A 144,179-nucleotide genomic window follows, 5' to 3' on the forward strand; every position below is an offset into this window, starting at 1 on the left:
TGCAGTTTTGTCACACAACACAATGCCACAGGTGTCTCATGTTTTGAGGGAGCGTGCAATTGGCATGCTGACTGTGGGAATGTCCACCATATCTGTTGCCAGAGAGTTTATTGTTAATTTCTCTACCATAAGCTGCCTCCAACGTCGTTTTAGAGAATTTGGCAGTACGTCCAACCGGCCTTACAACCACAGACCTTGTGTAATCACGCCAGCCCAGGACTTTCTCATCCGGCTTCTTCACCTGCGGGATCGTCTGAGACCGACCACCCGGGCTGATGAAACTGAGGAGTATTCTGTCTGTAATAAAACCCTTTTAAGGGGAAAAACTCCTAGCTCCCCAGTTTCGTTTTAGGTTACATACCAGCATAAAGCATGCTCTTTCACTACTGCCACTAGAAATTGTGTTTGACCAAGGTGTTATTACTGCTGAATTTTGGTCACTAACTGAAGAGTGCGTCTGCACTGCAGCTCAAGGCAGTACCACAAATGCCCAAAGAAAAGTTCAGAAACAAGCTGAACCCCATCTTGAACTTTAATTAAGCACCCCTGAAGTGGTGTCATCAGATTGCATCATATTCAGGTTTGTTCTTCAAGCAAGAACACCAAATAAATTACTGTTGGTATTATCGAATTATGGATAAATGTATGCATTTATGTAAAAAATAAAATAAAATAAGAAAAATAAGAGAGAGACTGAGAAATAAAACAAAAGGAATTCTAGGCCTCTCTTAATCATTCACAGGAGTCAAGAATAGTACGTCTCAAGTCATGGGTACAAATGTTTAACACCAGTGTTTGCAATGCACTCGTATCCATGACCTATGAGGGGTTCCCACTAGATGGCCAAGCTGCCAAGTCAAAATTGTCTACAGTGGCTTGCGAAAGTATTCACCCGGCTTGGCATTTTTCCTATTTTGCTGCTTTACAACCTGGATTGTTTTTTTTTTGGGGGGGGGGGGGGGGGTATCATTTGATTTACACAACATGCCTATCACTATGAAGATGCTAAATATATTTTATTGTGAAACAAACAAGAAACAACACAAAAAAATCAGAAAACGTGCGTAAGTATTCACCCCCCCCCCCCCCCCCCCCCCCCCCCCCCCCCCAAAGTCAATACTTTGTAGAGACACCTTTTGCAGCAATTACAGCTGCATGTCTCTATAGGCTTGGCACATCTAGCCACTGGGATTTTTGCCCATTCTTCAAGGTGAAAATGCTCCAGTTCCTTAAAGTTGGATGGGTTCTGCTGGTGTACAGCAATCTTTAAGTCTTACCACAGATTCTCAATTGGATTGAGGTCTGGGCTTTGACTAGCAAATTCCAAGATATTTAAATGTTTCCTCTTAAACCACTCAAGTATTACTTTAGCAGTATGCATTGGGCCATTGTCCTGCTGGAAGGTGAACCTCCGTCCCAATCACACATTTCTGGAAGAGGGAAACAGGTTTCCTTCAAGAATTTCCCTGTATTTAGCGCCATCCATCATTCCTTAAATTTTGACCAGTTTCCCGGTCCCTGCCGATGAAAAACATCCCCACATCATGATGCTGCTACCACCATGCTTCACTGTGGGGATGGTGTTCTCGGGGGATGAAACGTGTTGGATTTGCGCCACACATAAAGTTTTCTTTGATGGCCAAAAATATCAGTTTTAGTCTCATCTGACCAGAGTACCTTTTTCCATATGTTTGGGGAGTCTCCCACATACCTTTTGGCGAACACCAAACGTGTTTGCTTATTTCTTTCTTTTAAACCTCTCTAGGATAGTGTCTAGTTTCCTGAATTTCCGCCTGACTGACGTGCCCAAAGTAAACTGCCTGTTACTTAGGCCCAGAAACCAGGATATGCATATAATTGATAACATTGGATAGATAACACGTTGAAGTTTCTAAGACTGTTAAAATTATGTCTGAGACTATAACAGAATTAATATGGCAGGCGAAAATCCAAAGAAAATCCGACCAAAATGTTGTTGTTTTTTAGCTTCCAGGCTCTTTTTATGGAAACCTATTGTTTCTATGTAAATCGGTCTCCCAGATTGCAATTCTTATGGCTTCCACTAGATGTCAACAGTCATAAAACAAGGTTTCAGGCTTCTTTTTGAAAAAATTAACAAGTATTTCAAGTTTTTATTAGGAGACCTCCTGAAGAAAATCAGTCGGGCACTTACGATTTTCCTTTCCTATTGAACATACTACTTTCCATATGAAATATTATAGTTTATTTACATTTTAGAGTACCTGAGGATTAAATAGAAATGTCGTTTGACTTGTTTTGATGAAGTTTTGCTGTAGCTTTTTGGACTCCTTTGTCTGCATGTTGAACAAGTGGATTACTGAAATCGATGGTGCCAACTTAACTGACTTTTTGGGATAAAAATAAGGATTTTATCTAACTAAACGACCAATCATGTTGTAGCTGGGACCCTTGGGATTGCTAATGTTCAAAAGTTAGTGATTTATTTAATCGCGATTTGTGATTTTGTGAAGCCTGTGCTGGTTGAAAAATATGTTGATGTGTGGCGCCATTCTCAGACAACCGCATGGTATGCTTTCACCATAGAGCCTTTTTGAAATCTGACAATGCAGTTAGATTAAACAAGAAGATAAGTTTTTAAATGGTATAAGACACTTGTATGTTCATGAATGTTTAATGTTAGGAATATTTATTTGAATTGTGCGCCCTACAATTTCACCGGATGTTGTCGGCTTGTGTCCTGCTCACAGGACACCTATCCCTAATTAAGCAATAACGTTTTTTATGACCACTCTTCCTTAAAGCCCAACTCTGGAGTGTACGGCTTAAAGTGGTCCTATGGACAGATACTCCAATCTCCGCTGTGGAGCTTTGCAGCTCCTTCAGGGTTATCTTTGGTCTCTTTGTTGCCTCTCTGATTAATGCCCTCCTTGCTGGTCCATGAGTTTTGGTGGGCGGCCCTCTCTTGGCAGGTTTGTTGTGGTGCCATATTCTTTCCATTCTTTTATAATGGATTTAATGTTGCTCTGTGGAATGTTCAAAACTTCAGATTTTTTATTTTTTATAACCCAACCCTGATCTGTACTTCTCCACAACTTTGTCCTTGACCTGTTTGGAGAGCTCCTTGGTCTTCATGGTGCCGCTTGCTTGGTGGTGCCCTTTGCTTAGTGATGTTGCAGACTCTGGGGCCGTTCGGAACAGGTGTATATATACTGAGATCATGTGACACTTAGATTGCACACAGGTGGACTTTATTTAACTATTTATGTGACTTCTGAAGGTAATTGGTTGCACCAGATCTTATTTAGGGGCTTCATAGCAAAGGGGGTGAATACATATGCACGCACCACTTTTCCGTTGCATTTTTTTAAACAAGTTATTTTTTAAATTTCACTTCACCAATTTGGCCTATTTTGTGTATGTCCATTACATGAAATCCAAATAAAAATCAATTTAAATTACAGGTTGTAATGCAACAAAATAGGAAAAAGCCAAGGGGGATGAATACTTTTGCATGGCACTGTATATCGTGAAAAAATTGATGAAGGTTAGGGTTAGGGTTAGGGTTAGGCACAAGGCACAAGGTTAGCAGTGTGGTTAATATTAGGGTTAGGATGATCCCCATAAGGCTAGTCCTCAGAGGTATTTTATAAAGGTGAACCTGACTGTGGTAAAGTTATGCTTTGAAGCAGCCAGCAGGGTGTAGTGGAGACTATGCTATTGGATGGATAGTCCTACATATGTTTTTTTTTTCATGATTAACTTTGGCCTGCCTTACAAATTGCTGCTAATAGGATCATTTTTCAAGACAATAATTTTCACATTTTGATATTGTTAAAAAAATAAAACCAACCTTATAATGAAGGTATCAGTATCACTGATATAGAATTGGGTGCATTATGAGCACAATCAATGTCAACTGTTATTATATATTTTTATTTATTTTTTATTTCACCTTTATTTAACCAGGTAGGCAAGTTGAGAACAAGTTCTCATTTACAATTGCGACCTGGCCAAGATAAAGCAAAGCAGTTCGACACATACAACGACACAGAGTTACACATGGAGTAAAACAAACATATAGTCAATAATACAGTAGAAACATATATATGATGTGAGCAAATGAGGTGAGATAAGGGAGGTAAAGGCAAAAAAAGGCCATGGTGGCAAAGTAAATACAATATAGCAAGTAAAACACTGGAATGGTAGATTTGCAGTGGAAGAATGTGCAAATAATGGGGTGCAAAGGAGCAAAATAAATAAATAAAATAAAATAAATACAGTAGAGAAAGAGGTAGTTGTTTGGGCTAAATTATAGGTGGCCTATGTACAGGTGCAGTAATCTGTGAGCTGCTCCGATATGCTAAATGAAGAGTTATAAATCAAATACCAAAAATTGTAAGAACATTTGATTTATATTGATCTGTTCTATGGTTGCATTTAATCGACATCTTCAATAATCGATTGAAAGAGTGATTAGTCTTTACCATTCTTTCAATAAGTAATCAGCACATAATGTAATAACTCAGTCTTTACAGTCGCCTAACATTTCTACTATTGGCAATCAATTGAGTGTACTTCACAATATTGTAATTTGGCAGAGCGGTTTGACAGACATAGGTTTGACCGGGGTCAGCCCTAACTAATGCCAGTCAAGACAGGACAGTCTAAACAAAAAACACTACACATGGCCTCTATGGACCTAGAGTGGGGCAAAAAAAAGTATTTAGTCAGCCACCAATTGTGCAAGTTCTCCCACTTAAAAAGATGAGAGAGGCCTGTAGGTACACTTCAACAATGACAGACAAAAATATTTAAAAAATCCAGAAAATCACATTGTAGGATTTTTAATGAATTTATTTGCAAATTATGGTGGAAGATACGTATTTGGTCACCTACAAACAAGCAAGATTTCTGGCTCTCACAGAACTGTAACTTCTTCTTTAAGAGGCTCCTCTGTCCTCCTCTCATTACCTGTATTAATGGCACCTGTTTGAACTTGTTATCAGTATAAAAGACACCTGTCCACAACCTCAAACAGTCACACTCCAAACTCCACTATGGCCAAGACCAAAGAGCTGTCAAAGGACACCAGAAACAAAATTGTAGACCTGCACCAGGCTGGGAAGACTGAATCTGCAATAGGTAAGCAGCTTGGTTTGAAGAAATCAACTATGGGAGCAAATATTAGGAAATGGAAGACATACAAGACCACTGATAATCTCCCTCGATCTGGGGCTCCACGCAAGATCTCACCCTGTGGGGTCAAAATGATCACAAGAACGGTGAGCAAAAATCGCAGAACCACACGGGGGGACCTAGTGAATGACCTGCAGAGAGCTGGGACCAAAGTAACAAAGCCTACCATCAGTAACACACTACGCCGCCAGGACTCAAATCCTGCAGTGCCAGACGTGTCCCCCTGCTTAAGACAGTACATGTCCAGGCCCGTCTGAAGTTTGCTAGAGAGCATTTGGATGATCCAGAAGAAGATTGGGAGAATGTCATATGGTCAGATGAAACCAAACTATAACTTTTTGGTAAAAACTCAACTCTTCGTGTTTGGAGGACAAAGAATGCTGAGTTGCATCCAAAGAACACCATACCTACTGTGAAGCATTTGGGTGGAAACATCATGCTTTGGGGCTGTTTTTCTGCAAAGGGACCAGGACGACTGATCCGTGTAAAGGAAAGAATGAATGGGGCCATGTATCGTGAGATTTTGAGTGAAAACCTCCTTCCATCAGCAAGGGCATTGAAGATTAAACGTGGCTGGGTCATTATGACAATGATCCCAAACACACCGCCCGGGCAACGAAGGAGTGGCTTCGTAAGAAGCAGTTCAAGGTCCTGGAGTGGCCAGTCTCCAGATCTCAACCCCATAGAACATCTTTGCAGGGAGTTGAAAGTCCGTGTTGCCCAACAACAGCCCCAAAACAACAAAGTATTGAGATAAACTTTTGTTATTGACCAAATACTTATTTTACACCATAATTTGCAAATAAATTCATAAAAAATCCTACAATGTGATTTTCTGTCATAGTTGAAGTGTACCTATGATGAAAATTACAGGCCTCTCTCATCTTTTTAAGTGGGAGAACTTGCACAATTGGTGTCTGATTAAATACTTTTTTGCCCCACTGTATGATTGACTACCATTCTCCGTAGCTTTCCATCTAAATTGTCAATGCCAGGAGGTTGCCAATATTGATCAATAACAATCATTTTCCAACTCTCCCACACTTACTTTACAAAATTCAAATTTGCAATGCTTTTCTTTAATTATTTGTTATTTTATGCATGAATACGATGGCTCACTGTTTCTAATGATGGAGTTACAGTGCCTTGCGAAAGTATTCGGCCCCCTTGAACTTTGCGACCTTTTGCCACATTTCAGGCTTCAAACATAAAGATATAAAACTGTATTTTTTTGTGAAGAATCAACAACAAGTGGGACACAATCATGAAGTGGAACGACATTTATTGGATATTTCAAACTTTTTTAACAAATCAAAAACTGAAAAATTGGGCGTGCAAAATTATTCAGCCCCCTTAAGTTAATACTTTGTAGCGCCACCTTTTGCTGCGATTACAGCTGTAAGTCGCTTGGGGTATGTCTCTATCAGTTTTGCACATCGAGAGACTGACATTTTTTCCCATTCCTCCTTGCAAAACAGCTCGAGCTCAGTGAGGTTGGATGGAGAGCATTTGTGAACAGCAGTTTTCAGTTCTTTCCACAGATTCTCGATTGGATTCAGGTCTGGACTTTGACTTGGCCATTCTAACACCTGGATATGTTTATTTTTGAACCATTCCATTGTAGATTTTGCTTTATGTTTTGGATCATTGTCTTGTTGGAAGACAAATCTCCGTCCCAGTCTCAGGTCTTTTGCAGACTCCATCAGGTTTTCTTCCAGAATGGTCCTGTATTTGGCTCCATCCATCTTCCCATCAATTTTAACCATCTTCCCTGTCCCTGCTGAAGAAAAGCAGGCCCAAACCATGATGCTGCCACCACCATGTTTGACAGTGGGGATGGTGTGTTCAGCTGTGTTGCTTTTACGCCAAACATAACGTTTTGCATTGTTGCCAAAAAGTTCAATTTTGGTTTCATCTGACCAGAGCACCTTCTTCCACATGTTTGGTGTGTCTCCCAGGTGGCTTGTGGCAAACTTTAAACGACACTTTTTATGGATATCTTTAAGAAATGGCTTTCTTCTTGCCACTCTTCCATAAAGGCCAGATTTGTGCAATATACGACTGATTGTTGTCCTATGGACAGAGTCTCCCACCTCAGCTGTAGATCTCTGCAGTTCATCCAGAGTGATCATGGGCCTCTTGGCTGCATCTCTGATCAGTCTTCTCCTTGTATGAGCTGAAAGTTTAGAGGGACGGCCAGGTCTTGGTAGATTTGCATTGGTCTGATACTCCTTCCATTTCAATATTATCACTTGCACAGTGCTCCTTGGGATGTTTAAAGCTTGGGAAATCTTTTTGTATCCAAATCCGGCTTTAAACTTCTTCACAACAGTATCTCGGACCTGCCTGGTGTGTTCCTTGTTCTTCATGATGCTCTCTGCGCTTTTGAAGGACCTCTGAGACTATCACAGTGCAGGTGTATTTATACGGAGACTTGATTACACACAGGTGGATTGTATTTATCATCATTAGTCATTTAGGTCAACATTGGATCATTCAGAGATCCTCACTGAACTTCTGGAGAGAGTTTGCTGCACTGAAAGTAAAGGGGCTGAATAATTTTGCACGCCCAATTTTTCAGTTCTTGATTTGTTAAAAAAGTTTGAAATATCCAATAAATGTCATTCCACTTCATGATTGTGTCCCACTTGTTGTTGATTCTTCACAAAAAAATACAGTTTTATATCTTTATGTTTGAAGCCTGAAATGTGGCAAAAGGTCGCAAAGTTCAAGGGGGCCGAATACTTTCGCAAGGCACTGTATGTCACACATGCAGCTAACAATAATATATGGAAATGTCTGCTCTGTCCAAAAATTACAAGCAACTAATTACAGCATTACCACAAAAATGGAAGAGGCAAGTGGAAGGGGTAGAAAGTAAAGAACATGTCTTTCGGACTTGCATTAAAGACAAAAAATTGGTTAAAGAAAATTGTGTTAAATAAAAAACTGAACCAGTTGACAGCCCAAAAATTGTCAGCTGTGCCATATAGATTGTAAAATAGTTGGAGAGATTTTCGATGTACCGATTCCATGGCACATGGTTTATGGACTGATACACAAAACGATACCTGTATTCACAACTTGAGTTTTTCAATTTAAATTATTAAACACAATTTTTGCAACCAATAGAATGTTATATATATGGGGGATACAACCATCCCAGCTCTGCAGATTTTGCTGTGAAGAGACAGAATTATTAGATCATTTGTTCTGGTATTGTCCATATGTAGCTTGTTTTTGGTTGCAGGTTAAGGAATGGGATGAAGAATTGCAACATTTACCTGGACCAAACTCTGCAAATAGCACTACTGGGTGATTTGAAAAGTCATAGTCAATCAATAAATAATATAATAATACTCTTTGCATAAAATGTTATCTTTGATTTACAATATTTAGAAACTATGAGAATAGAAAGGATCAGAACTTTTGTAAAACAAAAAATGAGACCACTAATGTAAAATATATTTTATCTGTAAAATGTAGACAGGTTCAGAACTCTTGTGAAATAGCACAGTTGAAAATACAGTGGGGCAAAAAAGTATTTAGTTAGCCACCAATTGTGCATGTTCTCCCACTTAAAAAGATGAGAGAGGCCTGTAATTTTCTTCATAGGTACACTTCAACTATGACAGACAAAATGAGAAAAAAAATCCAGAAAATCACATTGTAGGATTTTTAATGAATTTCTTTACAAATATCTAAATAAAAACATTTAATAAAAAAATATGTATATATACAGTGCATTCGGAAATTATTCAGACCCCTTGACTTTTTTCAAACATTTTGTTACAGCCTTATTAAAAAAAAGGTTTTCTCATCAATCTACACAAAATAACCCATCATGACAAAGAGAAAACAGGTTTATAATCGCTGCCAAAGGTGTTTCAACAAAGTACTGAGTCTGAATAGTTATGTAAATTTAATATTTTAGTTTCTTTATATATGAGCAAAAATAAATACAAATCTGTTTTTGCTTTGTTATTATGGGCTATTGTGTGTAGACGGATGAGGAAAAACAACGATTTAATACATTTTTGAATAAGGCTGTAATGTAACAAAATGTGGAAAATGTCAAGGGGGCTGAACATGTATAGGGTCAGGTCCATAAGTATTTGGACAGTGACACAATTGGCATAATTTTGGCTCTGTAAGCCACCACAATGGATTTGAAAGGAAACAATCAAAATGTGCTTTAAGTGTAGACTTTCATCATTCATTTAAGGGTTTTGTCAAAATTATTGTATGAACCGTGTAGGCATTTCAACCATTTTTATACATAGCCCCCCAATTTTAGTGGCTCAAATGTTTAAAAAAATCTTGGTTTCAAATCCTTTGCAAATCCTTGTGTTGAAGGTACCGAACCTTCTGTTCAAGCAGTTGGCACACAGTTCGGACACTCATCTGTACAACATAAGACATGCAACCAGAGGTCTCTTCACAGTTCCCAGGTCCAGAACAGAGCCTGGGAAAGGCATAGTATAAAATAGAGTCATGACTACATGGAATTCTGCCACCCCAGGTATCTCAAGCTAGCAATAAAACCAGTTTAAAACAGATAAAAGAACACCTTACTGCACAAAGGGGACTGTGAAGAGACAGCAATTTTATATTGTATATCTTGTATTGTAATTTGCACTGCACTATGTATTAGACCTAGATATTGTGTGTATGTACTGATATGTAGGCTATGTGTGACGTTTTAAATGTATGTATTTCAGTCCTTGACTAATAATGCTCCGTACTATCTACTATGTCATCTTCCTGTGTATCCCAGGAAGGGCAGCTGATGCTTTTGCAGCATCTAATGGGGATCCTAATAAATACCAAATATGTTGCTGCAATAGTGTCACTGCTTACCTAAATAAAATGCCAGGCCCTTCCACCCCCTCTTTACAATATGTTGTGAAAGGTCTAAGGCAATTGCCTGCCCCTGCCTCTGAACCACATTATGGCAAGTGTGCTGGAGCATGCAATTCCCTGGCAAATGTGATTCTCTCTCTCCAGGTACTCAGCCTGGGGAGGGAAAAACAGCTGTCTGCAAAATTTCTCCATGAGCCTTTCCCAGATCCCTACAGTAAATTGAACAGTCAGTGGACATCTGTGTCCTTGGATTCGCAATATGACATTATAGGAGAACAGAGGCATAGCAAGATCAACTATTAAGTGTTCTGTCTGTGTCAAGTCCCACTGTCCCCTATTGTCAAGGGTTTAGTGCAATGTTTGTTTTGCAATATCTTAACATTTTCAGATCACTCACTCCAGGTGTTCAAACAAATTACATTTCACAACAACATTTTTGATTTTATTTTTTGTTTACAGACCAACTTTATTTTGTAAATGACTGTGTCCCCGCAAGGAAAGGTTGCAGTGATTTTCAGCACAATTTGTCTCAGTCACATCATAGGCAATGTCAGACTGTCTGGTGAAAATGTTGAATTGATAGTGCTGATTATATTCCCTTGCACTATTAATGCAAACTCTCCTCATGTTTGGTTGGTTATTATTCTAATACACAAAGAAATATCCAGCCCTGTTCACACAGAGTATATACTAAATTCAGCATAGGACATACATTATACAGAATATGAAATCACAGACATATTGTTTATCAGTAGTGGGTGTGACAGGCCTGTAGAGATTCACTCTGTCAAAGAAAAGCTTGCACATGCAGACCGTCATGAAATTAATGTACATATTACATGTATCTGAGTTTGAATGCTGGGAGCACCAAGCACCAAGATAAATATTTTCCCAAGCTCTTGTTGATGCAGCAAGAAACTCGTCCCTTGTTTCTAGGTCAGGCTGATACAGTGCATGTTTCAAATGAGAAACAGAGAGTGGGGGAGAGAGAGAGCATGGTGCTAATTACTCTACATCAGGCAACCTGGAATCAGGGGTAGATGTAACATAGTAAATGTAAATCAATCTGCCTCTCAGTGTTGTGTTCGAGACCACCTAAAGCGGGACTGATTCCTGGGGAGGGGGGGGGGGGGGGGGGGGGGGGGGGGGGTTGGGGAGAGGGGGGGGACCAAGTCAAGACCGAGACCAGAAAAATGGTCCAATTCAATTCAAAGTCCAATTCAAGAACATGAGAACATGATAGTAATTTTTCAAATCACCACCATAATAAGAGTTCAAAATGTCCAGTTTTTCTGTGTTCATATTTCAGAACAACATATGGCTTTTAGACATTCAGAATAGTGAAAAACTGCATGCTGAAGGAAAATAGAGCCACTCTACAAATGATTAGTGAAACAGTGGGGAACAATGGGCCTTCTATGCTTTCAGATAGACTAAGTATGTATAAAATAATGATTATAATACAATGGAATAACAGACAGAATGAGATGGAGAGACAATTGATGATAATTATATTATTATTTTCAATGATGTTCTGATTTAATCTCTTCAGTTTTTGTTGAAAAGAAAAGGAATAACACTGAAGAGAAAAAAAGATGCAAGCAGGATTTATTTTTGCTGGTCTCTGGGGAGATAAATCTAGCTATCTAAGTCAGCCATTGGCTACTGTTTTTTATTACATTACATTGCTGTTGTTAGCGTGCAGTGCAAAATAACTTACAGTATGTGTATGAAACATTGCAAGCTTTTCTTGCATTTAAAGTGGAACAGAAATCATTTTAGCAACAAATCTGTTCATATACACCCCCAGAAAGAATATGAAACAATTCTACTTGCAGTAGATATGGTAATTTTCCTAAATTCTTAGATTGTTTTGGAAGTAGGTATACTAAGGCATTTGTGAAAATTCGATAGCAATATAGAGTGGGAAAGTGACTGCGTTTGGACAATTAATAGACACTGCAAGAAATAAAACCAAATAAAACCATCTGTCTTGTCCAGGACCGGAGTCGAAACAGACAAGTGCGCTATAGCCAATCAGAGCTACAGTAGACCTTTATACAAACAAGCCATTTGACATTCGGGCCTGCCATCATTCACTTTGAACTGGACTGTGTGTTTACAAGTAGTTACAACAGCGACTTTAGTTGATCAAACAACCACGAAAAGGTAGCCTCTCTGTCACATATACTCCCTCTCTGGCCTCTAGGTCATCAGGCTGCTGATTATCCCGCACACCTGCCACCATCGTCTTGCGCACCTGCGCCTCATGACACTCACCGATCGCTGCAGCTGTACATAGCCCATCTGTAAATAGCCCATCCAATCTACCTATCTCGTCCCCATATTGTGTTTATTTACTATTCTGCTCTTTTGCACACCAGTATTTCTACTTCCACATCATCATCTGCACATCTATCACTCCAGTGTTAATTTGCTAAATTGTAATTACTTGCTACTATGGCCTATTTATTGCCTTACCTCCTCACGCCATTTGCATATACTGTATATAGACTTTCTTTTTTTCTATTGTTTTATTGACGTACGCTTGTTTATTCCATGTGAAACTCTGTGTTGTTGTTTGTGTCGTACTGCTTTGCTTTTGTCACAACTTCAACCGAAGGTAACTCCTCTCCCTGTTCAGGCGGCGCTCGGTGTCGCCGGTTTACTAGCCGCCACCGATCCCTTTTTCCTTTTCTGGTTGTTTTGTCTGTGTTCCTTTTCACACCTGGTTTCAATTGCGTTTATTTCTGTGTGTATATAGGGCACCTGTTGCCTGTCTTAATTCGTGCAGGATTAAGCTTGTGTGTATTTGCATTCGATGATCTATGATGTTTATTGTTTTCGCTATTACTTAAGTGTAGTTAAGTTTCGGAACTGTGGTTGTTCCTCCGTGTATTGGCACGAGTTCCTGTTCCTTCGAGAGCGTAGTTTTGGATTTTCATCTGTGCCAATTTTGTATTGGTGGACTACGTATATATAAATATATATATATATATATATATATTAAAAAACGCAACTCAGAAATCCCTGCTCTCCTGCGCCTGACTCCTACACCTCTCACCGAGATGCACCTTATCACAGAATCCTGCACCAATAAATTATGGAGTCAGCAGGAGCAGTTGCACTCCCAGGGTCCGTGGAGGAGCGAGTTCAACACCACACGGCAGTGTTACACCGGCTGGGGACTGCCATGGATCAGGTGATGGCAACGATGGAGAGATGGGAGAGAGGTGGCCTTCCCACACCTTTATCAGCCACACCCCAACCAGTACCACTACCCTCTCCTTCATTGCCTGAGCACAGTGGGATTCGACTCGCCCTCCAGAGGTATGATGGGACGGCCAGGGGTTCTTACTCCAGATGGACCTATACCTGGCGACCGTTCGTCCGGCTCCTTCGGGGGGTGAGAGATGGAACGCCTTCGTCTCCTGCCTCTCAGGTAAAGTCCTGGAGTGGGCCAACGCGGTATGGAACGATCCTGACTCGGCGAGGGACCACTACCCAGAGTTCACCCGCCGCTTTCGGGCCGTGTTCGATCACCCACCTGAGGGTCGAGCGGCAGGTGAACGGCTGTTCCATCTGAGGCAGGAGAAGAGGAGTGCTCAGGACTTTGCTCTAGAGTTCCGGACCTTGGCCGCTGGCGCGGGATGGAACGACAGGGCCTTGATCGATCACAATAGGTGTAGTTTGCGTGAGGACGTCCGTAGGGAGCTGGCCTGTAGAGACACCACCCTCTCCTTGGACCAGTTGATCGACATGTCCATTCGGTTGGACATCTTGCTGGCGACCCGCGGACGTCCAGATCGGGCTCTGTCAGTTCCATCCCCCAGCTCCACCACTCCAACACCCATGGAGCTAGGAGGTGCTGCAGCGAGGGCGACCGGAGGAGGGGGCCTTTCCTGTGCCAGCTGTGGTCACAGAGGGCACACTGCTGACCGGTGCTGGGGGAGTCCTCCAGGGAGTCGAGACGCCAGGCCGAGCACTGCCCGGACACCTCAGGTAAGTCGGCACCAGGCTCACCCAGAGCCCGCTGTTGGTCACATGTATGTATGGATTGTTTTTCCTGAATTTTCCCCTCTTTCCCGGCATAAGGCGCTAGTAGATTCAGGCGCGGCGGGGAATTTTATTGACAGCGGTTTAGCGCACAGGTTAGGGATTCCCCTTGTTCAGCTTGACAAACCCTTCCCAGTGCACGCCTTAGATAGCCAACCATTAGGGTCAGGGCTAGTCAGGGAGGCCACGGCTCCACTGGGTATGGTCACGCAGGAGGGTCATGAGGAGAGAATTAGTCTCTTCCTCATTGATTCTCCTGCGTTTCCGATGGTGTTGGGGATCCCCTGGTTGGCCCGTCACAACCCCAGGATTTCGTGGCAACAGAGGGCTCTCCAGGGGTGGTCGGAGGAGTGCTGAGGCAGGTGTGTAGGAGTTTCCATCGGTGCTACAACGGTAGAGAGTCCAGACCAAGTCTCCACCGTGCGCATTCCCTCAGAATATGCCGATTTGGCGAAGGTGACCCAATTACCACCTCATCGACGAGGGGATTGTGCGATAAATCTCCTGGTAGGTGCTGCACTTCCCAGGAGTCACGTGTATCCCCTGTCACAGGAGGAGACGGTGGCTATGGAGACATACATATCTGAATCTCTGGGGCAGGGGTTCATTCGGTCCTCCATCTCACCTGCCTCCTCGAGTTTCTTTTTTATGAAGAAGAAGGAGGGAGGTCTGCGTCCGTGCATTGACTATAGAGGTCTAAATTCCATCACGGTGGGGTATAGTTACTCGCTACCTCTCAATGCCATGGCGATTGAGTCATTTCACGGAGCACGGATTTTCACAAAACTGGATCTCAGGAGTGCATATAACTTGGTGCGTATCCGGAAGGGAGATGAGTGGAAGACAGCGTTTAGTACCACATCCGGCCATTATGAGTACCTCGTCATGCCGTACGGGTTGAAGAATGCTCCAGCAGTCTTCCAATCTTTTGTAGACGAGATTCTCAGGGACCTGCACGGTCAGGGTGTGGTGGTTTACATCGATGATATTCTGGTCTATTCCGCTACACGCGCCGCGCATGTGTCTCTGGTGCGCAAGGTACTTGGGCGACTGTTGTAGCATGACCTGTACGTCAAGGCTGAGAAATGCTTGTTCTTCCAACAGGCCGTCTCCTTCCTTGGGCATCGCATTTCCACATCGGGGTTGGTGATGGAGGGTGACCGCATTGCAGCCGTGCGTAATTGGCCGACTCCAACCACGGTAAAGGAGGTGCAGCGGTTCTTAGGGTTTGCCAACTACTACCAGAGGTTTATCCGGGGTTTTGGGCAGGTGGCTGCTCCCATTACGTCACTGCTGAAGGGGTGCCGGAGCCTCTGGGATGGTCGGCTGAGGCGGACAGGGCTTTTGGTCATCTGAAGGCTCTTTTTACCTCGGCTCCCGTGCTGGCTTATCCGGACCCCTCTTTGGCATTCATAGTGGAGATGGACGCATCCGAGGCTGGGGTTGGAGCCGTGCTCTCCCAGCGCTCGGGTACGCCACCGAAGCTCCGCCCCTGTGCTTTCTTTTCTCGGAAGCTCAGCCCGGCGGAGCGAAACTATGACGTGGGGGATCGTGAGCTGCTGGCTGTTGTCACAGCCCTGAAGGTGTGGAGACATTGGCTTGAGGGGGCCCAACACCCTTTTCTCATCTGGACTGACCACCGTAATCTAGAGTACATTCGGACAGCGAGGAGACTGAACCCTTGTCAGGCAAGGTGGGCCATGTTTTTCACCCGATTTAGGTTTGCCATCTCCTATAGACCAGGCTCCCAGAACACTAAGGCAGACGCACTGTCCCGACTATATGATACGGAGGAGCGGACCATTGATCCTGCGCCCATCCTCCCGGCTTCTTGTCTAGTGGCACCTGTGAGGTGGGAGGTGGACGCAGACATTGAGCGAGCATCGCGTGTTGAGCCTACTCCACCACAGTGTCCAGCGGGATGGGTGTATGTTCCGCTGGAGGTTAGAGACAGGCTAATTTGGTGGGCTTACATGTCCCCCTCCTCTGGTCACCCGGGGATCGGTAGGACGGTGCGATGTCTTAGTGGGATGTACTGGTGGTCCACTTTAGCCAAGGACGTGAGGGTTTATGTGTCCTCCTGCTCAGTGTGCGCTCAGTGCAAGGCTCCTAGGCACCTGCCCAGAGGAAAGTTACAACCCCTTCCCGTTCCACAGCAGCCTTGGTCACACCTGTCGGTTGACTTCTTGACCGATCTGCCACCATCACAGGGCAACACCACGATCCTGGTCGTTGTGGATCGGTTTTCTAAGTCCTGTCATCCCCTCCCTTTGCACGGTCTCCCTACAGCCCTACAGACGGCGGAGGCCCTGTTTACTCACGTCTTCCGGCACTATGGGGTGCCTGAGGATATTGTTTCTGATCGGGGTCCCCAGTTCACGTCCAGGGTGTGGAAGGAGTTCATGGAACGTTTGGGGGTCTCAGTCAGCCTTACCTTTGGGTTTCACCCCGAGAGTAATGTGCAGGTGGAAAGAGTGAACTAGGATGTGGGTAGGTTTCTGGGGTTGTATTGCCAGGACCGGCCAGGGGAGTGGGCGAAGTACATCCCCTGGGCAGAGATGGCCCAGAACTCACTCCGCCACTCCTCTACGAACCTGTCGCCCTTCCAATGTGTGATGGGCTATCAGCCGGTCCTGGTACCATGGCATCAGAGCCAGACCGAGGCTCCTGTGGTGGACGATTGGGTGAGACGCTCAAGGGAAACCTGGGAGGCCGCCCACGGGTACCTTAAACGGGCGAAGGGCGGCAGATGGCCCGTGCCGACCGCCACCGCATACTGTCGCGACTTCTACCGAAGGTAACTCCTCTCCCTGTACGGGTCGGTTTACTAGCCGCCACCGATCCCTTTTTTTTCTGGTTGTTTTGTCTGTGTTCCTTTTCACACCTGGTTTCAATTGCGTTTATTTCTGTGTGTATATAGGGCACCTGTTACCTGCCTTAATTCGTGCTAATGATCTATGATGTTTATTGTTTTCACTATTACATACGTGTAGTTAAGTTTCGGAACTGAGTTTGTTCCTCCGTGCGTTTGGCACGAGTTTCTGTATTGCCTTCACTATTTAGGCACTTGTATGTAGTGCCGGAACTGTGGTTGTTCCTCCATGTATTGGCACGAGTTTCTGTTCCTTCGAGAGTGTAGTTTTGGATTTTCATCTGTGCCAATTTTGTATTGGTGGACTATGTATATATAAATACATAATACATATATTAAAAACGCTTCTCAGAAATCCCTGCTCTCCTGCGCCTGACTCCTACACCTCTCACCGAGACGCACCTTATCACAGCTTTATATTGGCCAGGTCGCAGTTGTAGATGAGAACTTGTTCTCAACTAGCCTACCTGGTTAAGTAAAGGTGAAATAAAAAATAATAATAATAAAAACTCACCTGGACTCCATCCCCTCATTGATTATCTTCCCTATATCTGTATATATGTCACTCTCCTTGGTTCTTTCCTCAGGTGTTTTCATGTCGGTGCGTTGTTTGTGTTTCATGTTCATTGTTTATATTATTTATGAAAACACTCACTCCCTGAACTTGCTTCTCAACTCTCACATCATCAACAACAACAAGATCAACAACTTATGCTATCCAGAGCAATATTAGCTAAAATCTAACAAAGGAACATTAGATAAACTCTCTCAAACGTTTTCAGGTAGTTGGCCATCAAAATTGCATTGATAAAAGATGGTTAATTGTAGCGTCCTCGTCCTTCTGCAGCTTGACTGCCAAGGCATGCTTGTCCCAACCAAGCATCCAAGCTAACTGGCTAAAGTTGTCTAGCTTGCTAGCTACTTCCAGACACAAATGAGAGAACACCTCACTCCAACCATTTGACTTGCCCCTAGCAGACCTGGTTAGGGTGTTTACATGTTATCTAGAGCGTTCTTTTTTTGCCTACGTTTCTGACACCGATCATACTCAGCAGGTGTTGTGCATTTGTAAATTCATCAGTTGTTCTGCGCCCTGGCACACTCAGACGAGAGTGCTCTGAAATCGGAGTAGGTAATCAGAATGAATTTGTGAACGCAATAGAAATGCTAATGTATTGCAATCATTCAAGTTTTTGCTAGCTAACCAAATGACACCAGCATCTCTAGCTGTGTATAGCCACCTAAAAACAATATGAGGGGAAAAAGTCACTCACTCACCCACTTCTACAATGGCATGACATAACATCCTCCTAGCAGCTTTCTAGCTAATGTTAGGCTCTGTGTTTTTAGCTTGTTACATAAATAGATTTGCTTCCCTATTATCCACATTATGACTGACTTGTGATCATTGCCCTTCCTAGTTTGATTGTATTGACATTCCCAGGCTTAGTTACATTCGTCCATTTTTGTCCAAAAATATTGAGTCATTGAAACTAAAACAGTGCACCCCGAATGGCAGCAAACAATGTACCAGGCCAGCTGTGATTTACAACCTGACAGCAATATCTACCAAGAAATGTATTGGTGAATTATAATAATAATGCATTGAACTTTATCCATCTATTCTGCCAACAATGCTTAAGTGTATGTCATAGAACGTTGAGACATATAGAACCTATTTTTAAAACCTCTTATGAAGTTGGTTTTGTAGCATAAACTGGGAATTTGAATTTTAATATTTATGATTGTCTTTGTTTGATATCTGCACCTAAACTTTATGTCACCGGTTACTTTGTGTTCTAAACGTGAAATGTTTTTGGCAATGGGAAGTAATATTTGTACATTTCAATTGGGAAATGCAGTTGTGTTTTTTAATTCCTATGATTGGGACCTCCTGGCTTATTATGAGTTTATGGACTGCTTATCCTTTAACATCATGCTGTGTGTGACTGCTGTCTTGCCAGATGTAGTGGTGTAGTGGTGCCTGGAGAACTGCGTATACTCTAATTTTGTCCAACAGTTCCCAAATGGCCAGCCCAGCGACGGAAAGTCACACTGTGTTTTCCTATGGTTTTTATGAGTTCTTCTTATGAGTTTTCACAAAAAAAAAATCGAAAAATACAACCATGTCTACTCCGCTGATGCAAACAACACATGATGACAATTGCACATCACAAAAAACCTACTAGCCAACACTTCTGACTAAACTCTGACTACCTGATTTGCATACCCATTGTTGCCTTAGTTGGCGTTTACTATTAGATATCATAATTTGAAACCAATGTTAAAACTAATTGAGAGCTGCACACTCTTGCTGCTTGCAGACTATATTCCACTCAAACTTTGCGGTTGTGATTTCTCTATTGTACTACATAATTAAAAAGTTGTATACCTCCACTATACTACTTTGATACGCATCAGTGGGGATTACGAAGTGAGTATAAGCAATTCCCACAGGAAAAAGGTTGGTATACAGCTTATAATACATGCATATACCCTCCTCTACACTAATTTGTATGATATACTACAAATGACAATTAGTACAAAATGTAAATATGATATGTTATGAATTCCAATTTGTTGTGGCTACCTTTAGCTAGGTGGCTAACGCTAACATTAGGGTTAACCCTTGTGTAGTCTTAACATTCTGTATACTCCCCTTGTCCTAGTAAAAAATGACCCGCTTTCACTAAACCCCTAAAATAAAGCATCTTAATTGAATTTTGAACCCCAAATCTATTTTGCATGAAGAAACAACCTGTCATTCATCACAACACACCTGTCATAATTGTTTTCTTTACTAAAGTAGAGGTTTATTATTATTATTATTGCTAAAGGTACTGCATAGGTGTAAAATATATTTTTTAGCAAGAGATAGCACTTGTATAGCCTAAGAAAGTATAAGAAATGTGCAGAAAGTAGTTTGGAATGCATTTAATTGAAGGGAAACAATAACAGTCTTGAACTTTATTGGCAACATAGTGATATTCTTATATACTGTACAATGAGGAACTACAAATACTAGTCTTCTCCCATTTTTTTAACCATTGCCCCCACCCACAAGGTGTATAAACAACAAAAATAAGATCATAGATACAAAACAAAAACGTGAAGAACATAAATAAATCAATCAACTCTAATTAGCACATGTAGGACAGTATGCAAGTGTGTGTGCATGGACTTTGAAGATGTATATCTCACATGTACAGCACATTGTATTTGTTTTAAAGTCCTTCTTTGGGAGGCAGAATTGGCATCTCATCCTCTTGCCTGCCCCAGCTGCAGCCTCAGGTGGATCAGGACAAGATGCAGCCCACTGAACAGCTTTCACAAGCGCTGCAGAGGCTGCTGTGTCAAGGAGGTGCTCCCTTCTTTGAATGTATGGGGTTTACAAGTGCCTTTCCCAGCTGCCCCAGGAAAACCCTCCTCTTGTTCCGCTTATCAGAGATCCAGGTAGGGTTTATCTTGTTCCATATCCATATCATGAAGGCATTGTATGAGCACACATCAATGATGTTATGGAAGATGACCAGGGACCAGTGGGCAGTCATCCTCCTGCAGCTGTAAGTTCCAATCACCCTGTCAGGTTGTCTACACCTCCTTTGTTGTGGTTGTAGTCTAGAATGATGGCTGGCTTCCTGTCCTCACGATCACTGATCTCAGCTGTTTTGTGCAGTGTGCTCAGGAGGACCACATTTTTGTTCCTCTTTGGGAGGTAAAAAACTAGACTGGTGGTGGGGGTGAAGGCAAACTTTGATGAGAACGCCTCTCTCCCCCTTGTTGCTAGGAGTTCAGTGGGGAGCTCAGGCTTGTTCTTTGTGACTGTGTCAACCATGGTGTTTTTTTTCAATCAGTAGCACACATATTCTCAATTTCTCATTGTGTGTGTGTCTGTGTTTTTTGTGGTGTGTAAATTATTTTCTAACTGCCGGGTCGATCTTTGTACCCTGGTGGTGTACAGCTTTTATTTTACAACGATGTTTAACTTTTTCTAATGTTGTAGTCACTCTAGGAAAAGTCATCAAATTTCAAGTTGAAAAATTATCATTTAGGAGGTTTTCTCTGCTGTTAAACATTGAGGGTCATTTTTTACCCTTAAGACAACCCAAGGATTAAGGTGACGGTTAAGAGTTAGGTTAGAGGGTTAGCTAACATGCTAAGTAGTTGCAAAGTAGCTAAAGAATATGTAGTTTATGAAAGTTCAATCAGGAAGGCTGGTCTGAATGGCTCGTCACTTTTTTCATCACCTAGTAAACACATAATTCACATCGTTTCCTATCTCACTCATCAGCATAGCAGGTATTTATAGGGTTATGTTATGTTACCTCATAAGGTAGAGTTTGCAATGTTACCGCATCAGCACAACAGGTATCTATGGTAGTGTCATAATCAGTGGTAGGAAAAGTACCCAATTGCTATACTTGAGTAAAAGTAAAGATACATTAATTGAAAATGACTCAAGTGCCCAGTTAAATACTGCTTGAATAAAATTCTAAAAGTTTTTGGTTTTAAATATACTTAAGTATCAAAAGTAAATGTAATTGATAAAATGTGCTAAAAGTAAAATAGAAGTCTAAATAATATTTTATTCCTTATTTTAAGCATTTTCTAGTTTTTATTTATTTACCGATAGCCAGGGGCACGCTCCAACTCTCAGACATAATTTAAAATGAAGTATGTGCTTAGTGAGCCAGATCAGAGGCAGTAGGGAATAACCAGGGATGCACTCTTGATAAGTGTGTGAATTAGACCATTTTCCTGTCCTGCTAAGCATTCAAAATATAACAATTACTTTTGCTGTCAGGGAAAATGTATGGAGTCAAAAGTACATGATTTTATTTAGGTACATTCAGTACATTCAGTCAACAACTGACGAAAGTCAGCCTGCAGGCGCCCTGCCCGCCACAAAGAGTCGCTAGAGTGCGATAAGCCAAGTAAATGTATGTAAAGCCCCCTCCGGCCAAACCCTCCCCTAACCCGGACAACACTGGGCCAATTGTGCGCTGCCCTATGAGACTCCCGGTCACAGCCGGTTGTGTCGATTCTCAGGCTGTAGTGACACCGTAGCAGCACTGCGATGCAGTGCCTTAGACCACTGCGCCACTCGGGAGTACACAGCAACAGTCTTTCAACAATGGTACTGTATGTTTCTGTGTTGTTTAAGTCATGTCAGATGGCGTGTCTCCCCTGACGGAGAATCTACGTCCCTTGTTCCAATGATCAATCTACAAACGATCAGGTAATTCCTCCACGACTAGGTTCCCTGAGAAGATGTTAGAGAATCACAAGTGGGGCATCCTGGCCAAGAATGGAATTCAGCTGTTCCAGGCATTTCCAGCCATGAGATCTTCTCAGCTGGCTAAGAATGTACTCATTCTCGTGTCCAGCAAAATTAAGGCAGTCATATAACATTTTAAAAACTTTACAATACATTTCACAACGCATTAAGTGTGTGCCTTCAGGCCACTGCTCTACTACCTCATATCTACAACACAAAATGGTTTGATGCCAGCTGCCCAGCATTCCTCGGAGACAAAGACAACCCCAAACTATTCAATAAACTATTAATATTGTATTCTATCTCTGTTCAGTTAAGTTTGTACTCGATTGAAATTAAGTAGTTGCAAAGCTGGTAATTAGATAACGCTATATGTCCACCCACCCCAAACAACACCGATCCACCCCCTTCCTTTAATTTTTGCCTTAAGTAACCTTCTGTCTTACAAAAGCATACCAAACATAACATACAGTGCCTTCAGAAAGTATTCACACGCCTTGAATTTTTCCACATTTTGTTGGGTTAGAGCCTGTATTTAAAATGGATTTAATTGAGATTTTGTGTCGGTCGCTGGGCTACACACAATACCTTATGACGATGTTTTTAGATTTTTTTTTTTACAAATTAATAAAAATATAAAAAGCCGAAATGCCGTCTGTGAATAAGTATTGAACCCCGTTGTGATGGCAAGCCTAAATAATTCTGGAGTCACATAATAAGTTGCATTGATTCACTCTGTGTGCAATAATAGAGTTTAACATTATATTTTAATGTCTACCTCATCTCTGTACCCTGCACAGACAATTATCTGTCAGGTCCCTCAGTCGAACAGTAAATTTCAAACACAGATTCAACCACAAAGACCAGGGAGGTTTTCCAATGCCTCGCAAAGAAGGGCACTTATTGGTACATGGGTAAAAAAACAAAGCATTATTTGAATATCCCTTTGAGCAAGGTGAAGTTATCAAGTACTCTTTGGATGGTGTATCAAAACATCCAGTCACTTCAAAAAATACAGGTCTCCTTCCTAACTCAGTTGCCGGAGAGAAAGGTAACCACTCAGGGATTTCACAATGAAGCCAATGCTGACTTTAAAACAGTTTAATGGCTGTGAGTTAAATGGCTGTGATAGGAGAAAACTGAGGCTGGCTCAATAACAATAACACTCCACAATACTAACCTAAATGACAGAGTGAAAAGAAGGAAGCCTGTACAGAATAAAAATATTCTAAAACGTGCATCCTATTTGCAATTGAGTACCACAGTATGAGTCATACCCATAAAACCTTGCGGTAAACCCCGGAGATGGTTCCAATCGTTTTTCCACCATTCATTTTAGGGGATTTTAGAACTACTTCATGTAAGGTCTGTGTCCCGTGTAGGCTTACCCTAGCGTGACATTTTGATAACTGCTAAAATCTCTCTCTTATCAATCTCTCTCTCTTATCAATATATTTGCCTGTAATTACCCCCCCCCCCCCAAAAAAAAAAAAAAAAAAAAAATGCTAATTAGCCGCTAATGTGGCTTTCATTACAGAACTACACATCCTGTCGCAAGCTTTGACGTCATCACTCAAGGCAGTGTTGCAGGGTTGGAAAAAACTCAATTTCTTGATGCAAACTCTCAGCAACAAGTAGCAAGGAATCTAACAAGTAACAAGTAGATATTATAGCCTTTTTGTATTTTCTTATTTAAATTATTGAAATTGTGTATTTCTCATGTGTATTGTTGTTTGGCATCTTTCCAATTAGCTACCTTAGCATTTTTTTATTACTAGAATTTTGGGAATTACACTGGCCTTTGTAACTAACTAACTAACCTTAGGTCAGTCTGTCGATCAGAAGCAAGGATGGTTCCGTGCTATGTACCGGATTGTAACCACTACTCCGATATTATCGTTTTCCAACCTCTGTCATCGGGATGTGTCGTTGGAGCCATGTGTTAAGGTAAGCCCTGTTTTCTAGCTGCTAACAAGTTATAGCTAATGTTTCTAGCTAGCTAAATATCACCTGGTGGGCTATCTAGTTAGGCACCTTGGTTAGCTAGTTGGCTACATTAGCTAACGTTAGCTAGCTGACGTTACACTGCATCTCACTGTGGTGTAGTCAGACTTTCCCGACAGGCGATACATTCAATTGTTACAAATTTAACCTTTATTTAACTAGGCAAGACCGTTAAGAACAAATTCTTCTTTACAATGATGGACTACACCGGCCAAACTCGGACGATGCTGGGCCAATGTGGTGATAACATACTGCAGTGATCTGTAGCAAGGATCTCTGTCGTACAAAGCCATTGTCCAGAAGTTGGGGTTTGAGATGATCTCCATGTGTGTAGGAGACATGATGTTGGCATACAAAGGCTTGTTGTTCCAGAGCTTGATGCCTGCAGGAGTCACTGTGAATATTATTCTATTCCTGAAACACAGAAGGTTCACAGAGAGTGAGATACATCTCATGAAAGACATTGCGAGAAACAAGATCCATGTTGAGAGGGTAAATGCTCGACTATAAGATGAAAAAAAAACAGATTCATCCCACCTCATCTGCGTCAATATAGTATTGTGCTGGTTCAGACTTGCTGTGGACTTGTACATCTCCAAGACCCACTCATGAGAGAAGTAGCTGTTAATTGGGAAACAAGAACAAACAATGAGGCATGAGGGTTGAGTGTTGAGGGACCACTTGTCCAAGGTGGGTTTGTGTTATAAACAATGCATTTTCTGTCCAGATAAAGATGTTGCTACGGTGTTGAAAAAGCCCCACCACTGTATGTTTTCCAGTCCAACAGGAGTCCATCCCTCAGGTCAATCCTGAATATAATAAATTAGCAGAAATGTCTAAAAACACGTTTTCACTTTGTCATTGTGGGGTATTGTGTGTAGATGGGTGAAAAAGATTTTATTTAATCAATTTTGAATTCTGGTTTGTAACACAACGAAATGTGAAATAGGTCAAGGGGTGTGAATACTGAAGGCACTGTATCATACTAATTTGAGTGTCCCAGATTAATGTTTACTATGTCTGAGACCAGGCTACATGGAACGGAGCAGCTGCCTGCAGCTACCTCTCTGGACCAGGAAGGAGAGTGAGGAGAGAGAGAATAGGAGGAGGGGGCTACCGTGGAGAGAGCAGCTGTCAAAGGCAAATCAATGTCATACAGGTCCTGTTCTACTGAGGAGCAGGTTGGCATTTATTGTAATGAATCTTACCCTGGAAGCAGCTCTGCAGAGTGGTCACCAGCTGGCTCAGCCACAAATTCATAAAATCTGATTTTAAGCTTAACCTTAACCACCCTGCTAACCCTAATGCCTAACCCAAACCTTAAATTCTAAGACCAAAAAGCTAATTTTTGTCTTCATAAATTTTTACGATATAGCAAATGTTGATTTTGCAGCTAGTCCAGCAAGCGGAAATCGCTCAGTTCTGACTTCATGGCAAGATTCATGATAATAAACGTCAATCTGCTACAGAGGAGGGCTGCACAGAAGCTGCTCCAATCATGTGCATGCCAAAATACGAACCCGTTCCCTTGCTCATAGGCTTCCAACAGTCCCCGAAACCGAACAATGCAGCTAACAACCTTTATTGCAGCTGGAACAAGTAAACACAAATGACTCAAATATGATTTATGGTACATTATGACCGAATCTTAAAGCCTCAGCAGCTAACAAGCATTGAGAGAACAGCTTAGAGACTAAACAGTATGCTACACAGAAGACTTGGGTTCAAATACTATTTAAAAATCTTACAAATACTTTTAGCATTTGCTTTAGCCTGCCTGTAGTGCTAGATGGGCGAAATTTGCACTTGTGTCACGCCCTGGTCTTAGTATTTTGTGTTTTCTTTATTAATTTGGTCAGGCCAGGGTGTGACATGGGTTTTGTATGTGGTGTGTTTTGTCTTGGGGTTTTTGTTAGGTATTGGGTTTGTATTATTGTAGGGGTATCTAGCATAGTCTATCGCTGTCTGGAGTGGTTCTCAATCAGAGGCAGGTGTTTATCGTTGTCTCTGATTGGGAACCATATTTAGACAGCCATATTCTTTGAGTGTTTCGTGGGTGATTGTTCCTGTCTTTGTGTTTGTTGTCACCAGATAGGCTGTTTAGGTTTTCACACTTTTATTATTTTGTTAGTTTATTCATGTATAGATTTCTTCATTAAAACCATGAATAAGAACCACGCTGCATTTTGGTCCGCCTCTCCTTCACCTAAAGAAAACCGTTACAACTTGTACCAATATTCTAATGGTTCCATTGAATCCAGGTCTACTACACAGTGTGGCAGTTCTGTAGCTGACAGTCACAACAAAGAGCAATATGTTTTAACATAATGTAGGACCACTGCTGCTAAGGGTCATGTTTGAATGTGTTTAATTACTTTACGAAGACACCTCCCCCTCGCCATGTCTCTCATTGTTGGTGTGAAGGAGCCCAGTGATGTTTGGATGACCACGATGGGGAAAAAAATATATGGTGTCGTGTGCTCTCTCTATGCCAGGTCATGCTGTCGGTACACAAGCTGCTTGAGGGATGCAACAAACGTGCAGAATTAATCATGGTGTATCCCCCAAGGAGGAGGACACAGCATAAACATAGGTTCAGAAATACTGTAAAGGCTCACCCTTCAGTTATAATACAATGGGATGTATGGTATTCTAAATTAGTGGGAAAAATAAGGGTTATGTGTTATTTTATTGTCCCATTTTACCTGGTGTTTATTAAGAGGTTGTAATATTTACAAAACAATTGTGTTTCAGTTAATTTGGGATTCACTTTAACAAGCTGCACTACATAACATTTGGTATCAGTATGAGGTAAGTTATTTTATAATCCTAATTTAACTAACTAACTATGTGGTACCAGATGGTACCATACTGTAGTGATAGTTTCAATGAACAAACCAAATAAACCCAAACAGAAATACCTTACCTTATTTACATAAGTATTCAGACCCTTTGCTATGAGATTCAAACTTGAGCTCAGGTGCATCCTGTTTCCATTGACAATCCTTGAGATGTTTCTACAACTTGTCTGAAGTCCACCTGTGGTAAATACAATTGATTGGACATGATTTGGAAAGGCAGACGACACCTGCCGAAATAAGGTCCCACAGTTGACAATGTCATGTGCAGTTGACAAGCCAAGAGGTTGAAGGAATTGTCCATAGAGCTCTGAGACAGGATTGTGCCGAGGCACAGATCTGGCGAAGGGTAACAAAACGTTTCTGCAGCATTGAAGGTCCCAAGAACACAGTGGCCTCCATCATGCTTAAATGGAAGAAGTTTGGAACCACCAAGACTTTTCCTAGAGCCGGCCGCCCGGCCAAACTGAGCAATCGGAGGAGAAGGGCCTTGGTCTGGGAGGTGACCAAGATCCTTTATGGTGGCCAGACAGAAGCCACTCCTCAGTAAAAGGAGCATGACAGCCCGCTTGGAGTTGGCCAAAAGGCACCTAAAGGACTCTCAGACATGAAAAACAAGATTCTCTGGTCTGATAAAACCAAGATTGAATTCTTTGGCCTGAATGCCAAGCGTCACGTCTGGAGGAAACCTGGCACCATCCCTATGTTGAAGCATGGTGGTGGCAGCATCATGCTGTGGGGATGCTTTTTAGCAGCAGGAACTGGGAGACTAGTCAGGATAGAGAGAAAGATGAATGGAGCAAAGTATGGAGAGATCCTTGATTAAAACCTGCTCCAGAATGCTCAGGACCTCAGACTGGGGTGACGGTTCACCTCCCAACATGACAATGTCTCGAAGCACACAGCCAAGACAACACAGGAGTGGCTTTGGGTAACGTCTCAATATCATTGAGTGGCCCAGCCAAAGCCCGGACTTGTACCCGATCAAACATCTCTGGAGAGACCTGAAAATAGCTGTGCAGTGACGCTCCCCATCCAACCTGACAGAGCTTGAGAGGATCTGCAGAGAAGAATTTAAGAAACTCCCCAATCCAGGTGTGCCAAGCTTGTAGTGTTATACTCAAGATGACTCAAGTCTGTAATCGCTGCCAAAAGTGCTTCAACAAAGTACTGAGTAAAGAGTCTGAATACTTATGTAAATGTGTTATTTCAGTTGTATACACTACTCATTCAAGGGTTTTTCTTTATTTTTGCTATTTTCTACATTGTGGAATAATAGTAAAGATATCAAAACTATGAAATAACACACATGGAATCATGTAGTAACCAATTTTTTTTTATATATTTGAGAAGTCTTTAAGGAGTTCCCACATATGCTGAGCACTTGATGGCTGCTTTCCTTCACTCTGCGGTTCAACTCATCCCAAACCATCTCAATTGGTTTGATATTGGGTGATTGTGGAGGCCAAATCATCTGATGCAGCACTCCATCACTCTCCCTCTTGGTCAATTAGCCCTTACACAGCCTGGAGGTGTGTTGGGTCATTGTCCTGTTGAAAAACAAATTATAGTCCCACTAACAGAAAATCAGATGGGATGGCGTATCGCTGAAGAATGCTCTGGTAGCCATGCTGGTTAACTGTTCCTTGAATTCTAAATAAATCACTGATATTGTCACCAGCAAAGCACCCCAACACCATTCTGTACCTTGTCACATCACCCTGGATTACTGATGACTCTGCCTGCCCTGACCCTGAGCCTGCCTGCCGTGCTATACCTTTCGGACTCTGTTCTGGACTACTGACATTTCCATGCCATCCTGCTGTGGGGGAACCAGTTGAAATCTCTCCGAGTATATATCGACTCTTGGGTCAATGAGAGTTTTATGGGCTCTACCCTGGCGTCTGAGCTCGGCATTCCCACTCATCCCCTTTCCATTCCCATAGAAATTAGAGTACTAGATGGGCCTGTTCACCCACAATACTACTCCCATCAACCTGCGAGTGTCAAGGAACTACAGCAAGGCTATCCAAATTCATGCTGATTAGGTCTGCTCAGGTTCCAGTGGTATTGGGATTCTCTTGGCTCCAGCGACAAATCCCCTTATTGACTGGACTGCTGGTGCCATCATGGGCTGGAGCCCGTTCTGCCACACCCATTCCGCAGCATGCCCCGGGACGTCTTCCGGTGGGCTAGGGAGTTGCCCTGGACCTCTCCGCCATTCCTGCGGTGTACCAGGACCAGGTTATCAGTAAGGCCTGGGCATCTTTACTTCCTCCACACAAACCCTATGACTGCCGGAGCGACTTTCTCCCAGGCACCACACCACCCCAGGGACGACTGTACTCTCTGTCGGGTCCGGAACGCAATGCTATGGAGACCTACAGTAGAAGTGGGAGGTTTACATACACCTTAGACACATACATTTAAACTCAGTTTTTCACAATTCCTGACATTTAATCCTAGTACAAATTCCCTGTTTTAGGCCAGTTAGGATGACCACTTTATTTTAAGAATGTGAAATGTCAGAATAATAGTAGAGAGAATGATTTATTTCAGCTTTTCTTTCTTTCATTACATTCCCAGTGGGTCACAAGTTTACATACACACAATTACTATTTGGTTGCATTGCCTTTAATCATTATTTAGGGATAGGCGGGACGCAAATGTCTCAACTGCCCAATTGCCAGGGGAAATGCAGAGTGCCAGATTCAAATAAAATGCTATAAAATTCAAACTTTCATTAACTCACACATGTAAGATACTCAATTAAAGCTACACTCGTGAATCCAGCCAATGTGTCACATTTTACAAAAGCTTTTTGGAGAAAGCATAAGAAGCTATTATCTGATAGCCTGCACCATCTGCACCAGCAGTGAACAAAGGAGCTAGCATATTTCAACCCTGCAGGCGCTACACAAAACGCTGAAATAAAATATAAAACATGCATTACCTTTGACGAGCTTCTTTTGTAGGCACTCCAATATGTCCCATAAACATCACAATTGGTCCTTTTGTTCGATTCATTCCGTCCATATATATCCAAAATGTCCATTTATAAAGCGCGTTTGATCCAGAAAAAAAACAGCTTACAAAAACACAAAGTCACTACAAAATATTTCAAAAGTTGCCTATAAACTTTGCCAAAATATTTCAAACTACTTTTGTAATACAACGTCAGGTATTTTTAAATGTTAATAATCAATCAAATTGTAGACGGGGCAATCTGTATTCAATACAGGAAAGAAAACAAACCAGCGCTGCTTTACAAGTCTTGCACAACTCACAAAAGTGTCCCCAGTTCCGAGTTGGCTTACTTCTTCATTGCACAAAGGAATAACCTCAACCAAATTCCAAAGACTGGTGACATCCAGTGGAAGCGGTAGGAACTGAAAATAGGTTCCTATGAAATATCCCATAGCAACGACACTTCAGGGAACAGAGAGGGGGGAAAAAAATTGGAACAGTTAGTCCCCGGGTTTTGCCTGCTACATAAGTTCTGTTATACTCACAGACATGATTCAAACAGTTTTAGAAACTCCAGAGTGTTTTCTATCCAAATATATGAATAATATGCATATCTTATATTATTGGCATGAGTAGCAGGAAGTTGAAATTGGGCACGCTATTTATCCAAAAGTGAAAATTCTGCCCAAGATTGTTTAACTTGGGTCAAAAGTTTTGGGTAGCCTTCCACAAGCTTGCCACAAAAGTTGGGTGAGTTTTTGCCCGTTACTCCTGACAGAGCTGCTGTAACTGAGTCAGGACTGTTGGCCTCCTTGCTCGGAACACACCCTTTTTCAGTTCTGCCCACAAATTTTCTATAGGATTGAGGTCAGGGCTTTGTGATGGCCACTCCAATACGTTGACTTTGTTGTCCTTAAGCCATTTTGCCACAACTTTGGATGTATGCTTGGGTTCATTGTCCATTTGGAAAACCCATTTGCGACCAAGCTTTAACTTCCTGACTGTTGTCTTGAGATGTTGCTTCAATATATGCACATAATTTTACTCCTCATGATGCTATCTATTTTGTTAAGTGCACCAGTCCCTCCTGCAGCAAAGCACCCCACAACATGATGCTGCCAACCCCGTGCTTCACGTTGGGATGGTGTTCTTCAGCTTGCAAGCCTCCCCATTTTTCTTCCAAATATAAAGATGGTCATTATGGCCAAAACAGTTATATTTTTGTTTCATCAGACCAGAGGACATTTCTCCAAAAAGTATGAATCTTTGTCCCCATGTGCAGTTGCAAACCGTAGTCTGGCTTTTTTTATTGTGGTTTTGGATCAGTGGCTTCTTCCTTGCTAAGCAGCCTTTCAGGTTGTGTCGATTTAGGAATTGTTTTACTGTGGATATAGATACTTTTGTACCTGTTTCCTCCATCCTCATAAGGTCCTTTGCTGTTGTTCTGGGATTGAGTTGCACCTTTCGCACCAAAGTATGTTCATCTCTAGGAGTCAGAACGCGGGTTCTGGGTTCTTCTTTGTGGAGAAGGACACAACCCTGTTCCCTTGCATTAATTACCAGGGTCTCAATGACATCACGGCTACCTGTTACCACTCATCGCCTTGGCCTTCGAACCTCTCCAGGGGGCCCCCGCTTTCTCCAAGTTGGACCTGCGGAACGCCTACCACCTGGTGCAGATACAGGAAGGGGACGAGTGGAAGACTGCCATCAACACGGCCAGCGGTCACTACAAATATCTGGTCATGCCATTTGGCCTTACCAACGCCCCAGCAATGTTCCAGGCCCTGGTCAATGATGTTCTCCTCAACATGTTGAACCGTTTCGTCCTTGTCTACCTCGACGATATCCTCGTTTTCTTCTACTCAGCCCAAGAACATGTTCTCCATGTTCGAAAGGTCATCCAGCGCCTCCTGGAGAACCAGAAAAATGTGAATTCCACCATCCCCTTTTTTGGTTACATCATCACAGCAGATAATGTACAGATGGACCCCCGGGAAGGAGAGGGAGGTGCTGGATATTGGCCCCAGCCTACATCTAGATTGCAGCTGCAATGTTTCCTGTGATTTTCCAACTTTTATCTCTGCTTTATCTGAGGCTATAGCACCCTGGCTTCCCCGTGTCTGAACTCGCCTCTCCCAAGGTTCTGTTCATGTGGTTCCCAGCTCCCACATTGGTTCATCCTGACCCATCCCATCAGTTCATGGTGGAGGCCGATGCTTCGGATTTCGGAGTGGGGGCTGTCCTGTCCCAGGGTTGTTCCCTGGACCTCAAGTTACATCCCTGAACCTTGTTCTCCCTCAACGCCACAAAGAGGAATTACGATGTGGGCAATCGTGAGCTTCTTGTGGGGAAGATGGCATTGGAGGAGTGGAGGGGGCGGATCATCCGTTCATTGTGTGGACGGATCACAAGAACCTGGAATATCTCCGCACCTCCAAGCTTCTCAATTCCAGGCAAGCTAGGTGGACCCTATTTTTCACCCGGTTTAACTTCTCCCTCTCCTACCAACCGGGATCCAATAATATCAAGCCGGATGCGCTATCACGCCGCTATAGCCCCGCAGCTACACCATCGGACCCTGAGACCATCCTTCCCACCTCGTGCCTGGCGACGGCACTCAGCTGGGGAATAGGGAAGCATGTCCGTGAAGTGCATCGTTCCCAGTCGAACCCCAATAACTGGATGTTTGTTGCAGATGCTGTCCGCTCCTTGGTCCTGGAGTGGGCCTACTCCTCCAGGCTTGCCTGCCACCCGGACCCTGGCCTTTGTGCGGTAAAGCTTTTGGTGGATGACCATGGTCCCATCCCAGACGTCTCCGATTTCATCGCCACCTGCACGGTTTGTACGCAGAACAAGACTCCTCTGCAATCTCTGGCTGGTCTCCTACAACCACTGCCTGTCCCTCACCGTCCCTGGTCTAACATATCCCTGGACTTCGTCACGGGTCATCCTCCGTCTGATGGCAACACTGCCATCCAGACAGTAGTGGACCGGTTTTCCAAAGCCGTCCACTTCATTCTCCTCCCCAAGCTACCCTCTGCCAAAGAGATGGCCCAGCTCATGGTGCAGCACACCTTCCGGATCCATGGACTCCCGGTGGACATGGTCTCTGACCGGGGTCCTCGGTTCTCGTCCCGGTCCTGGAAGACGTTCTGCATGCTCATTGGGTTGTCGGCCAGCCTGTCCTACGGGTAACACCCTCAGTCCAATGGCCAGTCGAAGAGAGCCAATCAAGACCTGGAGATGACTCTTTGCTGCCTTGTCTCCGCCAACTCACCACCTGGAGCCAGTAACTCGTGTGGGTTAAATACACCTACAACTCACTCCCCTGCTCTGCCACTGGGCTCTCGTGATTTGGAGTGTTCCCTGGGTTATCAGTCCCCGCTCCTCCCGGAGCAAGTAGAACAGGTTGGCATACCCTCGGACCAGATGTTTGTCCGCCGCTGTTGCCGTACCTGGAAGAGAGCCTGGGCAGGCCCTTCTCATGACCACCTGCAGGTATCAATGACAAGCGGACCGCCACCGGACCCCAGCTCCCTGGTAATCGTCTTGGGCACAGGGTATGGCTGTCCACACGAGACCTGCCCCTCTGGGTTGAGTCCCACAAACTTTCCCCTCGTTTTATCACCCCTTTCCCAATCTCAAGTTATTAGTACCTCTGCTGTTCGTCTTCTTTTGCCCCGTACCCTCTGTATTCATCCCACTAGGCCCCACCCCTCTTCCCCGTCTCATCGATGGCCAACCGCCGTTCATGGTGAGGCGCCTCCTGAAGGTTCAACCCCGGGGCAGGGCATTCCAGTACCTGGTTGACTGGCAGGGTTATGTCCAGGGATATGAACATCCTGAGTTCCAATGCTGGCACCCTGGTCAACCAGGTACGTGCCCAGGTAGGACGCCAGGTGTACCTTGTAACACCACTCTGGATTACTGACCTCTGCCTGGCTCTGAGCCTGCCTGTCGTTCTGTACCTTTCGGACTCTAATTTACCTTTGAAGAACTTCGGATGTTTTCAATGAGGAGACTCTCAGTTAGATAGCAAATGTTCAGTTTTTCCAAAAAGATTATTTGTGTAGGAGAAATCGCTCCGTTTTGTTCATCACGTTTGGCTAAGAAAAAAAATTGTATCCGGGAGCGTAATTATAGCCTCAAGCTAATTACCATAACGCAACGTTAACTATTCATGAAAATCGCAAATGAAATGAAATAAATATATTAGCTCACAAGCTTAGCCTCTTGTTAACAACACTGTCATCTCAGATTTTCAAAAAATGCTTTTCAACCATAGCTACACAAGCATTTGTGTAAGAGTATTGATAGCTAGCATAGCATTAAGCCTAGCATTCAGCAGGCAACATTTTCACAAAAACAAGAAAAGCATTCAAATAAAATAATTTACCTTTGAAGAACTTCGGATATTTTCAATGAGGAGACTCTCAGTTAGATAGCAAATGTTCAGTTTTTCCAAAAAGATTATTTGTGTAGGAGAAATCGCTCCGTTTTGTTCATCACGTTTGGCTGAGAAAAAACCCCGAAAATTCAGTCATTACAACGCAAACTTTTTTCCAAATTAACTCCATAATATCGACAGAAACATGGCAAACGTTGTTTAGAATCAATCCTCAAGGTGTTTTTCACATATCTATTTGATGATAAGTCACTCGTGGCAGTTTGGTTTCTCCTCTGTTCAAAATGGAAAAAATGCGCGCACCTGGAGATTACGCAATAGTTTCGATGGAGGACACCGAGCGGACACCTGGTAAATGTAGTCTCTTATGGTCAATTTTCCAATGATATGCCTACAAATACGTCACAATGCTGCAAACACCTTGGGTAAACGACAGAAAGTGTAGGCTCTCTCCTTGCGCATTCACAGCCATATAAGGAGACATTGGAACACAGCGCCTCAAAAATCTGGCTCACTTCCTGTATGAAATTTCATCTTGGTTTCGCCTGTAGCATTAGTTCTGTGGAACACACAGACAATATCTTTGCAGTTTTGGAAACGTCAGAGTGTTTTCTTTCCAAAGCTGTCAATTATATGCATAGTCGAGCATCTTTTCGTGACAAAATATCTTGTTTAAAACGGGACCGTTTTTCATCCAAAAATGAAATACTGCCCCCAGAGTTTCAAGAGGTTAGACATTCATGAAAATACAAGTGTCTCACATGTATCGAAAGCCTAGAATCTTGCTAATCCAACTGCGTTGTCAGATTTTAAAAAGGATTTACTGCGAAAGAATACGATGCGATTATCTGAGCATAGAGCCCCATAAAAAAAATAATGTTTTAACCAGCACAGGCGTAACATAATCACAAACTGCATTAAAATAAATTGTTTACCTTTGACGATCTTCGTCTGTTTGCAATTCCAATGCTCATTGTTACACAATGAATGATCTTTTGTTTGATAAAATCAGTTTTTATAGCCTAACACGAAAGATTTTGTGAACCGCTTGTGTCGTGAATTCCGTCTCATTCCATTTTTGATGACACATTCCAGGTAAATAACCCACACAGAACGTGACTTTCCAGTCATGTTTGGTTTCACTGCAATCAACTGGTTTGTTTGTAACACAATCAAACCTGATGGGCCATTTCGCTGGACGTATTGACTGAAAGAAACCGATTTGAAGACAACAAGTCATGACATCATTGTGCACCATTGATTTGCCCACTGTTTCGTTGATTGACTGTCTTTTAACCCAATGACCACTGATCGTCTTGAAATCTAGCTGGGTAGATAGCCAATGAGCTGAGGTAAACGGCAATATGCCATGTTTATATGTTGCAAGACCAACCCATGTAGTAAGCTTCAGCGTAAAGTGAGTCATTTGCTATTGAAGTTTCATACCGGAAATAGCTATGCATATTACGCACTGCATTGTTTGGTGAACGTGCAGATTCAGCTGTTTATATATCAATCATTATGGCGACTAAGTCAGGGAAAGCTAAATCTAAGTCTAGATATACAGATGTACACACAATTTTAGAATAAATTGATTGGGAAGGTGAGACAGATTGTTGTAGGAAGCTTCATTTAGCGATTGTGGAGGAATATTTTTTGAATTTGAGAGGACATTGTTTTGGACTGGTAAGTTCTTATCATGCTAATGCTCTTGTTTGAAATTAATAATATAAAATATTATTTGTGATTTTTTATTTTATTTAAAAGCAATATATAAACATGTAATGTCATGAAATCTGAGATCCGTGTGTCTGCCGCCACACCCCAACCCACATGAAATAGCCTATTTGAGGCTGTTGAGGAAAGGGCAGGACCACATCAATGGCCAAAGTGAAATGGAGACAGTAGATACAGCTGGCTTGTTGTAGTATAATAAAAGACAGTAGATCTAGCTGGTCTGTCATAATATAATAGAGACAGTAGATCTAGCTGAAATGTCATAGTATAAAAGAGACAGTAGATCTAGATATAATAATATATTCAACCTAATATATTCAACCTTCAACCTTCAACTCTCTATATATATCTGTTTATTATACCTGTTGATACAGGGCTCATATGTGAAACTATTCTCACTGAACATTTTCTTTCACAGTGACACTGACTCCGAATGGGAGTCTTATCCGGCTCTTTCTAATTCTCTCTTTCTCTCTCTCGGAGGACCTGAGCCCTAGGACCATGCATCAGGAATACCTGGCATGATGACTCCTTGCTGTCCCCAGCCACCTGGCCTTGCCGCTGTTCCAGTTTCAACTGTTCTGCCTTCGGCTATGGAACCCTAAACTGTTCATTTTTACTCTTGAGGTGCTGTCCTGTTGCACCCTCTACAACCACTGTGATCTCCACTCGGCACAGCCAGAAGAGGACTGGCCACCCCTCATAGCCTGGTTCCTCTCTAGGTTTCTTCCTAGGTTTTTGCCTTTCTAGGGAGTTTTTCCTAGCCACCGTGCTTCTACACCTGCATTGCTTGCTGTTTGGGGTTTTAGGCTGGGGCTATATAAATAGATTTGATTTGATAGAGGACTGAGGGTCTTCCAAATATTGAAAGTGTGTAAATAGTTACTGTACCCATGTTATTTTGTAAATGTCTATATTCTTTTCTTCTTATATGTTTTAATCAATAATTTTAAAAAATCTTTCATTTTCCCCCCCATTTTTTGGGGGGTGATGTGTTAGAATACCATTTTGGTATTTTGTATATAGTTATTTGTTTTAAAATGTATACCTTCACCAATTTGGCCACTTGTGTACATTTGGGCTACTTGTGTGGGACACCTGGGTGACTTCATGATAAATGTCATGTAGCACACTCATTTTGGAAGTTATCATTCTGAAACTTTGCACAAGTACTGTTGCCCTCTTATATTTTTCACTGAAATTGTCCCCATCATCCTATCTGAATGTTTGTTTTATCTTGTTCATTTTAAAGATGATGATACAAAAATAAAAATAAAAAACATATGTTTTTCCCATTGTTTTATCTAAACCAGATATATTGTGTGTTATTCTCCTACATTCAAATCACATTTACACAAACTTCAGAGTGTTTTCTTCCAAATGGTACCAATAATATGCATTTCCTTGGTTCTGTGCCTGAGCTAGAGGCTGTTAGATTTGGGTATGTCTTCAGGCGGACATTGCACAAAGTAGGGGGGGAGCTGCAAGAGGTTTTAACAAGGCATACCTGTTAATTGAAATGCATTCCAGGTGACTACCTCATAAAGCTGGTTGAGAGAATGCCAAGAGTGTTCAAAGCTGTCATCAAGGCAAGAATATATTTTTACTTGTTTAAAACCTATTTGGGCTGCAATCTCGTTAACGGGATGATATGACAACAATCAGTGAAAGTGCAGGGTGCCAATTCAAAACAACAGAAATCTCATAATTAAAATTCCTCAAACATACATGTATCTTATTCCGTTTTAAAGGTAATCTTGTTGTTAATCCCATCACAGTGTCCGATTTCAAATATGCTTTTCAGCGAAAGCACCACAAACGATTATGTTGGGTCACCACCAAACCACAATCAAAACAGCCATTTTCCGAGTCAAAGAAAAGCACAAATAGAGATAAAGTTCATCACTAACCTTTGATGATCTTCATCAGATGACACTCATAGGACTTCATGTCACTCAATACATGTATGTTTTGTTTGATAAAGTTAATATTTATATAACAAAATCTGAGTTTACATTGGCGCGTTACATTCACTTGTTCCAAAAACATCCAGGGATTTTGCATAGGCATTTTGATTCAACAAAAATACTCATCATAAATGTTGACGATAATACAAGTTATACACATGGAATTATAGATATACCTGTCCTTAATGCAGATTTTAAAACAACTTTACGGAAAGAGCAAACCATGCAATAATCTGAGACGGCGCTCAGAACAATAGTCAAATTAGCCGCCATGTTGTAGTCAACATAAACCATAAATTACATGCTAAATATTCCCTTACCTTTGATGATCTTCTTCAGAATGCACTCCCAGGAATCCCAGGTCCACAATAAATGCTTGATTTGTTCAATAATGTCCTTTATTTATGTCCAAATAGATACTTTCGTTAGCGCGTTTGGTACACCTATCCAAACGCTGGTGCTGGTTGACCATTTTTTCAGACAAAATCTTCAAAAAGTTATATTACAGGTCGAAGAAACATTTCAAACTAAGTACAGAATCAATCATTAGGATGTTTTTATCATATATCTTCAATAAAGTTCCAACTGGAAAATTCCTTTGTGTCTTGAGGAGGAACGGAACTGGCTCTCTGACAGTAGTCTGATGCATTCTGTTCTTATTCAGTCCAACAACACAGTAGAAGCCTCATTCAAATTTCTATAGACGGTTGACATCTAGTTGAAGTCCTAGGAAGTGAATCTTCATTCATATCTAACAGGGATTTCAATAGTTTGAAAATATACCAACCTAAGATTTCTCACTTCCTGTTTGGATTTCTTCTCAGATTTTTGCCTGCCAAATGAATTCTGTTATACTCAGAGATATCATTCAAACTGTTTCAGAAACTTCAGAGTGTTTTCTATCCAACACCAAAAGTAATATGCAAATATTATATTAGCAACTGAGACTGAGGAGCAGGCCATTTACTCTGGGCACCTCTGGGCACCTTTCCCCCAAGCTACTCAATAGTGCCCCTGCAGCCATAAGAAGTTAACACTTTGTTGGTTACTACATGATTCCATGTGTTATTTCATAGTTTTGATGTCTTCACTATTATTCTACAATGTAGAAAATAGTGAAAATAAAGAAAAACCCTTGAATGAGTAGGTGTGTCCATTTTAACTGGTACTGTATATAAAGAAAAAAAAGTTGGCCAAATAATGCTGTAATCAAAATATAATAATGCAAAATTGCACATTATCATCCCAATTGAAACCAAATACATATGGGCAGCTGTCATAAAATGCATTTTTGTTTTCAGTGCTGAGGTAGAGCCAGGTAAGCTGAAGAGGAGTGCATACTGGAGCAGTAGGGTAAAGTACTTAATTGAAAATACTTTAATGTTTTACTTAAGTCGTTTTTTGGGGTAGTTGTACTTTAGTTTGCTATTTATATTTTTGACAACTTTTACATTTATTTCACTACATTCCCACCAAAAATAAACTTTTTGCTCAATACATACATTCCCCCCTAAAAGAAACTTTTTTCTCAACACATTTTCCCTGACACACAAAAGTATTTGATACATTTTTAATGCTTAGCTGGACAGGAAAATCGTCCAATTCACGCACTTATCAGGAGAACACGTGGTTATCCCTACTGCCTCTGACTCACAAAACACAAATGCATCGTTTGTAAATTATGTCTGAGTGTTGGAGTGTGCTCCTGGATATACGTACATTTCCAAAACGAAATTGGTGCCATCTGGGTTGCATAATAAGGAATTTGAAATGATTTTTACTTTTGATAAGTATATTTTAGCAATTAGATTTACTTGTGATACTTAATTATATTTAGACTTTTACTCAAGGATGATTTTACTGGGTGATTTTCACTTTTACTTATTTAACTTTCTATTAAGGTATCTATACTTTTACTCAAGTATGACACCTGGTTACTTTTCCCACCACCACTGCACTGGAGCCTACGCAGTCAGGTCACATACTCTCGAGCAGAGGCACTGCTGTGAAGCCATGCGTTTGAAACAGATCGGCTCTGACCACTCTTGCAGGAAGGACCAGAGATGCTAGTTTGGTGCGACTGGTCCTTAAACCACTGATCTATCATGATTTGATTATGTACCACCCCCCTTCCCCTCCTTCCACATTCACCCTTTTTTCCTTCACCTGACTACCAGGAGATAGATACTGTGTGCCAAATAACACCATATTCTCTATTTATTGCACAACTTTTAGTAGACACTATAATCTCAATACCCTCAAGGGCTGCTCTGTTGATTGAGAGTGTGGGGCAGGAGTACACTGTACTTACTGTACTTTCTAATTATTGGTGCTGTTCACTCTTGGACAACTTCCCAAATGATTCAATGGAGTTGTCACGTTCATTGTACGGAGGAGACCAAGGCGCAGCGTGATGTGAATACATGTTACTTTAATGAATGAAGAAACACTAAACAAACTATACAAAATAATAAAACGAACGTGAAGCTATATAATACTAGTGCAGACACAGGCAACTAGACATAGACATACATAAACACCTAGATGGTAAACAACCCCATAAACATACAAAAACACATACATCACCCATGTCACACTCTGACCTAACCAAAATAATAAAGAAAACAAAGAATTCTAAGGTCAGGGCGTGACAGGAGTTGCCAAAATAATGTCTCCATTTGGCAAGAGGTTCAACACTGGTCACATGAAAGGACTGACTAGACTGAAACATGGTGGTTAGATTAAAGGACTCTGTGTATCTATGTTCTAATTTTGTCTATTGTGAGATTTGCGTTGGCAAGTACGATTCTGTGTGGCTTGGACATTAGCAGGGTTTTATTTAAGCTATTGTTGATGCAACAGAGTTCACTGGGGTCCAAAATGGTTTTCTACAGAGCTCATTACAGTATGGGCAGACTTCAGTTTAAAAAATGTAGCTTGGAAAATACAGGATGTCTGTGGCTGCTTGCATTCTCTGGGTATTGTAGAGTGGTCTACAACTGTCCTGTCAATGAATGATCTATGATTTTCACATTTCAATGAAATGTGACTCGTCCCTTGACAGTATTAATTGCCATACTAAACAGGACAGGTAGAAAATCCCTGAGTGTTAGCGCCACAGAAATATGATTACAACTTTGCCTCACATAAAGCTCTGCATGTCTCACCAACAGCAGATATTGCAAAACAACAAATTAGAATATTCAAAATCGGGGCAAACCAGTAGTTCTGGATTAAATACTCCTTGATTTAGTAATGGTTGTGAATGCCAGTAGCTGTTACATAAGTATTATTCACATAATTTACCAAAAATAAATAGAAACCCTTCCAAGAATGATAGGATGCTCATAAATACAAACAAGCACATGGACAACATTTACTAATGAAAAAGTTATTAAAGAGTAGTGGAATATTATATGATGCCATTAATTTTTGTACACAGGTGACACCCAGCACAAGTCGGCTGGAGGATTTATGCAACAATGACAGGGTTGTTTTGCAGCTACTGTGACAGAGCAGAGAATCAGATATGATTCCAGAATTAAAGCCTGTCTCGGATGTCAAACGGCATCTAGAGGAAGAATACTGGGTAGAAATTACCTGAGGCCTATAAGCATGGCTGAGTCACTGAGCACAGCGAGAACCAACATAAAAAAACGACGTAACTGCCTAGCCAAAATGTCAAACATGCCTGGCATTTGAACAATAAACCACTGAAGGCTCGTCCTTAAAGAAGGACAAACACTACTCTCTCAATGAATTAATTTCAGGACGTTGTTACCTGCAGGGGGCAAAGTATGGCGGGAGGAGCTATAGGAGGACTTGCGCATTATAATGGCTGAAATTGAATTAAATGGAACGGTATCAAACACATCAAACATGGAAACCACAAGTTCTATTAATTCCATTCCAGCCATTACAATGAGCCTGTCCTCATCTAGCTCCTCACACCAGCCTCCCCTGGTGCATACTAGCCTTTTTGTTATTAATTGAAATTGAATTAATCACACAGTCGTCACTCAGTGTAAATTTTCAAGGCCGGGATTCAATCTAAGAAACATTCTGGAGCAGTGCACTAGACAGTCAACATTGCACCTTTTAAAGAGCAACTGCCCCTAAAAACAAACTTGTCATTTAGAAAATGTATAGTCTCATCGATATGAGTCAGAAACGTGAATTCTACTGTAACTATTTACTACAAAGTGTTATTAGGTTCATTTTGGTCATTAAAGTCAGTCTCGTCTGAGATTAGTTTTTATAGGGCTCCCGAGTGGCGCAGCAGTCTAAGGCACTGCATCTCAGGGCTAGAGACGTCCCTATAGACCCTGGTTAAATTCCAGGCTTTATCACAACTGGCCGTGATTGGGATTCCCATAGGACGGCGCATAATTGGCCCAGCGCCATTAGGGTTTGGCCGGGGTAAGCCGTCATTGTAAATACGAATTTATTCTTAACTGTGACTTGCCTAATTAAATAAAGGTTAAATTAAATTTTAAAAAATACATGAGTATGTGTCATGACTCCCCTGCTTACTCGGCGGTCGTAGTCGCCGGTCTACTAGCCGCCACCGATCCCTTTTTCCTTTTCTGTTTGTTTAGTCTTATTAGTTGCATCTGTTCCTTTTGTGTTTCTTGATTTTTGGTCTATTTAAGTCTATTAGGCTCGCTTAGGTTTGTGCGGGATTATTTTGTGTTGTCTGTCGATTGTGGATGTGTTTTTGTTCTCTGTATCGTTTGCCCTGTGTTTTGGGTTGGTCAGTGTGCCCTGTGTTTGGCGTGACCGTTTTCTCCGGAGTATTAAATTATTATGAATCATTGAACCCTCTGCTCTCTGTGCCTGACTCCTAACTTTCACTCCTAGTAACCCGTGATAGTATGTCACAATTTAAATGAAGGTTGGAATTAATGTTCATGGGACAATAGCTCCAAATTTCAATGACTTAAAAACCTCAAACATCTATAAATTATAAGAATTCATATACAAATATTGAAAGCATTTATTAATAATGAGAAAACAAAAAGGTGTGCAACATGAAAGTATTGTCTCATTTACATTGTGACTTTCCTAGATAAATACAAGTAAAATAAAAATGAATAAATACATTATTTATTGATGGTCCCTAACTAGCCCCGGAGAAAGGCTATCCAAAGTTAAGCCAACTTTGCCACGGTTGCACACCAGCCGGCTAAAGCTAATTGGCTAAATCATTGGGCTAACTCTTCCCATGTGGGAACACACACACGAGACACCCACATCAAACTACACCCCAAAACCAACTCACGTTTGAATTCAGTCATGGCTGCTAGAATTTCTTAATGAACCAAATCTAAAACGAGGCCAAATCAGGAAGTGCAGTCACCCTTTTCCACAATGTTTGCAGATATTGCATTCACAGTAAATGCTGCGTATGGTAAAGTGTGCTGCTGTATAACATGCCTTGCATAGCCGCGGGAAGTAGGGGTGCTGCAGCATGCTAAAAAAATGTAATAATAATAATAATTTAAAAAAATATATTACTAGACCTGTATTAGCAGACCAATATAGTCGTTTGTAGCATGGGCAAAAAAATAATAATGCAGCTCCGCCAATGTTGTTGACCATGACAATAAACTAAACCTTAAAAAATGTAGATGGTGTAACTAACTTTTGTGTTGATTTGGTCCCCCATGAATAACATTTGCGTAGGCCAATGCAATGCCTGGTCTCTGAGCTTTAAACTGCGTTTTTAGATGTTTTAAGGTCGTTTTACGTATTGTAGGGACACGAAGAGGCAGTTCGTCCATGAGAGGGTGGCCGAGCACCTTGTTGTAGCAGATTTGTTTTCTAGAGTTGTGGTGGACGGTGAGCGCAAGCTGTGGCTTGCAGGTTTAAGAGTACCATAACTTAGCCATTTAGGGGGTTTTGCCTAACCTTATTTGAGGATTTTGCATCCTCTTTCTTGCACAAACATTTGACAGCCTAGCATTTTCACATTTGTGCCAGTTTTGACATTTACATTTTCACGTTGTCAAGAATCTAAGTGAGTTTGCAAGATCCAGTTGAAATGCTAGCCTACAGTTGCCCTGCTCTATTTGTTACCCTTCATGTGTAAATGCTGTCCCCAATGCAAATGCAGATGTTCAGTAAATTCCTTGCATTTTGCAACTTGTATCAAAACTTACTTGACGGTCTTGCAATGTTAGAGGAATTTGAAAATTGCATGTAGCCAATCGCATTGTGTTGTGTGACCCAAAATGGCACTTTTTTAACATACTACACTGTACATACACAATAACAATCTTGTACTGAACCAAACATTGCAGTAAGCCTGCAGGTTACCATTTCCCAAGGTTGCAAAAAAACTGTTGAACTGCTCTAATATAAAAGTTGGAATGTTAATACCGACAGGATCGGGATTACTTGGAAATAACAAACATTTCATTGCATAATCCCCACAGGCTAAACAGGGGCAGTGTTGGCTGTTGAACTGAGAGTTATGTGGTGTTGGAGAGGCCCTTAAAGACTTGGATCAGACAATGAACCTGCACATTGTAATTCTTAGCTGAGTTTCTTCTACTCCACTCGCTCTATGGAGTCCCATTGAAATTCCATTGGGAAAGGGACCTGCCGGTAACTAGGTACAGAGGCCAGGAGTAATCTAAATGCTCCTGGTCTGCTGTTACTACAGAAAAATCTGTTTGGAGGATTTGCCAGTGAACGGACACAATGTTCACCTAATCCTTTAATTGGATTCTGCATTGGTATGAGTGACACTGTGCCATAGCACAACTGCACTGCAGATGCTGGCGTCAGACAGTAGTTGGTCAAAATGTGACACAAAATGAGCCAGCATCCGTGTCAAAATCAAATCTTTGTTAAGTATATGGCTCCCCTTAAAAATAAAGTATTTTGCGACTTTGGAAAGAAGGATATCAGATCTTCTCCATTATGCAAGGTATGTCAATACGAACCCATTTTCCTCTGAACTTCACAGATGGTCATTTCCTCATTGGCCCACAAACTGTCACATTAAAACCTCAGTCGTTAAAAGCTTAAATTCGCGTTAATCTAACTGAAGTTTCCAGTTTCCAGTAGCTATTACAGTAAAAAAAATACCATGCTATTGTTTGAGGAGAGTGCACTAAACACTTGTATCATGACTGATTTGATACATTCCCCTCTGAAGGTAAATAATGTACTTACATTCAGTAATCTTGTTCTGATTTGTCATCCTGAGGGTCACAGAGATAAAATGTAGCATAGTTCTGTTTGATAAAATCGATTTTTATATTTAAATGTAGGAACTGGGTTCCACAGTCTATACCCCTGCTGTGTTTGATACACACAGGAAACTGTTGAGCAGGAGTAACCCAGCAGCGTTGCAGTTCTTGACACAAACAGGTGCGCCTGGCACCTGCCACCACACCCCATTCAAAGGCACTTAAATATTTTGTTTTACCTATTCACACACTGAATGGTACCCCCCCCCCTTCATCTACAGCAAACTGATTGAAGTGGATTTAACAAATTACAAATCAATTAGCTATCATAGCTTTCACCTGGATTCACCTGGTCAGTGTATGTTATGGAAAGAGAAGGTGTCCTCATTGTTTTGAACACTCAGTGTATATTTACACACTAAAATACCATGTTAGTGTAAGCGCTGTTTGAAAAGACTGCCTGAAATTTCAGCCCGATTTGGTGGGATGGATTTTTGGCCTCCCATGGTGACATCACCATGCGTTAAATAAGTTAATAGACCAATAAGAAAGAGAGTTCCAAACCTCTCTGTCAAAAACAGCACATTTTCTGTTTTCACCTCCCCACTCAGACCACTCCCAGACAGTCCTAGCAGGTTTTAATCAAGGAACTCTCTGTACTTTGCTCCGTTCATCTTTCCCTCGATCCTGACTAGTCTCCCAGTTCCTGCCTCTGAAAAACATCCCCACAGCATGATGCTGCCAACACCATGCTTCACCGTAGGGACGGTGTCAGGTTTCCTCCAGGCGTGACGCTTGGCAGTCAGGCCAAAAAGATTAGTCTTGGTTTAATCAGACCAGAGAATCTTGTTTCTCATGGTCTGAGAAATTCCAAATGGGCTGTCATGTGCCTTTTTACTGAGGAGTGGTTTAAAGGCCTGATTGGTGGAGTGCTGCAGAAATGATTGTCCATCTGAAAGGTTCTCCCATCCCCATACAGGAACTCTGGAGCTCTGTCAGAGTGACCGTCAGGTTCTTGGTCACCTCCTTGACCAAGGCCCTTCTCCCCTGATTGCTCAGTTTGGCTGGGCGGCCAGCTCTAGGAAGAGTCTTGGTGGTTCCAAACTTCTTCCATTTAAGAATGATGGAGGCCACTGTGTTCTTGGGGACCTCCAATGCTGCAGAAATGTTTTGTTACCGTTCCCCAGATCTGTGCCTCGACAAAATTGTGTCTCAGAGCTCTCCGGACAATTCCATCAACCGCATGGCTTGGTTTTTGCTCTGACATGCACTGTCAACTGTGGGACCTTATATAGACAGGTGTGTGCCTTTCCAAAACATGTCCAATAAATTGTATTTACCACAGGTGGACTCCAATCAAGTTGTAGAAACATCTCAAGGATGATCAATGGAAACAGGATGTACCTGAGCTCAATTTCGATTCTCAAAGGGTCTGAATACTTATGTAAATAAGGTTTTTCTGTTTTTGCTTTGAAATTATCGGGTATTGTGTGTAGATTGATGAGGAAATTGTTTTATTTATCAATTTTAGAATAAGGCTGCAACGTAACAAAATGTGGAAAAAGTCAAGGGGTCTGAATACTTTCCAAATGGACTGTACATGTGACACGTTAGGCTGCTGCTGGAAGAGCCAACGCTAGGCGGATGATTGGATGTGATATGCTATTCAGCGGAGCAAACATTTCGAAAGTGAAGGTGGTGTGTGTTCGGTGGTTGAATGTTGACATGGAGCTGGTTGAGCAACACTGGGCTGAACAATGACGGATGGAGATAGAGGTACTGTAACAGAGAGAAAGAGGAGAGACAGAGCAAGAGAGAGAGAAGGAGACAAATGGAAGTCCAGAAAAGTGAGAGAGAGAAGGTGAGTGAGAGAGAGAAAGACAGATGCAGAGAGAGAGAGAGAAAAAGAGAGCAGTGAGAGCGAAAGATGGATAGGGGATGTAATAAACTTGCGCAGCCCCATTGTACCGGGGGAGTTCTGCTGACAGCACTAAACCACACCCAGTTTCCCACATCGGCTTTCCTATTGGCTGATCCACAAAATCCCAGCAACAGCCTGCTATCTCTCCTCCCCTCTCTTTCTCCACAAAGGACTTACCAGTGAATGAACTGAGTCAAGCACAAGCTGTTGAAATCGTAAAAGCCTCTCTCCGCCGATCTTTATCACCCAGAGCAACCAGACAGATACCGACGCCATTGCAGTGCACAGGAGAACCCTACCCTGGGTGAAGCTACATCAATAGAGCATGCTACGTAGGAATATACCTTCTCTTCAACAAAACAACAGACTCCACTGAACTGAGAGTCTGTTTTTCCATTCAATTCTCCCCAGAATCTTTCTATTTTCTCATTCTAGGACAGCATTGCTCCTCTCCTCAGCGACTACCCTTGAAGCAGACACTCCCACAACACACCAGGACACCCCAGTCTGACCAAACAAAAGTTGTGGAAACCTATCAACTTTGGAGAGAAGCCTATCTTTACGGCCGGATATACGGTGGCCTTCCAGTGCAGAGAGAGAGTGACATTTGGGGAGAGAAAGAGGGGATTTGGGGATTTTTCTCTCTTCTGGTGGGTCTGTGAAAGTCTGTCAAGACGCCGCGTGCCGTGCTCCGCGTGAAGAATGCCCAGGCGAGGATGGCCAAGCCGGCTGAGCCAGCGCCAACACCTGGGCTCTACATGGAGCGCTCGCAGAGTCGGATCAGCCTGTCGGCCTCCTTCGAGGCCCTGGCCATCTACTTCCCCTGTATGAACTCTTTTGATGAGGACGATGTCGGTAAGCAGCCTAAAGGTGCTAGCAGCAGCCTCCACGGGCCTCCTCATTCACTACTTCCATCATTTCCATCTTCACTGCTCGTGGGTTTCTCGTAGTAGCTCATAATTGTTGTGACAGGTTGGTAGACAAGGTTGTGAAAGTTTGTGAGAGGAGCATGGTTTTGCATGTTGGTATCCCTCTCTTGAGGGATGTGGTGGTGGTTTGCAGTGGTGGTTTGCATGTCTAATAAACCATTTGTGCATCTTTTGATGTATAGTGAACATAGCTTCTGATCAAATGTTGCCACGATGTAAGTGTGTAATACATTTGCAAATGGCTGATGGGTGACTGTTAACAACTCCAAAATTAATATTATAGGTGTCACCCAACTTGATGCATTGCAAATATTAGAACTGCCATTTTAATGTGGAGCTTTGAGCACAAAGCAATTCAGTCTCTCTCTGACTGAGAAATGATTTATCCACCCCAATCTCATTATAAATGGCTGGATGCATAAGCACAACTATTCCCATTACTGCTGCCAACACACACACAAAAGTTGGCTACTTTAACTACTGTAATCAGATGGACGCATGGAAAAGAGAGTAGTAGTTCAGTGTCTGAATGGCAATTGAAATGCTAATTCCTTTGTGATTTGACAAACTACACTTCTCAAGTTCAACACCCACTGATTACAGGTTCATTTCTCCTCTGTTGAGTTGAGCCACAAATATGCCCTCATCATTTCACTTCTCATTCAATCTATCGCTGTCATTATATTTAGGCTGATTTGGACTCTCCCTGGTGCACATTGCCAGCCAAACGTGTGAAGGTGAGGAGAATTGATTGTGAGAATACTACTATCGCTGTTTTATCTCATCGCTCCTCCTCTCTTTTCACTGTGTATGTCTCCATCTTCCCCTCTCTTTTACTGTGTGTTCTGTCTCCGTCTCCCCCTCTTTTTCACTGTCTCTATCTCCCCCTCTCTTTCATGACTCCATCTCCCCCTCTTTCACTCTCTCCATCTCCCCCTCCCTTTCACTGTCTCCATCCCCTTCTCTCCCATTCACTTTCATTGTATACCTCAATCTCCATTATCTCCTCAGTTGTATGTCTCTATCTCCCCCTCCCTTTCATTGTCTCCATCTCCTTCTCTCCCATTCACTTTCATTGTATATCTCAATCTCCATAATCTCCTCAGTTTTATGTCTCTATCTCCCCCTCTCTTTCACTGTATGCAGTGCCTTCAGAAAATATTCCTACCCCTTGACTTTTTCGACATTTTGTTCTATTACAGCCTGGATTCAACATTTATTAAATTGCTATTTTTTTTCAAAACGAGGAATTTAAAAACCTCTGTGGTCTTTGAGGTTGAATCTGTGTTTGAAATTCATTGCTTGACTGACGGACCTTACAGGTAATTGTATGTGTGGGATACAGAGACAAATTCAAAAATCATGTTAAACACTATTATTGAGATTGAGTCCACACAACTTATTATGTGACTTGTTAAGCACATTTTTACTCCTGAATCTATTTAGGCTTGCCATAACAAAGGGGTTAAATACATTTCAGCTTTTCTTTTTATATACATAAAAAAAAATCTAACATATTTCCACATTGATGTTGTGATGACACAAAATCTTAATTTATTCCATTTTAAAGACACAACCAAATGTGTCAAGGGGTGTAAATTCTTTCTGAAGGCATTGTACAGTATCTGAAGGTATACAGTATCTGTATATGTCTCCATATCCTCTCCCCTCTCTGGCTGTCAGCCTGTGGGGATCTGCATGTGAGACAAAGTGCTACCAGGCCAGACATCACATCTCCCCAGCTAAACCTCACCGCCAACAGGAACAGCACATCAGACTGCACCTCCCCATCAAGCTCTAGCTCTACGTACAGTCAGAAGAGTCACACACAGCAGCCCGTTGTCACAGATTTTTCACAGATAGAAATCTCTGGGATTTCATCATCAGCCCTTCCGTGCTAGTATGTCATTACACTCGATTAAATAGCAGACATTTTATTACATGATTGAATCCTTGCATGTATAGCTAAAACCCATGGTCACTGATCTACGTATGTAGCCTACATGTATTATATGTTTCTCTATTTCAGGATCTCATCCGCTTTCCATAACTCGCATCTCATTAGACTTAATCTTGTCAGACAGCAGACATAGACTTTTCATCATGGTCATTTTCTTGCGTGTACTGTAAGAATCACCGGAATAGAATGCAGCAGGTGAGCATATGGTAGTGATGCTACTGTGAAGCTAATGCTGGCAGAATGCATTGCTGTGGCTATAGCATAGCGAACCTAGTGGTGCTGGGAGCCAAAGAGGAGGATTATTGCCTGTTGAGACATGTACTGGCACTCAGCCTTGATTACAGCTTGAAAACCATCGCTGACCCCTGTCACCATGTCTCAGCCAGGGGAAGAAGTGAATAAATATGAATATACTGTATTTGGGAATATATCTGGGGCCCAATTGTTACGGGCAGCATTATAATGCCAAAAGTGAGGAAAATGGGGAACAAATAAAAAGTGACGGAGGAAATTAAACGGTCATGGAAAGAATCCTGTTTCATAATATTTGATACTGTCATATAGATGCAGTACTATAAGCCATTTCATGTGGATGAGGTATGCTTCTAAATCCACCAAATCTGTCAAATTTGGTTTGACAGAAAAGTAAAGCAGCAACTCTAAATATCTACAAATTAACCTTAAACAGGAGTTGAAGAACGCTGTGACGTTTCTAACAGCAAAAACCAACAACATTGGACTAATTAGGGAAATAACCCCAGGACACCCTCCTACTAATACCTACCATAAATCTATTTCTAAGAGGAGAAATTGGGCACAATATAGAAATACACATTGATGAAAAAATGAAACAACTGTTGTATTGGTTGTGGTGATCTATACATTTGCAGGTAATGACAAAGCTAATAATTACACATCAGTTATATCCAGAGGAAACTGAACATTTTATGTTGTTCAATCAGTCAGGTCTATGTTTTAGACAGTGCTAGAACATGGAGGAAAAAAGGTTCCCTTGGCGGCCATGTTGGAGAAACAACAACAGAAAAGTCACCAATAATTTGCAAAAAAGTAGGTCTAGTCAGTGGTGAAAAGAGGCAATCCATTGAATAACATACTGTACATTATATCTACCGATTCCTGTGATATTTTGCATTGCATCGTTTTTCAGTGTCGGTAGAGTTGATTTCCTTAAGGGTGGGCTTAAAAATGAAATAATCACTTAACAATCTAGTGATAGTGTTATTAACTGTTTGCCATTTATGCATTCAGTAAGCTTTGTTTACATATACTCTAACACTTTGCACTAAGTTGTTCTTATATCTGTGTAGTATAGCAGTAACAACACTAACATTATTAACATCTTGTTTTGCACATGGGCACCTGACTGTCTGAAAGTGGGGGTGAAAACTCTTGGTGGTGCACCCAGACTATTTTTGCATTTTAAATGTTTTTTCTACACTGTTTTTTTTAACCCTTTAGACTTGTTCCAGTATACGGGTTGAAAATGGCAGATTTGGGCACTGATAAATGACTAAATTGGAATGTAGAGGCTGTGCAGTAACATGCTATACATCAAATAAAATAACATTTGATTGGTCACATACACAGATTTAGCAGATGTTATTGCAGGTTTAGAGAAATGCTTGTGTTCCTAGCTCCAACAGCGCAGTAGTATCTAACAATTCACAACAATACACACAAATCTAAAAGTAAAATAATGTAATTAAGAAATATATAAATATTAGATTGAGCAATGTCAGAGTAGCATTGACTAAAATACAGTAGAATAGAATACAGTATATACATATGAGATGAGCAGAGCAGTATGTTATTAAAGTTATTATTAAAGTGACTAGTGTTCCATTATTAAAGTGGCCAGTGATTCCAAGTATATAGGGCAGCAGCCTCTAAGGTGCACGGTTGCGTAACCAGGTGGAAGCCGGTTAGTGATGGCTATTTAACAATCTGATAGCCTTGAGATGGAAGCTGTTTTTCAGTCTCTTGGTCCCAGCTTTGATGCACCTGTACTGACCTCGCCTTCTGGAATATAATGGGTGAACAGGCCGTGGCTCGGGTGGTTGATGTCCTTGATCTTTTTGGCCTTCCAGTGACATCGGGTGCTGTAGGTGTCCTGGAGGGCAGGTAGTTTGCCTCTGGTGACACGTTTGGCAGACTGCACCACCCTTTGGAGAGCCCTGGGTTGCAGGCGGTACAGTTGCCGTACCAGGCGGTGATATAGCCCAACAGGATGCTCTCAATTGTGCATCTGTAAAGGTTTGTGAGGGTTTTAGGGGCCAAGCCAAATTTCTTCAGCCTCCTGAGGTTGAAGAGGCGCTGTTGCGACTTCATCGCCACACTGTCTGTGTGGGTGGACCATTTCAGATTATCAGTGATGTGTACGCCGAGGAACTTGATGCTTTCCACCTTCTCCACTGCAGTCCTGTCGATGTGGACAGGGGCGTGTTCCCTCTGCTGTTTCCTGAAGTCCATGATCAGCTTCTTTGTTTAGTTGACATTGAGTGAGATGTTTTTTCCTGGCACCACTCTCCCAGGGCCCTCACCTCCTCCCTGTAGGCTGTCTCGTCATTGTTGGTAATCAGGCCTACTGCTGTTGTGTTGTCTGCAAACTTGATGACTGAGTTGGAGGCGTGTGTGGCCACGCAGTCATGGGTGAACAGGGAGTACAGGAAGGGGTTGAGCACGCACCCTTGTGGAGTCCCTGTGTTGAGGATCAGCGAAGTGGAGGTGTTGTTTCCTACCTTCATCACCTGGGGGCGGCCCATCAGGAAGTCCAGGACCCAGTTGTACAGGGCTGATTAAGAACCAGGGCGTGAGCATAATGATGTGCTTGGAGGGTACTATGGTCTTGAATGCTTAGCTATAGTCAATGCACAGCATTCTTGCATACTGTAGGTATTCCTCTTGTCCAGATGGGATAAGGCAGTGTGCAGTGCGATGGCGATTGCATCGTCTGTGGATCTATTGGGGCGGTATGCAAATTGAAATGGGTCTAGGGTGTCAGGTAAGGTAGAGGTGATATGAACCTTAACTAGCCTCTCAAAGCACTTCATGATGACCGAAGTGAGTGCTACGGGGCAATAGTAATTTAGATCAGTTATCTTTGCTTTCTTGGGTACAGGAACAATGGTGGACATTTTGAAGCGTGGACAGCAGAGATCGAATTTGTCCGTAAACACTCCAGCCAGCTGGTCTGTGCATGCTCTGAGGACGCCGCAAGGGATGCCGTCTGGGCTGGCAACTTTGCAAGGGTTAACGCGCTTAAACATCGGTCACGGAGAAGGAAAGCCCACAGTTCTTGGTAGCGGGCCACGTTGTTGGCACTGTGTTACCCTCAAAGCGGGCAAAGAAGGTGTTGAGCTTGTCCGCAAGCAAGACATCGGTGTCCGCGACATGGCTGGTTTTCCCTTTGTAGTCCGTGATTGTCTGTAGATCCTTGTGTCTGAGCCGTTGAATTGCGACTCCACTTTGTCTCTGTACTGACGTTTTGCCTGTTTTATTGCCTTACGGAGGGAATAACTACAGTGTTTGTATTCAGCCATATTCCCAGTTAACTTGTCATGGTTAAGAGCTCTGGCTCTGCGATTCACAACACTGTAAGGGTTTTGATTGACAGCCATTCTGAACTTGAGCATGACAAGAAGTTGCCCCTATCCCTCCCGCTATTTCAGCAATTTCTGCAAATTTTTATTGTCTGAGTGAGGGAAATGCCGTAAATTAAGAGGACTCCATGTATTTTGAAAGATGAGACATTGAGAATTATAGTAAATACTGCTTTGATGTCATACAAACAAGCCAAAAACCTGTGAGTCGAGATGTGCACTTCACTTTTCCATATCATAAAACTCAGGTAATTTACAGTGTCAACATTTATGACCACTATTATGGAGAGAATTTGCCATGGCAAAATGGGAGGAATTGTCATGTACTGTCATGTTGTGTCTTGTCTCTGTCCTTTCCCTTCACCCTGTCTCCCTCTACTGGTCGTTGTTAGGTTACCTTTTCTCCCCCGCTTTCCCCCAGCTGTTCCTTGTCTCCTCTTGACTACCTCGTCACCCCTTCTCCCACCTGTTCCCCTTTTCCCTCTGATTAGTCCCCTATATCTCTCTCTGTTTTTGTTCCTGTCCTTGTCGGATTCTTGTTTGTTGTGTTTCATGCCTGAACCAGACTGTCGTCATGTTTGCTGTAACCTTGTCTTGTCCTGTCGGAATCTGCCGGTCCGTCTGAGCCTATCTATGTTTGGTAATTAAAGAAGCTCTGTTTAAGTTAATTCGCTTTTGGGTCCTCATTCACGCACCGTAACAGAAGAATCCGACCAAGAATGGACCCAGCGACTTCGGATCCTCTCCACTCAGCCGTCGGGATCCAGGGAGCGATGCTAGGCAGACACGAGCAGGAAGTGTCTGCTGCTCGACATGCCGTTGAGACCCTGGCCACCCAAGTCTCCAACCTCACAGAACAGGTTCACCATCTCCGCCTCGATCCACCGGCCACTTCCAGGGCTTTCGAATCTCCGGAGCCCAGAATCAATAACCCGCCGTGTTACTCTGGGGAGCCCACTGAATGCCGCTCGTTCCTCACCCAGTGTGATATTGTGTTTTCTCTCCAGCCCAACACTTACTCCAGGAGCACTGCTCGTGTCGCCTACGTCATATCTCTCCTTATTGGACGGGCTCGTGAGTGGGGCACGGCAATCTGGGAGGCAAGGGCTGAGTGTACTAACCAGTATCAGGACTTTAAGGAGGAGATGATACGGGTTTTTGATCGACCTGTTTTTGGGGAGGAGGCTTCCAGGGCCCTGTCTTCCCTATGTCAAGGCAATCGATCCATAACAGACTACTCTATTGAGTTTCGCACTCTTGCTGTCTCCAGTGGCTGGAACGAGCCGGCCTTGCTCGCTCGTCTTCTGGAGGGTCTCCGCGCAGAGGTAAAGGATGAGATTCTCTCCCGGGAGGTTCCTTCCAGCGTGGATTCCTTGATTGAACTCGCTATTCGCATTGAGCGACGGGTTGATCTTCGTCACCGAGCTCGTGGAAAGGAGCTCGCGCTCTCCGTCGCTCCCCTCTCCGCATCACTACCATCTTCCTCTGCCGGCTCGGGTGCTGAGCCCATGCAGCTGGGAGGTATCCGCATCTCGACTAAGGAGAGGGAACGGAGAATCACCAACCGCCTCTGTCTCTATTGCGGTTCCGCTGGTCATTTTGTCACTTCATGTCCAGTAAAAGGCCAGAGCTCGTCAGTAAGCGGAGGGCTACTGGTGAGCGCTACTACTCCTGTCTCTCCTTCAAGATCCTGCACTACCTTGTCGGTCCATCTACGCTGGACCGGTTCGTCAGCTTCCTGCAGTGCCTTAATAGACTCTGGGGCGGAGGGCTGTTTTATGGACGAGACCTGGGCTCGGGAACATGACATTCCTCTCAGACAGTTAAAGGAGCCCACGGCCTTGTTCGCCCTGGATGGTAGTCCTCTCCCCAGGATTCAGCGTGAGACGCTACCTTTAACCCTCACTGTTTCTGGTAATCATAGTGAAACCATTTCTTTTTAAATTTTTCGTTCACCTTTTACACCTGTTGTTTTGGGCCATCCCTGGCTAGTTTGTCATAATCCTTCCATTAATTGGTCTAGTAATTCTATCCTCTCCTGGAACGTCTCTTGTCATGTGAAATGTTTAATGTCTGCTATCCCTCCTGTTTCCTCTGTCTCTTCTTCACAGGAGGAGCCTGGTGATTTGACAGGGGTGCCGGAGGAATATCACGATCTGCGCACGGTGTTCAGTCGGTCCAGGGCCACCTCTCTTCCTCCACACCGGTCGTATGATTGTAGTATTGATCTCCTTCCGGGAACCACCCCCCCCCGGGGTAGACTATACTCTCTGTCGGCTCCCGAACGTAAGGCTCTCGAAGATTATTTGTCTGTAGCTCTTGACGCCGGTACCATAGTCCCCTCCTCCTCTCCCGCCGGAGCGGGGTTTTTTTTTGTCAAGAAGAAGGACGGGTCTCTGCGCCCCTGCATAGATTATCGAGGGCTGAATGACATAACAGTGAAGAATCGTTATCCGCTTCCTCTTATGTCTTCAGCCTTCGAGATCCTGCAGGGAGCCAGGTTTTTCACTAAGTTGGACCTTCGTAACGCTTACCATCTCGTGCGCATCAGGGAGGGGGACGAGTGGAAGACGGCGTTTAACACTCCGTTAGGGCACTTTGAATACCGGGTCCTTCCTTTCGGCCTCGCTAACGCTCCAGCTGTCTTTCAGGCATTAGTCAATGATGTCCTGAGAGACATGCTGAACATCTTTGTTTTCGTTTACCTTGACGATATCCTGATTTTTTCACCGTCACTCCAGATTCATGTTCAGCACGTTCGACGTGTCCTCCAGCGCCTTTTAGAGAATTGTCTTTTTGTGAAGGCTGAGAAGTGCACTTTTCATGCCTCCTCCGTCACATTTCTCGGTTCTGTTATTTCCGCTGAAGGCATTAAGATGGATCCCGCTAAGGTCCAAGCTGTCATTGATTGGCCCGTCCCTAAGTCACGCGTCGAGCTGCAGCGCTTTCTCGGCTTCGCGAACTTCTATCGTCGTTTCATCCGTAATTTCGGTCAGGTGGCAGCTCCTCTCACAGCCCTTACTTCTGTCAAGACGTGCTTTAAGTGGTCCGTTTCCGCCCAGGGAGCTTTTGATCTCCTCAAGAATCGTTTTACATCCGCTCCTATCCTTGTTACACCTGACGTCTCTAGACAGTTCGTTGTCGAGGTTGACGCGTCAGAGGTGGGCGTGGGAGCCATTCTTTCTCAGCGCTCCCTCTCTGACGACAAGGTCCACCCATGCGCGTATTTTTCTCATCGCCTGTCGCCGTCGGAACGTAACTATGATGTGGGTAACCGCGAACTGCTCGCCATCCGGTTAGCCCTAGGCGAATGGCGACAGTGGTTGGAGGGGGCGACCGTTCCTTTTGTCGTTTGGACTGACCATAGGAACCTTGAGTACATCCGTTCTGCCAAACGACTTAATGCGCGTCAGGCGCGTTGGGCGCTGTTTTTCGCTCGTTTCGAGTTCGTGATTTCTTATCGTCCGGGCTCTAAGAACACCAAGCCTGATGCTTTGTCTCGTCTCTTCAGTTCTTCAGTAGCCTCCACTGACCCCGAGGGGATTCTCCCTGAGGGGCGTGTTGTCGGGTTGACTGTCTGGGGAATTGAGAGGCAGGTAAAACAAGCGCTCACTCACACTCCGTCGCCGCGCGCTTGTCCTAGGAACCTTCTTTTCGTTCCCGTTCCTACTCGTCTGGCCGTTCTTCAGTGGGCTCACTCTGCCAAGTTAGCCGGCCACCCTGGCGTTCGGGGTACGCTTGCTTCCATTCGCCAGCGTTTTTGGTGGCCCACCCGGGAGCATGACACGCGTCGTTTCGTGGCTGCTTGTTCGGTCTGCGCGCAGACTAAGTCCGGTAACTCTCCTCCTGCCGGCCGTCTCAGGCCGCTTCCTATTCCCTCTCGACCGTGGTCTCACATCGCCTTAGATTTTGTCACCGGACTGCCTTCGTCAGCGGGGAAGACTGTTATTCTTACGGTTGTCGATAGGTTCTCTAAGGCGGCTCATTTCATTCCCCTTGCTAAGCTTCCTTCTGCTAAAGAGACGGCACAAATCATCATCGAGAATGTTTTCAGAATTCATGGCCTTCCGTCAGACGTCGTTTCGGACAGAGGTTTCACGTCTCAATTTTGGAGGGAGTTTTGCCGTTTGATTGGGGCGTCCGTCAGTCTCTCTTCCGGCTTTCACCCCCAGTCTAACGGTCAAGCAGAACGGGCCAATCAGACTATTGGTCGCATCTTACGCAGTCTTTCTTTTCGCAACCCTGCGTCTTGGTCAGAACAGCTCCCCTGGGCAGAATACGCCCACAACTCGCTTCCTTCGTCTGCGACCGGGCTATCTCCTTTTCAGAGTAGCCTCGGGTACCAGCCTCCGCTGTTCTCATCTCAGTTCGCCGAGTCCAGCGTCCCCTCCGCTCAGGCTTTTGTCCAACGTTGCGAGCGCACCTGGAAGAGGGTCAGGTCTGCACTTTGCCGTTATAGGACGCAGACTGTGAGGGCTGCTAATAAGCGTAGAACTAAGAGTCCTAGATATTGTCGCGGTCAGAGAGTTTGGCTCTCCACTCAGAACCTTCCCCTTAAGACGGCTTCTCGCAAGTTGACCCCGCGGTTCATTGGTCCGTTCCGTATTTCTCGGGTCATTAATCCTGTCGCAGTTCGACTTCTTCTTCCGCGATACCTTCGTCGCGTCCACCCGGTCTTCCATGTCTCCTGCATCAAGCCCGTCCTTCGCGCCCCCGCTCGTCTTCCCCCCCCCCCCCCCCCCCCATCCTTGTCGAGGGCGCACCCATCTACAGGGTCCGTAGAATTTTGGACATGCGTCCTCGGGGCCGTGGTCACCAGTACCTCGTAGATTGGGAGGGGTACGGTCCTGAGGAGAGGAGTTGGGTTCCCTCTCGGGACGTGCTGGACCGTGCGCTGATCGAGGATTTCCTCCGTTGCCGCCAGGTTTCCTCCTCGAGTGCGCCAGGAGGCGCTCGGTGAGTGGGGGGGTACTGTCATGTACTGTCATGTTGTGTCTTGTCTCTGTCCTTTCCCTTCACCCTGTCTCCCTCTACTGGTCGTTGTTAGGTTACCTTTTCTCCCCCGCTTTCCCCCAGCTGTTCCTTGTCTCCTCTTGACTACCTCGTCACCCCTTCTCCCACCTGTTCCCCTTTTCCCTCTGATTAGTCCCCTATATCTCTCTCTGTTTTTGTTCCTGTCCTTGTCGGATTCTTGTTTGTTGTGTTTCATGCCTGAACCAGACTGTCGTCATGTTTGCTGTAACCTTGTCTTGTCCTGTCGGAATCTGCCGGTCCGTCTGAGCCTACCTATGTTTGGTAATTAAAGAAGCTCTGTTTAAGTTAATTCGCTTTTGGGTCCTCATTCACGCACCGTAACAGGAATAATATTGTTTTACCCAAAATGGATTTGAATTAGAATGTTGTACATGGTAGGTTCAGAAAAAACATTTTTAAATTGTACATTAAGTTGTCATCTTTTTTTGTCACAAATAATGCAGTCACAATAATGCAGTACATTTACAAATGTGACTTTGATAGATTTTTTGACAATTTTCTTTCTAAATAAGGCATGTGAGGGCATTGAAAAAGAACTGTCAACTTGAAAATGCAAACTGGAGTTTTGCAGGTGTTTATCGTTGTCTCTGATTGGGAACCATATTTAGGCAGCCATATTCTTTGAGTGTTTTGTGGGTGATTGTCCTTAGTGTCTTGATGTCCTTAGTGTCTTGATGTCCTTAGTGTCTTGATGTCCTTAGTGTCTTGATGTCCTTAGTGTCTTGATGTCCTTAGTGTCTTGATGTCCTTAGTGTCTTGATGTCCTTAGTGTCTTGATGTCCTTGTTCTGTGTGTATGTGCACCAGTATTAGGCTGTTTCGGTTTTCGTTACGTTCATTGTTTTGTAGTGTTGTATTTAGATTCGTGTTGCTTCTGTTTTAAATAAACATGGATCGCAATCTACACGCCGCATTTTGGTCCGACTCTCCTTCTACCGAAGAATGCCGTTACAATATGGGTCATTTTGAACAGTTTGGGCTAGAGCTGGGTTCTCCAACCTTTTCTTTCATAAAAGCTACTTCATACTAAAACATGTTTTCACAAGCTAATCATATACAGTTTGCATATTTTGTTATTGTGTAGGCCAAATTTGATGACTAAAAACAAAGAACATTCATAACTTAATTGCATTTTGGTTCTTAAAATCACACATTGTTTTTACAAAAATCATTGTACTGTAGCCCACATTGAGAATATTGCCTTTTTAAGATGAGAGAGCGAACTGGTTTGAACAGTCCCTGCAGGACAAGGCTACTATCAATTATTTTCCAATTATTGTTAAATTGTCATTCTGTTTAATAGTGGCCTCTTGAACAATAACCACCGTGAGTAGGCTACATATCTGTCAACAAATGCTGAAGAAACATCATAATCATTTAAATAATCATTAGTAGATGTCAAAAAGGCAGAATGCTGTTAAATGCCTGTAAACAACTTGGGAGGAAAATTATTTATCTGATTTAATTATGTAATATTAGGCCTAATATCACTATCTACTTGCGAGCTACTCATTGACAGCCTGCGAGCTACCGGACAGGCAGTTTTCTGTTCAGGTGCAACCTTTGGTAGGCTGAAGGATGGCTACTCAGAGTCAGAGTTTGCACTACAGTGAAGCCTAATCAGACATGCCCATGCTCATCAAGGTTCTAACAGGCAGAGTGAAACGATACAATGAATTTGCTGGTGGTGCACGCAGCTCAAATTATATGTAACAGCACCTTTGGACCAACACCATCAATAAAAATGTAACAGCACAAAAAAATGTATAAACCATTTTATTTTGCAGGTGCCTTTTCATTTTAAACACCAGTGGTGCAACTAGAGCTTTTTTTAACCAGGCAAGTCAGTTAAGAACAAATTCTTATTTACAATGAAGGCCTAGAAACAGTGGGTTAAATGCCTTGTTCATGGGCAGAACGGCAGATTTTTACCTTGTCATCTCGGGGATTCGGCCTAGCAACCTTTTGGTTACTGGCTCAACGTTCTAACCACTAGGCTACCTGCCACCCCTTTCTAACTAAACTAAAACAGTGGCACACAGGAGGGAAGCAAAACTTTCCAGTGCTCAAAACCATTAATCTTGAGTCCATTGGGGGAGGGGGTGAAAAATGGAATCTGTTCATTTTTATATCATATATAAAATTGTCATATCTATAGTTTTACATTACAAATCATATAAAATCATATATAAAATTGTCATATCTATAGTATTACATTACATTACATTACAAAACATTACAAATATAAAAAAAATGACAGATTTTCCAATGGAATATGATAATTTGCAAAACAATACATTTGCACCCTTATTTTGAAAGTGGAAGTGCAGCTGCTCCATTGGCTCCATTGCTCAGGCGCCTCTGGTTATGCAGCAGATGGCTAAGTGCATCACTACTGCCTTCATGACACCTAGAATTACTGTTGCGGTAACAGAAATGCCTTGGCTTTTCGTGGTCAGTGAGATTGATGGTGCTTCTTGGGCATGTTATGTTAGGTTGTGAGTTCAAGCCCTGGTGCACTTACTCAAATCACACAGTCGGGTTTAATCTGGCTGTTGGGGTTGCTGCTAGATGAGGCCAAAGTGTGGTGGATGGCTAAGTGCATCACTACTGCCATCCTGAGACCTAGAAGTACTGTCATCCAGATTCAGAAATGTGTGGTCTTTTCTGGGTCAGTTTACAGTTATCTCCATGTTCACCTTATAGCCTCATGGCATGAATGAATAATCTCTCTATTGGGTCCTCAGCTCAACCAATGCCTCAAAGGTCAAGTATCTATTACCTTTCCCAAGGTCAGTGTCTCAGCTGTGTTCATAGGGTCCCATAATGGACTACATGCAAGAAATGTGTATTCAGATCCAACCCACCGCACAACCTTCTCCCAATGTATTTAAAGTATCATCTTTTACTTCAAATGTTTGTGTTTACCACTCGTATTGACACACTACTGAGGATCTATATGCCAAGCCTGTTTTCTAGCGCCTCCAGGAGAGGAACTGGGATCTATTGAAAAAAATCTCAGAACTTCCTATGCTTGTTACCACTCCCTCACTGTCAAGCCTGGTTTGATGCTGCCTCTCAAAATATTATTGAGACTGAGAGAGAGAGAGAAATAGAGAGTTCTCTCTATAGAGAGTGAAATAGACACTGTCTCGAGAAATGTAGTTCCCATACCTATGCACTTGCAGTCTGCATTGTATTAAACAATGAGGAATTAATGTTGTCAAGTTGTCATGTGTGTGTAGGGGGTAAACATCCCTTAGCCCCTAATGGATTTTGAATGAAAAAATATGTGTATCTGAAGTTACTCAGTGGTAATGTGACTTTTTTAGGCTTTATCAAGTGTATAATCCTTCCAATATTTATATAATCTGTCACTATGTATGATATTTCATCCTAGAGCAATCCTCTAAAAATGGCAAATCCATATTTGATTTACACAAACATGAGATAGATGAGATGAAGTAACCCTGTTAGCAATCTATTGATGTTCTCTTGTTAGCCATGTGAAACCCATTCATGCAGCTTGCCTGCATCAACCCCTCCACCTCCTCCTCCTTTCCTTGCTTGCTTTGTTCCAGCTAATACAATGCTGTGGATATGCACAAACATGTGTTCTATGAAAGCAAGGTCTGTACAGAACAAGCACTGATCTGACCTTTAAGCAAATGTGTGCTACAGCTACACCTCCCCATTCGGAGCTAGCCTATAACAGGAGCTGTGGAACATTCAGATATAAATATATGATGTAGAACAAACATGCCTCTCTTACATGTAGAATGAGGAATCATGTTGGCCCTATTCATGACATTTCTATCTGCAATGTTCCACGTTAGCCTACTGAATGTGGCCCAGGACTGTGTGACAGACCTAAATCATATGTTTCTCTTGGTCGTCTATTAGGATGGCTGCTTGTTTTGTTTTAGGCATTTACATAACATGCTCTTATCGGCTTTGCAAAATGGGACTACTTAGGGCTTAACACAATGAGCCCATCCCAAACCCATTGGCCTTACTGCAGCATTGTTATTAGGACATCTGTATCCTCCACATCAATGTCAAGTTTCATTTCTAGTGTATTATGGGTTGTTATTACTCACGGTATTTGATTTAGATGCCATTGACCAGAATGACTATATCAAGTCAGACAAGTTACAACAAAATAGAGTTGCACAGGTTGGGAAATTGTAATATTGTGTATGGATGAGTTCCAAACAAAGGATCAGAGTCTGTTTCATCAGAGACATCTGAAACCCTGTGTATATCCTTCATCAGATGTAGGATTGCATATTCTGTTCAGTGACTTTCAAACTTCATGACCTGGGTCATCTGATCAAACCATCTAACACAGAAGACACCCCAGAGGCAGAGTGGTCTACAGCAATACCCTTATCTCTGGCAGACCATTCCTTGAAATCATTAGGGATTGATGAGTTACAGGCACCACCAATCCATCACCTGCTTAATGGTTCATTAATGGAAGAGTGAGTAATGGAGTGCTATATGATGGCCCAATCAATGATCAGAATTAAAAAGAGCATTGACGACTGGGGTTTGGGATCGATAACAGGTGATAGGAATGGTGATAGGAATGGTACATTTAATTATATTAAAACATTAGAAAATATCCATTTCACAAGCCATTCTCTGTGGGAGGAGAAGCAGATACTGATGTTGATAGAGATAGTGATAAAACATGTTGTTTCTGATGCATGAGTTTTTGAAGATAAGAAATACAATGTTCAGTTTCGTGAACTTAAAAAATATGTTTTTATTAGGATCCTCATTAGTGACTGCTAGTTTTACTGGGATCTAACACATAGCAAAAAATACATAGCAGACAAAAGACTGTTTGGATAATTTTCCTTCAATTCACAAGTGCCTGAATCATATATTGTGCCTCTGGCCTGAGACAATATGTTCAATATGTAGCCTACCTAGGCTCATGTCAACTAGCTAGCTAACTTAGCTGGTTCATTGTTTCCCATGCGACGAAGTTAGGCTTGCAAGCATTTAAGCTAGGTAGCCTATGACAACAAAAACTAAAAGTGTACTTTATGATAGAGCCATAGACCGTTTTGCCAACCTGAAAGTGAGGAGGATGGCATTGGCGTTCAACTAGTCTACAAGTAGTCCACACACACACACACACACACACACACACACACACACACACACACACACACACACACACACACACATACACACACACACACACACACACACACACACACACACACACACACACACACACACACACACACACACACACACACACACACACACACACACACACACACACACACACACACACACACACAAATCAGTACCATGGACAGCCACACCATATTTAGGAACATTGATTGGACTAAATCGTTTTCAGTATCTTTAAGTTTGTTTTGTTTGTATTAAATTAAGCATATATAGCCTTGTTTATTTGATGATGTTTAAGTTGAAATGGTGCTGGAATAGCTGTGGCAGTGGACTTTGTGCTGACTTGCAATAACTCCGTTGTTCTAAATCAGTAGTTGTTTAGTAAACTGTCGAAAACATTAAGTTGCTTGACCATGCGATATTTGCTTTGTGGACTTCACTGGACAGATGTTGCTCTCCGGTTTTGTAATGAAACACAAAACCGCCACTATGTGACTGTTGGCTTTTTGTTGTCTTGGCCTTATTGTATATCATGGTGGCGTATTAACAAATGGGTTAAAGAGCAAAAATCGCAATTATCACAACATAGGCTTGGCTTGGCTTCAGCAGTGATTTTACCCATGTACCGCTACTGCTATCTTGTGAACCATTTAATAAGAAAAATTATCAGCAGGTGCTTTAAAAATACCCCTTCTCTCCCTTTCCCTGTTTCAAATTTATGTGCTAAATGAATTCAGCCAACTTAATCAATGTGCTCTATTTCATTTATATCCCCACACTAGGGAACTCTGTAATGAGACCTACTTGTACATGTGCTACATTAGACTGGACACCAAAGTTATCAATCTGGTTCACATTGATGGGAAGGTATGTGTGTCATACGGTCCCGATTCTTGTCTTCATATGCAAGCATTGTAGATTGGTGGTTTCCTAGAGGCCTCTAAGTAAAGACAAAGTCTCTTTTCACGTAAAAAAAAAAAGCAGATGCTTGAAAACAAACTATGTTGAAATGACAAAACAAGGTAATCAGCTGAAAATGCATTGCTTTCTGAGTCTGTTTTTTAGTGTACATTTGTTACAGAGAATTGAAATGTATTTAAATACTGTATACATTATCAATTTGTTATATTGCTGCTATACTAAACAAAAATATGAACACAAGGTGTGAAGTCCCATGTTTCATGAGTTGAAAAAGATCCCAGGAATTTCTCTCAAATTCTGTGCACAAATTTGTTTATATTCCTGTTAGTGAGCATTTCTCCTTTGCCAAGATAATCCATCATCCTGACAGGTGTGGCATATCAAGAAGCTGATTATACAGCATGATCACTACAGAGGTGCACCTTGTGCTGGGGACCATAAAAGGCCACTCTAATATGTGCAGTTTTGTCACAAAACACAATGCCACAGATATTTAAACTTTTAAGGGAGTGTGCAATTGACATGCGGATTGCAGGACTGTCCAACAGAGCTGTTGCCAGATAATTTAATGTTCATAGACTAGAGCACATATAACATTGTACCAATAATGCTTTTTATGATGAGAAATCAATGAGCCTGTGTATTTTCCTTCAGTTTATAGCACTATTTTTTTAATGGCAAGTCATTTATTATACTATTTGCAACAGAACAGGTCTCTGTATTCAGGGTTTATTGAATGTTTATTGTCCCTTTCTATGCTATATGAATTCTTATTCCATTTGTACTGTACATCTGTCTCAACCTTGCAAGAACCATTATAGTCCCACCTGCTGTGCATAACACTATTGTTCAGCTGGATCTTGCTGGAAAGGTGAAATAGTGTTACACTCTAAGAGAGTATAAGTAAGACATAATGATCCTTCTCTAAAATTTTAACAGGGTTAAAACATTTTCAAAGCCACGGGACACACTTCCAGAATGTCTTTGGTGTGGTTTCCCATAGCAACAACATCCTTTTCATACTTCTTGTGGCAGAATGTCCTTTTTCAGACATAGCTTTAGAGAAGTTGTTAGGACAACATGCTGCTCATTGCTTTTATATAATACACTCGGGTTGATATGGTTTCAGACAGCATGTACAGGTAGTATATGAAATGTGTCTAAGATTCAGGATTTGAATGCTGAATATGATTTTATTCCCATTCTTAATGAGTGGAATTCGGTTACCTGCAGACAGGATGCGTATCAATGCACAATTATTTGAAACCAGTCTTTGAGTAACCCCAATATGCCTATGTTTAATCTCCCAGTGAACAGCATGAAAATAGCAATGTTCTGGGTCACATCTGAGCAATATTAAAAACCTAATCCCTGACACCCCCTACTGGAGTTGCTATGTAAGACTGGGCCATGTACAGATATCACAGTTATTTTACACGCACCAAATGATCAAATCTCAATAGTATGATTATTGCACGGAAGACTATGGACCAATTCTCTGTATCTTTGGGTAAGGTGTCTATAGTGTTCAGTACTGTACTGCATGGTTGTGAGACAATGGCACAGTACAAAGTTAACATAGACTAGGATGACCTGCAAATGATACTGCACTCTGTCTGTTCCACCAGGCTGTAAAAAGGGGACATTTTCCTGTCCTTAATAATAGATTGACGATGTCAAAGACTTTTTATCAAGCCTGTTGGAGCACTCTATCAAAAAGTGTCTCTTGCTTAGAATGAGAAATGTTAGGTAGGCGAGGCTACTACTGTGAACATCTTGTATTTACTGAGAATTAGAAATAGAAAAAAACGACCTTTGTCTCTATAACTAAAACTACCTTTGTCTCTATAACCTTGTACTTTGCACAAGGGCAAGGTAGCCAATTTATTATTACCTTGACATTATGAACCGGTAAGGTTCCTCTTAATTCATTGTTATGCGTTGATGGACAGGAATAACTATGAATTGTTACTGTAAATAATGTGGCTGTGTGGTTGGCACTTGTTGTACAACAGTTCTGGCATTCTGTAGAATTCCAAATTAAAGTTTTGCACTGCTGTACATCAACAGCTCAATTTGGAAAAATTCTCCCTCTGAGTTAAGAAATACTGCCTTTTGAAAAATCAAAGCCCTGTTTTTAAATGTTGCTAGTGTGTTTGCAGTTGGAGGCTAAATCAAGGAAGTGATTCATGAGCTAGTATGTGGAGCAAACATTATCCTATTATTGATATAGCCTAGTATAATATTGTTTTGTTTTAGGTTTTGGAAAAGGAGGTTTGGGTGGAGATTTGAATGTAACATTGACACTTTGATGCAGGCTAAATCCTTACATAATGAACAAGATCATATGTGAAACGGACAGATGCACATAATGAACCTCAAATGACCCAATGGCACAACCCATCAACCCTTGCCACACAGGCACAAACTGGTTAAATCTGTGTTGTTTTAATGTAATTTGTCAACACCTTGTGATGTGGAATCTACGTGAAAAAGACATTGGATTTTAAAATATTAACTATTGTTTTGAGGGTGGATTTTCCAACACACTATTAGGTCATCATGGTAACCAATTTTAAACATAAACAAACCTTGTATAAAATATGTTGAATTTTTACCTTTGAAACAACAGCTCTTCAACATAATATCCAAAATATCCACTATAAGCAAGAAAACAATAGGCTGGGCTGCACCTTCTACTGGAGAGTTGATCTGTCTACAGCTATCCCCTTGGTCTCCCATCCAGGGTTTTAACCAAGCCCAGCACTGCTTAGCTTTCATATCTTTAACTGACTATTACCAATGTGCAATCCTGAGATTGATTGTTGAGAGATCTGCATTTAATAGATTTACCATTGCTATCGAAGTAATTCCAAAGGTTAAATTTAACAGAGCAAATTAAATGTAACCATACTTTATCAATCATATATCATCAATATTGCTATTTAGGCCTATATAGCATTTGGGAAGTCATCAATAGCTGTTGTTTAAATTCCAGGATTCAACTAAAAATAGACAACAGACAACAGACTTTCAGCATGCTTATAGGGAAAGACATTCAACAAGCACAGCACTTACACAAATTACTGATGATTAGCTAAGAGAAATTTATGATAAAAATATAGTGGGAGATGTTTTGTTCGACTTCAGTGTGGGTTTTGACATTATCGTTCATAGTCTGCTGCTGGAAAAACATATGTGTTATGGCTTTACACCCCCTGCTATATTGTGGATAAAGAGAGGTTGTTCTTTATAGAAGTCTCTCCAACATAATAAACAATTAATTTCAATCTTTACTAATGACACGCCACTAACTTTGAGAAAAGCCAGTGTGTCTATGTATGCAGATGACTCAACACTAAATCTTGTAATAAATAATATGAAATTTGAGCAAGTTGAGGTGACTAAACTGCTTGGAGTAACCCTGGATTGTAAACTATCATAGTCAAAACATGTTGATACAACAGTAGCTAAGATGGGGAGAAGTTTGTCCATAATGTAGCGCTGCTCTGCCTTTTTACAACACTATCAACAAGGCAGGTCCTACAGGCCCTAGTTTTGTCAAACCTGAACTACTATTCAGTCGTGTGGTCAGGTGCCACAAAAGAGTCACCATGGAAAATTACAATTGGCTCAGAACAAGACAGCACGGCTGGCCCTTAAATGTACACAGAGAGCTAACATTAATAATGTGCATGTAAATCTCTCATGGCTCAAAGTGGAGGAGAGATTGACTTCATAGCTACTTGTTTTTGTAAGAAGTGTTGACATGCTGAATGTACCGAGGTGTCTGTTTAAACTACTAGCACACAGCTCAGACACCCAAGCATACCCCACAAGACATGCGTAACCAACTGAGCGTCACCAACAACACCACGTATAGTCTCAAGTTTGACGGTTGACAGCCCGCAGAACTTGTATCTAGCGTTGGATGTAATCCATATCCTGGCCATCTGATTGTTGAACTTTACGGAAGCCCATTTTCACTAGAGTAGCTATTTCCCAATCAATATGTGCATTGCAAATCAAGCCAGGTGGGCGGGGTTTGCTCCATTTCAACCATTCCATTGGTCCTCCTAAGGAAAGCTCCATGCAAATAGAAATCTCCCAGTCTTTTCCCAGAAAACACGGCGCCACCACATATTAATAGGCAAAAGGGAGCATAAATTTATGACATAATTGTAATCCAAACCAAACCCTCAGGTAAGTCAGTTACCAAAATCTGTTTTGGACGAGACTGACTTTATGAATAAAATGATCCTATTTACACTTTGTAGTACATTTTTACACTATAATGAATGTTTCTGACTCATGTCAATGCCACATTGGCTGTTTAAAACCAGAGAGATTGGTTCCAAGGGGCCGCTGACCTTTAAGAAACAAACACATTCCTTAACAATGAGGTCCTTCATTAATAGCTTCAATTGCCCTAGATGCACCAGAGTATCAAGGTGCAGAGAGCTCTGCAGATCATTCCATTTACGGGGCGCCAAAAAACGGAATGCAGAATTACTTAATTCTCTAGAGATCAACGGGACCTCTAGAGTTAGCCAGTGAAGTGTTACCTCTGTTTACCAAACATGTATATTCCCTGTGTGAATTGTAGATGCTGAGGGTAGAAGGCTAAAGGGGATCCAAAGGAGCACTGAGACGGGACTGGCTGTAGAGATGCCCAGCCGCACTGTACGCCAAGCCAGCCACGAGTCCATTGAAGACAGCATGAACAGCTACGGCTCAGAGGGCAAGTGAGTACAGCAACATAACCAGCACCATTAGCACTTGGGGCGCCCACTGATTCACAGGGGTTCTGTGTGGATCAGTTGGTATGCATGTGGCACTAACAAAGCCAAGCTTGTGGGTCCACTCCAGCGCAAATCACATAAACATACTAAATGTGTATGCATTTACTGTACTGTACGTCCCTCTAGATAAAACCATCTGCTAAGTGAGGTGAAGTATAGTATAGCGAAGTATATTGTTACTAGTGGCACCCGCACGGTAAATCATTGGTAATTAATCATTTGATTCAATGCAATTCCCCCCTCCTCAAAAATATGTTTATCTGTTCAGCTTTTTGGTGTCTGGATATGCCTCTGATTGCGCTCATCTCTCATCTCTCATCTTGAAAAAACTCCCATAAATCCTGTGGAATCATGGCACTGGCTTTCTCTTGGAAATGCAATGCGTCAAACTTCCCTCTCCCCAGTGTGGGCTGACTAATCTACTAGCTCACGTTTGATGTCTATATTTTGAACCTTGCTTTATTAGTAGGGATTAGAGGATAAAACAGAGCAGCTATAGGCCATGAAATGCAGTTGTTGATTTGGGAGTGGACACATTATACCTCCAACACCTGCGATAGTTTGGTCATTTTATCAAAAGTATTAAGATGCATCCATTATGATGCATTTAAATACAGCGCATAATGGAATAGAAGCAGATAAGACTTTGGGAAATCATTCTACAGTTTCCAAATTGGCCGAGAAAGGCCTTCTAATATAAACATTATATCATTAATGAACGAGGAGAATAGCATTGTCTTCCGACAGGTTGCGTCACTCCTCATGAGCGTCACCGCTCATCCCTCAACCGACCTGTCTTGTTGGTTGTGGAACTCACATCACAATTGTAATATTCCTAAGCATCCAACATTCAAAATTGAAAAACATAGCTCCTAATTAGATTGTAGGCCAATTTGGAAACTGTAGGCCAATTTGGAAACACTTTTTTGGTTACTACATGATTCCATATGTGTTATTTCATAGTTTGGATCTACACAATTAGAAAATAGTAAAAATAAAGAAAAACCCTTGAATGAATAGGTGTATCCAAACTAATATATGTATATATATATATATATATATATATATATATATATATATATATATATATATATATATATATTAATATATATATACACACACCACACACAGAACATTACCCTTTTTACTATTCTTTACTCCTTATTGTTTTTTTGAGAAATGTCTAAAATATCGTGCATTTTTATTATAAATGTGTATTGCACCATTATGAGCTGTTATTTCATTACTTCTTTTTTTGGAAGGGGGTTGGGAGTATTTTTTTCTTGGCTTTCCTTGTACACTTATTTTTTTAGAATTGTTTATTTAATTAGAGATGTTGTATTTTATCATTTGACTTTTGAATACTTGTTTTTAGTTTTTGACAAAAAAAAGCATGTTTAAATGTTTAAATAGTAAACACGTGACTTTTCCTTGAATTGATGACAGAATTAGTGACAATAAAGAGAGAGGTGGGGGGCTGTGACCATAAAGGGAGATGTGGGCTGTAACAATGATCAGGTGTCGCCCAGGCTCTGTCGTAGCCGGCCGCGACCGGGAGGTCCGTGGGGCGACGCACAATTGGCCTAGCGTCGCCCGGGTTAGGGAGGGCTTGGTCGGTAGGGGTGTCCTTGTCTCATCGCGCACCAGCGACTCCTGTGGCGGGCTGGGCGCAGTGTGCGCTAACCAAGGTGGCCAGGTGCATGGTGTTTCCTTCGACGCATTGGTGCGGCTGGCTTCCGGGTTGGATGCGTGCTGTGTTAAGAAGCAGTTGCGGCTTGGTTGGGTTGTGTATCGGAGGACGCATGACTTTCAACCTTCGTCTCTCCCGAGCCCGTACGGGAGTTGTAGCGATGAGACAAGATAGTAGCTACTGCAACAATTGGATACTACGAAATTGGGGAGAAAAAGGGGTAAAATAAAAAAATAAAAATAATAATAATAATAATAAAATGATCAGGTGTGAATGTGGTGATATCTACAGTACATGGCATGTCTCAGCCTAGACACATTGGCGGTCAGGATCTCTAGTCTCCACCGAGCATTGTTAATACCCCATGGTTCCCCACCAACAGTCTGTGGAGAAACAAGCTTTGAGTGTTCAGAGATAAAACACCAAAGTTGGCATAGAAGTATCTAGTCTTCAGAGGTGAAAGACTAGTTAGGAGACTGAAACTAGTGTCTTTGGTGCAGTGATTGTCATGAAATTATTTATGTTATGTTTAACAACCAATCAGGGATCATGCACAAAATCCAGCTGCATATTGAACGTTGAGATTGCAGAAAGGCTAGACTATTTGGCAATGACACGGGGTAAGAGGAGTGAAATGTCAGCACAAAACAGGTTCTGGATTTCAGGCCTAAATTGAGGTTGCTCCGATTTACTGTCATGTACTGTCATGTTGTGTCTTGTCTCTGTCCTTTCCCTTCACCCTGTCTCCCTCTGCTGGTCGTTGTTAGGTTACCTTCTCCCCCGCTTTCCCCCAGCTGTTCCTTGTCTCCTCTGACTACCCATTCACCCCGTTTCCCACCTGTTCCCTTTTTCCCTCTGATTAGGTCCCTATATCTCTCTCTGTTTCTGTTCCTGTCCTTGTCGGATTCTTGTTTGTTGTGTTTCATGCCTGAGCCAGACTATCGTCATGTTTGCTGTAACCTTGTCCTGTCCTGTCGGAATCTGCCGGTCTATCTGAGCCTACCTATGTTTGGTTATTAAAGAAGCTCTGTTTAAGTTAGTTCGCTTTTGGGTCCTCATTCACTCACCATAACAGAAGAATCCGACCAAGAATGGACCCAGCGACTTCGGATCCTCTCCACTCAGCCGTCGGGATCCAGGGAGCGATGCTAGGCAGACACGAGCAGGAAGTGTCTGCTGCTCGACATGCCGTTGAGACCCTGGCCACCCAAGTCTCCAACCTCACAGAACAGGTTCACCATCTCCGCCTCGATCCACCGGCCACTTCCAGGGCTTTCGAATCTCCGGAGCCCAGAATCAATAACCCGCCGTGTTACTCTGGGGAGCCCACTGAATGCCGCTCGTTCCTCACCCAGTGTGATATTGTGTTTTCTCTCCAGCCCAACACTTACTCCAGGAGCACTGCTCGTGTCGCCTACGTCATATCTCTCCTTATTGGACGGGCTCGTGAGTGGGGCACGGCAATCTGGGAGGCAAGGGCTGAGTGTACTAACCAGTATCAGGACTTTAAGGAGGAGATGATACGGGTTTTTGATCGATCTGTTTTTGGGGAGGAGGCTTCCAGGGCCCTGTCTTCCCTATGTCAAGGCAATCGATCCATAACAGACTACTCTATTGAGTTTCGCACTCTTGCTGTCTCCAGTGGCTGGAACGAGCCGGCCTTGCTCGCTCGTCTTCTGGAGGGTTTCCGCGCAGAGGTAAAGGATGAGATTCTCTCCCGGGAGGTTCCTTCCAGCGTGGATTCCTTGATTGAACTCGCTATTCGCATTGAGCGACGGGTTGATCTTCGTCACCGAGCTCGTGGAAAGGAGCTCGCGCTCTCCGTCGCCTCCCTCTCCGCATCACTACCATCTTCCTCTGCCGGCTCGGGTGCTGAGCCCATGCAGCTGGGAGGTATCCGCATCTCGACTAAGGAGAGGGAACGGAGAATCACCAACCGCCTCTGTCTCTATTGCGGTTCCGCTGGTCATTTTGTCACTTCATGTCCAGTAAAAGGCCAGAGCTCGTCAGTAAGCGGAGGGCTACTGGTGAGCGCTACTACTCCTGTCTCTCCTTCAAGATCCTGCACTACCTTGTCGGTCCATCTACGCTGGACCGGTTCGTCAGCTTCCTGCAGTGCCTTAATAGACTCTGGGGCGGAGGGCTGTTTTATGGACGAGACCTGGGCTCGGGAACATGACATTCCTCTCAGACAGTTAAAGGAGCCCACGGCCTTGTTCGCCCTGGATGGTAGTCCTCTCCCCAGGATTCAGCGTGAGACGCTACCTTTAACCCTCACTGTTTCTGGTAATCATAGTGAAACCATTTCTTTTTTAATTTTTCGTTCACCTTTTACACCTGTTGTTTTGGGCCATCCCTGGCTAGTTTGTCATAATCCTTCCATTAATTTGTCTAGTAATTCTATCCTCTCCTGGAACGTCTCTTGTCATGTGAAATGTTTAATGTCTGCTATCCCTCCTGTTTCCTCTGTCTCTTCTTCACAGGAGGAGCCTGGTGATTTGACAGGGGTGCCGGAGGAATATCACGATCTGCGCACGGTGTTCAGTCGGTCCAGGGCCACCTCTCTTCCTCCACACCGGTCGTATGATTGTAGTATTGATCTCCTTCCGGGAACCACCCCCCCCCGGGGTAGACTATACTCTCTGTCGGCTCCCGAACGTAAGGCTCTCGAAGATTATTTGTCTGTAGCTCTTGACGCCGGTACCATAGTCCCCTCCTCCTCTCCCGCCGGAGCGGGGTTTTTTTTTGTCAAGAAGAAGGATGGGTCTCTGCGCCCCTGCATAGATTATCGAGGGCTGAATGACATAACAGTGAAGAATCGTTATCCGCTTCCTCTTATGTCTTCAGCCTTCGAGATCCTGCAGGGAGCCAGGTTTTTCACTAAGTTGGACCTTCGTAACGCTTACCATCTCGTGCGCATCAGGGAGGGGGACGAGTGGAAGACGGCGTTTAACACTCCGTTAGGGCACTTTGAATACCGGGTTCTTCCTTTCGGCCTCGCTAACGCTCCAGCTGTCTTTCAGGCATTAGTCAATGATGTCCTGAGAGACATGCTGAACATCTTTGTTTTCGTTTACCTTGACGATATCCTGATTTTTTCACCGTCACTCCAGATTCATGTTCAGCACGTTCGACGTGTCCTCCAGCGCCTTTTAGAGAATTGTCTTTTTGTGAAGGCTGAGAAGTGCACTTTTCATGCCTCCTCCGTCACATTTCTCGGTTCTGTTATTTCCGCTGAAGGCATTAAGATGGATCCCGCTAAGGTCCAAGCTGTCATTGATTGGCCCGTCCCTAAGTCACGCGTCGAGCTGCAGCGCTTTCTCGGCTTCGCGAACTTCTATCGTCGTTTCATCCGTAATTTCGGTCAGGTGGCAGCTCCTCTCACAGCCCTTACTTCTGTCAAGACGTGCTTTAAGTGGTCCGTTTCCGCCCAGGGAGCTTTTGATCTCCTCAAGAATCGTTTTACATCCGCTCCTATCCTTGTTACACCTGACGTCTCTAGACAGTTCGTTGTCGAGGTTGACGCGTCAGAGGTGGGCGTGGGAGCCATCCTTTCTCAGCGCTCCCTCTCTGACGACAAGGTCCACCCATGCGCGTATTTTTCTCATCGCCTGTCGCCGTCGGAACGTAACTATGATGTGGGTAACCGCGAACTGCTCGCCATCCGGTTAGCCCTAGGCGAATGGCGACAGTGGTTGGAGGGGGCGACCGTTCCTTTTGTCGTTTGGACTGACCATAGGAACCTTGAGTACATCCGTTCTGCCAAACGACTTAATGCGCGTCAGGCGCGTTGGGCGCTGTTTTTCGCTCGTTTCGAGTTCGTGATTTCTTATCGTCCGGGCTCTAAGAACACCAAGCCTGATGCTTTGTCTCGTCTCTTCAGTTCTTCAGTAGTCTCCACTGACCCCGAGGGGATTCTCCCTGAGGGGCGTGTTGTCGGGTTGACTGTCTGGGGAATTGAGAGGCAGGTAAAACAAGCGCTCACTCACACTCCGTCGCCGCGCGCTTGTCCTAGGAACCTTCTTTTCGTTCCCGTTCCTACTCGTCTGGCCGTTCTTCAGTGGGCTCACTCTGCCAAGTTAGCCGGCCACCCTGGCGTTCGGGGTACGCTTGCTTCCATTCGCCAGCGTTTTTGGTGGCCCACCCGGGAGCATGACACGCGTCGTTTCGTGGCTGCTTGTTCGGTCTGCGCGCAGACTAAGTCCGGTAACTCTCCTCCTGCCGGCCGTCTCAGGCCGCTTCCTATTCCCTCTCGACCGTGGTCTCACATCGCCTTAGATTTTGTCACCGGACTGCCTTCGTCAGCGGGGAAGACTGTTATTCTTACGGTTGTCGATAGGTTCTCTAAGGCGGCTCATTTCATTCCCCTTGCTAAGCTTCCTTCTGCTAAAGAGACGGCACAAATCATCATCGAGAATGTTTTCAGAATTCATGGCCTTCCGTCAGACGTCGTTTCGGACAGAGGTCCGCAATTCACGTCTCAATTTTGGAGGGAGTTTTGCCGTTTGATTGGGGCTTCCGTCAGTCTCTCTTCCGGCTTTCACCCCCAGTCTAACGGTCAAGCAGAACGGGCCAATCAGACTATTGGTCGCATCTTACGCAGTCTTTCTTTTCGTAACCCTGCGTCTTGGTCAGAACAGCTCCCCTGGGCAGAATACGCCCACAACTCGCTTCCTTCGTCTGCGACCGGGCTATCTCCTTTTCAGAGTAAAACATGTGGATTGGCTGGCTCAGACTAACACCAATGGTAGCTGGTGTAACAGCGTCATAGTCCTGTAGTGTTATTAAAAGAACAATGCTTACACACATTACACAAAAGAAGGGAAAAAGGGTGGCATTATCGGTGCCCTTTTTTGCTTTAATTTTATCACGAGTAAGAGGAAAATACAGTATTTCTTTCCTCTATGGAAGTTTCCCTTGTTGACAGCCGCCTACTAAACGTGAGCAAGCTCGGTACTCTGCAAAGTGAGCCATCATCAAAGGACCAGGGATGACCACTGCATGCACACTGTAGTGTTACGTAACATATGTGGCTACTCCGACAGGGGAAACAGCATCAGGGAGGGAAATCAACCTCATTGAAGCTGGATTACAGGGAATTGAACAGTCAGGGATTACTTTTTTTGGCACAGAGGATGGTTCACCATATTTTATTGGATCTCATGAACAGAATACATAACATCTTTACATAAACAAGCCGTCGAAAAACCTGGGGCCGACCGGCGAGGGAAAAATGGGCTATTACCTTGATTTGGTTTTCTCTCTGAAAGTTCATTCTTGAAAGGCAAAGAAATGGGTGCAATTTAAACAATCCAAACAAAAAGACTGCTCCAGTTCAGATGAGGACTCATGCAGAACATGAACAAACACTCACACTATTCAATCAGTTTCATTGTTTTTTTCCATCTCACCTGAAAGCATGGTTTGCAGTTTTGATTGTATAGGCTGAGGCTCTTATACAGCCAAAATTAATAGTAACTTTTTTGCAGCAACCTCTATAGTAGGTGAGTTCCGTTCTTATCAATTTAGGTTTATACAAGTCAGCACCTTATGTTGATGCTGGAAAGATATTTGGTTAGTCCCCAATAGATGATCTACAGATACTCAAACTATGAACTATCAATTGCTACTCTGTTGATATTTCTTTCCCCAGTCCCCCAGCGTAAGCAATGAGAATAGAGGGAAAAGATGGTGTTAGGGTGGGATGAGGTCAAACAGAGATTAAAGAACAATGTAGATCATCGACAATGTAGATCATATAATATCTTGGGCATGGACCAAAAATAGGCTGCATAGTTGATGGCTTTGGTTGTCTCCTCGGTCTACACTGCTGGTTTAACCCAGTTAAACATCACTATGTTCATATTTCCATGAAAGCTGTACACCACCAGGGTACAAAAATTGTCTTAGGGTCATTTTTGACCCGGCAGTTATAAAATAATTTAAACACAACAAAAAACACACACACGCGCACACACACGCACACAAAATTGAGATTGAGTGCTGCTGAGTGAACTCAGACAAAATGAAAACGTTCTTGTGCATCTGCAGCATCTCCCCTCCACGAGACCATATATGACTCAAGTTCACAGAAAAAAATCAACAACATTTCAGACAAAATAAACATTTCTTGAACGCATTGTTTACTAATTGGTAATGCAGTCAGAGGCTGTAAAGGTGCTGCAGATGACAGTCGTCCCCCCCGTTCTATCTTTGCTGAAGCCAGGAGAGCACATTTCAGTGCCCAACAGGTCATAGATCTGAATTTTCAGATGTCCAGGAGGAACAAGAGAACAATGATTTAGAAGAGGAGGAGGTATCTGAAGAAGAAGACGGGGAAAAATACAACCCAGAGCACGATGCATCATCTTCAGATAAAGATGAAATCCCCCAAGCTGAAAGAGATACATTTTTGTCAAATTACAGCAAAATAACATGGTCCTTGTTACCATATAACAACCATGACAGGATGTCAGCACAAAATGTAACAAGCATGACCCCAGGGCCCACAAGACAAGCAGTTGCCCATGCTCAGGACATCGCCTCAACATTCTACATGTTAATCACACCAGCCTTAAAAAAAAATAATCCTGGAGATTACAAATTTGGAGTGTTTCTGTAAATATGGAGACAACTGGAAAAGGATGGATAAGATTGACCTGCGTGCCTACATAGGGCTGCTAATTTTAGCGGGTGTGTATAGGTCCCGAGGTGAGGCTACATGTAGTCCCTGGCATGCAGAGAGTAGAAGGGCGATTTTCCGTGCCACGGTGCCACTGAAAGTCTTTCACACTTTCTCAAGAATGCTACAATCTGTAACCGTGAGTCAAGATCTGCAAGACGTGTGAGAGACAAACTGGCGGCCATAAGAGAGGTCTGGGAGAAGTGGGTAGAGCGTCTGTCGTACCTCTACAACCCTGGGCCTGAAGTAACAGAGGATGAGCAACTGGTTCCATTCAGAGGTACATTTTAATTTCATATCTGTAATGTAAGTGATTTTCACTGTTCATTTTATTATGTATTTCTGTAATATAATTGATTTATGTGATTTGTTTTCTGTGACACTGACACTAATTACTGATAGCAATCTCTTTTGTTAACAGTTTGCTATCCTTTTCGGCAGTATATGCCCAGCAAGCCAGCAAAGTATGGCATCAAGATATGGGTGGCCTGTGACGCACAATCCAGCTACGCTTGGAAGATGCAAGTCTACACAGGGAAGCCAACCAGTGGAGGCCCAGAGAAGAACCAGGGGATGTGATAGATGGACAGAGGGGGCACAATGTCAAGTGTGACAATTTCTTCACCTCTTACCTCTTATGAACTCAGCCAGTAGCTCCAGAAGAGAAAGATCACCATGGTTGGCACAGTCCTTGCAACAAGGGGGAGAGAGGCCTTCTCATCAAAGTTTTCCTTCACCCCCACCACCACTCTAGTTTCTTACCTCCCAAAGAGGAAGAAGAATGTGGTTCTCCTGAGCGCACTACACAAAATGGCTGAGATCAGTGATCGTGAGGACAGGAAGCCAGCGATCATCCTGGACGGCAGGGTGGTTAGAGCGTTGGACTAGTAACCGAAAGGTTGCAAGTTCGAATCCCCGAGCTGACAAGGTACAAATCTGTCATCCTGCCCCTGAACAGGCAGTTAAGCCACTGTTCCTAGGCTGTCATTGAAAATAAGAATTTGTTCTTAACTGACTTGCCTAGTAAAATAAAGGTAAAATTAAAATAAATAAAAAACAAGAAAGGAGGCATGGACAACCTGGACAAGGTGATGGGAACTTACAGCTGCAGGAGGATGACTGCCCGCTGGCCCCTGTTCATCTTTCATAACATCGTTGATGTGTCCTCATACAATGCCTTCGTGATATGGAACAAGATAAAACCCATTTGGTTGCCTGATTAGTGGAACAAGAGGAGGGTGTTCCTGGAGCAGCTGGGAAAGACAACATACATTCAAAGAAGGGAGCGCCTCCCCCGAACAGCAGCCTCTGCAGCGCTTGTGTAAGCTGTTCAGGGGGCTGAATCTTGTCCTGATCCACCTGAGGCTGCAGCTGGGGCAGGCAAGAGGAGGAGATGCCAATTCTGTCCCCCAAAGAAGGACTGTAAAACAAATACCATGCAAAGTCCATGCACACACACGTGCATATTGTCCTTCATGTCATAATTAGAGTTTATGTTCATCAAGTTTCTTGTTTTGTATCTATTATCATATTTTATCATATTTTATTATTTGTTATTGTTGTTGTTTAAACACCTTGTTGGTGGGGAAAATGGTAAAAAAATGGGAGAAGACTACTTTTTTTGTAGTTGAATTCCTCATTGTACAGTATATAAGAATATCACTATGTTGCCCAAAAAAGTTCAAGACTTTTATTTCCCTTCAATAAAATGCATTCAAAACTACTTTCTGCACATTTCTGCTACTTTCTTAGGCTATACAAGTGCTACCTCTTGCTACAAAATTAATGTTTACACCTATGCAGCACCTTTAGCAATGATAATAATAATAAACCTCTACTTTAGTAAAGAAAACATTATGACAGGTCTGTTTTAATAAAAACAAGTGGTGTCCACTGATCAAATGCAGTCTTTCTGAATTGTGAAGAGAGAAAACCCAGATATTCACAACGTTTGTGATGAATGACAGGTTGTTTCTTCATGCATAATAGATTTGGGGTTTAAAATTCAATTAAGCTGCTTTATTTTCAGGGTTTAGTGAAGGCCTGTCATTTTTTAACCTTAGGACAAGGGGAGTATACAGAATGTTAAGACTACACAAGGGTTAAATCCTACTGTTCCACCATGGATTTGGAATTCATTGACAATTTGGACCACTTCTGGGAGAGGCCCCAGCTTCACAAGGGCTTGCATCTAAATATGAGAGGTGCAAAAGTTCCCTCAGAAAATATCGAAGAGGCTCTTATCACACATTAACTCAGCCGAACCACGGTTCAGGTAATTCTTCCAATTCCAACTATTTCACAGCATTATCATCGTACTGCTATAGATTTCCATGCTTCCTGGGGTATTGTCAGTCGTAATCTTGTACCCATAAAGTTTAACTATGTTGCTGTTAGCCAAAACGAGAGGCCTGCTGTGGTCAGCTTACCCAATGCTATTATTTAAAAATACCTACAGTATAAGGATACCCCTGCTGTTTTCAAAGCACGTGGAGGGCTTGGATGGTTCTACAGAAACGTGATGTCAAAGATGGACCATATAGATGTCTGCATGCATGACACTAACCCTGACACTCTGGTTCTCACAGAGACCTGGTTAATTGCTTGATTATGGATAAGGACATTGAAATAACAGATTACAAAATTTCCAGGTGTGATAGACTGAAAAAAGGTGTAGGGGTGGCTATATACAGTACAAGTCAAAGGTTTGAACAAACAAACACATTCAAGGGTTTTTCTTTATTTTTACTGTTTTCTACATTGCAGAATAATAATGTTTAAATACTTGAGCTGTGCTTAATTTGGGTTGCATGTATAATGAAACCGATTGAATAGTCCCAGAAGTGCACACTCTTGGTATTATCTCAATCAGCTTCATGAGGTAGTCACATTTAATGGATTTCAATTAACAGGTGTGCCTTGTTAAAAGTTAATTAGTGTTTTACGTTTGAGCCAATCCGTTTTGTTGTGAAAAGGCAGGGGTTGATTTTATTGGATTTTATTAGGATCTCTTTAATTCCTCATTTGGACTAATCTCACAAGAGTCCTTAAACATCAAAATACAATTTATAATACAATCACCTTTTCACATATTACACACTGGGTGGTATACAGAAAATAGCCCTATTTGGTAAAATACCCAAGTCCATATTATGGCAAGAACAGCTAAGAGAAACGACAGTCCATCATGACTTTAAGACATGAAGGTCAGTCAATGTGGAACATTTCAAGTGCAGTCGCAAAAACCATCAAGCGCTATGATGAAATTGGCCCTCATGAGGACCACCACAGGAAAGGAAGACTCAGAGTTACCTCTGCTGCAGAGGATAAGTTCATTAGAGTTAACTGCACCTCAGATTGCAGCCCAAGTAAATCCTTCACAGAGTTCAAGTAACAGACACATCTCAACATCAACTGTTTAGAGGAAACTGCGAGAATCAGGCCTTCATGGTTGAATTGCTGCAAAGAAACCACAACTAAAGGACACCAATAAGAAGAAGAGATTTGCTTGGGCCAAGAAAACACTAGCAATGGACATTAGACCGGTGGAAATCTGTCCTTTGGTCCAGATTATAGATTTTTGCTTCCATCCGCTGTGTTTTTGTGAGATGCAGAGTTGGTAAACGGATGATCTCCGCATGTGTGTTTCTCACCGTGAAACATGGAGGTGTGATGGTGAGGGGGTGCTTTGCTGGTGACCCGGTCTGTGATTTATTTAGAATTCAAGGCACAGCATTCTGCAGCGATACGCCATCCCATCTGGTTTTCCGTTAGTGGGACTATAATTTGTTTTACAACAGGATCATGACCCAACACACCTCCAGGCTGTGTAAGGTTTATTTGACCAAGAAGGAGAGTGATGGAGTGCTGCATCAGATAACCTGGCCTCCACAATCACTCGACCTCAACCCAATTGAGATGGTTTGGGATGAGTTTGACCCGCAGATTGAAGGAAAAGCAGCCAACAAATGCTCAGCATAAGAGGGAACTCCTTCAAAACTGTCTGAAAAGCATTACTGGTGAAGCTGGTTGAGAGAATGTCAAGAGTGTGCAAAACTGTCAATGCAAAACTTTGAAGAATCTAAAATATATTTGTTTAACACTTTTTTGGTTACTACATGATTCCATATGTGTTATTTCATAGTTTGATGCCTTCACTATTATTCTACAATGTAGAAAATAGTAAAAACAAAGTAAAACCCTTGAATGAGTAGGTGTGTCCAAACTTTTGACTGGTACTGTATGGGAAATTGACTCTTGTAGCATCATGTTCCCTAAGTGTCACTATTCCCAAAAAGTTTGAATTTCTGGTTACTTGTTTATAGCAGGTATTTTCTAATCTCTTTGTAAATCTCAGGGAGACAAACGCCCGCTTTAAACACCTTAGAGTAACAAATATAGCTAATACATGATTCTCTATAGAACTTTCAGATCTCATTGTGATGAGAAATCAGGCCTGAGCAAAGACAAAAAAGAGACGTGTTAGCCAATTGGCAGCTTTTCAGACAATTGAGAAATACATGTACTTCCTCAATTTAGAAAGTTGAATCCAGCTACTTTCTAAGTTCTATTTCTGACTGTAAGGTATGTTAGTGATCCGTCTAAATATTTAAAAACAGTAAATGCAATAAAGTTTGGGAATTCCCCTCCTTCCCTGCCTAAGCAAATTCTGTCAGACTCTGGCATCATTACTGGGGAAAATTAAATAAGTGATGCTTTTAATCATGATTTTATCTCAGTACAATTTTAATTTGAAAGAAATATTGGTTTAGCTGGCCCTGGTCAGTCAGTAGATGGCTCCTCCCTCTCCCAACCCCCAGTTGGATTGATGGAGGATCAGGCAACTTCTGGTGAATCTTTGTTTTCATTTCAACAACTTTGTACTTGTCATGTGCTATATGCCTTGCTGGAGATTGATATAAAAACAATCCACTGAGGCAGATTTCCATGATCCCTTCTTGCTGCAGCTTTCTTCTGCTCTGATTGCAGAATCTTTAACACATATTTGTACCCTTACAATTACTTCTGGTATCATCCCCACGGTCTGGAAGGCAGCACATATACCCCTTCACAAAGGTGGTGACCCTTGTGACCAAAATAATTACCGGCCCTTTTCCCTAGCAAACATTTTAGAATCCTTGGTAAATACTCAACTTAGATCCTTTTTAAACATAAGATGTATTCTAAATGTACACCACCATCTCTGCTTCTGCTAAATTACGTTTTTTAATTGTTTGGATAGGAAGAAACATTGTGGAGCCCTTTTTATTGACCTGTCTAAGGCTTTCAACACTGTGGGTCACTCATTACTTATTCAGAGACTTACAATAATTGGTCTGAACCAGGCTGCATGTTGCAGGTTTTGAAAATTATTCATAGGACAGAACACAGTGTATTTACTGATGGTGTTAAATCGTGTTTTGTGGACATAACAGAGGGTGTCCCACAAGGTTAAAGTCTTGGTCAGTTCTTTTCACGATTTATATTAACAATATTGGTTCATCTGTAAAAACGTTAAACCTTCACCTGTATGCATGGCTGACCAGGCTCTTTCAGTCGGTCTTTATTGCCCTGCAGAGGGCCTTTGTTGAACTAAAGTTAGTGCTTAATGCAGGTTAAACGAAGTGTAAATATCTGGATATCCCGATACATGTTAATGAGTTGTTAAAAAGTTAAGTATAAAAATTGGCTTATTTTACAGGAATAGGTTGTACCTTACGGTAAATAGCAGAAAACAAATCATTCAGTCGATATTCATTCCGATTTTAGACTATGGCAATATAATTTATATGAATGCAGCTGCCACTGTATTGAAGCCACTGTATATAATAGTGCATAATGCTTCTTTACGGGCAGTAGGTTCAGCACACATCAATGTACTCTGTATGAGAAAGTAGGCTGGCCCTATTCGAAGTCTCACAGATCTATGCATTAAGCTTTTTTGTCTATAAAGCCCTCTTGTGTAAACTACCACCCTACCTTACTTCTCTGGTAACCTATAGAGATACAAGCTATCAGACAAGATCTCGGGAACGGTAAACTCTAGAGGTCCCTTCGATCTTGACAGAGATATGTAAATCTGTCTATATCTATTTTGCACGTTGCTTGTGGAATGGTTTAAATTTCATGAATTGGTGCCTCTGATGCAGTCAGAGAGCTATGTGAGAACCTTTTTAAGGAATAATGTGTTTGGTTTTTATATTTCTATGATTGATCTTAAGTTTTTTTTATTTTGTATTGTGTTGTGTTTTTTTGCTTGCTTAGATCTTGTATGTTACTAGGCCTATGTTTTGTACATTTCCCCAGGTCGTTGTTGCAAATGAGAATGTATTCTCAGTCAACTCACCCAATCTAATTTCAAAAGCTATTTTATATACCATAGGTTGCGTGAGATTGGCTCTCGTTTTCTAAAAAATATGTACATAATCCCTGACGTACAACATTAGATACAAATTGCAGGATTTGACCATAGTATTTGTTTCAGTGTCGCTGAAATATGTTGACTTAGTTTTTGTCACAACAAACAAACATCTAAAATGTGATTGAGTATGTGGACACCCCTTCAAATGAGTGGATTCGTTAATTTCAGGCACACCTGTTGATGACAGGTGTATAAAATCGATAATACAGCCAGTCAATCTCTATAGACAAACCTTGGCAGTAGAATGGCCTTACTGAAGAGCTCATTGACTTAAACGTGGCACCGTCATAGGATACCACCTTTCCTACAAGTCAGTTCGTTACATTTCTGCCCTGCTAGAGCTGCCCCGGGCAACTGTAAGTGCTGTTATTGTGAAGTGGAAACGTCTAGGAGAAACAACGTCTCAGCTGCGAAGTGGTAGGCCACACAAGCTCACAGAACGAATGAATAGTGACAACTGTAAAGTTTGGTGGATGAGAATACTGGTCTGAGGCTGTTTGTCATGGTTCAGGCTCCTCAGTTCCAGTGAAGAGAAATCTTAACGCTACAGCATCAATGACATTCTAGACGATTCTATGCTTCCAACTTTGTGGGAACAGTTTGGGGAAGGCCCTTTCCTGTTTCAGCATGACAATGCCCCTGTGCACAAAGCAAGGTCCATACAGAAATGGTTTGTCGAGACCGGTGTGGAAGAACTTGACTGATGTGCACAGAGCCCTGACCTCAACTCCATCGAATACCTTTGGAATGAATTGGAACGCAGACTGCGAGCCAGGCCTAATTGTCCAACATCAGTGCCTAACCTCACTAATGCTCTTGCGGCTGAAAGGAAGCAAGTCCCCGCAGCAACGTTCCAACATCTAGTGGAAAGCCTTCCCAGAAGAGTGGAGGTTATAGCAGTAAAGGGGGATCAACTCCATTTTAATGCCCATGATTTGGCAATGAGATGTTTGACGAGCAGGTGTCCACATAATTTTGATCATGTAGTGTACCTCTGCATATTTCAGCTGTCAAAGTAATGAAGCATGATGATTGAGCATGTGTATTTTAATAAGGCAATGGGCACAGGATCATTATTAATGCATGAAAATAGACCTGTTAGTCAAATTCTAATATATTTTGTGTTTGCCAACTAGAATATACGGTACATTAGAGACATAGGGGTAATCATTTTCATTTATCAAGAGTAAAACTTTAATTTCAGTGGAACAGGATGTAATGCATAATAGCAACAGAGTGCAAAAGAGTTATTGGGTCAGTCTGTATTTTGTTATCCCACTCATTACCCAGAATGTCCGTGTTTCTTCAAGCGCTATTTGATAAAGAAACAGTGAACCTGAGTCGAGAGTGATGGCAGAAGATAGATGAGATAGGGTGAGAAATCTCCCAAGACTGCCTGTCCAAATGTGTGGCAGCTGGTTTGGACTGTCCCTGAAGTGCTTTAAAAATAGATCAGCGAAGAACCAGAGAGAAGGGGGAAAAAACGAGGAATCGAGGTCATAACTTTAACACAGGGAGGAAATTCATTATGCGTCTTCAGCACCTATGTTCAGCTCAATGAGCAAGGTTGGTACAGGGGTGGGGGGTTGGGGGGTTTGCTTATTCTAGTGTTTTTGTTTTTGTTTTCATTTGAATATTCAGAAAGTGCCTTCTGAATGTATTCACACCCCTTAATTTTTTCTCTCTCCACATTTTGTTGTTACAGCCTGAATTGAATATGCATTATATTGAGATGTTGTGCCACTGATCTACACACAATAACCCACAAAGTCAAAGTGAAATTTAGATTTTTGAAAAAATTCACACAGACCAAGGAGGTTTTCCAGTGCTTCGCAAAGAAGGGCATCTATTGGTAGACAAAACAGACACTGAATATCCCTTTGAGCACATTAATTACACTTTGGAAGGTGTTTCATTACACCCAGTCACTACAAAGATACAAGCGTTGTTCATAACTCAGTTGCCAGAGAGGAAGGAAACTGCTCAGGGATTTCACCATGAGACCGAATGGTGATTTTAAAACAGTTACAGAGTTTAATGGCTGTGATTGGAGAAAACTGAGGATGGATCATGAACATTGTAGTTACTCCACAAAGACAGAGTGAAAGAAGGAAGACTGTACAAATAAAAATATTCCAAAACATGCATATGTTTGCAACAAGGCACGAAAGTAATCCTGCAAAAAATGTGGCAAAGAAATTTACTTATTGTACTGAGTACAAAGCATTATGTTTGGGTCAAATCCAACACATCAATGAGTATTTTCACATTTTCAAGCATAGTGGTGGTTGCATCCTGCTATGGATATGATCATCATCGGCAAGGTCTAGGGTTTTTTTTTTACCATAAAAATAAACAGAATAGAGTTAAGCACAGGCAAAATCCTGGAGGACAACCTGTTTCAGTCTGCTTTCCAACAAACACCGGGAAACAAATTCACCTTCAGCAGGACTTAAACCTAATACTCAAGGCCAAATATAGACTGGAGTTGCTTACCAAGACGACATTGAATGTTCCTGAGTGGCCTAGTTACAGGTTTGACTTAAAGCGGCTTGAACATCTATGGCAAGACTTGAAAATGGCTGTCTGGGCAATGATCAACAACCAACTTGACAGAGCTTAAAGATTTTCAAAAACAATATTGGGAAAATATTGTACAATCCAGGTGTGCAAAGCTCTTAGACACTTACCCAAAAAGACTCACATCTCTAATTGCTGCCAAAGGTGATTCTAATATGTAATGACTCAGGGGGTTGAAAACTTATCTAATGAAGATATATTAGTGTTTTATTTTTCATTAATAGTTTATTTTCTTCCACTTTGACATTACAGAGTATTTTGTATAGATTGTAAAAAAAATTCAACATCCATTTTAATCCCAATTTGTAACACAACAAAATACTTTCTGAAGGCATAGTACATCTTTGAACTATCAGGTTATGATTTATACTCAGTGACCCATAGCAATCCATTTAAGAGTGGTTACATTTCCACACCCCCATCCCTCTACTTCCTAAACATTGTGGCAGGGTCAGGCAGTTGAAATGACAGATTGTGGCTTTAATTGTTTGTACTGAATTAATTGCACACATGTACACATGTACCGTCAAAATGTCCCTATCATCTAACAATAAGTAACAACAGCGTTAACTAATTATAGAAAGTGAGTCCTGGATTGCCCGCTAATGAGTAGAAATTAATAATTAATCAGCTCAGTCGTATAGCCGCTATATAGTTGGCTACCGAGGGGAGGACGGCTCATAATAATGGCTGGAACAGAGGAAATAGAATACCATCAAACACATGGAAACCATGTTTGATGTATTTGATACCACTACACTGATTCTGCTCCAGCAATTACCACAAGTCTGTTCTCCCCATTTAAGGTGCCACCAACCTCCTGTCAAGCTGCTTCATCATAATCAAGACCATAATTCAAATCAAATCACATTTATTTGTCACATGCGCAGAATACAACAAGTGTAGACCACCATGAAATGCTTACTCACCGCCATACCAGGCGGTGAATGCAACCATGCTCTTGATGATGCGGCAGTATACGTTTTTGAGGATCTGGGGACCCATGCCAAATCTTTTTAGTCTCCTGAGGTGGAAAAATCTGATCTAATCATATCAAATGTTACTGGTCACATACACGTGATTAACACGTGATCAGCAGATGTTATTGTGGGTGTAGCGAAATGCTTGTGTTTCTAGCTCCGACAGTGCAGTAATATCTAACAAGTAATATCTAACAAATTACACAACATATACCCAACACACAAATCTAAGTAGGAATGAATTAAGACTATATACATATGGATGAGCGATGTCATAGCAGAATGGACTAAGATACAGTAGAATAGTATAGAAAACAGTATATACATATGAGATGAGTAATGCAAGTTATGTAAACATTATTAGGTGAATGAGATACCATAGAATAGTATAGAAAACAGTATATGCACATGAGATGAGTATTGCCAGATATGTAAACATTAAGTGACTAAGATACCATAAAGTGGCCAGTAATTCCTAGTATATGCCCATAGGCAGCAGCAGCCCCCCCCCCCCCCCCGTTCAGCTGAAAAGGTGGCGCAGGGAATTCAAAAATATTCTTTAGAAATATTTAACTTTCACACATTAACTGTTACGGTGCGTGAATGAGGACCCAAAAGCGAATTAACGTAAACAGAGCTTCTTTAATAACAAAACAAACGTAGGCTCAGATGGACCGGCAGATTCCGACAGGACAGGACAAGGTTGCAGCAAACATGACGATAGTCTGGTTCAGGCATGAATAACACAAACAAGAATCCGACAAAGACAGAAACAAAAACAGAGAGAGATATAGAGGACTAATCAGAGGGAAAAAGGGAACAGGTGGGAAAAGGGGTGACGAGGTAGTTAGGAGGAGACAAGGAACAGCTGGGGGAAAGAGGGGGAGAAAAGGTAACCTAATAACGACCAGCAGAGGGAGACAGGGTGAAGGGAAAGGACAGAAACAAGACACAACATGACAATACATGACAGTACCCCCCCACTCACCGAGCGCCTCCTGGCGCACTCGAGGAGGAAACCTGGCGGCAACGGAGGAAATCCTCGATCAGCGCACGGTCCAGCACGTCCCGAGAGGGAACCCAACTCCTCTCCTCAGGACCGTACCCCTCCCAATCTACTAGGTACTGATGACCACGGCCCCGAGGACGCATGTCCAAAATCCTACGGACCCTGTAGATGGGTGCGCCCTCGACAAGGATGGGGGGGGGGGGGGGGAAGACGAGCGGGGGCGCGAAGAACGGGCTTGATACAGGAGACATGGAAGATCGGGTGGACGCGACGAAGATATCGCGGAAGAAGAAGTCGAACTGCGACAGGATTAATGATTTGAGAAATACGGAACGGACCAATGAACCGCGGGGTCAACTTGCGAGAAGCGGTCTTAAGGGGAAGGTTCTGAGTGGAGAGCCAAACTCTCTGACCGCGACAATATCTAGGACTCTTAGTTCTACGCTTATTAGCAGCCCTCACAGTCTGCGCCCTATAACGGCAAAGTGCAGACCTGACCCTCTTCCAGGTGCGCTCGCAACGTTGGACAAAAGCCTGAGCGGAGGGGACGCTGGACTCGGCGAACTGAGATGAGAACAGCGGAGGCTGGTACCCGAGGCTACTCTGAAAAGGAGATAGCCCGGTCGCAGACGAAGGAAGCGAGTTGTGGGCGTATTCTGCCCAGGGGAGCTGTTCTGACCAAGACGCAGGGTTGCGAAAAGAAAGACTGCGTAAGATGCGACCAATAGTCTGATTGGCCCGTTCTGCTTGACCGTTAGACTGGGGGTGAAAGCCGGAAGAGAGACTGACGGAAGCCCCAATCAAACGGCAAAACTCCCTCCAAAATTGAGACGTGAATTGCGGACCTCTGTCCGAAACGACGTCTGACGGAAGGCCATGAATTCTGAAAACATTCTCGATGATGATTTGTGCCGTCTCTTTAGCAGAAGGAAGCTTAGCAAGGGGAATAAAATGAGCCGCCTTAGAGAACCTGTCGACAACCGTAAGAATAACAGTCTTCCCCGCTGACGAAGGCAGTCCGGTGACAAAATCTAAGGCGATGTGAGACCACGGTCGAGAGGGAATGGGAAGCGGCCTGAGACGGCCGGCAGGAGGGGAGTTACCGGACTTAGTCTGCGCGCAGACTGAACAAGCAGCCACGAAGCGACGCGTGTCATGCTCCCGGGTGGACCACCAAAAACGCTGGCGAATGGAAGCAAGCGTACCCCGAACGCCAGGGTGGCCGGCTAACTTGGCAGAGTGAGCCCACTGAAGGACGGCCAGACGAGTAGGAACGGGAACGAAAAGAAGGTTCCTGGGACAAGCGCGCGGCGACGGAGTTTGAGTGAGTGCTTGCTTTACCTGCCTCTCAATTCCCCAGACAGTCAACCCGACAACACGCCCCTCAGGGAGAATCCCCTCGGGGTCAGTGGAGGCTACTGAAGAACTGAAGAGACGAGATAAAGCATCAGGCTTGGTGTTCTTAGAGCCCGGACGATAAGAAATCACGAACTCGAAACGAGCGAAAAACAGCGCCCAGCGCGCCTGACGCGCATTAAGTCGTTTGGCAGAACGGATGTACTCAAGGTTCCTATGGTCAGTCCAAACGACAAAAGGAACGGTCGCCCCCTCCAACCACTGTCGCCATTCGCCTAGGGCTAAGCGGATGGCGAGCAGTTCGCGGTTTCCCACATCATAGTTACGTTCCGACGGCGACAGGCGATGAGAAAAATACGCGCAAGGGTGGACCTTGTCGTCAGAGAGGGAGCGCTGAGAAAGAATGGCTCCCACGCCCACCTCTGACGCGTCAACCTCGACCACGAACTGTCTAGAGACGTCAGGTGTAACAAGGATAGGAGCGGATGTAAAACGATTCTTGAGGAGATCAAAAGCTCCCTGGGCGGAAACGGACCACTTAAAGCACGTCTTGACAGAAGTAAGGGCTGTGAGAGGAGCTGCCACCTGACCGAAATTACGGATGAAACGACGATAGAAGTTCGCGAAGCCGAGAAAGCGCTGCAGCTCGACGCGTGACTTAGGGACGGGCCAATCAATGACAGCCTGGACCTTAGCGGGATCCATCTTAATGCCTTCAGCGGAAATAACAGAACCGAGAAATGTGACGGAGGAGGCATGAAAAGTGCACTTCTCAGCCTTCACAAAAAGACAATTCTCTAAAAGGCGCTGGAGGACACGTCGAACGTGCTGAACATGAATCTGGAGTGACGGTGAAAAAATCAGGATATCGTCAAGGTAAACGAAAACAAAGATGTTCAGCATGTCTCTCAGGACATCATTGACTAATGCCTGAAAGACAGCTGGAGCGTTAGCGAGGCCGAAAGGAAGAACCCGGTATTCAAAGTGCCCTAACGGAGTGTTAAACGCCGTCTTCCACTCGTCCCCCTCCCTGATGCGCACGAGATGGTAAGCGTTACGAAGGTCCAACTTAGTGAAAAACCTGGCTCCCTGCAGGATCTCGAAGGCTGAAGACATAAGAGGAAGCGGATAACGATTCTTCACTGTTATGTCATTCAGCCCTCGATAATCTATGCAGGGGCGCAGGGACCCGTCCTTCTTCTTAACAAAAAAAAACCCCGCTCCGGCGGGAGAGGAGGAGGGGACTATGGTACCGGCGGCAAGAGCTACAGACAAATAATCTTCGAGAGCTTTACGTTCGGGAGCCGACAGAGAGTATAGTCTACCCCGGGGGGGAGTGGTTCCCGGAAGGAGATCAATACTACAATCATACGACCGGTGTGGAGGAAGAGAGGTGGCCCTGGACCGACTGAACACCGTGCGCAGATCGTGATATTCCTCCGGCACCCCTGTCAAATCACCAGGCTCCTCCTGTGAAGAAGAGACAGAGGAAACAGGAGGGATAGCAGACATTAAACATTTCACATGACAAGAGACGTTCCAGGAGAGGATAGAATTACTAGACCAATTAATAGAAGGATTATGACAAACTAGCCAGGGATGGCCCAAAACAACAGGTGTAAAAGGTGAACGAAAAATTAAAAAAGAAATGGTTTCGCTATGATTACCAGAGACAGTGAGGGTTAAAGGTAGCGTCTCACGCTGAATCCTGGGGAGAGGACTACCATCCAAGGCGAACAAGGCCGTGGGCTCCCTTAACTGTCTGAGAGGAATGTCATGTTCCCGAGCCCAGGTCTCGTCCATAAAACAGCCCTCCGCCCCAGAGTCTATTAAGGCACTGCAGGAAGCTGACGAACCGGTCCAGCGTAGATGGACCGACAAGGTAGTGCAGGATCTTGAAGGAGAGACAGGAGTAGTAGCGCTCACCAGTAGCCCTCCGCTTACTGATGAGCTCTGGCTTTTACTGGACATGAAGTGACAAAAAGACCAGCAGAACCGCAATAGAGACAGAGGCGGTTGGTGATTCTCCGTTCCCTCTCCTTAGTCGAGATGCGGATACCTCCCAGCTGCATAGGCTCAGCACCCGAGCCGGCAGAGGAAGATGGTAGTGATGCGGAGAGGGGGGCAACGGAGAACGCGAGCTCCTTTCCACGAGCTCGGTGACGAAGATCAACCCGTCGCTCAATGCGAATAGCGAGTTCAATCAAGGAATCCACGCTGGAAGGAACCTCCCGGGAGAGAATCTCATCCTTTACCTCTGCGCGGAGACCCTCCAGAAAACGAGCGAGCAAAGCCGGCTCGTTCCAGCCACTGGAGGCAGCAAGAGTGCGAAACTCAATAGAGTAGTCTGTTATGGATCGATTGCCTTGACATAGGGAAGACAGGGCCCTGGAAGCCTCCTCCCCAAAAACAGATCGATCAAAAACCCGTATCATCTCCTCCTTAAAGTCCTGATACTGGTTAGTACACTCAGCCCTTGCCTCCCAGATTGCCGTGCCCCACTCACGAGCCCGTCCAGTAAGGAGAGATATGACGTAGGCGACACGAGCAGTGCTCCTGGAGTAAGTGTTGGGCTGGAGAGAAAACACAATATCACACTGGGTGAGGAACGAGCGGCATTCAGTGGGCTCCCCAGAGTAACACGGCGGGTTATTGATTCTGGGCTCCGGAGATTCGAAAGCCCTGGAAGTGGCCGGTGGATCGAGGCGGAGATGGTGAACCTGTTCTGTGAGGTTGGAGACTTGGGTGGCCAGGGTCTCAACGGCATGTCGAGCAGCAGACAATTCCTGCTCGTGTCTGCCTAGCATCGCTCCCTGGATCTCGACGGCTGAGTGGAGAGGATCCGAAGTCGCTGGGTCCATTCTTGGTCGGATTCTTCTGTTACGGTGCGTGAATGAGGACCCAAAAGCGAATTAACGTAAACAGAGCTTCTTTAATAACAAAACAAACGTAGGCTCAGATGGACCGGCAGATTCCGACAGGACAGGACAAGGTTGCAGCAAACATGACGATAGTCTGGTTCAGGCATGAATAACACAAACAAGAATCCGACAAAGACAGAAACAAAAACAGAGAGAGATATAGAGGACTAATCAGAGGGAAAAAGGGAACAGGTGGGAAAAGGGGTGACGAGGTAGTTAGGAGGAGACAAGGAACAGCTGGGGGAAAGAGGGGGAGAAAAGGTAACCTAATAACGACCAGCAGAGGGAGACAGGGTGAAGGGAAAGGACAGAAACAAGACACAACATGACAATACATGACATTAACAAGTCCAATACCTCAAATGAATGATAAACATGTTGTTCATCTACCCATCATGTCAGATTTTTCAAATATTTTACAGCGAAAACACAACATATATTTATGTTAGACCACCACCAAATCAAAGGAAAAAAGCAGCCATTTTTTCCAGCCAAAGATAAAATCACAAAAACAGGATTAGAGATAAAATGAATCACTAACCTTTTGAAAATCTTCATCAGATGACAGTCATATGACATGTTACACAGTACATTTATGTTTTGTTCGATAATATGCATTTTTATATCCACAAATCTCGGTTTACATTGATGCCATTTTCAGAAATTCCTACAAAATATCCGGAGGAATTATAGAACGCCAGATAACAGAAATACTCATCATAAACTTTGACTAAAGATACATGTTCTACATATAATTAAAGATACACTGGTTCTTAATGCAACCGCTGTGTCAGATTTTTTTTAAATGTTACAGAAAAAGCCTAACATTGCAATAATCTGAGACAGCGCTCAGACAGTATTTCTCCGCCATGTTGGAGTCAACAGAAATACAAAATTACAACATAAATATTCCCTTACCTTTGATGATCTTTCATCAGAATGTAGTGCAAATAAATCGTTGTTTTGTTCCGTAATGTCCAATACTAGTGTCCAAGTAGCTGCATTTGCTATCACTTTCAGCTCACGTGCCCAAAAACTGACTGCTGGTCCAAGATAACTCGCACGAAAACTTCCAAAAGATATATTCCAGGTCGAATAAACTGGTCAAACTAAGTAGAGAATCAATCTTCAGGATGTTATTATCATATATATCCAATAACGTTCCAACCGGATCATATGTTTTCATCTGTAGCCAAATGGAACAGCGATATCTCCCACAGAGAAATGCGCCACAGGAAAATGGCATTCTGTCGGGACACTGACTATTTCCCCTCCCATTCGGTCAAAGTTCACAGCAAATGCTCCATTCCACTTTCTACTGAATGAGGATATCTAGTGGAAGGCGTAGGAAGTGCTTCCAGATCCATATCTTGTTGGGAAAGGAGGGGGCGATGACGGAAGATTGCCTGCCCTATGAGTTCTGTTATACTCACAGACATAATTCAAACAGGTTTAGAAACTTCAGAGTGTTTTCTATCCAATAGTAATAATAATGCATATATTAGCAATCTAGGACAGAGTTTGATGCAGTTCACTATGAGCACGCAATTCATCCAAAGTGAAAATACTGCCCCCTATCCTCAACAAGTTTTAATGTGCTAGAGATAGAAGCTGTTTTTCAGTTTCTCGGTCCCAGCTTTGATGCACCTGTACTGACCTCGCCTTCTGGATGATAGCGGATGAACAGGCAGTGGCTCGGGTGGCTGATGTCCTTGATGATCTTTTTGGCCTACCTGTGACATCGGGTGCTGTCGGTGTCCTAGCTTGCCTCCAGTAATGCGTTGGGCAGACCACACTACCTTCTGGAGAGCCTTGCAGTTGTGGGCGGTGCATTTTCTGTACCAGATGCTTTCAATTGTGCATCTGTACAAATTTGTGATGGTTTTGTTGTGCCCTCTTCACGACTTTCTTGATGTGTTTGGGCCATGATAGTTTGTCGCTTCGACCCTCTTTCTTGATATTTTAATTGATATTGTTAACAAACACACCCCCATGAAGAAAATTAGAATTAATAACAGCTTCAGCCCCTGGTTCGACCATGTTCTTGCAGAGTTACTCCACCTCAATAATTGCATTTGGCGAAATGCTCGGCACATGCATACTCAGTCTGACTGGCTCTCGTTCAGGAAAATTAGAAATAAGTCCACTCGGGCTATCTGGAAAGCCAAAGTTAGTGACTTTAAGGAGCAGTTCTCTCTCTGTGGGTCTAACCCCAAAAAGTTCTGGAAAACAGTTGAAGACCTGGAGCATAAACCCTCCTCCTCGTAGCTGCCCATGTCCCTTAAAGTTGATGATGTTGTTGTTACTGACAAGAAGCTGAGATTTTTAATCACCACTTCATTATGTCAGGATTCCTATTTTACTCAGCCATGCCCCCTTGCCTGTCCAACATTTCCTCATCTCTCACCCTTCTAATGTGACTAGCCCTGATGCTCCTCCCTCTTTTCCCCCTGCTCAGCTAACAAAGTTTCTCCCTGCGGGCGGTCACTGAGTCCGAGGTGCTAAAGGAGCTATCTTAAACTTGACCCCCCAAAAAACATCTGGGTCAGATGGTTTAGACCCTTTCCTCTTTAATGTTGCTGCCCCTATAATTGCCAAGCCTATCTCTGACTTTCTTAACCTGGCTCTTCTCTCTGGGGGGTTCCCATTGCTAGGACGGCAGTCACTGTTCGTCCTTAATTTAAAGGGGGAGATCAAGCTGATCCTAAATGTTATAGGCCTATTTCTATTTTGCCCTGTTTATCAAAAGTGTTGGAAAAACTTTTTAATAATCAATTGACTTGCTTCCTTGATGTCTATAGTATTCTCTCTGGTATGCAATCTGGTTTCTGCTCAGGTTATGGATGTGTCACTGCAACCTTAAATGTCCTCAATGATGTCACCATTGCCCTTTACTCTAAGCAATGTTGTGCTGCTATTTTTAATGACTTGGCCAAAGATTTTGATACGGTAGACCATTCCATTATTGTGTGCCGAACAAGGAGTATTGGTGTCTCTGAGGGGTCTTTGGCCTGGTTTGCTAACTACCTCTCTCAAAGAGTGCAGTGTATAATGTCAGAACATCTGCTGTCTCAGCCACTGCCTGTCACCAATGGTGTACCTCATGGCTCGATCCTAGGCCCAACGCTCTTCTCAATTTACATAGCTCAGGCATTAGGAAGCTCTCTTATCCATTTAAATGCAGATGATGCAGTCTTAAACTCAGCTGACCCCTCCCCAGATTTTGTGTTAAACACTCTACACTAGGAGCTCCGCTTCTGGATGAGCATTTTCTTGTTTGCTTATGGCCTTATACAACTCGCTGAGTGCGGTCTTAGTCCAAGTTTGGGGTGGTAAATAGATGGCTACAAAAAATAGAGATGAAAACCAGTGGTGGAAAAATTATTCAATTGTCATACTTTAGTAAAAGTAAAGATACCTTAATAGAAAATGACCTAAGTAAAAGAGAAAGTCACGCAGTAAAATATTTATTGAGTAAAATTCTAAAAGTATATGATTTTAAATATACTTAATTATCAAAAGTAAATGGAACTACTAAAATGTACTTAAGTATCTAAAGTAAAAGTTCCTTATATTAAGCAAACCAGACGGCACACTTTTCTTGCTTTTTTTATTGATGGTTAGCCAGGGGCACACTCCAACACTCAGACATAATTTACAAATGAAGCATTTGTGTATAGTGCGTCTGCCAGATCAGAGGCAGTAGGGACGACCAGGGATGTTCTCTTTATAAGTGTGTGAATTGGACCATTTTCTTGTCAAAATGTAACGAATACTTTTGGGTGTCAGGGAAAATGTATGGAGTAAAAAGTGCATTATTGTCTTTAGGAATGTAGTGAAGGTAAAGTACAAGTTGCCAAAAATATAAATAGTAAATTAATGTGCACATACCCAAAAAAACTTTACACCACTGATGAAAACTCTCTTGGTAGATAGTGTGGTCTACAGGTACTCTACCTCAGGCAAGCAATATCTCAAAACACCAGTGTCAACGTCAACAGTGAAGAGGCGACTCCAGTATCCTGACCTTATAGGCAGAGTTCCTCTGTCCAGTGTCTGTGTTCTTTTGCCCATCTCAATCTATTATTTTTGTTGGCCTGTCTGAGAAATAGCTTTTTCTTTGCAATGCTGCCTAGAAGGGCAGCATCCCGGAGTCACCTCTTCACTGTTGACGTTGAGACTGGTGTTTTGCAGGTACTATTTAATGAAGCTGCCAGTTGAGGATTTGTGAGGCATCTGTTTCTCAAACTAGACACTCTAATGTACTTGTCCTCTTGCTCAGTTGTGCACTGGGGCCTCCCAACCCTCTTTCATTTCTGGTTAGAGCCAGTTTTCACTGTTCTGTGAAGGGAGTAGTACACAGCGTTGTACCAGATCTTCAGTTTCTTGGCAATTTCTCACGTGGAATAGCCTTCATTTCTCAGAACAAGAATAGACTGATGAGTTTCAGAAGAAAGTTCTTTGTTTCTGGCCATTCTGAGCCTTTATCAATCCCATGCTCCAGATGCTCAACTAGTCTTAAGAAGGCCAGAACAACAGTTTTCAGCTGTGCTAACATAATTGCAAAAGGGTTTTCTGTGATGATCAATTAGCCTTTTAAAATGCTGAACTTGGATTAGCTAACACAACGTGCCATTGGAACACAGGACTGATGGTTGCTGATAGTGGGCCTCTGTACGCCTATGTAGATATTCCAATACAAATCTGCTGTTTCCAGATACAATAGTCATTTACATCATTAACAATGTCTACACTGTATTTTTTATCAATTTGATGTTATTTTAATGGACAAAAAAATGGGTTTTCTTTCAAAAACAAGGATGTTTCTAAGTGACCCCAAACGTTTGAACGGTGGTGTATGTACAATAAGTTGACTCACTTTGTCTCTCCCTCTCCTTACCTACCCCTTGTTTCCCTTTGTGTAAGCAAATGGTCATGCTTTTGTTTGTCCACTAGGGACCTGTTTTCATTGTATCACGTTAGTGATCGATAACCTATATCATGTGTGTTTATGTTAATTGAATAGAGCATCAATTAAACATAGTTAGTTGATAAAATTAATAACAGTCATCAGATGAATGATTGTCACATCATGACAGTAGGATCATCTCGAATGGAGCTCATCCAGTTTATTATCCAGTGATTGCACGTTGGATAATAGAACGGATGGTAGAGGCGGTTACACACTCGTCAACGATTCTCACAAGGCACCCTGATCTCCTCCCCCTGTATTTCCTTATTTTCTTCATGTGAATGACAGGGATTTGGGCCTTGTCTGGGGGCAACATTATATCCTTTGCGTCCAACTCATTAAGTGGTAACAATTCATCACATTTCTGGTACTTCAACAAAAACAAACTGGGTACCAGTGTTTGGGATGGTACATTTTTTAAATATATTTCAAAGCTGCAATGGTGTACATATAGTGAAATGTAAATAACACAGTAAAAGCAAATGCACCTGTGAACCTAGAAGAATAATTGTATCTGCAGTCACAATGTCAGCAGTCTGTAACACTGACCTGGGAGCCACAACAACACACACTGCATTACACTTTATTACAGTATGTCAGTTGCCATGTCCTGTAATGGACTGAGTTATTCAATGACAACATCTAAACATAGCAATGGCCACCCCTAGTAAAGCGATAACAAATGCCCTCCTCATACACCTCCCTTCAACACAACATCAGCCTTACCCCCTCCAATATTCAAGGCAAACCCCTGTGGGTTCATGTCAATTAAACATTCGATAGAGAACTGCCACTGTATTGGTGCAGTGGAACTCAGTGCTCTTATATAATAGCGGCAGCTTTGGCTTAATGGTGTCTGACAATGAGGCTGGAGTTTGGGCGGTCTGTCTATGGCAGGAAGCAGAACAGAGTGGTCCTCTGGCAGCAGGCCAGCACTGAGGAGCAGCTAAACCACCAGCCTGGAGGCAGAATTAAGGGAATTACTTGATGTGTGATTTTTGGCAGCATTTTGTCTCTGACGGAATAAAATACAAAGGAAATCGGGATGAGCTGAGTATAAGAGCTCAGGTGCCTCTCCAATCACTGTGATTGAGTGAGGGGTGTGAAGAAGTAAAATAGTAATTTTATTCAAAACTAATTATCATATGCCATTTAGCAGACATTTTACAGCTGAAGTCGGAAGATTACATGCACCTTAGCCAAATACATTTAAACTGAGGTTTTCACAATTCCTGACATTTAATCTTAGTGAAAAATTCCCTGTCTTAGGTCAGTTAGGATCACCACTTTATTTTAAGACTGTGAAATGTCAGAATAAGAGTAGAGAGAATAAATTATTTCAGCTTTAATTTCTTTCATCACATTCCCAGTGGGTCAGATGTTTACATACACTAAATTAGTATTTGGTAGCATTGCCTTTAAATTGTTTAACATGGGTCAAACATTTCGGGTAGCCTTCCACAACCTTTCCACAATAAGTTGGGTCAATTTTGGCCCATTCCTTGCTCGCACACGCTTTTTCAGTTCTGCCCACACATTTTCAATGGGATTGAGATCAGGGCTTTGTGATGGCCACTCCAATACCTTGACTTTGTTGTCCTTAAGCCATTTTGACACAACTTTGGAAGTATGCTTGGGGTCATTGTACTTTTGGAAGACCCATTTGCGACCAAGCTTCAACTTCCTGACTGATGTCTTGAGATGTTGCATCAATATATCCACATAATTTCTCTACCTCATGATGCCATCTATTTTGTGAAGTGCACAAGTCCCTCCTGCAGCAAATCACCCCCATAACATGATGCTGCCACCCCCGTGCTTCACGGTTGGGATGGTGTTCTTCGGCTTGCAAGCCTCCTCCTTTTTCGTCCAAACATAACGATGGTCTTTATGGCCAAACAGTTCTATTTTTGTTTCGTCAGACGAGAGGACATTTCTCCAAAAAGTATGATCTTTGTCTCCATGTGCAAGTGCAAACTGTAGTCTAGCTTTTTTATGGCAGTTTTGGAGCAGTGGCTTCTTCCTTGCTGAGCGGCCTTTCAGGTTGTGTTGATATAGGTCTCGAAGGCTGCGTGGTCCCATGGTGTTTATACTTGCGTACTATTGTTTGTACAGATGAACATGGTAAATTCAGGCCTTTGGAAATTGCTCTCAAGGATGAACCAGACTTGTGGAGGTCTACAATTGTTTTCTGAGGGCTTGGCTGATTTCTTTTGATTTTCCCATGATGTCAAGGAAAGAGGCACTGAGTTTGAAGGTAGGCCTTGAAATACATCCACAGGTACACCTCCAATTGACTCAAATGATGTCAGTTAGCCTATCAGAAGCTTCTAAAGCCATGACATCATTTTCTGGAATTTTCCAAGCTGTTTAAAGGCACAGTCAACTTAGTGTATGTAAACTTCTGACCCACTGGAATTGTGATACAGTGAATTATAAGTGAAATAATCTGTCTGTAAACAATTGTTGGAAAAATTACTTGTGTCATGCACAAAGTAGATGTCCTAACCGACTTGCCAAAAATACATTTGTGGAGTGGTTGAAAAACAAGTTTGGACTTTTCTAGTGCAGGGGTTCCGCTAGGGGCAACATTCCGCTGAAAAGGCAGCGCACGAAATTCAAAAATATTTTTTAGAAATATGTAACTCTCACACATTAACAAGTCCAATACAGCAAATGAAAGATAAACATCCTTTTTAATCTACGCATCATGTCCGATTTCAAAATTGCTTTACAGCTAAAGCAGAACATATGATTGATTATGTTAGGTCATAGCCAAGTAAAAAAAAACTGCCTTTTTTCCAGACAAGGATAGGACATCATGTTACACAATACATGTATGTTTTGTTCAATAATGTGCCTATTTATATCCAAAAATCTCACTTTAGATTGGCGCCTTACGTGCAGTAATGTTTTGATTCCAAAACATCCGATGATTTTTCAGAAATACTCATAAAATAAAGGGTAACACTGGTGCTTACTCATACTTAACTTTTATTTACAAGGTATTATTAACTAAGAATTCAACAAAAGTTGTGTCACTGAATCTCAAAGAAACCAATATGTAATTCCTACATAGCTACCTGGCAGGGAGCTGTAAAACAAAGCTTAATTAAATAAAGCCTTACTAGGATTGCTCTTTAGAGAAGCGAAGCTAACAGTTTCTCCCAATTATTTTTCTTTCTCCTTTTTGCCAGTCTAAATTACAGTGGGATGTGCCTTGCCTCTGACGCCCAATTCAGTGACTTCCTAGATGGGATGGGCCCTGCACAGTTTGTTGGGCGACAGACATTAGCCACAACATCATTGGGTGAGAGTTACAACGCTGTGCTTGAGATAGCTCTGGAGCCAAAAGAAGTCCCTTAAATTTGATTTGATTTTATTTATTTAACCTTTATTTAACTGGACAGATATATTGTGCAGTAATGGACAGAAGGGGCCACACTTCACCACATGAGCAAAATATATATTGTTTGTCTTAAAGTAAAAAGATTTGTGTGGTTTCATGAGTTAGGAAATGTATTAAAATTAGGTAATGTGTATGAACCATACAGCCAACATTCAATAGTAGTAAAGTTTGTGAGTGTGAGTGAGTGACTATAGTAATAGATATGTTTATAATTATCCAGGTGATGTTGAAATAGGCCTGCTGGAGAGAAATGGTGGTTTGGAGGTGGAGATTGTGCAGGCCAGAGGACTCACACAGAAACCTGGATCCAAAGGACCTCCAGGTGAGCAAGGAGATGCAACCATCATCTAATCCCTTTAGTTCTCTGGGAGATGATATCCAATCAGAACTCAAAATAAACCATATATTGCTACAGTGGAGGAAGAAACAAAACCATTTTTGAGACACTGCAAACCTTGTTCCTCATGGTAGATTTCAAGATGTCAAAGTCTAATCTTTAATCTTGTAATCTGAAATGGGGGATGAAAAGCGTATCTGTGTGATCTGATTGCTTTGAGGTATTACGCGTTCCCCAGAGACACACAATGCAATAATACCTGTCTTCTCTTGTTGCCAGCGGCTTACATTAAAGTGTACCTACTTGAAAAGGGGATCTGTGTTGCAAAAAAGAAGACAAAGTCGGTTAGGAAATCCCTGGACCCTCTGTATAACCAAGTGCTGGTGTTCTCGGAGAGTCCACAGGCAAAAGTCGTTCAGGTAAGGTAAAACAGATTTCAGTCACTATTCACTCCATATACGTAATATTCATCAGTTTCATGTTCATAAGGGCACGCAATGAAAAATGTTTAAAAATGTTTTGAAACAGGAATTGATCATGAGTATCCAGGTCCAGGTAGTCCCTCCCCTTTTCCATCTGTTTTCTTCCGCTTGGTGCCCAATGAACATGGCCCTGGTGGTCTCTACGATAATTACAATGGCAGTGACTGCGGCAATCAAAGATACTGTATCTCTGAATGTTTACTCCTGTTGATGATAACCTCAAATGCAGGACACCGGGTTAATGTTAACTAGTGTTGTTGTCTAATTTTGCAGACTAGTCTATGAAGATGTAAAGACAACATCATGTAAAGTGTCATCTATAAGTGTAGCGTCAGCTACCATCTACCATTACCAGTGGAACAAATTCCATGCCCCGAAGGTGCAATCAGACGATGAAAAGTGATGATTTGGACGATTGCTCCAGGATGCCTGATATACAAGTCCACGGGAGATTTTTCTCCACTCATTCTTTCCTCCCTGCGCCCTCTCACACCTTCTTCCTGTTTACTTCTCACACACACACCTGTGGCAGTACAGACATACAAAATCCGTTTCTATTAGTATGGGATCAGGCTTGCCCACTCGGCTATGAGAACAAGCACAATGGAAGGACTGAAGGCATGCTGAGTTTACTCCACCGACATACATTAGTGACTGTGCCAAAGAAAGAATAAAGTATAGTGACTGCCCTATTTTCAAATTTTGATAGCCTTATCCATTTGAGCCAGGCTCTGTATATCCCAAGTTTAGTTTCTCTATTGAAGCCGCAAAAGGGCTCTGCATGGATATGGCTAACTAAAGTCATGCCCTAGCAGTTAGAACAGAACAGAGAGGTTAATAGCCTTTCGAAACAGTCACTGTTTACTTGACAGCTTGTGATTAATCCCAGCAATGATTTGGTGTCCTATCACTGCATAATTAGATCTTTGCACCTCCCTCCTTATCATTCTGTTCAGACACATTTCTGCCTCTAGGAGACTTGGCATGGGAACACAGGGATAAACTGCCTGGTTTTCTGGTATTAGAAAGGAAAGGGGATGTTGAACATTCATCTGAAATAACATTTTCAGAGGAGAACATTTACTCCTTTCTGTCATAACAAACATTATAGGCTTAAATAGAACCCAGCCCCTCTGCAAAATGTCCTCTGGAAACCTGAGGTTGAGGAGGAACCATATTTGTAGTGGATGCCGAGGCAGGGAAACAATCTTCCGTCCAAAGATTGAGAGACATTAGTAGAAGTGATTTGTCTACTGAGTCACAGAGGAAATCAATTTTGGTCATTGATTATTTTGTCCTGCAGGAAATAGCATCTCTGTTTGTCTCACTGACATTCCCATTTTATTTCTCCAACAGGTGATTGTTTGGGGAAACTATGGACGCATGGATCGTAAATGCTTCATGGGTGTCGCCCGCATCTTATTGGAGGAGCTGGATTTGACGAGCATGGTGATTGGCTGGTACAAGCTTTTCCCCACCTCGTCCATGGTGGACCCCACGATGGCACCATTGATCCGGCACTCTTCCCAACTGTCCTTGGAGAGCACCGTGGGCCCATCCTTTGAGCGCTCTTAAGAACTTTGCTAACAGGCTCTTTTTTGAACACACCCTTCCCTTTGTGTGCCCCCCAAAAGAAATGCACTACCCCTTCAGAGGGACATATATTGACCGTAGTGTACTGCTCTGAGATGGTTAGTGACACTGGCCTTGCACTGTTTTTCAGAAATAATTTATTTGAAACAGCAGAAAAAGGGGGCACCAAAGTTCTAGAAAGACTTTGAGAATAGGATTTCCTTATTCTTACTCTTGACTTGGGCTGTTTTTTTACATGGCCCCAGATAATATGTCAATGCGTGTCATGGGAGCAAGAGAGAGGTTCTGGTGGCAGCCATTGGGTCTGAAGCTGAAGGTTGCAACACAGAGGGGAATGTGCAATATCATGGTTATAATGTAGCTGGTACAGAAGCAAATAAGCCAACACAAGTTCTAGACATCTACCACCAAGGAAAGCAGATTCTCTCTACAATTAAATAAGCCAAGCTGAGAATTCAAATTTAAATTGAGCTTAAGTGTTGTTTGAATAGATTTAAGATTGTCTTTGAAGCTTGTCTAATATTTTAACAGTTTCAACTGTGCCAATTTACCAGTAAGTGTCTTGACTTTGTGGCTTGTGCCATTGTTCAAAAGGGTAATTTTGGAAAGGAAACATCTGATTACAGCTCGTGACAGGGGCACTGAAGCTTCAGTTAGAGCTGTCCTTTTTTAAATTACAATCATCATTATGACACTGTCAAAGCAGGTAGTGATTAACACAACTCCACAAGTGAAGCAGTGAGGAAAGCTTGAAATATATTTTTTCATCATCTACAAAGGTCTGAGAGGAAATATGACAGATATATAATTAAATCAAAGGAATTTACAGAAAATTGTAGAGCTGTAGGGTAATGAAAATAACATGTATTTTATTTGGCCGCTTTATTATAGATGTTTTTCTATGAATGTTAGTCTTGAGTGAGCCAAAGTGTGTTTTCTGATTTATTTGATTCATGTTCAAAGGGCAGAGACGCAGAACTTGGTAGCATAGTAAGGTTGTAGCATTAGGTGGTAGCATCTGCATGACAGAATACCGTATTAGCTTATCACAAAATAATAATAGTAAGCATGAGATATTACAAGGGGAAGTGAAACAACACAAGTTGGTTAAAACTAAATTGTAAATTGATTGAGGAGCTAAACGACAAAACACACACAGTGCCAACGAACAGTTAAAAGTGGTTCAACATGTAGAATGGTTGGGAAATAAACAGAAGATTATGGCCAATGTTCTGGTCAGAGGGGACAGGCTTTTAACCATTCACTGGAACATTGTGTATTGTCCTTAACATGTAGCAGTTAAGTTCAGATTTATGAAGATTATTGCAATTCTGACTTATGTGCTACTGTTGAAAACAGAATAGCTGTATTAACTATTAAGAAAAAAGTGTATTTGGTCCGTTTAAGTACTACACAGAACACCTGGGTCTAGCTAGAATGAGCCTACATGTTGTGTATAATGTATTAAGTCAAATTTTTATGAAATGTAAAAAAATTATAATAATATGGAGACAACATTTTGAAAATGCTGAATTAACTTGAAGACTAAATTCAAGTCTTAAGATGAACATTAAATTGTAGGCACAGCATCAAAGTGATAAAGATAAGAGTTCACTAGAGCAGGTAGCACTGGTACAGGAATATGATACCAAGACTTACTGTTTTGAAACATGTATTTTTCCAACCAATATCTTCATTTTGTAAAGCAATAAGTAGCAGCACCCATCCACAACAATCCACAACAAACCTCCATGTTATGTCCCTCGAAGTGTGATGTATAAGGCTAAAACTATTATTAAGCTAATACAACCTGTAAGTAATTTATATGCAATCCAGTGTAGACAATAAGTGTGTAAAGTATGTATGTGCTGTATGTATGTATGTATGCATGCATTTGTGTGAGTGAGTGTATAAGTGTATGCATGTGTTTGAACTGACAAATGCTACATCATTAGGGTGGCCCAATAGGACAAGAGGACAAAATTAAACAGAGTTGGTGATATGTTGAGAAACAGTTTCACTCATAGTCTGACCAGAAAACTCATTTACCACATTGTACCAAGTTTACAATCAAACAAGAAAACATTTGGATTGAACCTTTACTAGCCTGAACATATTATATAGAAGAGACATGAAAAGAAAGACGCCATATTATTAAAGAATATTGGAAAAACTAGTTAAGGATTTAAAACATTTGTAAAAAAGTGCATTGTACTGTACGATTGTATTTTGTACATTTCACACATGAAAAAATGTATAGATCAAATCAATCTACTTATCTTAAATGGAATGTTTTTGTATTTTTTATTTCTTTGTGCCAAAATATTTTCTTTTTATATGTAAAACAAACCTTTGGGGAAAAATCTATGTTTTCAAAAATAACTGATATTATTTAGTACCATGTCAACTGAAAGATACACATGGCATTAAATTAAATAATCTCCATTTTAAAACTGAAGTCATTTTCCAATCAAAAACTGATGGAAGGTTTTAGTTTGAGGAATAACCTTTATCAATGAAAGACAATAGCTTCCAGGCTTCTGTTCCTTATACCATTACTTTCAAAATCAATTTAAAGTAGCTATATGAAAAATTAATAAAATAATATTGACATTGCATGGTTGTCATTCACCTACTTTAGTACTTCGGTGTACCATTTTGGATTTCCAAATGGAATGGAACATGGTTTATTGTAAAATTCACCAACTGTGATATAATAAAAAATACATGTTATGATTGAATGAAAAACATTGGTATTGTAGGAAATGTTTGAAGAATGCTCAAAATATTAACCATGTAACTACTTACAAGTGCAACCCGATTTCAAATTTAACTTGTGGTTGTCTCATATACTGTATCTCAGCCATAGAGGTATGATATCGCCTATTCAACAGTTTAATTCATGGGTCTGATGCAGTGGTGTGTGACTTTGAGTTTGTTGTAATGAGATGTTTCAATATGGTTAATTGGTGGAGAATGTCAAAAACACAAAAAATGTGCTATCATCAGAATCCTTATCCCTTTTGTTTTACTCGTATCTGTCATGCACATCTAAATTCATTACCATCAATTGTGATGCAAGTAGAGGCCTTAAAAACACAAGAATCATACCAGATGACTTAACAATCCTAAAATGTAATTCAAGGGGAAAAAAAGTGTGAAAATGTGAACAGTTTTTTTTCTCTTCGATGTCTCAACTTATTTTGAATTCAATTTTGTCCAATGCTTATTTTGTCACAGTTTCATTTGCCCCATGCGTCTCTGTTGCTTTGCGGGTTTGGGTATTTAAAAGAGGAAAGCACTGTTTTATGTTCGTAAAATACATGGGTGTGTTTCAACTAGACCCAGAGCATATCATTTTCTTGTGCAGAGGTGTGGGATGAAATGGGGAACACATCCTTTCTGATGCTGTTAAGCATGTGGATCCTTGGTTTATTCACAATCATTTATAACATGAATATTTGAAATTCTTTCAAACTAATTGTTGAGTAATGCACAATTTGGTGAATTATTATTCTATTCCAACTGTCAATAAAATAGTTTACTCCTATTTGTAACAACATGTTGTGAACATTGCTGTGTGTATCTTTGACAGACAACATGAAATCAACATATTATGGTAAGCAATAAAATCTATACCGATACATCAATGTTAATTATTTATGAACGGATTATGTAAACAATGCAACCTAGCCTAAAGTCATATTTTCTGCATTTTCAGACTCTTGGCCTGAGGAATAACGTTACCTACAGCATTTGTAGACTGTATAGGGCACTCACTCCATGGCGGTCATAGACAGAGCACAGCCTGGTTGTTGGTTGTCCTTTGCAGAGTGCACATTACTCTGTGTCATGGTTTAAAAAATGAATTCCATGTGGCTGCACATGTCTTCCCAGGACAGTCTTGTATTTCAGCCCCTCTTCAGGTGTCCCAACTTTTCTTTCAACAAAAAATATCCTTTTGTCAGCAAGACACATAAATTATTTCAGGCTACAAGAGTGTACACCCAAAGACAATTGCTGAATGTCATTACACTTTTTGAGCTGTTTACATACAGTAAATCAAATGCTGCGAGTGCACAGTGCAGTTTGGATGCTGGAATTACTTTGAAGTGGATGAACATACATAAGGGAACTTACTTTTTTAATTGATTTGTTTGAAATGTTTGAATAGACCTCCGAAGGTCACGGAATAATTTGGCCTCTAGTCCTTTTTCGTGTGAATGTCAACACAACAGACTTCTGCTTGTGTCTGGGAGCCTTCCTGGCTCTCAGTCTCTTTTAAGATCCGCTTCAACTTCCTGTGATTTGATTAGTGTGTAGTACAGTAAGGTCACACTCATCCACACACCCGACTATACACACCTCATATAGAGTACCAGTCAAATGTTTGGACACACCTACTCATTCAAGGGTTTTTCTTTATTTGTTCTATTTTCTACATTGTCGAATAATGGTGAAGGAATCAAAACTATGATATAACACATATGAAATCATGTAGTAACCAAAAAAGTGTTAAACAAATCAAAATACATTTCATATTTTAGATGTTCAAAGTAGCTTCCTATTTATGACAGCTTTGCACACTCTTGGCATTCTCTCAACCAGCTTCACCTGGAATGCTTTTCAAACAGCCTTGAAGGAGTTCCCACACATACTGAGCATTTGTTGGCTGCTTTTCCTTCACTCTGCAGTCCAACTCATCCCAAACCATCTAAATTGGGTTGAGATCAGGTGATTGTGGAGGCCAGGTCATCTGATACAGCACTCCATCACTCTTCTTCTTGGTCAAATAGCCCTTACACAGCCTGGAGGTGTGCTGGGTCATTGTCCTGTTGAAAAAAAAAATGACAGTCCCACTAAGCGCAAACCAGATGGGATGGTGTATCGCTGCAGAATGCCGTGGCAGCCATGCTGGTTAAGTGTGCCTGGAATTCTAAATAAATCACAGACAGTGTCACCAGCAAAGCACCCCCACACCATCACACCTCCTCCTCTATGCTGCACGGTGGGAACCAAACATAAGGAGATAATCCGTTGACCTACTCTGCATTTAACAAAGACATGGCGGTTGGAACCCAAAACCTCAAATTTGGACTCATCAGACCAAAGGACAGATTTTCACCGGTCTAATATCCATTGCTCGTGTTTCTTGGCCTAAGAAGGTCCCTTCTTTTTGGTGTACTTTAGTAGTGGTTTCTTTGCACCAATTTGACCATGAAGGCCTGATGCATACAGTCTCCTCTGCACAGTTGATGTTGAGATGTGTCTGTTGCTTGAACTCTGTGAAGCATTTATTTGGGCTGCAATTTCTGAGGCTGGTAACTCTAATGAACTTATCCTCTGCAGCAGAGGTAAATCTGGGTCTTCTGTTCTTGTGGCAGTCCTCATGAGAGCCAGCTTCATCATAGTGCTTGATGATTTTTGTGACTGCAATTGACGAAATATTAGTTATTGAAATTTTCTGGATTGTCTGACCTTCATGCCTTAAAGTAATGATGGACTGTCATTTGTCTTTGCTTATTTGAGCTGTTTTTGCCATAATATGGACTTGGTATTTTACCAAATAGGGCTATCTTCTGTATCCCACCCCTATCTTGTCACAACAAAACTGATTGGCTCAAACACATTAAGGAAAGACATTTCACAAGGCACCGCCCGCATTTGCTAATAAATCTCCGCAACCACCCAACTATATGTGACGAAGTGAAAATCTGACCGCACCTGACTCTAACCAGGCTACAGTCAGAGACGGCAGAACAATTTTTTGACTATTTGTTAGTCAACTTGTCTGTAACTAGATATATGCAGCATCTCTCCTGTTATAATATGTTGCCTTAGAAGACAAAATTAACCTTTGCTGACCAGAACAGGCAAGGGTAAAAATCGGGAAGACTAGAAAAAGAGAATGGAGACTGGGGAAAGTTTATGGGATTCTACCAGTAGGGGTAGGTCCTGAGTGGATAACCATACCCTCTTACCGACAGTGGGGAGCCAGAGTCCGGTGGCAATCAGCTTGTGGACGATACCTGGAGGTTGTCTTGAGAAGAGCCGTCGGACCTCTTTTCCAGGTACGCCGACTGCGACGGATGAACATCTGGGGTGAAGATGGGTTGACCTCCACTTCTTGCACTGGGAAGAGTGGGGGCTGATATCCCTTGGAGCATTCGAAGGGGGATAGTCCAGTACCCGAGCAGGGGAGAGTGTTCCTGGCACCATGCACCATGAGCTGGGCCGTCTCCTTGGCGGAAGGTAATTTAGGAAGAGGGATGAAATGGGTGGCTTTGGAGAACCTGTCAACCACTGTCAGGATGTTGCCATCTGACGGAGGAAGCCCAGTGACAAAATCCAGGGAAATATGGAACCAGGGGTGATGAGGAACAGGAAATGGCTGAAGGTGAAGGTGACCAGACGGAGCCTACTGCAGAGTCTTGCTTTGAGCACACACCATGCATGCAGTGACGAAGGCCAAGACATCAGGAGCCATGGCGCTGTCGAAGGAAAGCCAGGGTATGACGAGAACCAGGATGACAGGTAAGCCTGGAGGAATGAGCCCATTTCAGGACTTGGGACCGGACTGAATCAGGAACGAACATCCGGTTAGCGGGACCTTCCCCAGGGTCCAGCTGGGAACGTTGTGCTTTGCGAACCAGAGCCTCAATACCCCAGGGAAGCGCAGCCGCCAAACATGAGGCAGGGAGGATGGTCTCTGATTCCAAGGGTGTGGTAGCGGAACTGTACAGGTGGAAAAGGGTGTCCGGCTTCACATTTTTGGACCCTGGGTGGTAGGAGAAGGTGAAATTAAACCTCTGTGAATAACAGAGCCCACCGGGCCTGCCTAGAGTTAAGGCGCTTGGTTGTGTGGAGATATTCCAAATGAGATGTTCCGCCCCTTCCAGCCAGTGCCTCCACTCCTCCAGGGCCATATTTACTGCTAGGTGTTCCCGGTTGCCAAAGTCATAGTTCCTCTCCGCCGAGTTGAGACGATGGGACATGAAGGCACAGGGATGAAGCTTTTGGTCCTGGACGGATCGCTGAGAAAGAACGGCCCCTACTCCAACGTCAAAAGCATCAAACTCCACCACAAACTGACGGGTCGGATCTAGATGGAAGGGGATGGTGGCAGTGGTGAATCGTTGCTTCAAATCCACAAAAGCCTTGTTTGCTGCAGGGGACCATGTGAACAGTACTGTGGGAGAGGTGAGTGCAGAGAGGGGAGCAGCCAGGTTGCTGTAGCCCCGAATGAAACAACGGTAAAAATGAGAAACCCCAGAAACCGCTGTAGCTGCACCCTGTACGTGGGTTGGAACCAATCCACCACTCTCTCACTTTTTACAGATCAATCTGAACATTCCCTTCAGAGATGATTTTGGGGCGGCAGGTGGCCTAGTGGTTAGAGCGTTTGATTAGTAACCGGAAGTTTACAAGATCGAATCCCCAAGCTGACAAATTAAACATCTGTTGTTCCGCCCCTGAACAAGGTAGTTAAGCCACTTTTCCTAGGCTGTCATTGAAAATAAGAATTTGTTCTTTACTGATTTGCCTAGTTAAATAAAGGATTTTTTTATTTTTTATTATGTATCCCGGAAAAGTGATTGTGGAGCGGTGGAACTTGCTCTTCTCCACTTTAAAACTTCTTAGGGATAGCCCCCTTTTTTCAATTTTTGTCAAAAATGACATACCAAAATCTAACGGCCTGTAGCTCAGGACTGAAGCAAGGATATGAATATTGTTGGTACCATTTGAAAGGAAGAACATTGATGTTTGTGGAAATGTGAATATGGGAGAATATAACACAATATATCTGGTAGAAGAAAATACAAAGAACAAAACAACCTACAGTGCCTTGCGAAAGTATTCGGCCCCCTTGAACTTTGCGACCTTTTGCCACATTTCAGGCTTCAAACATAAAGATATAAAACTGTATTTTTTTGTGAAGAATCAACAACAAGTGGGACACAATCATGAAGTGGAACAACATTTATTGGATATTTCAAACTTTTTTAACAAATCAAAAACTGAAAAATTGGGCGTGCAAAATTATTCAGCCCCTTTACTTTCAGTGCAGCAAACTCTCTCCAGAAGTTCAGTGAGGATCTCTGAATGATCCAATGTTGACCTAAATGACTAATGATGATAAATACAATCCACCTGTGTGTAATCAAGTCTCCGTATAAATGCACCTGCACTGTGATAGTCTCAGAGGTCCGTCAAAAGCGCAGAGAGCATCATGAAGAACAAGGAACACACCAGGCAGGTCCGAGATACTGTTGTGAAGAAGTTTAAAGCCGGATTTGGATACAAAAAGATTTCCCAAGCTTTAAACATCCCAAGGAGCACTGTGCAAGCGATAATATTGAAATGGAAGGAGTATCAGACCAATGCAAATCTACCAAGACCTGGCCATCCCTCTAAACTTTCAGCTCATACAAGGAGAAGACTGATCAGAGATGCAGCCAAGAGGCCCATGATCACTCTGGATGAACTGCAGAGATCTACAGCTGAGGTGGGAGACTCTGTCCATAGGACAACAATCAGTTGTGTATTGCACAAATCTGGCCTTTATGGAAGAGTGGCAAGAAGAAAGCCATTTCTTAAAGATATCCATAAAAAGTGTCATTTAAAGTTTGCCACAAGCCACCTGGGAGACACACCAAACATGTGGAAGAAGGTGCTCTGGTCAGATGAAACCAAAATTGAACTTTTTGGCAACAATGCAAAACGTTATGTTTGGCGTAAAAGCAACACAGCTGAACACACCATCCCCACTGTCAAACATGGTGGTGGCAACATCATGGTTTGGGCCTGCTTTTCTTCAGATGGTTAAAATTGATGGGAAGATGGATGGAGCCAAATACAGGACCATTCTGGAAGAAAACCTGATGGAGTCTGCAAAAGACCTGAGACTGGGACGGAGATTTGTCTTCCAACAAGACAATGATCCAAAACATAAAGCAAAATCTACAATGGAATGGTTCAAAAATAAACATATCCAGGTGTTAGAATGGCCAAGTCAAAGTCCAGACCTGAATCCAATCGAGAATCTGTGGAAAGAACTGAAAACTGCTGTTCACAAATGCTCTCCATCCAACCTCACTGAGCTCGAGCTGTTTTGCAAGGAGGAATGGGAAAAAATGTCAGTCTCTCGATGTGCAAAACTGATAGAGACATACCCCAAGCGACTTACAGCTGTAATCGCAGCAAAAGGTGGCGCTACAAAGTATTAACTTAAGGGGGCTGAATAATTTTGCACGCCCAATTTTTCCGTTTTTGATTTGTTAAAAAAGTTTGAAATATCCAATAAATGTCGTTCCACTTCATGATTGTGTCCCACTTGTTGTTGATTCTTCACAAAAAAATACAGTTTTATATCTTTATGTTTGAAATGTGGCAAAAGGTCGCAAAGTTCAAGGGGGCCGAATACTTTCGCAAGGCACTGTAAATACGAACGTGATTTGACTGGTTGAAACAATGTTTAGGGTTAGATTTTCATAGACTCCTTTCTTTGCAAATTGAACGAGTGGAAATACAAAATTGATCGTGCATGCTATATGGACCTTTTTAGGATATGAAAAGGATTTAATCAAACAAAACAACGCTTCATCTTTTCTCTGGGACCCTTCAGATGATAAATCAGAGCAAGATTTCAGAATGTAAGTTCACATTTCACCTTCAGAGGTGAATTTATCAACCCTATCGCGGTGAAAAAAAAGTGTTTTGTTGTTAGGAGCTCTCCTCAAACAATAGCATAGCATTTTTTCCCCGAAGTAATAGCTACTGGAAATTGGACAGTGCAGTTATATTAGCAAGAATGTAAGCTTTCAGCCGATATATATGTACCGACATTTGTTGTTTCTCTAAAATCTGCAATGGTGACAAAAGGCTCTGCATGATTTACAACTGTCGCGTTGATGGGGCGCCTATCCCTGAGAAGTTTTTAACAAACAACTGGTTCTTCAGAAGGCATTGAAGAACTTGTCGCACGTGGAGAACGTGTTCCTGGGCAAAACGGGAGAAAACCAGGATGTTGTCAACCAGGATCTAGCTCTTCCCAGTTGCATAGGTTCTGGTGTATCCGATTCACCCGTCGTCGATGATTCTCGACGGATCTCGGGTGGCTTCGGATCCTCTTGGAAAAACCATCCTCGGGGACTTCTGGGTTCCCTCGGAGGTGAGGGAGCCACTGCGGATGAACGAGTGTGCCAGAGACCAGAAGTCCTCTCACTCATGCGTTCACTTAGTCGTCCATCAATTCTAATGGTGAGGACGATGAGAGAGTCAAGGTCCACTGGTAGTTCCCGAGCAGCTAGCTCATCTTTTACCACCTCAGATAATCCGTGAAGAAAAGTATTGAAAAGACGCTCTGGATTCCAGGCACTCTTGGCGGCCAATGTGTGAAAATCAGCCGCGTAGTCTGCCACACTATGGGAGTTTTGACGTAATTCCAGAAGTTTACTGGCCGCCTCTCTCCCAGATACCGGAGAATCGAATACCTTCTTCACTTCTGCCATGAAATCTTCCAGATGACAACAAATGACGGATTGTTGCTCCCAAACTGCCGTAGCCCAGGAGAGCGCCCTTCCCCACATTAGCGTAATAACATAGATCGGTTAGATCGGTCTGAAGGAAACGAAGATGGCTGTAGCTCAAAAATAGGAGAGCACTGAGAGAAAAAAACCAGCAGGTACCAGGATCACCAGAATATTGCTCCAGAGGAGGTAAGCGAGATTCTCGGGGAGCCGGGGAAGGCTGATCAAACTTACCACTAATAGGAAAAACATTACTGGGTGGTTGGGGTTTCTAAGAGGTGCCAGGCAGCCTCTGATCTAACTCCCTGATTTTCTCCATAATCTCCTTAAACCCTTGGTCGTGGAGTTACGTCAAGGAACGGAGCCCTTCCAGACATGGCTCCCTTCAAGCAGACAGCGTGGCGGAGCTGGTCCAAGTCTGCTGGATCTGTCATGGCCAGTTCGTACAATAAGGACGCAAGGCGAGACCCAGTTTCAGACACAGGAGGCAGATGGTTCGAGTCTTTGTTGTTTATTTAATCCAAAAGTAGGCAAGAGAATGGTCGTGGACAGGCAAATGGTCAAAAACAGATTCCAGGAGGAGAGTCCAAGAGGTAAAGAGTGGCAGACAGGCTAGATGTCATGGCAGGCAGAAGGGTCAGGCAGGCGGGTACGGAGTCCAGAAAAAACAGGCAAGGGTCAAAACTGGGAAGACTAGAAAAAGAGAATGGAGAACAGGAGTATGGGAAAAACACACTGGTTGACTTGAAAACATACAAGACAAACTGGCACAGAGAGACAGGAAACACAGGGATAAATACACTGGGAAAAATAAGCGACAGCTGGAGGAGGTGGAGACAATCACAAGAACAGGTGAAACAGATCAGGGCGTGACAAGAATAATGTAATACATCGATAGAATGAAGGATACAATCTAGAAAATGCAATAAAATTGAAGTATGTTCTTGGCCATTGCACGCTCGTAAGGAAATAGAAAGCTGTGAAAATGACCAAATAAGATTTGGTCATTTGACACTGATAAGATTTCAGTTCTGCTTGGAGCCACATTTTATGTAGCACCTCTACAGAAGGTCACTAACTACACATTCAAATTCTTTCAAGATCCTGAAAGAAATAATTTTCTCCACTCCTCTTCCCGAATCAAAATGTACACTTGCATTTTTCCTATTTCACACGTGTGAATTGGACATTCGTTTTTTTGCGTATTCTACTCCCCATGAGAGTGGGGTCAGAGCTAGGGATCAGCCATTATTGATGGCGACCCTGGAGCAATTGGGATTAATTGCCTTGCTCATGGGCACATCGGCAGATTTTTCACCTAGTCTACTCTGGGATATGAATCTGTGACCTTTCGGTTACAGGCCCAATGCTTCTAACCGCTAGCAAAGGTTATAGACCTACAGTCAGTGTCCAGATTTCAGTTTCCATTTAACCCACCTGAACAGTAGGCTACAGTTCCCATGATGTGCCATAGGCCTTTTATAAGTACCTGTCTTGTGACTGTCAAATTTGTATAGCGCCTCACAATCATTAGACATACAGTAACATACAGTAACACTGCTTTCATCCTCTTTTACCACTTCACCAATTTTTTTACCACTTCTTTATTTTCAACTCTCCATTTTTGCAAACGTTTCTCTTATTTAATCAGTGGATCAACATGAACTCTTTCTGCCCATTACCATAAGCATTTGGCATTAGGCTATGTGGAGCACGAACAGTTATGTCCTAAAGCTTAGGCTTACACACTAATGAAAAAACTCAGTGTAGCCTATAGATATAAATTTCACAAGAGTTATACATTCATGGATTTTTTTATGTATTGTTTTCTCTTTGTATAACTGCATCGACTGCGGGTTTTGAGTCAACCCACACATCACTATTGTGTCCACAAACCACATGTTTTTTTTCTGACTTTATTTTGTCATGTAATTTTTTTAAATGGCCTGCAGCATGTTTAGAATATCCTACTGAGGTTGAACTCATGACCAGTGGCTATCATGGTTAGAATGCTTAAGACATCTACTCCTGGACTGTTGCTGGTCAGAATATGAAAGGCACTTGTGAGTCTAGGTCAATTGTGAGGAGAGAGGTGTAGGTCAAAGTCTAGATCATCTGCAGGTTCAGTCTTCTTTCACATCTCTCAGAGTAATGACGACATGGTCATCCTGGCCTTTCCACAGCATCTCTCCCTCAAAGTCAAGCATTTTGTGTTTGCGGCAGCGCAAAACTATGCCCACCACTTTGTCCGAGATTTTGACATAGCGGTCAAACAGCCTGCCGAAAGTTATGTAGGATTTTCCGTTCTTGTCCTTGAGGCCCATGTCCTTCACGATCCAGCACAACTCCTCCATTTCTTTATACACATGTTTCTGGGCTCGGTCGCCACGCATGGCTGTCTTGGATCCCTCTTTGGGGCGTCCGTAGCCTTCATCACCCTTCTGCAACCGCTGGGCCATGGCATGCTCATAGTCAAACTCCTCACTGAAGGGGTTGAGCTTCTGACCTTCTACGTGCTGCTGGGACCACTGCTGCCACCTGCTCTTGATGTCACCCATGGTGGTGACTCTAATCTGCAGAATAGGAAGGCATATCAGATTAGCTCAGATTATAAAGTGGGTTTATTTGCATTGGCAATCTCTTCATTGGATTGTCACAGAAAGTAAAATTACAATAACACAAAGAAAAGTTACCCGACTAACACTACTAAATTCACGACAAACACTACAAGTTTTCCAATGTATTTATGACACAGGACCCATATTAACCTTTTACTGCAGGTTTTAACAAAACTGTTTGAGATAGAAACACCGGATTTTCGTCAGTTTTTTGTTTATAATCTTGATTAATTATGAAATGATAAAAAATATTAATAACATTCCACCCACGAGGCCAAAGAGGGAGCATTTGGTCAATGACTGCAGAAAAGGGCTACGCCTAATCCTTGACCAAAAAACATGCTCAATGGAGATTCTCCATTTAATGCTCAATGGAGAATCTCCAGTACTTTTTAGTCCAGGAAACTGGCTCATATTTATGTTGACTAGTAGCCCCACTTCTCTCATGTTAAGTCCCCTATTTAGGGGACTTTGAATGGTTCTGAACCGGTTCCTACTGACATTTTGGGGTACAAAGCGCTATGTGAATGTCGCAGGGTCCAGTGCCTTATAGTGTCAGAAAGCCCCATCTGTCTGCTTTCCGCTACCACTGTGTCAGCTGAGCTGACGTGAAGTGTCAGGTTTCACACGTGATATTTGCATAGGGAGTGACGTGTCACATTTTCTGGCCTATCCAGACAAAGATTTCACCTGCCCCTGAGCAACGTAGCTCAGCCTGGGTGACAGCATGTTAAAAGGGAAAGTCGATCGAATCCAGCTCTCAACATGAAAAAGTACGGAATAATTTTGTGGAATTGAAACACGACCACCTTCTCCTGGTCACAGGGGGATGAAATCACCTTCTATGTAAAACTGAATTTATAAGTCTGCAGACATTTGAGGACACTTAGAAAATGTAGAAAATGCTCTGTCATCATTTATACGAAATGGGGCCAAATTTGTATTTTCACTACATATGATAATTATTGTTTAACAGTTATAAGAAAGGTGAAATGTTAAAATAAGTTGTTAATAATTTGATTGTTAGTATAGTATATTTAGAAAGCATATACATTGAAAAGCCCTCTTACCCTACATACAGTTGAAGTTGGAAGTTTACATACACCCTAGCCAAATACATTTAAACACAGTTTTTCACAATTCCTGACATTTAATCCTGGTAAAAAAAAATCATTGTTTTAGGACAGTTAGGATCACCACTATATTTTAAGAATTTGAAATGTCAGAATAATAGAAGAGAGAATGATATTTCAGCGTTTATTTCTTTCATCACATTCCCAGTGGGTCAGAAGTTTACATACACTCAATTAGTATTTGGTAGCATTGCCTTTAAATTGTTTAACTTGGGTCAAACGTTTCGGGTATACTTCCACAAGCTTCCCACAATAAGGTGGGTGAATTTAACTTCCTGACTGATGTCTTGAGATGTTGCTTCAATATATCCACATCATTTTCTTTCCTCATGATGCCATCTATTTTGTGAAGTGCACCAGTCCCTCCTACATCAAATCACTCCCACAACATGATGCTGCCACCCCCGTGCTTCACGGTTGGGATGGTGTTCTTCTGCTTGCAAGCCTCCCCCTTTTTCCTCCAAACATAACGATGGTCATTATGGCCTAACAGTTCAATTTTTGTTTCATCAGACGAGAGGACATTTCGCCAAAAATTACAATATTTTTCCCAATGTGCAATTGCAAACTGTAATCTGGCTTTTTTTATGGAGGATTTGGAGCAATGGCTCCGTCCTTGCTGAGCAGCCTTTCAGGTTGAGTCAATATAGGATTCATTTTACTGTGGATATAGATACTTTTGTACCTGTTTCCTCCAGCATCTTCACAAGGTCCTTTGCTGTTGTTCTGGGATTGATTTGCACTTTTCGCACCAAAGTACGTTCATCTCTAGGAGATGGAACACGTCTCCTTCCTTAGCGGTATGACGGCTGTGTGGTCCCATGGTGTTTATACTTATGTACTATTGTTTGTACAGATGATTGTGGTACCTTCAGGTGTTTGGAAATTGCTCCCAAGGATGAACCAAACTTGTGGAGGTCAAAAAAAAAAAATCTGAGGTCGTGGCTGATTTTTTAAGATTTTCCCATGATGTCAAGCAAAGAGGTATTGAGTTTGAAGGTAGACCCTGAATTACATCCACAGGTACACCTCCAATTGACTCAAATGATGTCAATTAGCCTATCAGAAGCTTCTAAAGCCATGACATAATTTTCTGGAATTTTCCAAGCTGTTTAAAGGCACAGTCAACTTAGTGAATGTAAACTTCTGACACACTGGAATTGTGATACAGTGAATTAGAAGTGAAATAATATGTCTGTAAACAATTACTTGTGTCATGTACAAAGTAGATGTCCTAACCAACTTGCCAAAACTATAGTTTGCCGCATTTCTAGTTATTGTTTATGACCATCTCATTAAAAAATATAAATTGTTTTGGTATGTCTATTTAGGTGGAAATCTACATTTTGCCACACCATTAAAATATAACACAGTGTAAGGGATCCTTGCTTTGGCATTTCCAAAGAGGTCCCTGGCAGGCGAATCTTCCACAACAGAATAATTTAAACCATGGAGAATGCACATTGTGAAACCTGAAGCCCAAGCCTTACACGTCCAGAGCCAAATTAGTAATGTGACGAACACCATTATAAATCTTGCGCCTGACCAAGGATATCAGGACCTCGTAATTATCCCTGAAGGTCAGGGGGAAGGCATGTGTGACTATATTTATTTATTTACTGTATATTCCAGAATAGGTGTTGGAGTTTTAGAATACATTTTCATGCCTTTTTAAGGACTTATATCCCTCCAAGTTATGCAACTCTTTGCTAGGGCTCATTGGTCTTGTTCAGTTGCTAAAAATTCTACAGTTTGAAGATACAATACCTATAAATCTGTGTATTTTCTTGAAGGCCAGACAATATGAACCAAAGTCCATTCCCCAATATCACAATAACAAAGGCAAAGATATTTTAAGTTCAACTCAGCCTCTGTGAATGTTTGCTCCTGTTTATTGTCTCCTGAACATCACCAGGTAGAGTGGCTGCAGCTGCAATATAACAGTATGTTTAGGTATGAAAATAGGGCAAACATTGTGGAAGGGTAGTTTAGGGGGAAAATCCCCCTGTGATTTGGGAACTCCTCTCCCATACATTTTTACCCAAGTCCAACCATGATCTACAAAACTTACACATCCTGATGTGCACCTACATGATTGCTAATACGTCTTTGGATGATATTCCAATATCTGAAAAGCACAGTCAGTGGTTTTGTTGAATTGATACTAGTGATGGTGCAAAAATAGCAATACTAATTATTTAATTTACTTTAGAGTTGTACCTTTCTTCAGCCAACCACATTTCCTGTTAACTTTGCCAATATGAAATCAAGATTTTTATTCTGATGTTAAATCATATCCCCCATGCAAGATTGTTGAGAAACAAAAGAGGGTTTACCTTTGAAGTGTGTCTACTGTATTGTATTGATTTGTGTATTTAGTATTTTTATGAATGGCCGCACAAAATGAAGGTCCAATAAAAGAATGGTACTGTACCTTGGGCCTATTGATCTGTTTCTTCAGCTGGTTCAGGTCGCTCTGGTCGCTGTTGTCGCTGAGTCCGGCCTCCTCCCCCAACCCGCTGTCCTCTGTGTCCAGGCTGCTGCTACGGGAGCCCATCTTCCGCTCCTGACTACCCAGATGTACCTGAGCTCTCACACCCAGACGTCTCCGGGTGGGTGACTCGTTGCCCAGGAAGGGCTTGTTGGCATCCTCAGGTGCCATCTGGATCTTGTCCTTGATTGAGCATACCAGGTCAGTGCTGTACTCACTGTACTTTGGCATGTGGCTCTTGATCACCTCACCCGTTCGGATCAGACTGCCGCTGTCGGTGTCCGCCTCGACCACACGTGTCTTGACTAGGATTTTTGTCTCGTTCTGCTTCTCCCTTTCTTCGTCCTCAATGATGGAGGTGGGCATCCACCCAGAGGGTATGGTCTCTTGTTTGACCAAGTTCTCGTCGGCCCAGCCCTGCCAGCTCTTGGCAAGACTGTGGACCATGGCAGCACATTTGATCTTCCTCACAGCCCTAACAAAGGGTTTATCCTCCTGGCTGGTACTCATCATGGCTCCTGCTTGACCGTGCTTACAAGATATTGTGTTGATGTTGTAGGGAAAGTCAGTGAGTGAGTGAGTGAGTTGAAATAATCCTTCGCTGCCTTTGCTCCGCTTTAAATAAACTGTCGTGGAGAGCAGTCACAGGCCGAACGTGTGACATTTTTTTAATACGTACATGGATGCCTACCACGACCCCAAAACATTGGTGGGATTTCCCCTCAAGAGAGCCAGGGAACAGATGGTCACTCTCTGCAGTGAATGACAGTCTACAAGGGTTCTGCCCTCGTACGCATATACACAAAAATACATGATGAAACAAACCTCTAACAATCCCTACGTTTGAGTGTCTGATCTACAAAGTAATTGCTCACACAAACATAAGAATACATCATTCTTATTTTTTTTGATAGATTTATAAATGCTGTATTTCTATTTCGAAGGCAAATTCCTGCTTAACCCACATTGATAGAGGATATGTGTTACGTAGCTACTAATTGTCTTGGATAATGAGCATCTGCTAAAATGGTGATATCAATACTTTTGGGTCATGCTATAATTTATTTTCATGCAATGTTGCATATAGCTTGACAGTTCGCTGTGTTGTTCTATTTTGGAGTGAGCCTGCTGGAGTGTGTATGCGAGGTTACTGCTGATTGATGCATGGGTCTGGCCAGAGAACTTGAGCTGGGTTATTTTGGGGAGACGCACACAGGTCTAAAAGGACGCCCGCTTTGTCTGGCCATCAAACATATTGTAGTTCTGTCGCAGCAACCAAAAATCTAATTATATTTGTGCAATATCCTTTGTGTGTTTGTTGTTTGTAAAAAGTCCACTTGTGTCAGAAACAAAGATTGTAGAAAAACAAGCCTTAAAAAAATCTAATGAAATCAACAGTGTATGAATTCTGATGAGGTCTGCTTGAAAAATAAATCTTTGGTAGACACTTGAAAATTTGCTCACTCAATCAGTGTGCCTATGATGATACATTTTGCACTAACATGAACCCTGACATGAAGGTGCAACACTCATATGAAAAGTATAACAGGCTTCAAAGGATTTCTAATATTTCTAAACTCACAGCCATAAATTGATATTTCAATCATCTGGGTCGTATCAATGGAAGATTTCCATTGAGCAATAAAGATGATTTGGTTTTAACACCTTTATCAAATTTGTATGTATTTCTCACAACACATTCCACACGTCCTTTCATTTAAATTTGTTTAATATGTAATTCTTGAGTCATTGCCGTACACTTCAAGGGAGCCAGAATTGAGATCTTGTTACTTGTTTGTTCCTTGCATGGTTGTAAAAATATCCTCCACAGAAGGCGGCCAAGCTTCAACGTGGACACAGGGAAAAAACCTGGCAGTGTATGACTGCGAGAGAACAGATTGTGCTTCCATGGAGGAATTTTTCTCTCTCACCACAACCATGGAGATGACATCAACATGATTACAATGATAAAAGTGGTGTCTTATCTCTAAGCATTCTACTAAGCTAACATATGGAATTGTTTTATTAAGATGGTCATACCAAGGATCATTTACCTATTTGATTTTGAATTTTAGGACACCTGTAGGTATCAAATTATTCTGTTTTATTATTATTTGATGAAACATTTCATTTGGCCTTACTGCTATTAGCTCATAGAAACGCATTGAATTACATATTCATACATGGCAAAACACATAGTCAAATAATACATCAAAAGGAAGTATCTTTTGAAGTGTCTGTCCTATAGCCGAGATATAAGAAAACTCAGGAAATTATTGAAATCCCACGCCTGCCTATTAACCCCTTTTTTGGCACTAAAGTACTTCCATACTACAATTAATACCGGGTTACCCCTAGACGAGTCTTGTGAGGCTTGTGGGAGTCGTAGAGCAAAACGTGTTCGTGAGAGTCTTAGCTTTCAATGGTGGGGTCATATAAGTTTGTAACCCAAACCGTTCGGATGCGTCAGACGTTTTTGTGGTCTGACAAACACCGCTGCGGCTCTGCCCCCTTCCATTGCAGATGAGAAAGACCAAACCTCTGCCCATTTGTATTTTTATTTTATTTAACATTTATATAAGCAGGGAGTCATGCTGAGAACATGGTCTCTTTCACAGATGAGACCTGCATGAACCCATCAATATGCAACAATTACACTAGATATATCTATATATATAAATGATATAATACCCGAAAAGGAAATGTGGTGGATTGAGACGTGGGTGGAATGTGGTGGAAAAATCTTATCCTTAGCTAAAACAGACATATTTTGATGGAGCTTTTTTTTATTGTGCAATTTAGATTGACTAAGGTTTTTTTAAATAAGCATCGCTCGTCTTCCTCAATGAGCCGTTATTCAGACATAAGGCATGTGGTGAAGATTTTTTTTAAATCCACCAGTCTATATTATTTTCCTTTTGATTCATATTATTTCATAATCTTCCACACAAGTGCCTTGTATGTATTCTGTATGCACTGCAAAACAGAAATACACTGATTGGTGTTCACAATACACCCAGCCTTGCCTGCTCATTTTGGTTTATCTGTGAATGGATGAAGAGTGACTCACAGTGGTGGTGTGTGTTGTACTTAAACAGATTTTAACATCAGAGTTAATAAGATATGCTGGCTCCTCTTACTCTCTGACTGACACATATTTCACACATATACACATATTTCCTTGTTGAAGTGTGTAAGTTGAAACAGCCTTCTGTTGTCCTCTTATCATATCTCAAGCAATGATGTATACAAATTGGCACTCCCCAGTAGGAGCAGTCCACCATAGGAATGAATGGAATTCTATAGTATTTCAATTAAATATTTGAGGGACAAAATTACATGCATTTAAGTATATTTTACCGTAAGGATATTTATGTATATAAATAGATATTTATGTTGATATTTAACTCACATTATATAATTGAAAAGAAGTTGCATTAATTAAGGTATCTGTAACAGAATAAATGTGGCAAAAACGAACGTAGACATTATTAATTAATGGATTTTTTATAGCTTCCCAAATATATTTTTTACAACGGTGGTGGAGTGCCAAGACGGAGTCACGATGGCTTCAACACAGCGCCCCCTATCAGTCATCTAGTATGCATATAAAAAAATGGTTTCAATGAGTTTTGAAGAAAACAAAGTATGGGAAATATGGGCTTGAATAGTTCATGACAAGGAGTCCTTATTGGCTGTGTGTACACTAACAACACCCATGCATACCCCACAAGACATGCCACCAGAGGACTCTTCACAGTCCCCAAGTCCAGAACAGACTATGGGATGCACACAGTACTACATAGAGCCATGACTAGATGGAACTCTATTCCACATCAGGTAACTGATGCAAGCAGTAGAATCAGATTTTAAAAAACAGATAAAAATGCACCTTAAGGAACAGCAGGGACTGTGTAGCAACACAAACATAGACACAGACACATGCATTCACACACATGATAACATACTTACTATACACACACGTACACATGGATTTTGTGTTGTAGATATGTGGTAGTAGAGTAGGGGCCTGAGGACACACACTAGGTGTGTTGTGAAAAAGTTTATGAATGTATTTTAATGTTTTTAAAATTGTATAACTGCCTTAATTTTGACGGACTCCAGGAAGAATAGTTTCTACCTTGGCAAAAACAAATACAACAACACAAAGGTGACATTTTTCTGGATAGTTGTTTTCAAAAAGTAGCATTTATCCAGTCCAATGTATGCTATTATTCATTATTAACTGGGTGGTTTGAGCCCTAAATGTTGATTAGATGACAACTGTGGTATATCAGACCGTGTATCACAGGTATGACAAAACATTTATTTTTACTGCTCTAATTACGTTGGTAACCAGTTTATAATTGCAAATAGATATCTCGAGTGTTTGTGGTATATGGCCAATATACCATGGCTGTATCCAGGCACTCTGCATTGTGTCATGCAAGGGACAGCTTAGCTATTGAAATATTGTCCATATACCACACCTCCTCGGGCCTTATTGCTTAATTATACTACAGTTTTTGTCAATCGCTTTGGTGCTATTTCCAAGTATGTGTGGAATTTTCTAAACTTATAATACAAAGCTCCAAACTGGTAACACTTGTAACGCAGCAAGTCCTACATTATAAAAACATTTTATTGTGCATTCATTTTATTTGGAGTCATCTTTCATCACACAACTATTAATCCAAAACATATTTTTACTGTGAAATACCATGAGAACATTGATTTAATCACCAAAACACAACATAATGATATCTTCTCAATTTACAGTGCCTTGCGAAAGTATTCGGCCCCCTTGAACTTTGCGACCTTTTGCCACATTTCAGGCTTCAAACATAAAGATATAAAACTGTATTTTTTTGTGAAGAATCAACAACAAGTGGGACACAATCATGAAGTGGAACGACATTTACTGGATATTTCAAACTTTTTTAACAAATCAAAAACTGAAAAATTGGGCGTGCAAAATTATTCAGCCCCTTTACTTTCAGTGCAGCAAACTCTCTCCAGAAGTTCAGTGAGGATCTCTGAATGATCCAATGTTGACCTAAATGACTAATGATGATAAATACAATCCACCTGTGTGTAATCAAGTCTCCGTATAAATGCACCTGCACTGTGATAGTCTCAGAGGTCCGTTAAAAGCGCAGAGAGCATCATGAAGAACAAGGAACACACCAGGCAGGTCCGAGATACTGTTGTGAAGAAATTTAAAGCCGGATTTGGATACAAAAATATTTCCCAAGCTTTAAACATCCCAAGGAGCACTGTGCAAGCGATAATATTGAAATGGAAGGAGTATCAGACCACTGCAAATCTACCAAGACCTGGCCGTCCCTCTAAACTTTCAGCTCATACAAGGAGAAGACTGATCAGAGATGCAGCCAAGAGGCCCATGATCACTCTGGATGAACTGCAGAGATCTACAGCTGAGGTGGGAGACTCTGTCCATAGGACAACAATCAGTCATATATTGCACAAACATGGTGTTGGCAGCATCATGGTTTGGGCCTGCTTTTCTTCAGCAGGGACAGGGAAGATGGTTAAAATTGATGGGAAGATGGATGGAGCCAAATACAGGACCATTCTGGAAGAAAACCTGATGGAGTCTGCAAAAGACCTGAGACTGGGACGGAGATTTGTCTTCCAACAAGACAATGATCCAAAACATAAAGCAAAATCTACAATGGAATGGTTCAAAAATAAACATATCCAGGTGTTAGAATGGCCAAGTCAAAGTCCAGACCTGAATCCAATCGAGAATCTGTGGAAAGAACTGAAAACTGCTGTTCACAAATGCTCTCCATCCAACCTCACTGAGCTCGAGCTGTTTTGCAAGGAGGAATGGGAAAAAATGTCAGTCTCTCGATGTGCAAAACTGATAGAGACATACCCCAAGCGACTTACAGCTGTAATCGCAGCAAAAGGTGGCGCTACAAAGTATTAACTTAAGGGGGCTGAATAATTTTGCACGCCCAATTTTTCAGTTTTTGATTTGTTAAAAAAGTTTGAAATATCCAATAAATGTCGTTCCACTTCATGATTGTGTCCCACTTGTTGTTGATTCTTCACAAAAAAATACAGTTTTATATCTTTATGTTTGAAGCCTGAAATGTGGCAAAAGGTCGCAAAGTTCAAGGGGGCCGAATACTTTCGCAAGGCACTGTATTATCGAATAGATATTAGAAAAACACATTGAGGACGGATTCTAAACAACGTTTGCCATGTTTCTGTCGACATTATGGAGCTAATTTGGAATATTTTTTGGCGTTGTGGTGACCGCAATTTCCGGGCGATTTCTCAGCCAAACGTGAAGAACAAACGGAGCTATTTCACCTACAAAAATAATATTTTTGGAAAAAATTAACTTTGGCTGTCTACCTGGGAGTCTCGTGAGTGAAAACATCCAAAGTTCATCAAAGGTAAACAATTTAATTTGATTGCTTTTCTGATTTCCGTGACAAGGTTGCCTGCTGCTAGCAAGGCATAATGCTATGCTAGGCTATGATAAACTTACACAAATGCTTGTCTAGCGTTGGCTGTAAAGCATATTTTGAAAATCTGAGATGACAGGGTGATTAACAAAAGGCTAAGCTGTGTTCTAATATATTTCACTTGTGATTTTCATGAATAGGAATATTTTCTAGGAAGACTTATGTCCGTTGCGTTATGCTAGATGAGATGATGACAACGGTCCCGTTCACTGGATGGGGTGTCACTACAGTTAAAGGCTGTTTTTTTATCCACATTTTACATTAAATAAGAGGGGATATTTCCTTTTGGACAGTCCCAGGGAGGCAGTACGTTCTGCAACATGCCTTCTTGATGTCGATACAATGTGTTGTCATGCATTTGTTGCATGTACATTAGTAACTGTCATAGCGATCTTGCTAGATAGCTAGCTAGATCACCAACCAGTATTGTCTTTGCTATTTCTGCACATATGGCACTTACACCTGCCTTGAATCTCATAGGGACCTCACTGTCACCACTAGTCATCTAGCTAGCCATTAGCCAGCATGGTCGCATCAGTTTCCATTGAATTAGAGCTTGCTAGGCAGGCTAACTAGGTAGCTAAAGCTGGCTATTTAGCTAGCTAACGTAAGCTGATTATCATGTAGCAGCCTATGCTGACTAACGTTGCTAGAATGCTAACCTTAGCTAGCTAGCTAATGTCGATATACCATAGCCATCATTCCGCAAAATCAAGCAAATGGTACTGAACTTACGTTTTGACATTGTAGTGAATATTTATGTTTTCTTAGTTTTTTTGCTTGGTAACATTGCGGATATAATTTTTTGGGGCATGCATGTATCTATTTAGTCCAAGATGGCGTAGCAGTGAAGACGTGTTTGTTTTGTCCTCTCGTGTACTTTTGTATTTTTTCGTATTTTTTGTACATATATTTCAATTTATTTTCAATCTCTTCTCGATTTTTTTATTTGATTATACCTTCCGGTAACCTGCCTCACCCAATATGATACGGAATCGCTATTATTATCAATTTTAGAACACATTCAAGAATCTCCAGAAGCTAACCAGCTAATTAGCTACAAGCTATTTAGTCATTGTTAGCCACTGCTAGCAGCTTTTACCTTCTGCACAGATACCAGCCCTGTTTTTAGCCTGGATAATACTCGCCTGTCTACCAATATCACTTGTCTACCAATATCGGACTGTCTCTCCACAACAACGCCGGATTCCTGCCGTAATCCCTGGACCACTACTTCTGATCTTCACAGCTAGCTTGCAGCTAGCTAGCTAGCTAGCTCACAGCTAGCTTTCACTCACCGTGGCACCTAGTACCGAAGCTATTCCCTGAGGCCCACCTCCCGGCCTACTCAGCTCTTCACCCGAACCCCACTCATACACGGCTAGAGCCCAAAACTCCACCGGATCCTTGCTGTAAACTCTGGACCTTGGCACCGGAACACCGCTGCTACCGATTGGATATAGTGGCTAACGCCACTGCCACGAAGCTAGCACCAGTTAGCCGTGAGCCAGGCACATCTCCCGGCTAGCAAACTAAATTCCACAATACCTCTTTCACCATCTGGCTTGGTTTCTCTGTCGACACGGCGCCCCGCCGCACCACCACGACTGGTCTGCCAACAAATAATCCATGCGCTGTGCCTTCATCCGGCCTCCGTCGGAGCAGACGTTACTAACTTTAAACGCCGTGTCGCTAGGGTAGTGGGGCTCCCCTGTTCCATCTACTGCTGCCCCCTGGACACTATGGCTACATAGCTGATGCCTACTGGACTGTCCATTAATCACGGTACTCCATTCTGAGTACTCCATTCTGTTTATTTATTTTTTATCTGTCGGCCCCAGCCACGAACTCAGGCTCTGTGTGTAGTTAATCCGACCATCTCTGCCTAGTCATCGCCATTTTACCTGCTGTTGTTGTGGTAGCTGATTAGCTGTTGTTGTCTCACCTTTTGTTTTAGCTAGCTCTCCCAATCAACACCTGTGATTACTTTATGCCTCGCTGTATGTCTCTCTCAAATGTCAATATGCCTTGTATACTGTTGTTCAGGTTATTTAACATTGTTTTACTTTACAATGGACCCCCTAGTTCCACTCTTCATACCTCTGATACCTCCTTTGTCCCACCTCCCACACATGCGGTGACCTCACCCATTACAACCAGCATGTCCAGAGATACAACCTCTCTCATCATCACCCAGTGCCTGGGCTTACCTCCGCTGTACCCGCACCCCACCATACCCCTGTCTGCGCATTATGCCCTGAATATATTCTACCATGCCCAGAAATCTGCTCCTTTTATTCTTTGTCCCCAACGCTCTAGGCAACCAGTTTTGATAGCCTTTAGCAGCACCCTCATTCTACTCCTCCTCTATTCCGCGGGTGATGTGGGGGTAAACCCAGGCCCTGCATGTCCCCAGGCACCCTCTTTTGTTGACTTCTGTGATCGAAAAAGCCTTGGTTTCATGCATGTCAACATCAGAAGCCTCCTCCCTAAGTTTGTTTTACTCACTGCTTTAGCACACTCTGCCAACCCTGATGTCCTTGCTGTGTATGAATCCTGGCTTAGGAAGGCCACCAAAAATGCAGAGATTTCCATACCCAACTATAACATTTTCCGTCAAGATAGAACTGCCAAAGGGGGAGGAGTTGAAGTCTACTGCAGAGATAGCCTGCAAAGTAATGTCATACTTTCCAGGTCCATACCCAAACAGTTCGAACTTCTAATTTAAAAAATTATTCTCTCCAGAAATTAAGTCTCTCACTGTTGCCGCCTGCTTACCGACCCCCCTCAGCTCCCAGCTGTGCCCTGGACACCATTTGTGAATTTATCGCCCCCCATCTAGCTTCAGAGTTTGTTCTGTTGGGTGACCTAAATTGGAATATGCTTAACACCCCGGCAGTCCTGCAATCTAAGCTAGATGCCCTCAATCTCACACAAATCATCAAGGAACCCACCAGGTACAACGCTAAATCTGTAAGCAAGGGCACCCTCATAGACGTTATCCTGACCAACACCTCCGCTGTCTTCAATCAGGATCTCAGCGATCACTGCCTCATTGCCTGCATCCGCTACGGGCCCGCAGTCAAACGACCACCCCTAATCACTGTCAAACACTCCCTAAAACACTTCTGCGAGCAGGCCTTTCTAATCGACCTCCTTCCAGGGTATCCTGGAAGGATATTGACCTCATCCCATCAGTTGAGGATGCCTGGTCATTCTTTAAAAGTAACTTCCTCACCATCTTAGATAAGCATGCTCCGTTAAAAAAAATGCAGAATTAAGAACAGATATAGCCCCTGGTTCACTCCAGACCTGACTGCCCTCGACCAGCACAAAAACATGCTGTGTCAGACTGCAATAGCATTGAATAGTCCCCGCGATATGCACCTGTTCAGGGAAGTCAGGAACCAATACACGCAGTCAGTCAGGAAAGCAAAGGCCAGCTTTTTCAAGTAGAAATTTGCATCCTGTAGCTCTAACTCCCAAAAGTTCTGGGACACTGTAAAGTCCATGGAGAACAAGAGCACCTCCTCCCAGCTGCCCACTGCACTGTGGCTAGGTAACACGGTCACCACCGATAAATCCATGATAATCGAAAACTTCAACAAGCATTTCTCAACGGCTGGCCATGCCTTCCTCCTGGCTACTCCAACCTCGGCCAACAGCTCCACCCCCCCCCCCCCCCTCGCAGCTACTTGCCCAAGCCTCCCCAGCTTCTCCTTTACCCAAATCCAGATAGCAGATGTTCTGAAAGAGCTGAAAAACCTGGACCCGTACAAATCAGCTGGGCTTGACAATCTGGACCCTCTATTTCTGAAACTATCCGCCGCCATTGTCGCAACCCCTATTACCAGCCTGTTCAACCTCTCTTTCATATCGTCTGAGATCCCCAAGGACTGGAAAGCTGCCGCGGACACCCTGGACCCAAACTGTTACAGACCTATATCCATCCTGCACTGCCTATCTAAGGTCTTCGAAAGCCAAGTCAACAAACAGATCACTGACCATCTCGAATCCCACCGTACCTTCTCCGCTGTGCAATCTGGTTTCCGAGCCGGTCACGGGTGCACCTCAGCCACGCTTAAGGTACTAAACAATATAATAACCGCCATCGATAAAAGACAGTACTGTGCAGCCGTCTTCATCAACCTGGCCAAGGCTTTCGACTCTGTCAATCACCATATTCTTATCGGCAGACTCAGTAGCCTCGGTTTTTCTAATGACTGCCTTGCCTGGTTCTCCAACTACTTTGCAGACAGAGTTCAGTGTGTCAAATCGGAGGGCATGTTGTCAGGTCCTCTGGCAGTCTCTATGGGGGTGCCACAGAATTATGACATTTCATTTCAAACTTTAGAAATACAAACAAAATTCCCTACAAACAACAATCCCTATGTCCACACCTCCTGTCAGGCGTCAGTCAAAATGAAACCGAAACTAACGGATATCCTAGCCTCAACCCTATCCAAACATCCAGAGGCATAAATGCCATTACGGGGCTCAGGGGCTCATGCCCCCTCAGAGGTTTTTCTGTCTGTGAAATTTTTTTTTGTTTGTTTCTCTGTAATACTACTATCCACCTAGAAATTGTATGATAACTAGCTATCATAACTAGCTACCAAGAAGACATTTTAGGTTATCAATCAAGTTAGAGTAGCTAGCTTGTCTAACTATCTTAGCTGGCATGCCTGCTGGCAAGGTTAGCAGACTCTAGAAAAGCAAGCAATTACTAAATGAATGAATGAATGCAGAGAAGCATATTTAGTCCCCAAAAAATATATAAATCAGGAGGATACAGACAGCTCAAGAGGTATGTTTAGATATAAAGAATGAATTCTTCGAAGTCTAAGCCCTGGGATGGGAGTTCTAAGCTAACAAATGGAATTGTTTTAAGATGGTCATACTATGGATCATTTAGCTATCACATTTTGAACTTTAGGTATTAAAAAATATATTATATATATATATATATATATATATATATATATATATATATATAAAAAAAAATGTTTTTAGCCTTTACTACTATAGCTCAGAGAAACGTATTGAATAACACATTCATAAATGGCAAAAAAGACAATCAAAGAATAAATCATAACAAACAATGTTTTGAAATGTCTGTCCTTATAGAGTGTCTATGAGATATAAGAAAGCTCAGGCAATATATATATATTTTTCTATACACATATTTAACCCTTTTTTTGGGTAGGCATCTACCATACATTTTTTCAAACCGGGACCGGTTACCTTCAGACTAGTCCCATGACACAAAACGGAAAACGCCATCTTATTCGTGAGGGTGTCCCCTTCCCATAGAGGGATCATAATCATTTGTAGGTCAAACCGGATGGATGCTAAAGACATTTTTGTGAGAAGACCGATTTTCAGGATGTCTCATGGGCTGAAAAACACCGCTCTAGCTCTGCCACCTTTCACCACAGATGCGGAAGTGCGACATAAGCGGATGCGATAGATTGAGACTCATCCTATGCAAATGATTTTATTTATTTAGATTGAATTCACTGATTTTGGTGGGGATTTTCTTCATTATGTTAATTAGATTGACACGCCGGTGCGTCAATTGACTCTAGTGGGTTAAACTTAATGATAATGGCTCTCGATTGCAGGAAAAAGCTGTTTCAGGTGTTTTAAAAATGCGAAATTCTCCAATTTTAAGCATAATCTACTCGCATAACCCACTCGAGTTTGGGATGAGATTCAACTTTTGTGCAGACGAAAATTGCTTTGAGTGCAAAGTGGTGATTCTGGTAAACGTAAAATCTTATATCTGTGTGTGCTATTTTCAGGTCACCTGTGTGTACATGTGTAGGCCTATACATCTAGTGTGCAAAATACAGTACCAGTCAAAGTTTGGACAGCCTTACTAATTCAAGGGCTTTTCTGTACTGTACTCAAAATAGCCACACTTTGCCTTGATGACAGCTTTGCACACTCTGCTCTGGAATGAGCAGGTGTGTCCAAATGTTTGAGAACATCCCAACACATTATACAGTATTATGCAATGAGAGTACAAAATATTAGGAACATTGAATTCAGCCCCCTTTCACCCTCAGAACTGCCTCAATTTGTTCGTTCCATGGACTCTACTAGGTGTCAAAAGCATTCCACAGCGATGCTGGCCCATGTTGACTCCAATGCTTCCCACAGTGTTGTCAAATTGGCTGGATGTCCTTTGGGTGGTGGACCAATCTTGATACACATGGAAACATTTTATCATGAAAACGCAGTCAGAAATGGTTCCTACAGATACCCTTCCAGGCATGCAGAGTACTGTAGCAGCCCAAGAGAAGCCCCCATCTAGTTGATTTATTTCTTTACCCACAGTAACCCCTCTCATATATTACCTTTATTACCTCTAGACAGCAGATTGGAAACATGGAATGAAGGTGAGGAGAATGGAGGCTATATTTAAATGTGCCGTGGGAAGCTGATATAGAAGAGTGCCTGGTAATTGCTATATGTACACAGAAAGCAACAAACACAAGTTTGAACTGGGTGTTACGGTTTTCTTGCGGTGAAGGAGAGTCGGACCAAAATGCGGCGTGGTTATTTAGATACATCTTTAATGAAGATGAACCACGATCAATACAAAAACAATAAACGTACGTGAAAACCGAATCAGCCTAACCTGGTGCAAACTAACACAGAGACAGGAACAATCACCCACGAAACACTCAAAGAATATGGCTGCCTAAATATGGTTCCCAATCAGAGACAACGATAAACACCTGCCTCTGATTGAGAACCACTTCAGGCAACCATAGACTTTTCTAGAAAACCCCACTATACCACAATCCCAATACCTACAAAAAAACCCAAGACTAAACACACCACATAATAAACCCATGTCACACCCTGGCCTGACCAAAATAATAAAGAAAACACAAAATACTAAGACCAGGGCGTGACACTGGGTGTAATGTGGGATATTTACATTAATGCTTCATCAATCAGGATGCAGTTTCCTTGTAAATAACAGTCTTTCAATGTGAATGCATTTATTTCAAGCCTGTTTATGCCATACATCACCACTACCGAACAAGAATGGATGAATGAATTAATGCCTACAGTAAGCAAGTTATTGGAAGCACAAATACAACTAGAGACTCGAAGAAGGGCACAGTATCCCTGTTCAGTTTCCAGGCTAATCATTCCTCCTTAGGAACCGTGGTGGTATAATCCTGCTCTAAGCCACAAGGGAAACAGGCAAAGTGTTGGAAATGGGCCATCCACCGTACCAGCATGACTAAATACAGGGACAACTGGGCCACTAGCACATCCATGCTCAAAATAGCTTGCATTTCTTTCACCTATTGCCTCTGAGCAGACGCACAAAGATTTAAAACTGGTTCAGAAATAACTCTCAACATAGAAATGTCCAGAAATTCATCAGACCATTACGTAAGAGAAAATGCTTTGTTTGTCTGTAATGTAAATGCTCTTATTGTATTTTTTTGCTGCCACGGCCACAATCTGCGGTATGTTAGAGTACATATTTTCCTTTCTGCTACACGGAGAGAGTCAGTGTGGTATAATGATGGGAGTCGTGTTCATTCATTATTAAGCTAATATAAATCAAGCTGTCAGTCTGAGAAAGTTAATGTGGGACACAATTACGTTTTATGGTCATGTCACTATTTTAAGGCATGCTTACATCCAGGTAGCTTACATAATTTTTGGTAATGATATTTAATAGAATATTTAAATCCATGAAGCATGTCTTGGAGATGATCAAAGAATATATTTGCAGAATTTGACAATACAGAAATTACTAGCTATTACTAAGAGTTCACATGGTAAAATGGTCATTATACTGTAATAAACTATTATTTACCTTTTGCTTCTTTGGGATACATTAAAACAAGCACAACTATGCAGCATTTGATACCAGATAGTAAGCAATTGTGTCAAATTCTTGTAAGTAAGTACCAGAAAGTACTAATTGTACCGTACTCACTATCACATAGTTGTGTGTTAAATACCAGTGGATATATATTGCTTCTTCTATATTTGTATTAATTCTATTTAATTTATACAGACCATTTTGTAGAGAGCAGACTTACGCATAGAGCTGAAGATGACTAAGTGTGAAGGCTGTTGTTTGTCTGCAGTGTCTGCATGGGGACACAGAGGACGGCGGCTACTTTGGGTCTGCCAATCCTGTGACACCGGTCTAGGGAGATTCAGGGATGGTGACAGTGACAGGCCTGGACAGCTGCACTCTTTTAAAAAAGGCTTAGAGCCCAACATAACTCTTTCTTTCCCTGTCAAAAGCATGTTGTTGGGCAGTCTTTCAACACCAGAGGTTATGACCGTACACCTGCAGGAAAGTTGGAAAGCCTGCATTGCCTGTTGCTAAGCTGCCCTCCACTGGGCAAAAACATTTCCCAACATTTCAACAAAATAATGTGTGATAATAGTAATAGTGATGGTGTCACGTTCGTCATAACGAGGAGACCAAGGAGCAGCGTGATATGAATACATTCTTTATTTAAACGAAGAACACTAAACAAAATAACAAAACGAACGTGAAGCTATAACACGAGTGCTGTCATGCAACTACACAGACAATAACCCACAAAACCAACATGGAAAATGGCAACCTAAATAGGATCCCCAATCAGAGACAATAATAAACAGCTTCCTCTGATTGGGAACCAATTCAGGCCACCATAGACCTACATTTACCTAGACATACCAAAACCCATCGATATACAAAAAAACCCACATATTTCACCCTCGTCACACCCTGACCTAACCACAATAATAAAGAAAACAAAGATAACTAAGGTCAGGGCGTGACAGATGGAGTTGAAATAACATAGAAAACTCTTTGGATTTGTAAAAAGTCACCAACGTAAGTCTTTTTTTTACCCAATTTCTAAGCTAAATCCAATGACGGTAAAAACAAATTTTTGATTTCACGTTGAATTCACGTTAGTTGACAACTCAACCAAATGTAAATCAAAACTAGACGTTGATCTGATGTCTGTGCCCAGTGGGTTGTTATGTACAGTCCATGCGGAAAGTATTCAGACCCCTTGACATTTTCCACATTTTGTTACCTTACAGCCTTATTCTAAAATTGATTACAACTTTTTTTCCTCCCCTCATTAATCTACACACAATACCCATAATGACAAAGCAAATTCTGATTTTTAGAAATGTTTGCATAAATAAATAACTGAAATATAACATTTGCATAAGTATCAGACCCTTTACTCAGTACTTTGTTGAAACACCTTTGGCAGCGATTACAGCCTCGAGTTTTCTTGGGTATGATGCTACAAGCTTGGCACACTTGTATTTGGGGAGTTTCTCCCATTGTTCTCTGCAGATTCTCTCAAGCTCTGTCAGGTTGGATGAGGAGCTTCGCTGCACAGCTATTTTCATGTCTCTCCAGAGATGTTCTATTGGGTTCAAGTCCGGGCTCTGGCTGGGCCAATCAAGGACATTCAAAGACTTGTTCCAAAGCCACTCCTGCATTGTCTTGGCTGTGCTTGGGGTTGTTGTCCTATTGGATGGTGAACCTTCGCCACAGTCTGAGGTCCTGAGCGCAGATGAAGCAGGTTTTCATTGAAGATATCTTTGAAACTTGCTACGTTCATCTTACCCGCAAACCTGACTATTCGCTTTGTCATTATGGGGTATTGTGTTTAGCTTGAGGAGGGAAAAAATTATTTCATCTATTTTACAGTAAGGTTGTAACGTTATAAAATGTGGATAAAGGGAAGGGGTCTCAATACTTTCCAAATACACTGTATGTATTGACGTCTGGCCATGTTATAGTAATGCAGTGGCTTATGGGTAGGAGCACACTGAGGTGACGGTACATGTGTACGGCAGTAGTGCAGTGGCGGTAGGAGATACAGTAATACATTGGCAGCCTACCAGTTAAGAGTGTTGGGCCAATAACCGAAAGGTCAGTGGTTTAAATCCCGAAGCCATCTAGGGGAAAAATCTGTCAATGTGCCCTTGATCAAGGCACTTAACCCTAATTGCTCCTGTAAGTTTCTCCGGATAAGAATGTCTGTTCAATTATTAAAATGTCAAATGAAATGTATATTAGGTATAATTTAAACCTACTCTATTTGGTAACACTTTACATTATTGCGGCAATCAACAGTTGAAACAATAACAAAGCATTATCCCCGCCCCTGTTACAGTATAAAGCTGAGTGATGGGGCTGACCATCCATGATATCAAAATTATAGTTTAACCATGTTTTTAGGCTATACAGTGTGTGTTTACATTTACATTGTTTACAAACATTGGAGTAATACGAGCATATATTTTAGGTTCTGATGGGGTACGCCAGTTGAACTAAGCTCATGAGGCATTTATAAGTTATATTCTTTCAAGAATCAAGGGGTACATATCATCAATTTATTAGTCTAAAAATTGATGTAGTAACTGCAGAATTGTTAGTTCTTATTCCTGTGTAGTTACGCTAGTTACATAGTAATTACAGTGTTACTACTCAACTTAATTAATGTATAGCGGGCTTCGGGTTCACATAGTCAAAACCAAAGATGTGAAGTTAAAAAACAAGCAAGACTTAGATTTCTAACCTAGATTTCTGTCCAGTGCCTCTAGAGGAAGAGGGAACTGGTGGGTGGGTGGGGAGATTCTAAAATAATTGAGTTCAGAAAAAGAGAGCCACTGCAAATGAGACCAAAAAAAGTTTTTTTTTCACAGCCTACACTTGAGACTTCAAATGTAGCCTGGGTAAAAGCTTCTATTTCTGCCCTGTTAATATCACACACTCTCAGTCTTAAACTCTTTAAAAGTACCCCACCAGAGGAAGTTGCTGCCACTATTTTGACACAAGTTCCTGTCCTAGAGAGGGAATGCACATTTAGGTTCCACCTCACAATAATGATGAAGGTTACTTATACATATTCACCAATTGGGTGTGTGAATTTCCACATGGAGTTGGTAAACATCAACAAACAGGCCACTGACAGCTGTCAGTGTAGCTAGCTAGCATGCTAACCTTATCTAGCAAGCAAATGTTATCTGTTGTTGCTGTTTTTACTAGACTATATTCAAAAGATTAGCCAGCTGGCTTTATGGCTGGTTCTGGAACTGGATTTATCATTATCGTTGATCCATGGAAAACTTTGCCATAGATGGATCTTTGACTTCGCCATCTATTGCTATATCCAAAGTTTTGCTATCTTACATACATTGCGGCCACGAATCCGCCATAGAAATAGTTCAAAATAATAAGATGAAGCGCTGGTAATACGGATAACTATTGAAAGATTTACCAGCAGTATATCCCACTGCTGGTTTGCTCTGGAGCAAAGCAGGTTTGGCCCTGGTCGGTCCCTAGATGGGAGACCAGATGCTGCTGGAAGTGGTGTTGGGGGGCCAGTAGGAGGCACTCTTTACATCTAACATTTTTTATCCCAATGCCCCAGGGCAGTGATTGGGGACATTTCCCTGTGTAGGGTTCCGTTTTTGGATGGGACATTAAACGGGTGCCGTGACTCTCTGTGGTCACTAAAGATCCCACGGCACTGATCGTTAGAGTAAGGGTATTAACCCTGGTGTCCTGGCTAAATTCCCAAGCTGTCACCTAATCATCCCCAGCTTACATTTGGCTCATTCATCCCTCAACCCTGTAACTATTCCCCAGATTGTTGCTGTAAATGAGAATGTGTTCTCAGTCAACTTACCTGGTAAAAAATATGCTGATATAAATTGTTCTACATTGTAATAGGCATGGTGCAACCTTTGGTAGGTAGGCTGCTAGCATGTTTAATTTTCTAGATAGACACTTGTGGTTTCTAGTTAATGTTACACCGAAGTAGAGGAGTACAACTTTAGTGGTCAAACCATTCATCTTGGGGCGATGGGGGGAGCAGCTTTGAAAAATGCTATCCTATCATGCAATTATAACATTTATAAAATGGTCAGATATATTTTAATACAGAGTAGCTTAAATATAAGTGAAAATTATCCAATGGATTATGAATATTTTCTGGTAAAACAAATTTGGAGGTGCAAAAACATGTTTGCACCCCCTATTTTAATTTTCTCCATTGCTCAGGTGGCCATGTGGGTGTTTGGCATTTGGGAAGAATAACTTTGCAGATGTTTCTGATTAATAAACAATGGGTGTGTCATGCCCTGGTCAAAGTATTTTGTGTTTATCTTCATGTATTGGGTCAGGCCAGGGTGTGGCATGGGGTTTTTGTATTGTGGTGTGTTTTGTCTTGGGGTTTTGGTGTGTATGTATCGGGATTGTAGCTAGTGGGGTGATCTAGCAAAGTCTATGGCTGTCTGGAGTGGTTCTCAATCAGAGGCAGGTGTTTATCGTTGTCTCTGATTGGGAACCATATTTAGGCAGCCATATTCTTTGAGTTTGTCGTGGGTGATTGTCCTATGTGTTGTTGTTCCTGTCTCTGTGTTAGTTTACACAAGTATAGGCTGTTTTGGTTTTCGTTAAGTTCTTTGTTTTGTAGTGTTTGTTATTGATTCGTGTTTTACGTTTGTTCATTAAACATGGATTGCAATCTACACGCTGCATTTTGGTCTGACTCTCCTTCTCACCTAGAATACCAATACAGAATCACCCACCACAAAAGGACCAAGCAGTGTGTCAACAGGCAGGAGCAGCCCAAAGAGGAGATGCGCAATAAGGATTTCTGGACATGGGAGGAAATCCTCGACGGGAGAGGACCCTGGGCTAAACCAGGGGAGTGTAGCTGCCCAAAGGTGCAGCAGGAGAAGAGGCAACAGGAGCAGCCCAAAGAGGAGTACAGTATGGACTATACTTCTTGGGAGGAGATTGGGCGGTCGACCCAGGGAGAGTGCCGGAGCCCGCCTGGGATTCGATGGAGCCGTGCGCGGAAGGATATAGGAGAATGGAGTTTGCGAAGCAAGCAAGGCGGCGTGGACAGAGGCCCGAGAGTCAGCCCCAAAAATGTATTGGGGGGGGGGGGCTCAGGGAGAGTGTGGCAGAGTCAGGGTTCAGACCTGAGCCAACTCCCCTGTTTATCGTGAGGAGACCAGAACCAGAGCCGGTGTTGGAGGTGAGCGAAGCAGAGACTGTGAAAGAGTTAATGGGGAAATTGGAGGAGAGAGAAATGAGGGAGTTGTTGTGTTGGTGCTTTTTGCATGGAATTCGCCCGATGGAACGTGTCGGATTTGATGGCACCTGAGTTAGCGCTCCATACTTGTCCTGAGGTGCGTGTTAGTCGGCTGGAGAAGTTGGTTCCAGCCTCACGCACCAGGCCTCCTGTGCACATCCCTAGCCTTGCACGTCGTGTGCCAGCACTGCTCTCAAGATCTCCAGTACGCTTTCACGGTCTAGCCCATCCTGTGCCACCTCCACACCCCAGCCCTCCGGTAGCAGCTCCCCGCACCAGGCTTCCTGTGCGTGTCCTCGGCCCAGTACCACCAGTGCCAGCACCACGCATCAGATGAAAACGTATGATCCGGTTGGAACGTTATTGGATATATATGATAATAACATTCTGAAGATTGATTCTGTACTTAGTTTGACCAGTTCATTCGACCTGGAATATATATTTTGGAAGTTTTCATGCAAGTTATCTTGGACCAGCAGTCAGTTTTTGGGCTCATGAGCTGAAAGTGATAGCAAATGCAGCTACTTGGACACTAGTATTGGACATTATGGAACAAAACAACGATTTATTGTGGAACTAGGACTCCTTGCACTACATTCTGATGGACGATCATCAAAGGTAAGGGAATATTTATGTTGTAATTTTGTATTTCTGTTGACTCCAACATGGCGGAGAAATATTGTTACGTCTGAGCGCCGTCTCAGATTACAATGTTAGGTTTTTCCCTAACATTTAAAAAAAATCTGACACAGCGGTTGCATTAAGAACCAGTGAATCTTTAATTATATGTAGAACATATATCTTTAGTCAAAGTTTATGATGAGTATTTCTGTTATCTGGCGTAGCTTTCTATAATTCCTCCGGATATTTTGGAGGAATTTCTGAACATGGCGTCAATGTAAACCGAGATTTGTGGATATAAAAATGCATATTATCGAACAAAACAAATGTACTGTGTAACATGTCATATGACTGTCATCTGATTAAGATTTTCAAGAGGTTAGTGATTGATTTTATTTCTAATCCTGCTTTTGTGATTTTCTCTTTTGCTGGAAAAAATCGCTGCGTTTTTTCTTTGGTTTGGTGGTGGTCTAACATAAATATATGTTGTGTTTTCGTTGTAAAACATTTTAAAAATCTGACATGATGGGTAGATGAACAAGGTTTTTATCTTTCATTTGAGGTATTGGACTTGTTAATGTGTGAAAAAGGAGTGCACTTTTCCAATAAACAAGTTCTAAATCATGTTTGATGAACTCTGGAAGATTTTTTTTAGCAGAACTGTTGAAACTAGATGATAGGAACACTGTGGACAAATTTCAGCAAGTTGCAACATCGAAATAACCACTTTTCTAATAAACAAGTTCTAAATCATGTTTGATGCACTCTGTAAGTGCAATTTGTGCAGTACTGTTTAATCTAGATGGTAGGAACACTGTGGAGAATGTTCAGCAAGTTGCAACATTGAAATAACCACTTTTCCAATAAACAAGGTCTAAATCATGTTTGACGCAATCTGTAAGTGCAATTTTGGCAGTACTGTTTAATCTAGATGATAGGAACACTGTGGCCAATTTTCAGCAGGTTGCAACATTGAAATACAGAAATAACCACTTTCCATAAACAAGGTCTAAATCATGTTTGATGCGCTCTGTAAGTACAATTTTTTGCAGTACCGTTTAATCTAGATGATAGGAACACTGTGGACAATTTTCAGCAAGTTGCAACATTGAAATAACCACTTTTCCAATAAACAAGGTCTAAATCATATTTGACGTAATCTGTAAATGCAATTTTGGCAGTACTGTTTAATCTAGATGATAGGGACACTGTGGCCAATTTTCAGCAAGTTGCAACATTGAAATAACCACTTTTCCAATAAACAAGGACTAAATCATGTTTGACGCAATCTGTAAGTGCAATTTTGGCAGTACTGTTTAATCTAGATGATAGGAACACTGTGGCCAATTGTCAGCAAGTTGCAACATGGAAATACAGACATAACCACTTTTCCATAAACAAGGTCTAAATCATGTTTGATGCACTCTGGATGTCCAATTTTTGCTGTGCTGTCTATTTGAGATTAAATTAACATTGTGGACAGTTTTCAGCAAGTTGCAACGTGGAAATACAGAAATAAGCACTTTTCCATAAACAAGCTCTAAATCATGTTTATGATGCACTCTGGATAAAAAAAAAAATGTTTTTGTTATGTTTATTCGAGATGTTATGAAAACACTTTAGACTGTTTTCAGAAAGTTGCAACATTGAAATGCAGAAATAAGCACTTTTCCATAAACAAGCTCTAAATCATGTTTGATGCACTCTGGATGTCCAATTTTTGCTGTGCTGTCTATTTGGGATGAAATTAACATTGTGGACAGTTTTCAGCAAGTTGCAACATGGAATTACAGAAATAAGCACTTTTCCATAAACAAGCTCTAAATCGTGTTTGCTATGTGGGTTATGAATGCCGTATGAACCTGTCATCGATGACAGTCCATCAGGCCACTATGAGGTCTACCTGTGTCGATTCTAAGCTTCCTGGACCAACCGGAAGTGGTTAAAATCACCCTAAAAGTGTATATCCATACAATGCCTGCAGTTTGATAGACATAGTGCATTCAACCCTGTGTAAATCAGTCAGTTCTTAACGTAAGGACTTAAAACTCAGGATTCTGTAAAAGCATACCCCAATGAGGATATGTGTTGACTTATAGCTTCCTGTGCCAACCGGAAGTGCCATAATTGGTGTCACAGGGGCTGTTTCGAAGGGTTAAAAAAGTCACATCTTTCCAAAACTTCATATGTGTGATTAGGCAACCCCCATGAACTGTAAATCAGTCATTTTCCCCATAAAATTTCAAAGGAAAACTAAATCACACAGACACACAACTTGGAAGGAGGGACGTATTGGGGTGCGTAGAGACAGACAGTGCCTGCAATAGTTAGCTTTGTTCGAGCTAAAAAAGAACCGTCCGACCTAGAGTTCTGAAACGTTAGAAACCTGTTCTAGACCTCAGGTCGATAGTGCGTGGTGAGTTACGTGGCTCTAGAAGGTTCTCGGACCGAGAAACAGCCTCGTACATTTGCAATGACTTCAATTCATTTTGACCATTACGAAAAAGACGACATTTAGAAAAGTCTCAGAGACGCAAGACTAGGTGCATTGAAACCGGCTCGGCCCATAGAGACGGACCCCAACGTTTCTGTCCGATAGCTCATTCAAGGACCCCATAGCAAGGCATGGAAAAAAGTGGATTTTCAGCACCAATTAGGGTTTTGCTCGAAGGACCTATCGAGCCAAAACTCGGGATTCGGGGTCGCCTCACATAGGCCTACACATAATGTTCGAACTGGACCCGCAGCTAGAACGTAACTATGTGTTTTACGTTTTTATTATGTTTTAAACTGAAGGCGCTGTGAATTATGGGCCTGCTCTGACATATGTGATAGTTGGCTTCTAAATGAGTTGGAAAAAGTGGGTTTGGTGTCAATTGATATCAGTTTGGTGTCAGAATGACATCTAATTGACTGATGGACACTGACTTGCTAGTTGACTTTTGTTCATTTGCAATATGTTTAAACGGAGAGGGACCATCCCCAAAATGGCATTCTGAAATCAACG

At 42.2% G+C, this 144,179-nt stretch overlaps 2 protein-coding genes across 3 annotated transcripts; one reads left to right on the forward strand and one right to left on the reverse strand.

Moving 5' to 3' along the window:
• Positions 1-47,483: 47,483 nt before the first annotated feature.
• On the forward strand, positions 47,484-107,803 carry rims4 (regulating synaptic membrane exocytosis 4). Of its 2 annotated transcripts, none has more exons than XM_021609118.2 (6): positions 47,484-48,178; positions 69,532-69,670; positions 101,536-101,648; positions 101,968-102,069; positions 102,364-102,503; positions 103,923-107,803. In XM_021609118.2, exons 1-6 carry the CDS (start codon positions 48,025-48,027, stop codon positions 104,139-104,141), a joined length of 867 nt encoding a protein of 288 aa, XP_021464793.1. In that variant the 5' UTR covers positions 47,484-48,024; the 3' UTR covers positions 104,142-107,803. The 2 variants fall into 2 exon arrangements, with proteins under 2 accessions (XP_021464793.1, XP_021464794.1); XM_021609119.2 differs by having other exon boundaries at positions 47,484-48,163.
• A 7,406-nt stretch (positions 107,804-115,209) lies between these two features.
• On the reverse strand, positions 115,210-121,560 carry abraa (actin binding Rho activating protein a). Its single transcript, XM_021609121.2, has 2 exons — positions 120,874-121,560; positions 115,210-117,261 (listed from the first exon to the last, which is right to left on the reverse strand). The coding sequence occupies exons 1-2, from the start codon at positions 121,441-121,443 to the stop codon at positions 116,812-116,814; spliced, it is 1,020 nt and encodes a 339-aa protein (XP_021464796.1). The 5' UTR covers positions 121,444-121,560; the 3' UTR covers positions 115,210-116,811.
• Between the last annotated feature and the right edge of the window lie 22,619 nt (positions 121,561-144,179).

Source organism: Oncorhynchus mykiss, chromosome 7 (genome assembly GCF_013265735.2).
Source record: "Oncorhynchus mykiss isolate Arlee chromosome 7, USDA_OmykA_1.1, whole genome shotgun sequence".
Lineage (NCBI taxonomy): Eukaryota > Metazoa > Chordata > Actinopteri > Salmoniformes > Salmonidae > Oncorhynchus > Oncorhynchus mykiss.

What these genes read in the sequence shown, in the direction of transcription:
- rims4 (XM_021609118.2), top strand. Translation starts at nt 48,025, where the DNA reads ATGGCCAAGCCGGCTGAGCCAGCGCCAACACCTGGGCTCTACATGGAG. An exon ending in ATTAGCCACAACATCATTGG is followed by an intron (nt 101,649 to 101,967) that starts GTGAGAGTTACA and finishes ATAATTATCCAG; the next exon opens with GTGATGTTGAAATAGGCCTG. An exon ending in CACAGGCAAAAGTCGTTCAG is followed by an intron (nt 102,504 to 103,922) that starts GTAAGGTAAAAC and finishes TTTCTCCAACAG; the next exon opens with GTGATTGTTTGGGGAAACTA.
- abraa (XM_021609121.2), bottom strand. Translation starts at nt 121,443, where the DNA reads ATGATGAGTACCAGCCAGGAGGATAAACCCTTTGTTAGGGCTGTGAGG. An exon ending in AACAGATCAATAGGCCCAAG is followed by an intron (nt 117,262 to 120,873) that starts GTACAGTACCAT and finishes CCTATTCTGCAG; the next exon opens with ATTAGAGTCACCACCATGGG.